Source organism: Stegostoma tigrinum, chromosome 7, assembly GCF_030684315.1.
Source record: "Stegostoma tigrinum isolate sSteTig4 chromosome 7, sSteTig4.hap1, whole genome shotgun sequence".
NCBI lineage: Eukaryota > Metazoa > Chordata > Chondrichthyes > Orectolobiformes > Stegostomatidae > Stegostoma > Stegostoma tigrinum.
In genome coordinates, this window is record NC_081360.1 from 2,225,837 (window position 1) to 2,370,015 (window position 144,179).

General features: G+C 43.5%; 1 protein-coding gene, 1 long non-coding RNA gene and 1 other non-coding gene across 8 annotated transcripts; 1 reads left to right on the top strand and 2 right to left on the bottom strand.

Moving 5' to 3' along the window:
- Positions 1–425: 425 nt before the first annotated feature.
- Positions 426–59,834, top strand: LOC125453890 (uncharacterized). 6 transcript variants are annotated; one of them, XR_009445902.1, is made up of 8 exons: positions 426–548; positions 928–1,039; positions 3,030–3,092; positions 4,341–6,464; positions 10,915–10,997; positions 17,710–17,808; positions 55,848–55,923; positions 57,420–59,834. It is a non-coding gene; the product is annotated as an uncharacterized LOC125453890 (long non-coding RNA). The 6 variants fall into 6 exon arrangements; XR_007247887.2 differs by having other exon boundaries at positions 6,317–6,464; XR_009445904.1 differs by lacking the exons at positions 3,030–3,092; positions 55,848–55,923 and adding an exon at positions 45,471–45,778.
- A 36,217-nt stretch (positions 59,835–96,051) lies between these two features.
- On the bottom strand, positions 96,052–96,123 carry trnaw-cca (transfer RNA tryptophan (anticodon CCA)). Its single transcript has one exon. It is a non-coding gene; the product is annotated as a tRNA-Trp (tRNA).
- Positions 96,124–122,703: 26,580 nt separating this feature from the next.
- LOC125454341 (zinc finger protein 501-like) lies at positions 122,704–127,130 on the bottom strand. The gene is made up of 3 exons (XM_048535005.1): positions 126,927–127,130; positions 125,626–125,652; positions 122,704–124,357 (listed from the first exon to the last, which is right to left on the bottom strand). The coding sequence occupies exons 1-3, from the start codon at positions 126,999–127,001 to the stop codon at positions 122,933–122,935; spliced, it is 1,527 nt and encodes a 508-aa protein (XP_048390962.1). The 5' UTR covers positions 127,002–127,130; the 3' UTR covers positions 122,704–122,932.
- Between the last annotated feature and the right edge of the window lie 17,049 nt (positions 127,131–144,179).

Genomic DNA, 144,179 nt, shown 5'->3' on the forward strand with positions numbered 1-144,179 from the left:
GTGTGTAACATTTCACGCTTGCCTGAACATCTTAATTTACTGACATATCAGCACAGTCAAACCAGAGAAAGACTCTTCATACGTCAGTGTGGGAACGGATTTATTTAGTTTTCCCCTGGCATCATTCAGCTTTGAAATTTGAAATGATTTTATCACCAATAAATTTATTCTTGTGGTGAAATTCAAATATTCTACACCGGAAAGGTATGTATTTTGATCATCTTACCCGTTGACTGTGTGTTCACATCTCTTTGTTATGCTGTTAATTAGAACCAGGACAGAAATATGCTAATAGACTGTGCACTTGTATCATTGAATCCCATCATCTTAAGTCCCAGTATATTCCTTCATATCTTTGTTATATAAAAATATCATTGCTTCATGGCAGCGTTTTTCCCAGCATTCCAGGCGGGAATGTATATGCTCACTTGTGTGCGCACAAACCGTTGCGTTTCAAACAAGCGCAGCACAGGAGGCAAAGGAGAGCCGGAGGAATCGGACGCGGAACACACGCGATAATGGATTGAAAGGAGAAAATTAGAAATCGAGTGAGTGGGTATTCCACGAAGTGGGCAGAGAGACTTTATAAAGTCTGAGAGTAGCCACCGTCACTGAATTGGAAAATACCGATTCTGATTTTGTCAGGAATAGTCTGGAATTGCTGAGTTTCTTTTTTTGCCGGGCCGGGATGAGCGCCACCATGTTTATTGGGGACAATGTTCTCTGAACTATTTTTGAGTCCATCATCTTTATTCGGGGCCCACCGGAAGCAAAGCGCGCGCATGTCCTTTATTTGCTAGGAACGGGGCGAGGGCAACGTGGGCAGGATTTACTCACAACGACTTCAAACCAAGGGAAATGTTTGTTTTTTTTTCTGTTCTGAATTTCTATCCTGGACTGATCGTGATGGATTTTGCAATCTTACAGATCAATGTCAGCAGAGGAATTGGCAGACTTGAACCTCAAACCGAACTGTGAAAGAGTACCACGATTGATGAGGATCTGAATATTGTCAACAAATGAATGTGGTAGCATTCAGGTATGTAAGATATCAGAAAATGTATTGAGATACACTAATTGTGAATAGATTGCACTTGATTAGCTGTTTTCAGTTCTCGGACGTACTCTCAGGAACGATCTAACAGCCGTGGAGTGGATGTAGCACAGATATCCCTGATTGATAACCTAACCTGTAGGTTCAGAATACGAGAAGGACCATATTTTTAAAAAAAATCAAAAAGTGCTGACCATTCAGCCCATGCCAACTCTCTGGAGCAATCCAGTCAGTCCTGTTCCCTTGTTTTATGCCTATACCGTTGCATATTTCTCTTAAGTGCTAGTTTGTTTTTTTTTAAATCAGTCAAGATCCTATTTTCTTTGCTGGCTAATTAATCTATTTTGTTACCTTCAAATATCTGTGCATGTGAATCCCTCAGACTCTACACTCTTTAGTGTTGTGTTATTGTCTCTTCCTATCCCTTCTGCTAAAATACATCACTTCACTATGAGAGAGGTATCCCTGGAAATTGATTAGTAAAAAATATTTTTGATCAAAGTTTTGGGAATATGCTTAGTGACTGATAGCGGAGTTCAGAGAAACTATTTCCAGTGAGTGGGGAATTGAGGATGAGCAGTAACAGTCTGAACACAACGTCAGTACCAGCATATTTTCAGGTCAAGTTTTCCAGATCCTTGTAACTGTTTGATGGTGCAGGGACTGCAGAATTTCATATTCAGTCTGGAAGGTTGGAAAGTGTCAAATTGAAAGAAAGCTACTGTGCCTTCAGGTCGTGTGAACTTCATTAGAATGGTGCAGTCATCCATCAGGGCAAACTGGTACAAAGGATGATGTTGCATGAGCTGGAGAGACAGATACAGAACTGGCTTAACATCGAAGATGGAGTGTAGCAGTGGAAAGATGCTTTTCAGAGTGGAAGGTTTTGCCTAGTAGTGCTCCAGAGGAATGAGTGCTGGGACCTCTGCTGTTTGTGATCTACATAAATAACTTGGAAGAAAACATGGCTGATCTAATCAGTAAGTTTGCAGACAATACAAAGGTTGGTAGAGTTGCAGACAGTGAGAAGGATTGTCAGATGGCAAAGCAGAGTATAGATTGGTTGGAGTTATGGGCAAAAAGATGACGTAGTTTATTCTCTGGATAGATGTGAGGTGATGCAATTTGGAAGGTCAAGTACAGGTTGAAATTATAGAGTAAATGGCAGAACTCTTAGGAATATTGATATGCAGAAGGATCTGGGTGTGCAGGTCCACAGACCACTGAAAGTGACAGTGCAGGTAGATACTTTAGTATAAAAGGCCTTTGGCATGACCGCCATCGTAGGAAGGTGCATTGGCATTATGGACAGGCAAGTTATGCTGTTGCTTTGCAGAACTCTAGTTAGGCCACACTTCGAATATTGCATACATTTCTGGACATCACATATGGATGTGGATGCTTTGGAGAGGGTATAGAAATGGTTTCCCAGGATGTTGTGTGGCACGGGGGAGTTTAGCATTGAAGCAAAGTTGGATTTGTTTACACTGGGACGCAGCAGGGTGAGAGGGTGGCCTGAGAGAAGTTCATAAGATTTTAAATGGCATGGATAAAGCAGAATGTGTGAGGCTTTTATTCCCAGGGCGGAGGGGTCAATTACGAGGGGACACAAGTTCAAGCTGAAGGGGGAATGTGTGAAAGAGATAAGCAAGGCAAGTTTTTCATACAAAGGTTGCTGAGTGCCTGGAATGTGTTGCCACAGGAGGCGATGGAAGCAGACGCGGTAGCAGGTACAAGAAGTCCCTGGCTGAATACATGAACAGGAAGGGAAGAGAGGAATATGGACCCTCTGAATCAAGACAGTTTTAGCATGGAGGGGCAGAATGTACAGGCATAGGCTTGGAGTGCTAAAGGGACTGTTCCTGTGCTATATTGTTCTTTGTTCTCAACAGAAGATTTCGTCTGGGTTGGAAGTTAAAATGAAACTCATGATCCAGCTTGCAGACTGAATGGATTTTTTTTTTTACTTCTGCAGAATAATAACCCAATCTGTATTTGCTATTCACAATGTGGAGCAGGCCCCATCATTAGCAGTGAGGTCAGTAAGTAAAATGTGTAAGATACGAATGATTCATCATTTATTTTCATCTTGCAAAACCTTGAAGATAACCTGAAGAAAAATATGTTATTTGCAGAGTAGGTTATATAACACAGAAAACCATTGTCAAAGTATTACATTCTAACTGAATGAAAGGCTAAAATAAACTCCAACTGTCAACAAAAACCAAAAAAAGTCACCGGTGATGATTGGTGTTCCTACCTGCACCTCGCACCCTGAAGCAAGAAGTTGCATTTAAAAGACTGGGAGGTTTGAGTCGCCGGTGGCAGGAAAAGTAAAAATTCTGGAGGTTCGCAGGTTAAAAAAAAATTAAGTCTGGAGGGGCTAGTGTAAGACAGGCAAAGTAGAATGAGTATTTGGCTGTAAGTATAGGATAAGTACAGTGTCTGCCTGTCTCAAACACCCTGCCTTAGTCTGGTTGTTCTAGAGGGGAAATCCCCCACGCGAAGGTTAGGACCCTTCTCCAGTCCTCCTTGTCTTACTCATTTATGTCACTACTTTGGAACAACATTGGCACGCCAGATATGTTCCCACTTTGAGGATAGTAATGATGAAATGTGCTCTCGTTTTGGGATCCGCAGCCACCCCCATTGTGCGTATCGCCCTCAGGCTGCTGGGTTTGTTGACCGTTGTAACCAGACTTTGAAAACTAAACTTGCCAAATTGACTTCTGTGACCGGTCTCTCCTGGGTTCAATTGTTGCCTCTGGTCTTATTCCACCTGCATTGCACTCACGTGGGCAAACCCCAGCCAAAATCATTTACAGTCAAGCTCTCCGGGAGTGATGCCCTTCCCCTGTTCTTTTCCACCACATGACTGAGGACTTGTCCTCTTATAATCTTACTTTGATTAAAATTTTGTGAGGTCTTCACTCCCAGGTCCATGCTGCTTAAGAGTAACTCCCCTCCCTTGACACTGTTCTGACTGTTGAACCCGCTCCTTTGTTCTCATCAAGAATTGGACGTGCTGCGGCCTCCAATCTCAATGGGAAGGGCCCTTCCAGGTTCTCCTCACCACCGCTACTGCTGCTAAGGTCGCCGGGCTCTCTGCTTGAGTTAACCTCCATCATTGCAAGGTCATCGGTCGAGCCCCTTCCGAAGGGGGAGATGAAGGAGATGGAGATGATGAGGAACTGGCGAAGGAACCAGAATCAGTTGGTAACAAACCAGACTCATAAGATACAACCAAAACTGCATGTTTCGAATAGTAATTCTTCTTTTGTTTTAGATATCCTAATTCTTGCTCCAGGATGACCAGAAGGAATCTCCCAGCCATTCTAGATACTCCTGCAAACACCAACAGCAGCCAAAGTCCAGAGGACAGAGCCGCTGGATTCACCTGACTGTAAATGATGGGCCCCCGCAAAAGGATTAAAGCCTGCTATTGGACTTTCCATTGTCATGGCCGCCTTTACAGCTTTAAGCCGAAAGAACAATTTGTGTTTTTTTAAGGCTCATATCCTTTTATTTGGAAACCGCACTGTGTGTAACCCACTTGCCCTGTCAGTAGAGACGTTATTTGTAGCCACCCCTGGATGGACCCCCTTTGACTAAGACATGACTAACGACTCATGCAGAGGCCAGACTGGTTCATACCGATGAAGTATTCACAGGAGATGTGTAGAGCTGATAAACTTAAACAAGACACAGTCCCCCAGTGTTTGAACCCGCTAAGTTACCCGCTTTGCTTTTCAGGACAGGGTGCGTATATGCTCTAGTCCCCAGTGACACCACCTGTGTGCAGACGCAGTGCTCCCGCCAACATTGCCATGTGAACCAAGGCCTGTTTACATGCACTTGCGATGAGCAAAGATGTCTTAACATAACTGGCGGTAGACAGTTTATTTGTGGCCAATGAAATTGGACACGTCAGTTCAGCCACCTGGACGTATCCATTTGATACCTACTAACCGATGGGATCAGGCGGAGACTCCAGCCAGCCGGAGAACTCGTGGTACAAACAATTTGCGCAGGGCAGAAAAATAATCATGAAGTCAAATGCTATTGAGCTAAAAAAGTCTTCGTGTTCCTCCTGAATGGGGTATACACAACAGCCACTCCAAACCTTCCAATCCTCTTTGCCATTGGTACTATCAGACCACTTGCTGTCCCATGCCCCCATCGAGGACATACCCATAGGAAGACAGTGGCCGGAACCATTAGCGCACAATTTTGTGCAGCCTGAGAGGACCCAGTCTCAATGGGGTCCTCACTTGGCTCCGGGTTCCTCGGACCCCAGTCTCTAGGGAGATCACTGGGAGTCATTAGTGTTAAAAGTAGAAACTACCTTATTTGTAGATTAACCGTCCTTCTCCTTGGAGGCAGAGCAGTATGGTGCTGGCTCGAAGGGCTGAATGGCCTACTCCAGCACCTATTGTCTATTGTATTGGCAGGCTCTGGCATCCCACTGCTTGGATTGACCTAATCTCTGCTCTCCCACCTTTATGGTGTGGTCATGGAATGACCAAAGTGGGGAGATGAGAATCTGAAACTTGGATACAGGTGCAAGATGGCTTCTCGGTGCAAGTTAGCAACAAAATGGCTTCTAGCCTGGGAACTGTAAATTCTGCTAGAGCTGCTCTTTTAGCCTTGGAACTCTGAGTTCTGCTAGAGCTGCATAAATAATGCAGTAATGATAAGATAATGCAGTACTAACCATTCTAGCTGACCTTCAGTAGCAAATGTTATGGTGCTATATGGCGAGACAAAAAGTAACCTAAACATTGTGACTTAAGTTGTTTACCAGTTAATACTATTGGATTATGTAACTGTCAATGAAGCAATATCATGTATTGATTGGTAATTGTTAGAATACACTATGCGATCACGCCATGTACCCTGCTTTAAGAAAAGTATAAAAATGTCTTTGTATTAAGTTGTGTGTGCAGCTCCTCTGAGGAATACAGAAGTGCTCAACTTCTGTGTTTTCCGGATGATCTGTACCCGGCCAATTGAAGAAATAAAGAGTAAAGTGCGAGTGTTCATTGACTGAGCACGGAATCGAGGGACCCCACCAGGGGTCGAGATTTACGGTTACATTCTGCTATTAATTATATTTGGGAATGAACATATTTCATTGTTGCCCATTTCTACTGATGATAAATTGACTTGCCTTCAAACGTAGGGTTTTATTTTCCAGATAAAAGTCAAATAAATTAGCTTTGTGTTTAACACAACTTATATTTGGTTTTCAAATGTCCCAAGCACACGTGAATTTCTCTTGGTGATAACAAGGTGTGGAGCTGGATGAACACAGCAGGCCAAACAGCATCTTAGGAGCACAAAAGCTGATGTTTCAGGCCTAGACCCTTCTTTTGGCCTTCTTAGCGAGAGGATTCAGATACAGGAGCAGGTATGTCCTTCCATAATTCCACAGGTCTCAATGAGACCATAGCTGCATGGTTGTGTGCAATTTTGGTCTTTTTTTTCTTGAGGAAGAATGTTTTGGCTGCGGAGGCAGTACAATGAAGGTTAACCAGAATGATTCCTGGGATGACAGGACTGACATGTGAAGAAAGACTGGATCAGTTAGGACTGTATTCACTCGAGTTCAGAAGAGTGGCCTTTTATAGAAACAAAAGAATTCTGACAGGACTACACAGAATGAACACAGGAAGGCTGTTCTCAATAAACAGGATGTCCAGAACCATGGGTCAGACTTTAAGGATATGGGCGAAGCCATTTAGGACTGAGATAAGAAGAAATTTCCTTACCTCTGGAATTATCTGCCACAGAAAGCACTTGAAAACAGAACGTGGAATGTATTTAAGAAGGACTTAGATATAATTCTTGGGGTGAAAGGGATCAGGGTATGGAGAGAAAGCTGGAACAGATGGATGATCAGCCATGATTCTGTTAAATTTTGGAGCAGGCTTGAATGACCAAACAGCCTACTTCAATTTTCTTTGTCAATGTTTATTATTCTCCTGAATATTTTTTCTCTTCTGACCATTATTATGGTTCTTTCCTCCCCTTTTTGCAGCTTAGAACATAGAACATTACAGCACAGTACAGGCCCTTCGGCCCTCGATGTAGCTTAACTACGTAGTTTTTTTTAAATGTTGTAAGTGTTCCCTCCTGTGAAGATTGATTTAAATGTATTTGTTTAACGCTAATGGCTCTATTATTATCATTTACAAACCTCATTCTCTCAGCGGCCGATGTTCACAGTTCTCTTTTTATCTTTTGAAATACTTCATTGACCACAATATGATTTCTCCTGTTATGGTTATTTCCTCCCCTTTTTACTGTTTTACTATTTTTAGTGTATTTTTAATGTTGTAAGTATGCCCTACTGTGAAGATTGATGAAAAGTATTTGTTTAACTCTCCTGCCCTTTCCTAGCTCCTCAGTGTTATCGTTTACGAAGCTCATTCTACAAGGGGTCAATGTTCACAGTGCTGTCTTTTTTTATTTACTGAAATAATTAATCGAGCACAATACACATTGTTTCTCCATAATCATCTGTAAGGCCTTGTTCAGTAGCATTGTGAGAGAGTCCTTGCCATAACAATGTGCAACAGTTTAATAATGTCCAACATCGTGAAAAAAAGGCAAATTTCATCAAAGCTTCTTGTCTTGCACATTTCGGTTCATTCACAATAAGCACCAATGGAAAGAGAATGAACATTTTATACCGTATGACCTGACTGCTGACTGGGTGAATAAAAGACTCTGATTGGTGAAGGCATTGCAAAGAAAAATGCACCAGTTAGATGATGGCCAACAGTTAGCGACCAAACTGTTTAAATTTCAGGCAGACAGATTGACTCTGACTGATTTTTCAAGGCATTATTGGAGACCTGAACTAGAGAAGGGCTGGCCCCTGTCTGGTTGAATTGAAGGAGGTACAGTTTGCTGTATGTGTTCATACTGTTTGCAAAGAACAAAGGGCATGCATACTAATATATGTAGCTTCCAGTCCACTTATTTGTGCCACACTGAAAGGTAATTGGCAATCTTAAATTGGTGGCAGCATAATACTCAACATGCTCAGAATTATTAATCAAATGTCCTTCAATCTTAGAATCATATCTAATATTGGGCACTGTTAATCTTTGAGTGCTGTAAGCAAAAGCTGGCTGGCTATGGTCAATGCATTATCTGTTGCGAAGAGACAAAAGGAAATGCTGTTTGCCAAAGTCTACCAACCTTTAGGTAGAGGTGAGGAATGGTGCAGAATGTGATTGTTAATATTCGCTCAGAAGTGGAAAACAGGTGGACTGTTGCACTTAAGAAACAATTCCTATGAAAGATAATGTGGGAACATCATGCTGTTGAGTCAGCCGCACATAGTGAGGGGATGGGCAGTGAGAGGAGCCACAGTAAATGTATAGCCTGAAACAGAGAGCTAAATTACATGCATGATTGGAGGTAGTGGAAGTTTGACAATGGCAGAGAGGTGATCAAGGAAAGCAAGTGTCATAAAGCCATACAGATTTCAGTTATATAGATTTACAGCACAGAAAGAGTGCCCTCCACCCACCATTCCAATGCTAGTCATCAAACATTAGTGAAAGAGAGCAATAGATGAACATGGATTCAGATCCCACAGCAAAGGTGTCACTCCAGATGCAGAGACATGGAATGTCTCCCAAATAACAGAGCACAACCATAAAAGCCCTGCATTATCAATGACTCCATTAAAAATATTTAGTCCTGAAACAATCTTATCGATTTCAATATTAAAATCTGCTGGAACCTGCAGCTGGAAAGATGTCAGAGAGTAGCTTCAAAATTGAGGAAATCCTTTGGAATTCGGTGATGTAACCGAGGTTACTCTTTGGAAATTATATGAGTTAGTTTGTAAAATCAATCTCCATCAGCCAGAGTGAGACATTCAGAAGAGATAATCATTTCACTTGATTTGAGTTTTGCTGTGTGTACCAGCCACAGTGAACTCTGATAAAAGGAGTTTCAAAAATCCGCCCGTCAGTCCAAGACAGATGTGCACAACATCCCCTCTTCATGGCTCAGGATGACTGATTATCCCCCCTGCTGTACAATGTCCCTCAGCATTGCCAGCAGTCACTCAATTTAAGAATGGTATCTGCTCAGGGCTGTGAGTTTCTATCCTGGACTTTCATACGGATAAACCGGGCTTCTCCAGCCACCCAACCAGACAATTGGCCACTTGCTCTTGCTGCAATCATAATGTGTCTGAATGAAACCAAGAAACAATACCCTGTTCATTGCCATTGAGTAATTTGAAAGAACCTCCTTGCTGTTGTACTCATTAACACTAATAATAAATCATATAATATCATAGGCTCTATTAAATTCTCTTTTAAACTGTCCTTCTATGTTCAAATACTTATGCACACATATACCCAGGTCATTCTAAGCTTGCAACCCCTTTTGAGTTGTGCCCTTTGTTTTATATTGCTGAGGTACCTTCATCCCATCAAAATGTATGGCCTTACACATGTCCACATTGAACTTCATCCACCTCTGATCCACACACCCCACTAACATTACAAAAGTTTACAAAAAATTATGAGAGGCATCAATTGAATGGAGAGTCATGTCGTTTCTCAGGTGGAAATGTCAATTACTAGGGGACCTAAATTTAAGACAAAAAGGTGTACGTTTAAAAGAGATGTAAGAGTCAAGCGTTTTGACAGAGGGTTGTAAGTGCTTGGAATACTCTGCCAGAGGTAGAGGCAGATATGATAGATATGAATAGGCAGAGAATAAAGTGATATGGATTGCACAGGGACAAAAGATTTTTAGTTTAGAAAGGCATCATGTATCAGCACAGTCTTGGTGGCCCAAAGGGCCTGTTCCTTTGCTGTGTTGTTCTTTTGACCATTCTGCTCACATTTTTCTCTGTCTCCGAATCCTTACTCATGCACAAATATTGATCCTGTTCCCTCTAGTCCTATGTTTGGGGTACTAATATATATTTGGAAAAACAAGGGTCTCAACATTGCCACTGAGGGAATTTCAATAGATTCATTCAACTATCCTGAAAAATATCCATGTGCCACAGTTGTATTTCCTTTCTCTCAGCTAATTTTGTACATGTGTTGTTATTGTGGTTATTTTCCCCAGAAACATAAACTCATGGGTCAGCTCTATAACATTGAATCACATACTTTCTGGAAGTCTCTGACATGCATGAACTGTATTCCTCTAATCAAACATATTTCACATGTTCAAAAGGAAAAACAGGTCATTAACAGCAAGTTAGGTAACATCATGTTTCCTTAAGAAATTTATGGCTACTTCTCATGAATTGACTGATCTTTGCCCATGTGACTCTTCATTTTACCTTCACTGTTGTCTCTACAACTTTCCAAGCAACCAAAATAAATTGGCTTGTCTATAACAGTTGGATATATTCTTGCAACTTCTTTTTCACAAATGACTAATCTTTGCAATTTCCCTGTATTTCAGCACTACTCTTGATAAACTTACAAATTCAGCAAAGTTTCTAGTCACTTCAAGCAGACTTTGTAAGTAGACATGGAGACCCCCAGTGAAACAGTTCATATTCTTCCATGTGGCTCACCATCTCAGAAGATACCCATTTTGGAAAAGCCTGATCGGTATTTTCTTGCCACTGCATACCAAAACATTGTTACAGCTCCACTTGTCTCGTGTTCAAGGCCATTTTCAAAACTTAAACACAAGCACAAGATTAATAAACGTAGAAGGGGTAAAGTGCACTGAGTACATTCATCTAACTAGTACGTGAGACAATAAGGAAGATGAGATTTCAGTCCCTCTTTCACCTGTCATCGACAAACCCATCACATTGTAACACCTTGTGTCTTATGTTATTTCTGCTTTCTTTCCAGGCAAACATTGGATTTGCCATTGGCCTGTATTGGCATTAAGCACGAATTGACCTTGGATCTCATTTGGGCTGAGGCAGCTGAAGGTGAGACAGAGACAGAAGCAAAAAGAGGTGCAAAATAGGAGTGTCGTGAGTCAGCTGATTACAGTGGGAAATGAGTGCTGTGAGTTGCACCCCAAGTTTCCCAGGAGTTACAGTGATTGTGTTTGTGTTTTTTTTAAATTGAATGTTTTCCTCAGGTGTGACTTCCTTTTTGTAAACCATGCTGACTTTGTCTGGATCCGCCTGTACCACTCATAAACAAAACATTTCACTGTGTTTCAGTACATGTGACAACAAATCAATCTATTCATCCCTCTGTTTCTCTCTCTCTGTTGTCTGTTGATCTCTCTCTGTCTCAGTCCTATACTGTTTCTCTCCCTGTGATCTTTCTCTGTATCTCTCTCGAGGTTTCTTTTTCTCTCTCTAGGCTTCTTTCTTTCTCTCTCTCTCTCTGTTTCCCTGGGGGTTTCACTCTGTCTCCCAGGGGGTTTCACTCTATGTCTGCCTGTCTCTCTCTCTCTCTCTCTCTCTCTCTCTCTCTCTCTCTCTCTCTCTCTCTCTCTCTCTCTCTCTCTCTCTGTCTTTCTCCCCCAGGGGATTTCACTTTCCGTCTGCCTGTGTCTCTCTATCACACTATCTCTTTCCTTGGGGATTTCATTTTCCATCTTCCTGTGTCTTTATATCCTTCTGCCTCTCTTCCCGGGGGTTTCATTCTGTCAACATGTGTCTCTCTATCTCTCTGACTCTCTCCCGGGGGCTTTCATTCTCTGTCTGTCTGTTTCTTTCTACCCCTGCCTCTCTCCATGGGAGTATATTTATACTCAGTGCCAGGAATGGTGCTGAACAATTATTGCACTGGGATTCTCCTTTTGTCCCTCTCTCTCCCTCTTGCCCATGTTTTTTTTTCCTCTCCTTCTGTCAACTCTCTTTTCTCCTCTCAAATTTTCTTTCTTTTACCCTCTGTTTATCTGATTCTCTGTCTCCCTCCCTACCTCCCTCTCCTGCTGTCTGTCCAACTCTCTGTCTGTCTGTCCCCCTCCGTCTGTTTCTCCTTGTCCCTCCATTTTATTCCTTCCTACCTCTCCCTCTGACTGTCCCTGGCTCCTTCTGTCCCCTCCCACCGTCTGTCCCTAAGTGTATCATGCACAAAAATCTGTGTGAGGGGAGGCAATATTTGAGAGACACAAATTGGGGTGAGTTCCAATCTTGGGATGGAGGGCAAAATTTGGGGGTAATATTTGGGGGAACTGAATTGGGGAAACACAATATTTGGGGAACAATTTTGGTGGGTCTGGGGCAAAATGTTTGTGCAGTGGCAGTGCAATATCTGAGAGGGGCAATATTGCTTTGGTGAGCACAAAATATGTGATGTGGTAAAGTACTGTGAGGGTGGGGCAAAATTGGGAAACACACCTCTGGGAGGTAGACAGAGCAGCAAAACTGGGAGGCATTGAAACGTGTTAAGAGGAATATCGGGAGAGTGAAAACGGAAGAGGGGAGGGTGTGAATGAGGAGCATTTGGGGAGGCTTAAACTCAGCCACTTTATGTTTGTTCATGGCAGCCATTTCATGTTACCACAGCACTGACATTGACTTTATAAATAGGGAAAGGCAAGAAAGACTGGGGAATTCATGTGTATTTGTGTGCAACTTTGATTCAGCAGAATGACAGCTGGACAGCAAGGGTTCAATGCAAAGGGAATAAAATGACACAAACCCAGGGCTGTATTGCTGAAAGTTAGAAGGATGGGAGATGGTTGAAGAATTCAAGAGAATAATGGAAACTGTTGGGGTAGCTGGAGAAAAAAAGTTTCTTGTTGTTTCTGGACCTAGAACTTGGTTCATCACCTTAATATCTAAAAATAGCCTGAAACACTTTCAGAGTTTTAATCACGTACTGAATATATTTAAGCATGTAAATTTACAACATACTAGATGTTTATATAGAGATATAAACATGATATAGTTCAGTAACAAGCACAAAATATCATTTTAAATCTCATGTATCAAACAGTCCCAGGACAGGGACTGCACAGGGAGCTCTCATGATGTCACATTAAAATTTGAAGGACAGCCATAATGCGAGCGGAGATGCAACGTCAAACTCAGTCTAAACTGTCTCCATCACACACCACCCTCCCCCAACACACACACAAACACACACAGACACATTCCTGAATTCTTGACTGTGATAGAGATGACACCAACGTTGATGGTGTAGTGGACAGCAAAGACAGTTATATCAAAGTACAACAGATGGGTGAATGGGCTGAGGAGTGGCAGATGGAATTTAACTTAGATCAGTTTGAGGTGCTGAATTTTGATAAGGCAAGTCAAGGCAGCACTGGTGCACTCAATGATAAGGTCATAGGGAGTGCTAATGAAAAGACAGACTTTCGGGTGCAGGTTCTTAGTTCCTTGAGAGTGGAGCCGCAGATAGACAGGATAATGAAGAAGGTATTTTGTATGCTTGCTTTTATTGGTGAGTGTATTGAATTGGGACCTCGTGTTGTGGCTGTACAGACCTTGATTTGGCCCCTTTTGGAACACTACATTCAATTCTGGTCTTCCTGCAAGAGGAAATTATCTCTGAAATTTGAAAGGGTTCAGAAAAGATTCATAAGAATGTTGCCAGGGTTGGAGGGTTTGATGTATTGGGAGGCTGAATGGGGTGAGGTTATTTTCCCTGGAGTGTGGGAGGTTGAGGGGTGACCTTATAGAAGTTGATAAACCATGAGGGGCATGATTAGGATGAATAACCAAGGCCGATTCGGAGGAGCCAAAATGGAGGATATAGGTTTAAGGTGAGAGGGGAAAGATTTAACACAGACCAAAAGGCAAAATTTTCATACAGACTGTGGTGTGTGTCTGGAATGAGTTGCCACAGGAGGTGGTAGAAACTGGTGTAATTACAACATTTAAGAGTCATCTGGATGGGTATATGAGTAGGAAGGGTTTAGAGGGATGTGGATGAAATTCTGACAAACGGAATTCGATTGGTTTAGGATTTCTGGCTGCCATGGATGAGTTTGACTGACGACCCCATTTCTATAATGTACTGCTCTATGACTCTCAAACTGTATGAGTGTCACAGGGTTTTCTACATCTCATCATATTGTCTACTTTACTGTGTGAATTCTATTTAAGACATTGGCAGATAAGAATTAATGTGGTTCTGGATGTGAGTTTGCTCGCTGAGCTGGAAGGTTAGTTTTCAGACATTTCATCACCATTCTAGGTAACATCATCAGTGAGCCTCCGACGAAGCGCTGGTGTTATGTCCCGCTTTCTATTTATCTGTTTAGGTTTCCTTGGGTTGGTGATGTCATTTCCTGCGTTGGTGATGTCATTTTCTGTTCTTTTTCTCAGAGGATGGTAGATTGGCTCCAAATCCATGTTTGTTGATCGAGTTCCAGTTGGAATGCCGTGCTTCTAGGAATTCTCGTGCGTGTCTCTGTTTGGCTTGTCCTAGGATGGATGTGTTGTCCGAATCAAAGTGGTGTCCTTCCTCATCTGTATGTAAGGATACGAGTGATAGTGGGTCATGTCGTTTTTGTGGCTAGTTGATGTTCATGTATCCTGGTGGCTAGCTTTCCACCTGTTTGTCCAATGTACTGTTTGTCACAGTTCTGGCAAGGTATTTTGTAAATGACATTCGTTTTGCTTGTTGTCTGTATAGGGTCTTTTAAGTTCATTAGCTGCTGTTTTAGTGTGTTGGTGGGTTTGTGTGCTACCTGATGCCAAGAGGTCCGAGTAGTCTGGCAGTCATTTCCGAGATGCCTTTGATGTAGGGGAGAGTGGTTGTGGTTTCTGGGTCCGTTTTGTCTGTTTGTTTGGGTTTATTGCTGAGAAATCGGCAGACTGTGTTCATAGGGTACCCATTCTTTTTGAATACGCTGTATAGGTATATCACCATAAACTAACCTTCCAGTTCAGCGAGCAAACGCACATCCAGAACCTCAACCTGAGCTACAAATCTTCTCAAAACTCACGAATTAATGTGGTGAAATGAGATTCATGTTGGAAGCTGTCAACATAGACATTAGTAAGGCATTAGATGAGGGACCACTTGGCAAGTTGTTAGAAATGATAGCATCTCATGGGACTCAGGGTGTGCTGGCTAAATTTATACAGAAACTTATGTATTAACTTGGCCATAATACACAGACATTAGAGGTGGAAGTGATGCTTTTCAGAACGGAGATCAGTAACTTGTCATGTTCCAAAGGGATCAGTGCTGGGACCTTTGTTGTATGTAATATATATAGATGATCTGGAGAAAAATGTAGGTGATCTGATTGGTAAGATGCGGATGATGCCTAAATTGGTGGAGCTGCAGATAGTGAGGGGGACTGTCAAAGGATACAGTGGGATATAGATAGATTGCAGATATGGACAGGGAAATGGCAGGTTGAGTTTAATCCGTATATACAAGAGGTGATGCTTTTCGGAAGATCGGATTCAGGGACGAATTATACAATAATTGGTAGAACCTTGAGGAGCACTGACATACAGAGGGGTCTGGGCACACAGGTCCACAGATCCCTGGAAGTGGCTGCACAGATGGAGAAGGTGCTCAAGAAGGCACTTGCCTTCATTGTCAGGGCATTGAATATCAAATTTGGCAAATTATGTTACAGTTGTACAAAACTGTAGACAGGCCACATTTGAAATATTGCATGCAGTTCTGGTTGCAACACTAACAGAACAACGTGGATGCTTTGGAGGGGGTGCAGAAAAGGTTTATTAGGACATTGCTTGGTTTGGAGAGGTTTCCTTATGAGGAAATCTTCAATAAACCCAGATTATTTTGTTGGAAGGACAGAGGCTGAGGCATTATCTGACAGATCTACAAAATTACGAGTGGCATAGATATGATGGGTAGTCAGAGACTTTCACGCAGGTTGGAATGGTCAACACCAAGAGGACAGACATTCAAAGTGAAATGCAGTGAAATGTTTCACTCAGAGGTTTGAGAGTGCCTGGAACACACTGCCAGTGGAGGTGGTGAACGCAGGCATGTTAGCAATGTTTAAGGCATATCTTGATAGACACATGAGCTGGAGGTGAACTGAGGGCTGGAAACCCTCTTGGCAGATACATAGTGGGTCTGTGTAAGGATTGGAATCAGTGCAGGTTTTGTGGGCCGAAGGGACTGTTCCTTTGTTGTATTGTTCTTTGTGTTTGCAAGAAGAAAAGAAAACAAAACAGAATGCCCCACTTTAAAATGGTGACAGATTAGGAAACAGCATTGTCTTGGATTAGTCTCATATTGTACGCAAATAACAGGAAGTAATCAAGCCAATAATTAGGAGGCGCTGTGGTGCAAACCACTTCAGTTTCCCCCAGCAACGGTCTGTGAACAAATCCCAAATCTGCTCCTCTAGCAACAACCCCTGAACTCATCCCCGCACTGTTCCCCTTGCAAAGACCTCTGAACCCAACCACATTCTATTCGACTGGAAATAGCTTGTGAACCCATCCTTATTTTATCCCCTGGCAAAGACCTGTGAATCCGTCCCCAGGGTATTCCCTTAGCAATAGTCTGTGAACCCATCTCTAAGCTGTTACATGAGAAACGGCCTGTGAACCCATCCCACTCAATTCTATCAAAAGACTGCGAACCCATCCTCATTCTGTTGCCCCAAAAAAGGACTGTGAACCCTTCTTGGTCAAGGCATCCCCACTGTATTCCCCTCGTAACGGGCTGTGAATGCAATCCTTCTATACTCCCCCAGCACCAGCCTCTGAACTCAGCCCTACCTTGTTCCCATAACAACATCATCTGAAACCACCCACATTCTGTCGCCCTCACAATGGCCTGTGAACCATTCCCACTCAATTCCCCTCGCAATGGCCTATGAATGCAAACCTATTCTTGTTCCTGAGCTCTGTCTCCATGGGTTACCAATGTATAGACATGGCTCGGGAAGAGACGCTGACAGGTAGCAATTACTTCACCTTGATGCCATCTGTTCTGATCTAAAATTTTACTGTTTGATCCAGGAGCAATAGTGGCTCCAGGTAACAATCCTCTGACTTACCCAGCTTCCTTCATCCAAACTAATAGCCTCTGGACTCAACATTGTGTATACCAATTTCAGTGATTAAACACTGTCCACATTTTGTTTCATTTTCTTTGCTGTTTTCATTTATTTCTTTCAGTCAGCAATACATCTGCTTGTGATACATCTTTTGTTTCTTTATTGATTTTCCAGTGGACTAATGTTCCTGTCATTGAGTCTCTACTGCCTTCCATTGTGTCACAGACCTTCCTTTTGTCACAGTCCCACCCACACCTTGCTCAAGGTCTATTCGACGTCTAATATTTCCTAGATCTGATGAAATCCCACAGATCTGAAACATTCATGTTTTTTTTCTTTTGCTCTCTGCACATTTGCTGCATGGCATACTGAGTGTGTTCCAGCATTTTCTGTTTTTGAATATTTAGATTTGGGACCAAATAACTTAATATTGAAATTTGCAGCTCATAACAAGCCATGTTTCTAAGTTGAGGAAGAATGTAACATGACACAACACAATATTACATACTGGGTAGCTCCTTGGCAAATAATTCAACCAGTAATATGAGGTCAGGGTATGGTCTGGTAGGAGGAATATGAACATTACCCACTTGTTGCAGCAGAAACAAATCTCAACTGTGTTATGACAATCTGACGTCATAAATCCGATCCTATAAACTGTCTGCTCTGATCAGAATGCCAGATTGATGTTCTTTCTTATCTTTTCTCAGGATGTGAGGGATGTTCTTGCCAATCCCTAATTGCTGAGAGGGACAGTTAAGAGTCAAATACATTCTTTTGAGTCTGACGTCACATGTATTTCAGACCAGGTAAGGACAGCAGATTTCCTTTCATGAATCTGATGGGTTTTACACAAATTCAATTTTCATGAATTCAAATTTCACCACCTGCAGAGTTAGGAATTGAACACCTATTCCCAAAATGCTAATCTAGGGTTTTGGATTAACGACCCAGTTACAATCAGCAGAATATACAAAGGTTGTGAAATTGAGAGAAATTAATTGGATGTTTATGGAGCTGATACTTGGAAGGAAAAACTACCAGATAAACTGCTTGATTGTCATTAAAACCATTCAGTGTTTGCACAAAACAGCCAATGAGAGGCAGACTTGGGAGATAGAGCACGAAGGAGGCATATTATGGAAGAAAAACTCAACTTGACTGTTCCCATTTTCTCCCCAAACTCTTTGATTCCTCCGAAATAAAACAAGTGCAGAAGTTAAATGCTAGAGATCTGAACTAAAGACAGATATCCAACATCTGTAACAGCTGGATTTGAACTGGGCCCCCCAGAACATTATCTGGATCACTGTTAGATTGACAGTCCAGTGATGATGCCACTCGGCCATTGCTACTTTCTATTTCTCTGGGAGTTTCCAAATCCCAACTTTTACTTCTGACACAAGGATTCAATCTGAGAGATTGAATCATTCCTCACCACTTATGATCCATCTCTAAACCAAACTCAAGAGGGAACATGACTATGTGAAACCTTTCACCCGCCGACACAAATTCAGATGACTCTTCCTCTGAGAATCTCTCCTTGATAAATGTCAGAGATCTGCTCTTTGATGTAATATCTCTCAGCTTGTACTTACACCAGTGCTGTTCCTAAACCATTCGGACTGGCATCTATTTGTATTTTGTACATAGCTACATCCAATGCAGAGAGTTGATGTTTAGGTTGTCTCTTGTTGGAGAATGCCATTGCCTGGCATTTGCGCAGCATGAATGTGTCTTGTCACTTCATATTGCTCAGCTCTTGCTGCATTTGAACACGGACTGCTTCAGTACACGAGAATAATGCAGACTGTTGTGCAGTCATCAGTGAACATCCCCATTTCTGACCTATTGATGGCAGGACAATCACTGATGAGGTTATCAAAGACAACTAGATGACTGACCTCCAGCAATCACATTTTCAGCACAGCCATTTTCCAATGTGCCAGACATGACTTCATTCCACAAAGAACTTGCCTCACTTCACATTTTCTGAAGAAGGGTCTAGGCCCGAAACGTAAGCCTTCCTGCTCCTCTGATGCTGCTTGGCCTGCTGTGTTCATCCAGCTTTACACCTTGTTATTTCACATTGATGGCAGTTTTTCTCAGGATTCTTGACACCAAACCAAATTAAATGAAATCCTAATGTCAAGGACTGTCATTCTCACCCTACTTCTTGAACTCAGCTCTTTTGTCCATATGTGAACAAAGGTTGTAACAGGGTCAGGAGCTGAGCAGCCCTGATGGAATCAAAACTGGGTATCAATGAGCATGTTGTTGCTAAGCAAGTACTGCTTGTGAGCACTGGTGATGACACATTTCATTGCTATGGTGATGATCAAGAGGCAGACTGAAGGGGCAATAATTTCCTGGGTTGGATTTGTCCTTTTTTGTGTGTTTACAGGGCATACCTGGGCAATGTTCAGTGTCATAACTGTACTGGAAGAGTTTGGCTTGGGGGAGCAGCAAGTTCTGTGAACGTAGAATCCAGCCATTTCATGGTATCACGTTAAGTGAATTGTATTGGCTGAAGACTGGTATCTGTAATGCTGAGCACCTCTGGAGGAAGTTGATATAAATCATCCACTCAACACTTCTGGGTGAAGGTTTATTCTGAATGGTTTAGCCAGATAATTTTCACCAATATGCTGTACTCTTCCATCGTTGTGGTTGGGGATATTTGTGCAGCCTCCTCCTCCAGTGAGCTGTTGCATTGTCGACCATCCCTGATGACCAGATGTTGCTGGACAGCAGATCTTAGATATGTTCCGTTGTTAATGGAATTACTTAGCTCTGCCTATCACTCGCAGCATATGCTGTTTGGAATGCAAGTAGTCCTCTTTGGTAGCTTCACCGGGTTGACATCTCATTTTTAAGTATTCATGCTGCTGTTCCTGGCATGCCATCCTGAATTCTTAATTGAACTAGGGTTGATCCTGTGGTTTGACTGTAATAAGTAAGTCAGGGAAATATGGAAGACCATGATTTTACAAATGTGTTGGAGTACGGTTCTACTGTTGTTTATAGAAGGAAAGAGCTAAACTGTTACACTGTCAGCTCTTTATGCAAAAATCTATATGTGATACCAGGAGCATTGACAAGCCAACACAGGAAATATGAACAACACTATACAATGATGCAGGATCATAACCACAGCCAGGCAAGTTTAAGAGACAATCTGACATAGTGGTAGGGAAGGTAGCAGCAGAAGTATCTGATCAGATTGCCTCATTCTTAGTCACAAAGAAACTCCATGAGATCATCATACTTGTTACTAGTGAGGATGGAGGAGTTAGGTCAGATGGAAAGCCTTCTAACGAAACCAAGCTGCCTCATAGATGTGAGATGGTCTTGATTTCCATGTGTGTAACAGTAAGCCATTTGATACTATCTTTTCTTATCCCCTAAGGTAACCAAACTGGTGTTTCCAAACATCTTCAGAAACAGTCTCCAGAAAACATGATTTAGAGATAGGGTTAGGCTTAGGGTTAGGGTTAGTGTTAGGGTGAGGGATGGATGTCATTACCATCAATACCCAACTCCTGCTATCATTCAGTGAATGCATGGGTGATTAACCAGTCCTGATGAACTAGAAAACCCCTGATCACACATTGTACTGATGAGCAGTTTTGAACAATGTGAATATTTCCAAAATCCAGTCAAGGTAGACAATTGTATTAGAGATAATGAGAACTGCAGATGATTCATCCAGCTCCACGCTTTGTTATCTTAGACAATTGTATTAACATTTTAACGGCCAAAGACCATTGTCCATTCCTTGGTGTGAATAAGCAGAAAAGATACTTCAGATGAGGTTACTAATGAATTTGCTGGTGTCTTAGCAGGTTGGATGACTGAGTGAACCCCTTCCCACATGCAAAATAAACAGTTTCTCTCCAGTGTGAACTCTTTGGTGTATAAGCAGGATGAATTCCGAAACAAATCCCTTCCCACACACAGAACAAGTGAATAGTCTCTCTTCAGAGTGAACTCATTGGCGTGTTAGCAGGCTGAATGACTGTGAGAATCCCTTTCTATATTCAGAGCAGGTGAATGGTTTCTCTCCAGTGTGAAGTTGCTGGTGACAGCAGGCTTGTTGACTGAGTGAATTCCCTTCTACGTTCAGAGCAAGTGAACAGCTTCTCCCCTGTGTGAGATAACATGGTGTAGAGCTGGATGATCACAGCAGGCCAAGCAGCAGAGCAGCAGGAAAGCTGATGTTTTGGGTCAGAAATCTGAAGAAGGGTCCAGACCCAAAATGTCAGTTTTCCTGCTCCTCTGATGCTGCTTGGCCTGCTGTGTTCATCGAGCTCTACACCTTGTTGTCTCAGATTGCCCAGCATCAGTAGCTCGTACTATCCCTTCTCCCCAGTGTGACCATTTTGGTGATTTTCCAGCTAGGACGGATAAAGAATTCCCTTCTAGCAATCCATATCTTTCCACAGTCTCTTTCTCCACGTGACTGTGTTGGTGAATTTCCAGCTGGGATGAGTAAAGAATTCCTTTCCAGCAATCCACGTTTTTCCACAGTCTCTCCCTAGTGTTACTGCACTGATCTTTTGACATTGTGAATGCTGCTGTTTCCTGTTCAAAATCCTCTGATAATTAGGTTCCGATAAACAGAATGACTGACTGAGCTGAATGTAACTTCGTTTGAATTGTTTAATAATAAATCAACCATTCAAATAGGAAATAAAAAATGTGAGAGAAAGAAAGAGGAAGAACATACACCGGTTGTGAAATTGACAGAAATTCATCTGATCATTTGTGGTGCTGATACTTGGAGAGAAAATTTACTGTAATAAACTTTTGGATTGTCATTAAAGCCAGTCAATGTTTGCACAAAACAACAAATGAGAGGCAGCGTTGGAAGGAGCAGTACTGATGGAGGCATATGATAGATTTAAAACTCAACTCGACTGTTCCCATTTTCTCCCTAAACTCTTTGGTCCCTCTAAATAAAACAAGTGCAGAAGCAAAATGCTGGAAATCTGAACTAAAGACAGAAATTACTGAAAATCATAGCAGGTCGAACAGCATCCGGATATATATATATATTACTGACCTAGACTTTAGACCATATGGTCTGCAATTATCTCCATGAATCTCACTGACTCTCCTCTTTTCAAGATTGTCCTCTGAGCTGACATCTTTTTCAATGATCTTGTGCATCTGCTCTATATTCCTCAGTAACAAGACTTGTGATATAATATGTGTAATGTTCGTGAAAGTTTCTTCATAGTCAGGATATGTTAATGCCAATAGTTTTTGTTGACTTATAAATATATCACAGTTTGTTCATCACTGCAGTGTAACAACCCTTACAAAGAAAGCATCATGTGAGCACCTTCAGTACAGGGATGGCAGTAATTCCTGTGGCCTGTGTTACCTGATTAACAGGCACCTTGCATTTGAAAATATCTTTAGGTCTTGCTCTACACAAGATTTTCCAGATTTAAGAATGGTGTTTATTTAAAATGTTGGTGAAAAATGTAACAAAACCAGCATAATTAGTGCTGATTAAACAATGCCACTTTAAAATTTCAATCTCCACTAGAATTTCCCTCCCTTGACAATCACAAATTTATAATTGGTGGATCTACCTGAGGTCAGAGTTAAAACCAAAAGTTTCTTCTCCACCTCCACTGCAGTTGAAAGTACTCCACAAATAAACAAACTAACAAGCAACAATCACCCCCTGAAGTCTGCAGCCTAGTGCTGGGACTGGGAGAAGCAGGAAAGATGAGGAGAAGCAAGATTATCAAACCCTCACCCAGATACATTCCTGGGATGGGGTGAGAGAGTTTAGAAACACTCACCAACATGACTCCAGTGGAACACCACAAGCAAGAGAATGAGCAATCACCCCTTATGCCGCCCAGCTCACAGAACTACTGACCAGCTGGCAGCTTCAGGAAACTTCAGCAAGCCATCCTCAGAGATGGGACAGTCCAAAATATGTCTCTGTAGAACCAGCAACTGAGGAATAGTGATATCCTACCTGTTACAACGTAAACACTGAATGGACTTGGGCGATTGACCTTGGTGGGCTTCACTGCTCTGGGCAGATTCAGTGCAGAATTGCACCCCCCCGGGCAGTATCCATTCTCTAAACCTTTTCCTGATGTTTCCTTCCCAGTGATTCCCACATTCTGTTTACATCCATGGTTCTCTGTTTAATTCTGGTCATTTGTCCCCATTTTCCTGGTTATTATAGATAATTGGAAAACAGGAGTGTGTAGAGGCCATGCGGCACTGTGTGCCTTTCGACTATTTAGTACCCTGTTCTGGTTTTCTCCCAATAACTTCTCATCCCTTCAGTCCTTGGAACTATATGTAACTCCTTTTAGAAAACATTCAAAGTTTTGGGCTCAACTGCGAGGAGTTGCAAATAATTCCACAGCCTGCTAACTCAAATGTTCTCCTTTGCGACCTGCAATCGTTGTACAATACCAGGATAGAGACAGAGAATTCAGAAACTCTTACGAAAGTGACTCAAATGAGACTTCCACAAGGAAAAGGAGGAGCAGAGGCTTTTCAGGCTTTGATATCACCCAGGTCTGTCACTCACAACCCCAGCCCTGCCCAGTTCACACAGAAATCTTCCAGCTTGTCAGCCCCTTACCCTAAACCCAGCCCTGCCTGTGAGTGGGACAGTCCAAGGTGAATACCTCAAGGAGCTTCACCATGCTGAACTCATTCTCTGACCCAGTCATGTGTCTCGATCCCACTGTTCTCCTCCCAGTGATTCCCACGTTTTGCAATTGTCCCTGTCTCAGAAGTTATTCAAGTAATCTCCTCCCCATTCCATTGGTGATCTTGTAGTGTGTGTATTTGCCAGAATATGTTCTGCCTTGCTGAGCATCTCTTGCATTCACTGTTAATCTTTCAGATTTGAACAATTGGCAGTGTTTTTTAACTCAATAATCCAACACACGGCTGAAATATTGCCAATAATTCAATTCATAGCTCCATGTGTGTTTTATAGTTTCCTCTGAAAATATATTTAATTTTCGAGCACTTTCACAGTTTAGAGAGGATTTAAGTGTAATAAATTTCCAGGATTTGAGCACAGTCTCTGGCACTAATATGAAATCCTCACTAAACATCAATGAAGGTACTTGGAGAGTGAAGATAGATGGAAAACAGACATCGAGCATCAGTTTCTCAAGTTATAGGCTTAAAAGTTGAGAACCCAAGGCTGTAAAGTGACGACGCAGCAAAAGAAAGGGAGAGAGAGAGAGAGAGAGATGTAGTCAGTCTGGCAGATAACGTAGCGATACGGTAAATGTCATTCAAACTGGTGAAATATCAGGGCAGGCTGGTCGTCTGTTAATAGAGATAGACTGATTTCTGTCTCATGTAGAATTGTGGTTTAAATAAAAAAGTCGGGCATTATTACCAACCTCTGATAAAAATACGAACAAGAGCGGAACAATGATTGTAATAACCAGAAATAACTTCAGAAATACACAGAAGTTGCAGAAAAATCTCAGCAGCTCTGGCAGCGGCTGTGAAGAAATCAGAGCTCATGTTTTGGCTCAGCTGACCCTTCCTCGGATTAACAAATTGCATAGGATGTAATAAGAATTTACAGTGTTTTAGGGGTTAGCACTGCTCACTCACACCACTGATGAACGGTCTGGGCCCGAAACGTCAGCTTTTGTGCTCCTAAGGTGCTGTTTGGCCTGCTGTGTTCATCCAGCTCCACACTTTGTTACCTCACTCCACTTGGGACCCGGGTTCAAATCGGCCCTCGAGCAACTGTCTATGTGGAGTGTGGACATTCTCCCCGTGCCTTTGTGCGTTTCCTCTGGCTGCTCTGCTTTCCACCAGTCCAAAGTTGTGCAGGTCAGGTGGATTGGCTGTACTAAACGGTTCATAATATTCATGGGTGTATAGGTTAGGTGGATTAGTTATGGGACATGTAGGGTTATGGGACTAGGGTAGGGGTGGGTCTGGATGGGTTGCTGTTCCGAGGGTTTATGTTGCCTGATGGGCCGAATGGCCTCCTTCAGTTTTGTCGGGATTCTATGATTGGATTTGCACTTGGGTAAGTCAACTCAAACAGCAGATCACAACCTCCTAGTTCTCAGTTCAGAGGAAACGTCACCAAACGCGATTCATCAGCTCTGATTGGTCATCACAGATGTTGCCCGACCCCCTGAAACTTGCCTGCTGCAGCAACTTCTCTTTTTTTGTTTCTGATTTACAGCATCCGTAGTTAGTTCAGTTTGTAGAAATGACTTCAATTCTGACAGAGTCACTAAGTTTGAAATTGTAACTTTTATTTCCTATTTTGATCCTGGCACACCTGTTGCATTTCTCTAGCTAGTTCTTTTTCCGTTACAGCAAAATTTGTTATCGCATTGTTTGCCATTACACATGACCTATTGTTAATCACTAACAGTGCCCATTAACAGCTGTTCACCGTTCTGGATAAAAACCGAAAGAACTGCCGAAGTTCTAAAATCAGGACCAAAAACAGAAGTTGCTGGAAAAGTTCAGCAAATCAGGCAGCATCTGTGAAGATAAATGAGAGTCAATGTTTTGGGTCTGGTGACCCTTCTGTGGAAAATTTAACTCTGATTCTTTTTTTCTTTACAGATGCTGCTAGACCTGCTGAGCTTTTCCAGCAACTTCTGGCGAGCATGGTCCATAAAAAAAAAAACAGATTGTCATCAACCAACTGCTTTCTCTGTCTCTCGGAGGTTGATCCTCACCTATCACTTACTCTTTACACCCTTCCCACCAATCTCCTACATATGAACGAACATTTTCCGAGCTACAGTCAGTCCTGAGGAAGGGTCACTTGGCATGAGTATTCTTCAGAGATGGTGCCAGACCTGCTGAGCTTTTCCAGCAACTACTGTTTTTGTTCCAGATTTACAGCATCCGCAGTTCTTTCAGTTTTTACAGCAAAACATTTGGTCTGTTAGCGATAATTGGCCGAGAGCTCAATAAATGCCGCAGGTCGGAGAGTCCAGGCAAGTGTTATGCCCCACAGCGGGATGGGTTAGGCCCAAAGAGAGTCTGCACTGGGGAGGAGTTGAGCCCCACAGAAGGACATCAAGGTGGAAAAGTGGGGCACTAAGGTAGGCATAAGACCAAGGTAGTCAAATTTGGTTTCCGAACGGATTGTATCTAAGGACAATGGAAAAATAACATAAGGCCTGGAGGGGCAGTAGGTACAAATTGTACTGGATTGCAAACAGAAACTGCTGGTGAAGATGATCAGGAAGGGCTAAGACCTGAACGCCCCAAAACCAGAACAGAGACTGTGGTGGACAGCGCAAGATAAAATGTAAATAGGAGAAGACAACTGTAACTCTGACAGAGATAATGGGAACTGCAGATGCTGGAGAATTCCAAGATAATAAAATGTGAGGCTGGATGAACACAGCAGGCCAAGCAGCATCTCAGGAGCACAAAAGCTGACGTTTCGGGCCTAGACCCTTCATCAGAGGAAGGGTCTAGGCCCGAAACGTCAGCTTTTGTGCCCCTGAGATGCTGCTTGGCCTGCTGTGTTCATCCAGCCTCACATTTTATTATCTTGTAACTCTGACAGCCCATTTAGAAATACGATCATCAAGAAACGGGAACAAGAGAAAATGGCGGCTCTCAGATGTGAGGGCTTAAAGTCAAAGGACACGATGGTAGTTACAGTAGGGGAGGCACCTAGTGTCCTGCCATACGCAGAAGGAAGTGAAGACGATGACACTGGAATGGGTTAGATGACAAATGCTCACTTATGGACAGAGGTACGGCATTGAGTGGGGTGACCCACTGCCCACTAAGTATGCGAAGGCAGTGCCTACGGCACCGGTGTGGATCAAAGCTAAAACTTGGGAAGACAGGGAGAAAAAGATATTGCCTTTTGTTATTTACATAAACGATTTGGATGTGAATATAGGAGGAATGGTAGGGCTGCAGGCGACACCAAATTAGCGGCATACTGAAGAGCAAAGAAGATAATCTCAGAGTACAATGGGACCTTGATCAAATGGGCCGAGGAGTGACAGATGGAATTGAATTTAGATTAACGTGAGGGGTTGCATTTTAGTAAGGCAAGTCAGGGCAGAAAGTATAAACTTCATCGTAATATCCTGGGGAGTGTTGCCAAACAAATTGATTCTGGAGTGCAAGTTAATAGTTCCTTGTAAATGGAGTCACAGGTCGACAAGGTAATGAAGAAGGTATTTGGTATGCTTGCCTTTATTGGTCAGTGCATTGAATATCAGAGTTGGTATGTCATGTTGCAGATATACAGGGCATTGGTTAGGCCACTTTTAGATTACTATATTCAATTCTGAATTCCGTTATAGCAAAGACGTTATGAAACTTGAAAGAGTTCAGAAAAGATTTACATGGATGTTGCCTTGATTGCATGGCTTGAACGTAAGGGAGAGGCTAAATAGGCTGGGGCTATTTTCCCTGGAATGTCAAACACTAAGTGGTGCCTTATGGAGATTTATAAAATCATGAGGGGCAAGGATAGGGTGAGCAGCCTGGGGTTGGAGAATCCATAACTGGTTGGCAAAGGTTGAAGGTGAGAGGGAAAGATTTCAAAGGGGCAATGATTTTCCACCAGAGGGTAGTGCATGTATGTAATGAACTGCCAGAGGACCTGATGGAGGCTGGTACAAATACAACATTTAAAAGGCATCTGATGGGTATATGAATAGGAAGGGTTTAGAGTGGCATGGGCCAAAAGTTGGCAAATAGGATGAGATTAGTTTAGGATGTTTGCTTCGCCTGGAACACCAAAATATTTATTAGTGCACTGTTAGGGGCTGGTCTTGCACAATGTTAATACAGGAGCATCTATACTGATTACCAATATTGATTGGTCCCGCACAACCCCAACCACTAAAATTAAATGAGTCAGAAGAGGAACCGAAGAAGCTCGATGAAGTGACCCTGTCCCAATGCAGATTGCCAATGTGAAAAAGTATATTCAGATATGGGTATGTGAAACTGATTAAGGGACCATACTGGGAGTTACCTTACTTCCCTAAATAAATCTGCCAGTGAAGAGTATCCTACAGAAGTGAGCCCCATCACTATATTTAACAGAGTGAAATTGTGGCAGGATATATTCTCAGCCCTTGATATTGTGAATGGCTTCTGGTGCATACCTGTGGTCCTGGAACCTCAGAATAAGCTGGTGTTTACTGTCCAAGGAAAACAGAACACTTGGTCACAGCTATCTCAGGGATTCCACAACAGTCCACACGTTACCCTGATGTATGGTTGATGAAGTTAGTCAAATTGGTCTGATCAACAGCTTGTACTGCCGCAGTCAGTGAGAAAGAACAAATCCAGATCTGAAACAGAGTATTGAGTCAGGTCAGCCAGAGGGGCTGAAAATTAACATATGGAAAGCACAATTGGAAAGACAGGGAGTGACGTATCTGAGACATCAAGTCAGGAAGGGAGAGATGAAGCCTCAGCGAAATGAAAGAATGTGATTTTACAACTACGGAGACAGGCACCATGAAAGGAGTAAGGCAAACTTTAGGAACAAAAACAAAATTGAAGGAAAAGCTCAGCAGATCTGGCAGCATCTGTGAAGGAACAAACAGAGTTAACGTTTTGGGTCTGGTGAGATTTCCTCAGAACTGATGGTGGCTGGGAAATGGCAGGAAAATGGGAGGGGGCTGGGGTAAGGAGAAAATGATAGGATAGAGCCAAAAGACAGAGAAGAGCAGATGGACAAAGAGTTGATAACAATCAGGCTGGGAGGGTTAATAGTTGTTAATTGGGACTAATAGTGACTAATAACAGGTAGTGTGTAATGGCTATGTGGTAACAAGGCTTGGTGAGTCAGGCAGGGGGCTGGGACATGGGAGAGCTTAAGCCCTAAAATTATTGACCTCTATATTAAGTTCAGAGGGCTGCAGGGTCCCCAAGTACAAAATGACGTGTTCTTCTTCCAGCTAACGTTGAGCTTCGCTGGAACACTGCAGCAAGCTGGACACAGATGTTGGTCAGGGAACCGGGTGGTGCCTTAAAGTGGCAGGCAACAGGTAGTTCATAACTCCACCAACCATCGTGTCATCAGCAAAATTTCTAGCCCACCCTTCCACCTCCTCATCAAAGTCATTCATAAAGATCACAAAGAGCAGAGGCCCCAGAACAGATGTGGAGGAGCAAGGCATTTGAGAACCGAAGATAATAAAGTGTGAAGCTGGATGAACACAGCAGGCCAAGCAGCATCTCAGGAGCACAAAAGCTGACGTTTCGGGCCTAGACACTTCACCAGAGAGGGGGATGGGGTGAGGGTTCTGGAATAAATAGGGAGAGAGGGGGAAGTGGACCGAAGAAGGAGAGAAAAGATGATGGGTGGAGAGGAGAATATAGGTGGAGAGGTAGGGAGGGGATAGGTCAGTCCAGGGAAGACAGACAGGTCAAGGAGGTGGGATGATATTAGTAGGTAGGAGATGGAGGTGCGGCTTGGGGTGAGAGGAAGAACAGGTTAGGGAGGCAGAGACAGGCTGGGCTGGTTTTGGGATGCAGTGGGAGGAGGGGACGAACTGGGCTGGTTTTGGGATGCAGTGGGGGAAGGGGAGATTTTGAAGCTTGTGAAGTCCACATTTATACCATTGGATTGCAGGGTTCCCAAGCAGAATACGAGTTGCTGTTCCTGCAACCTTCGGGTGGCATCATTGTGGCACTGCAGGAGGCCCATGATGGACATGTCATCTAAAGAATGGGAGGGGGAGTTGAAATGGTTTATGACTGGGAGGTGCAGTTGTTTATTGCGAACCCAGCGGAGGTGTTCTACAAAGCGGTCCCCAAGCCTCCGCTTGGTTTCCCCAAAGTAGGGGAAGCCACACTGGGTACAATGGATACCATATAGCACACTGGCAGATGTGCAGGTGAACCTCTGCTTAATATGGAATGTCATCTTGGGGCCTGGGATAGGGGTGAGGAAGGAGGTGTGGGGGCAAGTGTAGCACTTCCTGCGGTTGCAGGGGAAGGTGCCGGTTGTGGTGGGGTTGGAGGGCAGTGTGGAGCGAACAAGGGAGTCACGGAGAGAGTGGTCTCTCCGGAAAGCAGACAAGGGTGGGGATGGAAAAATGTCTTGGTTGGTGGGGTTGGATTGTCGATGGCGTAAGTGTCGGAGGATGATGTGTTGCATCTGGAGGTTGGTCCTCTGACACTTCCGCCATCTACAATCTGACTCCACCAACCAAGACATTTTTCCATCCCCACCCTTGTCTGCTTTCCGGAGAGACCACTCTCTCCGTGACTCCCTTGTTCGCTCCACACTGCCCTCCAACCCCACCACACCCGGCACCTTCCCCTGCAACCGCAGGAAGTGCTACAGTTGCCCCCACACCTCCTCCCTCACCCCTAACCCAGGCCCCAAGATGACGTTCCATATTAAGCAGAGGTTCACCTGCACATCTGCCAGTGTGGTATACTGTATCCATTGTACCCAGTGTGGCTTCCTCTACATTGGGGAAACCAAGCGGAGGCTTGCGGACCGCTTTGTAGAACACCTCCGCTGGGTTCGCAGTAAACAACTGCATCTCCCAGTCACAAACCATTTCAACTCCCCCTCCCATTCTTTAGATGACATGCCCATCATGGGCCCCCTGCAGTGCCACAATGATGCCACCCGAAGGTTGCAGGAACAGCAACTCGTATTCCGCTTGGGAACCCTGCAGCCCAATGGTATCAATGTGGACTTCACCAGCTTCAAAATCTCCCCTTCCCCCACTGCATCCCAAAACCAGCCCAGTTCGTCCCCTCCCCCGACTGCATCACACAACCAGCCCAGCTCTTCCCCTCCTCCCACTGCATCCCAAAACCAGCCCAGCCTGTCTCTGCCTCCCTCACCTGTTCTTTCTCTCACTCATCCCTTTCTCCCACCCCAAGCCGCACCTCCATTTCCTACCTACAAACCTCATCCCACCTCCTTGACCTGTCCGTCTTCCCTGGACTGACCTATCCCCTCCCTACCTCCCCACCTATACTCTCCTCTCCACCCATCTTCTTTTCTCTCCATCTTCGGTCCGCTTCCCCCTCTCTCCCAATTTATTCCAGAACCCTCACCCCATCCCCCTCTCTGGTGAAGTGTCCAGGCCCGAAAAGTCAGCTTTTGTGCTCCTGAGATGCTGCTTGCCCTGCTGTGTTCATCCAGCTTCACACTTTATTATCTTAGGTTCTCAAATGCCTTGCTCCTCTATATCTGTTCTGGGGCCTCTGCTCTTTGTGATCTTTATGAATGACTTTGATGAGGAGGTGGAAGGGTAGGCTAGAAATTTTGCTGATGACACGACGGTTTGTGGAGTTATGGACAGCGTGGAGGGCTGTTGTAGATTGCAATGGCACATTGACCGATTGCAGAGTTGGGCAAAGAAGTAGCAGATGGAATTCAACCCAGAAAAGTACAAAGTGACTCATTTTATAAGGTTGAATTTGAATGCAGAATACAGGCTTAATAGCAGGATTCTCGGCAGTGTGGAGGAACAGCGGGATCTTGGGGTCCACGTCCGTAGATCCATCAAAATGGCTACCCAAGTTAAGTTTGTAAAAGTGGTATGTGGTGTGTCGGCTTTCATTGGCAGTGGAACTGAGTTTAAGAACCGTGACGTTATGCTGCAGCTCTAGAAAACTCTGGTTAGACCACACTTGGAATATAGTGTTCAGTTCTGGTCACCCGTTTAGAGGAAAGGTGTGGAAGGTTTAGAGAGGGTGCAGAGGAGATGTACCAGGATTCTGCCTGGACTAGAGGGCAGGTCTCATGACAAAAGGTGGAACGGAGCTTGGGCTTTTTTCATTGGAATGAAGAAGGATGAGAGGTGACTTGATAGAGGTGTGCAAGATGATGAGAGGCAGACATAAAGTGGACAGTCAGAGACTTTTTCCCAAGGCAGAAATGACTATTATGAGAGGGCATAATTTTAAGGTGATTGGAGGAAGGTATAGGGGAGATGTCAGAGGTAGTTTCTTCAAACAGTGGTGGACTTGTAGAATGCGCTGCCGGCAATGGCTGTGGAGTGAGGTAATTTAGAGACTTTTAAGTGACAGGCACATGGAGGATTGTAAAATGTAGGGTATGAAGGGTAGATTGGTCTTAGTAGGATAATAGGTCAGCACAACTTTGTTATCTCGTGTCCCATTTTTGCCCTCCAGATTTCCTTCATAAAGTGTATTCCTACACTCCCGTACTCTGCAAGGGGTGCATTGATCAGCTGTGTCCCCTCTTTCTTGACCAGACCCTGTCTATCACCAGTCATCCAGTGTTTCCTATTTCTGTCAGTTTTGGCCATCACACTAACATGTTGGCCCTGACCTCTCCTTTTATCTCACTTTTGAAAGCTTCCAACTTGCCAGATGCCCCTTTATCTATAAATAGCCTCTGCAATCAACTTCTAAATACCATTCAAAATTGGTCTAACCCCAGTTTATAACTTTAGCCTGTGGACCACGCCAAACATTTTCAATAGCTATTTTCAAACTAATGAAATTGTGGTCACGTTGCCAAAATGCTGCCCCAATAACACCTCAGTCCCTTGCTCGACCTTGTTTCCCATGTGGAGGTCAGGTTTTTGTCCCTTCTCCAGTTGGGCCATCTACATATTGTTTGAGAGAGTTTTCTTGAACACACTGAACAATTTCCTCCCATCAAAGCGCTTCACACTATCGCAGTACCAGTTATACTCTCCTACCATTGCACCCTTATTCTTACAGATAGCTGAGATCTCTCAACATATTTGCTCCTCAATTTCTCACCAACTGTTGGGGCCCTGTAGAACGATTGCATCAAAGTAATCACCCATTTTTTCCCCTCCGTTCCACTAATATTGCTTTACTGAACAAACCCCAGGAATATCCTCTCTCAGCACCGCTGTGGTGTTTACCAAATCAAAACAACTCTCTCTTCCTTTCTTCCCTCCCCTTCTACGCTTCCTGTAGAGTCTGTACCCCTGGAATATTGAGCTGCCAGTTGTCTCCCTTCCTCAGCCGTGTTTCTGTAATACCTTTGATATCCCAGTCCCATGTCCCCATCCAAGCCCTGAGTTTATCTGCCTTACCTGTCGGGTCCATTGCATTGAAATAAATGCAGTTTAATTCATCAATTTTCCCTCATATCCTGCCATGCCCTTGCTTACCTTGTCTATTTAAATTGCTGTCTTGAACTTCTGTGTCAGCCTCTTTCTTGCCTTAATGCTGTTTAGGGTCCCACAGCCCTGCTAGACTGGTTTAATTCCTTTTAGGAAATTCTAACAATTCACCTTGCCAGGACGTGAGTACCCTCACCTCCAGTTCAGGTGTTTTCACCACCCTGTCTACCTATACTGGCACTCTCAGTGATCTATGGGCTTTTGTACCAAGGTCCCTTTGTTTATCAGTACTCTGCCTGTACCTATCATTCATTATGTATGTCCTTCACTTACCATACCTCCCACAGCATATTACCTCACACTTCTTAGAAGTAAAGTCCATCTACCATTACTCTGCTCAGTTTATCAGCTGATCAATATCAAACTGTAGCCAGAGACCATCTACTTCACTATGGACAACAACCCCAACTTTCATCTTAACAGGTTCTATATCCTCGCCATCCTAACTGAAATCCCTGGCAACAATATCTTTCCCCTTTGTGAGCACAGATGAGACTTGTTCATTTAAAACCTCACCAACTGCCACTGCCTCTGTGTACAATTTGCCCCTTTGGTTTCTAACAGTCTTAACTTTCCTTGGTAATCCTCTTGACCTAACTAAACGTATAAACTACCTTGTGGCTTTTTTTCCTTAACAATACCTGCCAAAGATAGTTCATGGCCATTGTTTGCTCTTCAATTTTAAGGACCTCGTTTTGCAAACTCTGTAATTTTGAGGGGCTTTACCCTTTTTCATTGTGCTGTATTTTCTTTATCAAACTCATGATATCGCTTCATCGATGTTCACTGGAATGCTGCCTTTGTCATTCACCCTCCATGGAACACAATGGCTCTGGATTCTCATTGTAACACTTTATAATAGTCTCACTTTCCAAATATAGACTCAACTATGAGTAGTTCCTTTCCCAGTCTGTATGTGCCAGGTACTGTCTAATGATAGTGATAATGCCTAGTGATAGAGGCAATCTGATGACAAGTGGCTTTCCCCAGATTTAGACACCAAGCTTCCACAATATCCTTATCACTTTCCACAATGATGTTCAATCTTAGAACCATGATATCTATCCCCAAAAAATTGGTGGTAGGAGGAAACTTTATTTGACTTTTCAGATGCTTTTTGACAGGTTCCCACTGAAGAAGTGAATCAACAAATTTGGACCACATGGACTTGGAGGTGATATGTGGCATGGATTGAGAATTGTCCAACAGACAGAGAAACCTATGCTAATAAATTGTTGATTTGTGAGTTTGCATGCTGTACCTTGTGAGTTAGAGGAAGGATCCATGCTTGGGCTCCAGCAATTCACAATTTCTCAATGAATTAGATACACAGATCAAACCTAATGTTTCCACATTTGTTGATGGCATAACCACAGATGGGATTGTAGCTGCACAGAGGATGCAAAGAGGATGAAGGGGGGCATGAATATCTCTGAGTTTCTTTGCATATTCATGCATGGCATGTGGCCATCATTTACTTCCCATCTCTAATTGCCTGGAGAAGGTTGTGGTGGTTCTGAGCAATGTCAACTTTGATTTCTTGTCGCAGAAATGAACTTTTCCTGCAAGCTCTGTTTTTATTTGTGAGCTGTCTTGCTTGACCCACTGCAATCTTTTGGATGCAGGGACAGCGACAGTGCTGCTAGGAAGGAGCATGACTTGGAGGGGACCTTGGAAATGCTGCTTGTGTCATATTGTTTTCCTTCCAGTTTGTTTGTGGTTTTGTGAAATGCTGTTGCTGATTATCCTTGTAGGTTGTGGACACTGCTGTCATGGTATGTTCTGAGTGAAGTGAGTAAATGTCATTCCAAACACGAGGCTGTTTTGTGTTAGGTGATGTCAGGCTTATTGAATATTGTTGGAGCTACATTCATCCAGGCAAGTGGAAAGTATTCCATGACAGTGCTGGCCTCTGCGTTATGGTTAGGCAGCATGCATTCTGTGGGATGCTGATGTTTGTAAAATGTCTTTTCATTGCAAAATATCAGTTCTGTGTTTGGGAAGACTTATTTTATTGTGTGAATGATGAATGATAAATGTGTATACGGAACTGTACTTTATTTTCTTATGGATTGTGGGTGGCCAGGTCTCTGCATGTTCAGTTGTGATTGTTTTCATTCTGTGGACTGTCAGCAGTTCATATCTGGAGCGATTCTTTTGAAAACATTATTTGGAGAGTAAACAGTCAGTTTCCTGAGTGGAACAAGTCTTTTTTTTTAACATTCTGTGGCCTGTGGTTGTTTGTTATTGTGTGTGGGCAGACTGCGTGCAGATAGTCCTGTGAGGGGAATTATTTCCAACCTGTGGGCTGCCGTTGGTCAATGCTATGTTGCATACTGTTTTTGTGTGTATCCATGTGAAATAACTGCAACAAGGCTGGTATGCCATCACCAGGTCACCCTTTATTTGCTCGTACACAGTACACTGCCTATGGCCAGCTAGCTCTGAGCCGTTCCCCTGAACTGAGGTTCAAAATCCGTTTTCTTTTTTCCTTTCCTCTTTTCTTTTCTTATTTATTTTCCTTTTTTCTCTTTGTTCTTTTTTCACTATCCATGCAATAGTGGGATGTGGGTTTACTCCTGCAAGTTGTGTTTGACGAATTCTGCCTGAGGTTTGGATTTAACACCTGTATTTCGAATGGTTAGGTGGATTAGTTGAGCAGTTTCTCGACGTGTGGCCTGAGAATGGTCAATACTGTGGGTAGTTTTTATTTATTTTGTGGACTGTGAACAGGTAGTTTTGTGTATGGAGATGATTAATCCTACACAATATGAATGGTCCGTTCTGAGTGGAAAACTTGTTTTGATTATTTGGCCTGTGGTCATTTCTGCCTGAAGGTTGCACTTGACCTTGTGGACTCTCGTCAGTTGTGTGTGCAGAGCTGGTTTGAATTTCTGTTTGGGGAACTGAGTTTATTCTTTGGTTTTTAAATGGTTCGGCATCTCTGCGTGTGTGTGGCTCTTTCATTGCTGAAGAACTCAATTATCCGTGCGGATGCTGCCAGACCTATTTACTTTATTAACCAATTTCATTTCTGTTCCAGATCTTCAGATTTTGCAGTTCTTTGTTTAATTTTAGAGCTTTCATTTAGTCTGTTAGGGTATAGGACATAGAACAATACAGCACAGGAACAAGTCCTTCAGCCCACCATGTCCGCGATGACCAAAATGCTATTCTAAACTAATGCCACCTGGCTGCATGTGGCCTGTATCCCGCTATTCCCTGCCTGTTCATGAGTCTGTCTAAATGCCTCTTAAACAGCTCTTGTCTCTGCTTCGACTCCTCCCTGGCAGTATGATCCAGGCACTGACTAGCCTCTGTGTTGAAACTCGCACGTCTGCTTTAAAATTTCCCCTGACTTTAACTTAGGCCCTTTTGTTTGAACTTTCCACCTCAGTGAAAAGACTTTGATTATTCACTCTATCCGTGCCTCTCAATTTTATATTTCATTAAGTTGCCCCCTCAGCTTCTGACACTCGAGCAGAGACAATCCAAGTCTGCCCACCCTGTTCTTATAGCTGATACACACACTCTCATCCAGGCAACGTCCTAGTTAACCTCTTTTGCTCCCTCTTTAAAGCCGCCACTTTCTTCCTATTACTGCAAATCAGTAATTCTGTGTGCACTGCTGGTTCATGTGTTGTGAATTACAAATAGTCAATGATCAATGGGGAGCTTTTATTTGTTCTGTGGACTTTAAATGATCTGTTGTTTGTGATGAGCTGATTTTAATCAAATGCGTTGTGAATAGTCGATCTTGTGTGGAGAGCAGGATCTTATCCTGTGAAGTTTTGAGTAGTAACAACACACACAACCGACATGAATGTGTTGATGATCTTTATTGTGATTATTGTGTGCTCTATGAATGTTCAGTTCTGCATGTGTGTTGGCACCTCTTCCTCAAACAACAAAACCCATCCTTATTACTGTGTCTTCGTCCAGTCCCTACAGCATTCCTCATGTCTGTGACTGTCCAGAAACCCTAACATCCTCCTGTTCTGACAACTCTTCTCAATATTGAACCTGCTTAATCGCCTCCTGCCCTGTTGATCTATGGTCTACCTCATACCCCTTTGACAGTCTCCATCACTGAAACCTGTTTTGGATCACACAATGTGCTCTGCAGTTGTTATGCTCTCCTATGTTATGTACCATTCCATATCTCTTCAGCCACCTCCATTACAGGATCGGCCTCAGTCTCGTGAAAATACCACTGGGCTATTAACCCAGAGACACTTATAATATTCTGGGGGGCTGGGTTCAAATCCCAAAGTATCAGATGGTAGAATTAGAATTCAATAAAATAATCTGTAATGATGTGTCAATTGTTGATCATCAGTTTAAAAAAAAACTCAACTCACTCAGAAATGCCCTTTAGGGAAGAACATCTGACCAGGTCTAGCTGACATGTGACTCCAGACACACAACAAAATGGCTGACTCTTAACTGCCCTTTAGCAATTGCCAGATGCAATTGGCAATAGGCACAGAATGCTGGTCCTTCCAGTGATGTCATCAGCCCACAAATAAAGAGGGTATATTTCCCTTCCCACCCTCTGCAAACACGAAACAATTCATACTGGCCCCCACCACTGTCTGTAACACCGCCTCCAGCACCTTCAACTCACCCTGTTCCTATCATCTCATTGAACCTTAACAATGTTTCCTTCTGCTAGGACTCCCCTTGCAATTCCTTGAACACCTACTTCCATATTTAGGTAAGCCTTTGTCATTTTCTTAAAAACACTCCTTATCTTCAGAATTGGCAGGGTTTTTTCATTGTATTCCAAGGATTTGTGAATTGAATCTGATACTTTACGCCCTGAGTGAGATACACATTGAAATTTCTTGCTGAGGTTTTGTCTGTTTCAATGGAATGTCCTTTTGTTGAATATTTTATATTGTTCCTTCAAATGTTTTCCACTCTTCATTTACACCCATCCATTTCAATCTGCTTACCCTGTTTAGCTTGGTCAGTTCTCTTCTCAAACTCACGTATTTGGCCTTGTTTCTGTTTCCGATTTGTTGTTTGTCGTTTGTGTTTTCACCTTAAAACTTCATAATCCCTTTGAATTCCACTCTATCACAATTTCCCAGAGAATCTCCCAGTGTAACATTACTTATTCACTCAGCTTCATTACACAATGGTAGATCTTTGATAGGCATGTCCCTAGCCCATTGCACAATGTGTTATTCAAAGAAACACTGACAAACATATTCTCCGAATTCCTCTTTGAATGTCACTATTACCAGTGTGGTAGTCCCAGATTATATGAAGATTGAAGTCTCCCAAAATTATCACAGTGCCTTTGTTACAATTGCCAATTAATTCCTGTTTAATGCAGTGAAGAGCAATGAAATGCTGATTCTATTCATAATCTGAGGCCAAATTCTTTTCTTTTTTGTAATGCTTTTGATGTCCAATACTGTCAGGATTACCCATCCTGCTTTCCCATTCTGGCTGACTTTCTGCAAAATTTTGCATTGTTAAACGTTTATGTTCTACCTTACGTTCACCCTGCAACCACATCTTTCTGGTAACTACATCTTATTTATGTCTGTGACACAAGTCCATCCATCTCATTGCAGATATTTGCCCTTCCAAAAATAAGAGTACTACAATTTGCTGTCATGCACCTATTCACGCATGCAGTTTTACTGAAACTCTGTCCCTTCCTGTTCCTTTGTGCTTGTCTTCAGCCACATCATGCTATCTCAAAGTTTCACCTTTCCAAGTTGGATTTGGAAATCTCCTTTCAGCTGAGCCCTGTTTCTGCACCCTCTCTGTCAGTTTAAAGCCATAAACTGACTGACGTGATCAGCCAAGCCACTGGGCCCAGCAAGTTTCCCATTATTATTTATTCACTTGTGCCACAAGCTGGCCAGCATTTATTGCCCACCCAAGCTGCCTTTGAACTGAGGGCCTTACCCGACCATTTCAGATGGAGTTGAGAGTCAGGCACATTGCTCTGGGTCTGGAGTCATACATCGGTCAGACCAAGTGCGCACAGCAGATTTGCTGCTATAAAGGATATGAGGTAATCAGATGGGTATTTCTGACATTGGCAATAGTTTCTGGATTAATAGTCTTGTGAGGATAACAATGGGCCGTTGCCTATCCCACTCATAGCTCACATATCCTTGAGTGCTGATACCAGTGCACCATGAATCAACACCCCTTCTTCCCGACCATTGTGTGATTCTGACACCTTGCCGGTGATATCACTCAGTATCCCCTATCTGTCACTGTGGATCTAAATATTGGCTGTGACTGCACCTTCTGTTGCAGCTGTGAGATCATGAACCTAATGAATTCTCAAATCCAAAGAGATGAGGCAGCAGAGGCTGGGGATGGAGATTGGGATTTTCCAGATCTCTCTGGCACTCTGTGTCACTCTACATGTGTAATTCTTTCTGCATTAGTTTAATTTCTCAGTATGTCTCTGTCCCTGTCTTTGGCAGCTATTCAGGAAGTTCCTGACTCAGCAGAATTCCCAAATCCAGACTTGTCCATCACCACATTGAAGTGAATTTGTCAGCTAGAGATACAGGGCAAAGAGATCTGGAGCATTCAATAAATCCTGCAGCGAGGTAAAATCACAGCGAACAGAGTAGAGCGCTTAAAACATCAACCTACAAGTCATGACGTACACATAGTGCTGAAGTTGGAGCACAGTACAATAAGGCCCCAGACTCCACCACCCTGCTTTCAGCTCTGTTGTACTAAACTTTCCTAGGGCAGAATCAGAAGTTCACAATTATAAATCCAGGCCTATGCTGTCTTCGGGAGGATGAGTGCAGCAGAGGTGAAAGCAGGCCTTTCTCAAGAGGGTGAGATTGAAGCCTGGGATATTTCCATTCTGTGTTCCTACTCCAACACAGTCTCTTCTGTCATGTCCTATTCATACAGCAAGCAAACAAACACATCATTTGGTCCAACTCATCTGCACCAGTGCATTGAATCCTTCTTACTCCTAAAATAGTTGTTATATCTGCAGCCTCCTGCCCTCCCAAAAATCCCTTCTTATGTTTGAAATCTACTCCAATGCTGACTATACTCCCCATCCTGACAAATTGCTGCAGTCTTGATAACATGCCCAATCTCGGCATTGTCCTCCTCCTCTCCTCCAGTCACTACAGTAATCCGTATATCTGTCATCTTGTCCAATACCTACAGTCCACCCTGTCGCTGTAATATCCTCCAGCCCTTACCAATCTCCCCATTTGTGCACCATCCTCCAGCCCCTATAGCACATGGTACACTGTAATCTTCTCTAATCCCTATAACACTTCTGCCTCCTGCTTTACAGCACCTCATGTCCTCTGTAATCATTAACCATCTCTGCAGACCTCCCTATTTGTACAAATTTCTCTAGTCCCTATAGCCTTTCCTGCCTGTGTAACTGCTCAAATCCCTGCAACTCTCCCTTTGTGTAGTGTTCTCAAATCACTTTAATCCTCCCTATGTCTACAACCTCTTCCAGTCTCTACAATCTTGTTTAATTGTCTACTACCATTCACGATTGGATGTGGCAGGACTGCAGAGCTTAGACTGTGAAATAGCCTAGCTCTGTTGATCAATTATTGCTTATATTGTTTGGCATGCAAGTAGTACTGTTTGGCTTCACCAGGTTAAAACCTCATTTTCAGAAGTGGATGGTGCTTCTCCTGGCATGCCCTCCTGCACTCTGTATTTAATGAGAATTGATCCCCTGACTTGATGGAAATGTTTGAGTGGGGGAAATACTGGGCTATGAGGTTACAGATTGTGCTAGACTACAGTTCTGATGGTGTTGATGGCCCACAGTGCCTCATGGATGCCCAGACTTGAGTTTTGATGTCTTCAAAGTCTGCACCATTTAGCACAGTGATAGTGCCACAAAAGACAATGGACACTTTTTCTCAATGTGAAGGTAGGACTTCAGCTCCGCAAGGGCTGTGCAGTGGCCATGGACAGATGCATCTGCAGCTGGCAGATTGGTAAGGATGATGTCAAGTATGTTTTTACCTCTTATTGGTTCCCTCACCACCTGCCACAGACCCAGTTGAGCAGCAGTGTCCTCTAGGACCTGATCAACTCAATCTGTAATAGTCCAGCCAAGCCACACTTGGTGGTGGACACTGAAATCCCCTATCCAGAGTACATTTTGTGCCCTTGCCATCTTCAGTGCCCACTAAGTGTTGTTCACCATGGAGGAATATTAATTCATCAGCTAAGGGAAGATGGCTTTTGGTTAAACATGGACAAGGAAAACTCCAGCTGATTACCACCCACCATGAGAGGTCATGGCATCTGGAGTCAATATTAAGGACTCCCAGAGCAACTCCCTCCCAAATGTGTACCTGTATGCTGCCAGCTCTGCTGGGTCTGTCTTGTTGCTGCCATGGGGCATACCTTGGGAAGGTGTTGGTGGTGTCTGATACATTGTCTGTAGGCTGTTATTTTGTGAATATAACTATGTCAGGCTATTTCTTGACACAGTTCTCCCAATTTTGTGAGGAGTACTTTACAGGGTCGACAGACTTGCTTCTGCCATTTTATTTTCTGGTGCCTTGGTCTGATTTCATTTCTTTGAAACTTTGCAGCAATTCGTACAACTGAGTGGTTAGCATTTCAGAGGGCAATTGAGAGTCATCCACATTGCTGTGGGTCTGCAGTCACATGTAGGCAAGACTAGGTGAGGATGAAAGATATATTTCCCTGAAGGACATTAGTGAGCCAGAGGATTTATTTCCCCCCAACAATCAGCAATGGTTTCATGGTTATGAATAGATTGTTAAGTATAGTTCTCTTTTATGTTGAATTCAAATTCCATTAGCTGCTGTGGCAGGATTCAAACCTGGGTTCTCAGAACATTATTTGGGTCTCTGGATTAATAGTCTGGCGATAATACCACTAGGCTGTCACCTTCCCTTTTTACTCGAGAGACTTGAGAGACTGAATAGCCTCCAGCTGTTCCTGTGTAAGAGGAACAAGTCTGAATGACCTTGTTCTGCTCCTTGGGAATACACTCTTGAAGCTGAATGACGTCTTCCTATTCAACTGTAAAAGGCTAAAGAGGCTGAATTACGTCCTTCTGTATTTGTAAAAGACTTGAAAGGCTGGATGACTTTCTCCTGTTTCCCTGTAACAGTCTTGAGAGTCTGAATGGCCATCCTCTGTCACGATGTTACAGGCTCGGGAGGCTGAATGGTCACCTCCTGTTCCTATATACCAGACTCAAGAGGCTGAATAGTTTCTTCCTGTCCCTCTGTAACAGGCTTGAGACGTTAAATGATGCAGCAACCCGTGGACTAAGAGCAGCCATTAAACTGTATCTGATGGAGGTCCCTCCCTTCTTAGTTACAGAAACACAAACACAACGTAGTCCAGGTGCCTCCTCAGTAACACCTCGTACAACTGCAGTAACATTTCTGTGTTTTTATTGATTCCCTTTGCAAAACATGCCAACATTCCATCTCTCTCTCTCCATGTGGTAATAGTCTAGTGTGGGCTAAATGGTAATTTGCAAAAACACAAATATAAATTTGTGGGAGCCCTGTAACTGTTTATTGTCACTCAGCACGGGCTGCAAATTTCCCTGTGTCACACAAGTATCTATTGCAAGTATAGTAACAAGAAACTGGCAAAGTTTTGCAATGCTCCCCATGCTGGACAGATAGTCCAGTTTAGTGAGCAGCACATGAGCGTACTTCTCTCTATGATGGGCTGTTGCCTTGTCCCAGTTTATGGTTCTGGGCTGGTTCTGTAAGGCAGATTCCGAATTTGATGTAACAAACCACTTCTGATAATCTGGCAATACCTTTATTCAAAGTTATCATTTTTGTGATTTAGACCCTCTGAGGCCTCACTCCACCGGTTAGCCCCATACCCAGTCTTCTATCACTGTGTTTGCACAACATGTTGCCAGCTAATTAGTTATATGTTTCTCTCTTTCATGTGTATAATTATGTCCCTCTGTATCTTTCCCTGGCTTTGGTTTTTGGTTCCTTAGCGTATTATCGAATTATCGACAGCTGGCATTGTGAAGCTCAGAAACAAAGAAATGGTACATGTCCCATGTGGTGCTTTATCTTCGGCAGGGGTTTTCAGCGACTTTAATACATGTCTTTGAAACAGGGTCTGTGCATGGCCATTGAATGCCTGTTTTTGTCTCTTTCAGCTGATCTTGAGTTCAGCAGCAGAAGGAATGCCCCTTGAGTATTTTTCCAAAATACCTACACCGAACCTGTAGGTGAGGGGCTTCTGAGTGACTTCTGTTGTTGAAACGTTGGTGCAGTTTGCTGGAGATTGTGCTGTAAGTTGATTTAGATATACAGGGAGACCTAAGAATTTAGTAACCCAACTCTGGGCAGAGCGTGGGGACTATGAGTGCAGCATCTGGGCCTGCAACATGAACAACAAATGGAGCAGAGGCACCATTCCCACACCAACCAACCATATCACAATAGCCTGTGTGAACTTAGAGAAATGCGTTCACTCCGAACATCAGGGAGCAGACAGTCAGGGGGATGGAGCAACACTCAGGTGTCTCAACAGGTCAGAGTGAACCCTTCAGTACTCACTGTATCACGAAATCCTATAATCGCTTTCCATTTCAGTAATGTACTACCCTCTGTTCTTCCTGCCACATTATATACCACGTTATATTCCACTTGCTAAACTATTGACCATTGACTTAATCTGCTTATATCCATTTCCACATTCACAACTTTCTCTTGATAATTTAATTTCCTGCTTATCTCCGTGTTATTGCCAAATGTAGTTGTAATAAATCTGTTGTACTCCTCCGAATTGTTGATATAGATTGTTAATAGTTGAGGACCCAGCACAGGTCACTGTGACTCTACTTGGTATGTTTAATCCAACAGCTCAAGACTAATTTATGTCCAGTGTCTGCTTCCTTTTTGATAACCAGTCCTCTGTCTGCAAGAGCAGTGAACGTCAGTCAGCAATCCAGCCCCTCGAGTCTGCTCCACCCTTTTATTTGATCATGGGTGATGTCATCATGGTCTCAGCAGCACTTTCCTGTCCACTGTCCATAACCCCTCATTTACGCAAAGTCTCAGCATCCACTACACTCTGGGATGGTGAATTACACTGATACACCACCCTTTGTGAGCAGTTCTCATTGCCCTTCTTTTAAGTCTGTTCCAGCCTATCCTAAAACAATGATCCCTTCTTCTAAATTGCCCCACATGGGGAAATATCCACTCCACATTTACATTATCAATCACCCTTTGCATCTTACAAAGTTCTCCTGTCATTCTTCTAAACTCCAGAGACTTTCTGCCTGAACTGCTCAATCTCTTCATAAGTCTTACTCCTCATCTGGAATCAATCAAGTGAACATCTTCTGAATTGCATCCAATATACCTACATCCCTCCTCCAGTCAGGGCACCAAAACCGTACATCATACTCCAGTTGTCTCATTAACAGCTTGCATAGTTTTGTGTCAGGCGGTTATTCACTTCCCGGTGATAACCAAAACTTTCCAGGCAGGAGTGGGTCACATATCCATCATGTCCAAACATGTCAACATCAATGTCACCCTTCAGTGATGAAGGATATAATTGGTGGATCAGGTGAATAGGAATTTTTCTCCCTCAGCAGAAAGCTGTTGGGTGTGGCCTTGTTTTCCTAATTTAGTGCGATTCCCAAGGGTCCGCATTTCAATGTGGAGAGGTAGAGGAACTGAAGGAACTCTTACTCTATTAATGTTACAGTGTGAGCATGCACAGTACATCGTGTTGGTGAATGCCAACTGTCCTCCTGGCAGCAGCGACAACCTTTTCTCCAGAAGCAATCAACCATTCCCATCGTCCGCTGGTCTCCGCATAGAAAGAAAGGACGGCATCTCAGATAAAGACCGCCTCTTGGCATACGGTTCAAAACACCCTCCCACTCAACAACATCAAATTATCTGTTGTGTACTCACATTAATGGGGCCACTGGGAACATCGGGGAGCAGACCATCAGGGAGATGAAGCAACACTTCCAATATCTGAATGGATCAGAGTGAAATTTCCAGTACACAATGCACCATTATGACCTCTAACCTCTTTCCATTTATGTAATACATAGCTTTTATTATGAGGACCCAGCACTGGCCACTGTATCACTGCAATCGTTAATTTTTTTTAACTGACAAAGTCTAATTTGTTCCCAATTTATCAATGATTCTGGCTCATGAACTGGTCCTTCCCCTATTCCTATACAGTAGCTTTGAAAGGCAAGAGACATTAAGAGATCTGCTCCAACTGCTCAGCAGCGGGATCAAATTGCTGAATGGCTGCATTCTGTTGCTGTTTAAAACCTTTGTGTTGAATAGACTGCTTCGATCTCGGTGTAGTAGTGAATGTTGCTGAACATTTTTGGAATCGTTGATGACCAGCACACTTCTGAATTCGTGATCGAGGGAAGAATACTGATGGTATGGCTGCTGATGACTCTCAGTGCCTCGTGGATGCCCAGTTTCAATCTTCCCAGTCCTTTAGAAGTATGTCCGACCATGCAGGAGGTACTGCTATGTAACACAGTGGATGGTATCTTCACAATGAGGCTGAAATCTTCCGTCCACCAGGACCATGTACTGGGTGCTCCTACAGATACTGTTTGAGACAGATACATCTGTGACAAGTAGGTTGGTGAGACTTTTTCCCTCTTATTGGTTCACTCATCACTTCCCACAGTCTGGCTGCTGTGTATTTTAGGCCTGGCCCTGTTCTGTCAGTGGTGGGCCTGTGGAGATACTCTTGGTGATGGACATTGATGTACAACACTAAGAATATGTTTTGTGTCCTTGTCACCCTCAGTGCTTCCTCTGATTTGATTTCAACATTGAGAGAAACTGGTTTATCACTGAGTGGGGGTGGGGGGGGCAGTAGATGTACTTCATCAGGCGATATCCTTTACCATCTTTGACCTATCACCTTGGGATTTCTCAGTTTGAAATAAAATTTGGGGAATTCCAGGGCAACCCCTTTCGTGACTCTATACCACCGTACCCCAACCACTAGTGTCTATGTCCTGAGGGTGGGACAGGCTGTACACAGGGATGGAGATGGTATTTCATGTATCATTTCCCATCAGGTCAGACTTGGTGAGTATGATGATGTCAAACTATTTACTGATGGTCAAAATGAATAATAAGAGTGACAATATCTGATTTAATCAGTTAAAAAGCTGAATAAAAGGCATTCAATATGTATGTGTACTGTATCCTTAGGAAATGTTGGGGTATTGACTGTATCCACTGAGATAAATGGATAAGATTTAATGACATTAATTGATATTGGGAACTGAATATCCAGAACAAATTACAGTTGGGAATTTGGTGCAGAAATGAAAACGAAGTTGAACCAATCTCTGAAAAAGGATATTAGTGCTTAATCTCATTTTTTTTGTGAGAAGTGCCATTGAGTTTGGGAAGAGATCTCCACTATGAATCGAGTGGATCTCATCGAAATTAATGGACATAAGAGCCTTTGTGATGTGGATCTTTATGAGTTGATCACACTCTGTACCTGACATTTTCCAGACCATTTTATAGCCAACATTATTTGTTAACAGCAGGACGTCAGTTAATTGAAGAAAAGGTAAGATCCTGAGGGAACAGATCCCTGTCCAAGGAGAAGGAAACACTGTTTTGTAGTCCCCTCGGGCAGTTAACGGGATGAACACATTTTCCCTGTGCTTACGTTTCTTCACGACAGGATTGAGCATAATTTAGACTAAAAGACAGAAATTTCCAACCTCTGTTTGTCTCCAGGGAACTGGGAGAGAATTCTACAGGCCAGCGATGTTTTCATCCTCCGTATGAGGAACTGTAGAGAAGTGATCTAGGACATAGAAAATCAAAGCACAGTACAGTACAGGCCCTTCGGCCCATGATGTTGTGCCAAACGTTTACCCTAAACCTAAGGTCCATCTAACCTCTAACGCTACCTTGTACTATCATCCATATGCTGATCTAATAGCCGCTTAAATGGCCTTAATAAGGCCGACTCCACTATCCTCTCTGACAACACACCTACCACTCTCTGATGTCTCCCCGATATCTACCTCCTTTCACTTTAAAACTATGTCCCGTCGTAAAAGCTACCTCCACCCTAGGAAGAAGCCTCTGGCTGTCTACTTAATCTATACCTCTGATCATTTTGTATACCTCTATCAAGTCACCTCTCATCCTTCATCATTCTAAAAAATAAAAGCTGTAGCGCTCTCGGCCTTTCCTTGTAAGATCTTCCCTCCACTCCAGGTAACATCCTGGTAAATCTCCTCTGAACCTTTTCCTGTGCTACCACATCTTTCCTGTAATGATGTGACCAGATCTGGACACAATACTCCAGATATGGCCGAACCAGGCTTTTATATAGCTGGAACATAACTTCACGCCTCTTGAACTCAATCCCACTATTAATGAAAGCGAATACATCATACAACTTCTTAACAGCTCTATCCACCTGGGTGGCAGCTTTCAGGGAAATGTGAACATGAACTCCAAGATTCCTTTGCTCCGCCACACTGCCAAGAATTTTTCCGTTAACCCTGTACTATGCTTTCAAGTTTGTCCTTCCAAAATGAATCACCTCACACTTTTCAGGGTTAAACTCCATCTGCCAGTTCCCAGCCCTGCTCTGCATCCTATCAATGTCCCTTTGTAACCTGGAACAGCCCTCCACACTGTCCACAATGTGACCCACCTTCGTATCATCCACAAACTTGCTAATCCACCCTTCCACTCCTTCATCCAAATCATCTGTATCTGCTCTCGAGTGATTGATTATGTGAGAATATTCCAGAAAGCATTTGTTTGGAGAGGGAATGTTACTTGTGATTTACATTACAATTTTTGTAAAAAAAACTTGAGACATTACTATTTGTTACTTTAGCTTCAACTTTTTAAAAATAAATCAGTGATACATTTGAAAATATCACTGGGTCCTCAATTAAACTGGTAACTTTGCTTCCAGGCTGATGTGTACATTTTATATATTTCTAAAGAAGGCTCACGACCCAAAGTGTCAACTTTACTGTTCCTTTGATGCGGCCAGGCCTGCTGTGTTCCTCCAGCTCCACACTGCGCTTTGTCTGTCAGCATCGGCAGTTCTTACTATCTCTGATGTATACTTTATTCATTTTCCTACCTCACAGTTAATGTAGTGACAATCTACGTCCTACTTTATAAAGATTATGGATTCGCCTTGTGTCAGATGTTACCTGGGGGCCATGGCAGTGGTGGATCTACTGGTCATTATGTTCAACCTGATATTGAGACACATTCCCATTGTTTATCTGGGACAGTTTTATTTCCTGGAGTCCATCCCCGTGTGAAATATCCACATAGTTGTGCTCTATGCAGCCACTGACTGCTCTGTCTGGTTCACCATCACTTTCACCTTTGATCAATTTGTGGCCATTTGTTGCCAGAAGCTGAAAAGTAAATATTACAGTGAGAAAACGGCGGCTGTGGTTCTGGGAACAGTGACTGTGCTGAGCAGTTTAAAGAACATGTTCTGGTATTTTATGTTCACAGCTCGCTATTGGATGGGGAACGGCCCCTGCTTTTGTAATGTCAGAGTTGCTGTTGTCTTCTCTGATATCGAGGTCACAATCAAGTTCCTCCACAACATTCTAAACCCAACTCTCCAATTTCGCCTGATTCTGCTGCTCAATGTTTTCACCGTCAGGTACATTTTAGTGACCAGCAGAGCCCGCAGGAGACTCCGGGCTCACATCACTTTTGCTGGCACCCCCATCTTTCTGTCCATTTGTGTCTGCACCCTTCTCTCTCCCCACTTCTTGTGTCCACCCCCTCCTTTCTCTCTCCAATTCTGTCTGCAACCCCCTGGTCCCCCCTCCCCCTCCACTTCTGACCATTGCCTCCTTTCTCTCTCCACTTCTGTCTGCACCCCACTCTTTCTCCCCACTTCTGACCAGTCCTTTGTTTCTCTCCCCATTTCTGTCAGCACCCTCTTCTCCCCACTTCAGTCTGCCCCCACTCACTCTGCATCAACCCCCAACCTTCTGTGCACCTTTCTCTCTCTTTTGCCCCACCCTGTCCCTCCTTTTTCTGTCTTTCTCCGCCTCTGCTCCTTCCCCTCCTGTGCCATTCTCTGTCTCCCCTTTGTCACTGTTGTTTTGTCCCCTTCTCTCTTTCTCCCTCTGCCCCTTGTATCGTTCCCCCTATGTCTGTCCCCTTCCTCTCTCCCCATCACCCCCCCCCCTTCTCTCTGGCTCCAATTCTGTGTACCCCTCTGTCCTTCTACTGTCAGTGTCTTGGTTTTCCCCTGTCTCTACCTCTCTGTCCATTCACCTCTCTCCCTTTCTAGGCCTCCCATCTTCTCTTGCTCTGGCCCTGCCCCTTTATCATCCCTCTCCCTCTCCGTCTCACACTGTCTTTCTCCACCTCCATCCCCATGTATCTGTCCCTCTCTCTCTCTCTGTCTGTTGGTCTGTCTCTCTCTCTCTCTCTGTTCATCCACATAACACCCTTTCTCTCTGTCCCTCATTTACCCCGTGTCTATCTCTCTATCCCTGACCCATTCTCTCTCTCTGTTTCTCTCTGTCTATCCCTGCCTGTCTCTCTCTTCCACACATTCTACCTCCCAATGTCCCTCTTGCCCACTTCCCTCACACTCTCCATACCTGGGATAGGCTCAGATGCCATTACTATGAGAACAGAGTTGGGATGCCTCATAGGTTGTTTTTAGGAGTAGAGTGAGGATGGGCTCACAGGCCATTGGAAGGAGCAGAGAGTGAGGATAGGTTCACAGCTCATTGCTAGTGAAAACATTAAGGAAAACTTCACAGCTGTTTACTAAGGCAAAAGAGAAGGGATGGGCGGACAGGCCATTGTTCGGAGCACAGTTTGAGGATGTTTCATAGTTTGTTGTATTGGGGACAGTGAGGATGGGTTAACAGGCCATTACAAGGAGAACAGAGGGGTTGTGTTCACAGGCCATTGCCAGTGAAAAGATTAAGGAAGACTTCACAGATGTTTTCCAGGCAAACAGAATGTGGATGCGTTCACAGGTTAATGCCAGTGGAACAGATTAAGGATGCATTCACAAGCATTTTCTATGGGATCAGGAGTGAGATGGGTTCACAGGCTGTTGCCAGAAAGAAGAATGGGGATGGGCTCATGGACAATTGCTGGAGGAGCAGAGTGGGGATCAGTTCACAGGCAGAATAGCATGGAATTGGGGTAGCAGTCTGTTGCTACGAGAACAAATTGGGGATGCACCCAAATGTCAATTGCAACAAGGACAGAGTAGAGTTAGGTTCACAGGCCTTTGCTAGGCACACAAAGTGCAGATGCATTCATAGGTCAGTGCTGGGGAACAGATTAAGGATGCATACTGAAGTATTTCTCAGGGATCAGAGTGAAGATGCGTTCACAGGCTGTTGCTAGTGGAACAGATTGGGGATGGGCTCACAGGGCATTGCCGCGAGAAAAGCGTGGAATGGGCTTTCAGGCCATTTTGGGGCAACAGAGTGGGGATGAGTTCAAAGGCCACTGGTAAGAACACAGATTGAGGATAGATTCACTGGCCATTGCCAAGGGAACAGAGAGGGAATGTGTTCACATGTCAGTGGTGGGGTCACTAATTAAGAAAGGATTCACAGACCAGTGTTACGGGAGCAATGTGAGGAAAGGGTTACAGACAGTTGAAAGGAGAGCTCAAAGGGAATGGGTTAACAGGTCTTTGATAGGGGAACAAAGTAAGGATGGATCACAGGCTGAAGCTGGGACAAACGTATCGGAATTGTGGATTGCTGAAGAGGCTGTTGCTCAGTGTACAGATTGAAAATGGGCTCACAGATCATGGCTAGGGGAACAAGAGGAAGGATGGATTCATAGGCCATTGCGAGGAGATTTGTTTGTGGATGTTTCGTAGGCTATTTCTGGGGTACAGTTGCTGATGAGATCAATGCAGAGTAGTGTGAAGCATTACACATTATTAGGAAGAACATTGAAAGATAGTATTAAATCGGCTGTACCAGTATGAAGGGGGTGCAGGTGCAGAGGCTCCTGGATTTATATGAGCACAGATTATTGAAGATATCAGACCAAGTAGGGAGAACAGTGCACCTATCAGATTGATTAATTGTTATATGTTCTTAAGTACAGTAAAATGCCTGGATTACAGGCAGATCATAGTAAGCAAAGCATTACAGATCAAAAAGACTTAGACAGAGTTATACAGGTTGCAGTGCACAGGCCTGCTCTGGGCAATATCAACATTGGGAAGATCAGCATCATTTAAAGTTAGAGAGTTCATTCATTAGTCTAATGACAGTTGGAAAGAAGCTGTTCCTGAACCTGCTCATGCATGCGTGTGTTAAGGCTTCTATATCTTCTCCCCGTCAGAAGAGTTTGTAGGATGTCATTACCGTGGTGCAATGAATCTTTAATGATATTGACAGTTTTTCCGTGACACTGAGCCGTGTAAATTGAGTCCATGGGTGGAAAGTTGGCTTCCGTGATGGTACTGGCTGTGCACACACCCTTTTGTGGTTTCTTACAGACCTGGGCAGAACAGTTACCATATTAGGCCATTGTGCACCCAGAAAGTATGCTTTCAATTGTGCTTCTTTTGAAGTTAGTGAGGGACCTTATGGTCATCCCAAATTTCCTAAGTCGTCCGAGGAAGAAGAAGTATTCTTATGCTTTCTTGTCTGCCACATGAATGTGGGAAGCCCAGGACTTGTTGGTTATCATCGGTCTGAGAAACTTAGTGCTTTCCACCCTCTTAGCCTCAGTTCTGTGAATATAGATGGGGGCTTGTTCGATTTTTGGTTTCAATAATTGGTTTTAATACCTGAGCTTCTTACAGGAGGAGGTGTAGGCCAAAGCTTCCGTGCTGTCTTTCTGGGAGTTTCTGCAGACGGTGTGTTGTAAGTGCAACCTCCCATCCATTGAGACTGGAGATTCCATTTGTACTGGCTTGAGAAAAAAAAAGATGACATCAGGACCACGGCTTTTAAGCTGTGCCAGATCGAAACGGACCTGGCAGTTTACCATTCACTGAACATTGATCCTGCCTTGTTTGATGGCATGTAGATGTTTCAGACTCTCCACACGAGTTGTCCCGGTCGTCTCCGGCTCGTACCAGGGTCCGCTCCACATGGCGGGGGGAGTGGGGCTGGATGTCGAGCACTCCACCACCTGGCTTGGCCCATTCCATCCTATTCCAGGCTGTTCCTCCTGGAATGAGAGCAGGAGAGGCAGTGAGTGAGATTGAAAGTGGGTGTCCCTGCACTTCGTGTTGATGTAGGTGGGAGGGAAATGATGAGGTACCCGGACCGAACCAGTCAACAGGATTGAATCCATGCAGTGTTATTAGTGGGTGGGATGTAGTTGAGGTAAAGAAGAGGGGGAAAGAGAGAGGGAAGGTGCTGTATGCAATCGCGAGAGTGATGAAGCATGAGCCTCGTTCGGGTGGTGTGGGGGAGGTGCTGTAACAGATATTCAGTGAGTATGAGGGAGCAGAGAGAATACAGTGACTTACCCTGGCAGAGCGGGAAAGATTATTGATATTTATCCTGTATTGCTGGACATTTCTTCAAACCGCAGATACTGCACTGAGCTGGGTGGTGAGCTCAGAACATATTCAGTGAGTCTGGTGGTGTGGGAGAATAGCGGTCCATTTCCCTCCTCTGACTTGATCCCATTCTTGTTCAATCTGAGGCTGAAACAGACGAGTCACGACTGTGGTGATCCTTTTGGCTGTGAGTTGATTCCTGATACCGTACCCTGAACATTCCTAATCTTAACTACTGATACCTCCAGAATATACTTCACTGGCTCATCCAATCTGCTAGTTGAACCTCGAGCTATGAAGTACAGGCTTAATGACGCCAATAATCTGCTGATGACACTTCCAGCTTCAAACCTGCAGAAGCAAATCTGACTACAGACGGGATATTCTGATGTGGTTGGTTGGCAGTGGGGAGTGGTGAGGTGGAGGGTACATTGAAGTATATATCAAAGGAGTGCCCTTTATCCGAGAGGCCATATCTTCTTTCGATTTAGAGGCCCAAAGACGATGGGTATGGTTGATTGCTTCGAAATGAAGAGACTATGACTGCTGCCAGGACCGTGGGTATTCACCAACATGTTGTACTGTGTGTAGTCACATTGCAGCACTAATGGAATCAGAGTTCCTTCAGTTTCTCTACCTGTCCTAATTTTAACTACTAACACCTCCAGAATACACTTCACTGGCTTATCCCCTCTGCTATTTCAACCTTGAGCTGTGAAATACAGTCTTAATGATGCCAATAATCTGCTGCTGACACTCCCAGCTTCAAACCTGCTGAAGCAAATTTTACTTGATACTCCATGGCTCATATCGGTCTAGCAACAAAATCCCATTCATCCTTCATTACTGTACTCACTGATCTATAGCTATTGGGTTTGACTGAGCAACGGAGCCATTGGGAACGTCGGGAAGAAGACCGTCAGGGAGATGTTGCCCTACGTCCAATATCTGAATGGGGCAGTGTGAACCCCCTAGTTCGCACCTTACTACTATGTCCTGTAATTTGTTTCCATTTTAGTAACATACTGGTTTCCATTCTTCTGGCGAAAGGAATGAAAAGTGACAGGTAATGTATCATATTACATCGCCAAACTTTTATTCATTGGCTTTACCAGTCTATAGTCATTTACAGATTCTCTACCTCGTCGTGATAATTTAAATTCCCGCTTATCTTAGTGTCATCACCAAAAGTTGTCACACTACATTTGTAGCACTCTTCAAATCCATCGATACAGTTCATAAATAGTTGAGGACTCAGCACCGGCCACTATGTTGCTCCATTTGTTATGTTCTGTCAAATTGATCAAGACTGATTTATCCTGAACGTCTGCTTCCTGTTTGATAACCAGTCTTTCCCAATCCTCTTCTGAACTGCCTCTAATGCTACTGAATCTCTCCTCTTGTCAGGACACCAAAATTGTACACAATCCTCCAGTTGCGGGCTCACTAAAGGTTTGCCTTGTTGTAGCAATGCTTTCTTGCTTTTTTTTAGAAAGAAACGCTGAAATTGCATAAGCTTTGCTCATTACATGCTGCACTTAGAACGAAGAAAATGGCAGAGCAGGAACAGACCCTTTGGCCCTCCAAGCTCGTCACAACCAAACCGCCCACCCGAATCTTTCTTGGGACCATATCCCTCTATTCATGCTGTTCATAATATTTGTCAAGACATACTTTAAACGTCACTTTAGTATCTGCTTGCGCTACCTCCCAAGTCAGCAGATTTCCTGTGATATGTACGATTACACTGACATCCCTTTACACCTAAGCACTCCGACATTTATCTCCATTTAGACAAAACATTTCCTTTCCATTCCTCTGGCTAAAGTGGATAATGCCATAATTACCCATGTTAAATTTCACCCATCAAATATTGGCCCATTCACGGCACCTATCCATATCCATTTGCACATTGCGTAGATCTTCATTGTATCTAATGTTTCCACCTATTTTTGTGTCATTTGAAAATATGGCTACAGTATTTTTTTAATCCCCGTATCCAGGTAATAACATAGATTGCAAATATTTCGGGTATTGGAACTGAAGTCAATGCCACCTCAACGTTTTCAACCAGGAAACGACCCATCTATTCTGTCCCTATCGATTTTGTTGGTTCACTAATCCTCTATGGAAGTAATAAATTACTCCTGACCCCTTGGGCTCTTATTGTACGGATTAATCATTTGCCTGGCACATAATGGGGAAGTGATGGCGTCGTGGTTTTGTCATTGGTGTGTTAACCCAGAAACCCAGATAATGTTCTGGGGACTTGCACTCGAAACCTGCTGTGGTAGATGGTGGAATTTGAATTCGGTAATATCTGGAATTAAGACCCAAATGATGATCATAAAACCACTGTTGAATGCCAGGGAAAACCCATCTGATTCCCTCGTGTCCTTTAGGGAAAGAACTTCCACCCTTAGCTGCTCAAGCCTACATGTAACTCCAGGCCAACAGCAATGTGGTTGATTCTTACCTTCCCACTGGGCAATTAGCGATGGACAATAAATGTTGCCTGGCAAGCGGTGCCCACATGCTGAGAACAAATAAAGAAAAACAAAATTCAATGCCTCTGGATGTCCAGATGTATCACATCTCTTCAATCTCCATTACCCATCTTGCTTGCTGTACTCAACGGCAAAGCACCGTGCTGCCATCTTTAAAGAACTTGAGCAAATAATTCAGACTCTATTTATCCTTCATAAAACCATGCTGACTGCGATGGGTTTGACTTTGAAAATCTGCTGTAATTAATTCCTTCACAGTGTTCTAACAATTTACCTTGAACCCCAATACCTTGCTTACTACTTTTTATTCCCTTGTGAAGATGATTATTCTTAGTTCTTCCATTTCTATAATTTTTGTCTCAATTTCTGTGTAACAGGAAGAAAGCGTTAAAAGGTTTCCTCCAATTGTTGTGCAAGAGGCATGAGTGACAGAATGGACTCTCAATGTAAACTCAAATGTTTACTGATCATCCTTATCACTGTTGCAAATTTGGTCAGAGTATTTGTGAACTGGGAGGCAGGACATTTGAATTTGTTGTTTATGAAGGATTGCTGTTTGTACAATGCTGGGAGTTTCGGGGGGGTGGGGGTGGGAGCGGGGAACAGTGTGCAGTCCCTATAAAAGATGATGAGCTTTTTCTATGTTTCAAGGTTCAAAAATGTGGGCAGCAGGACCACGGAGCACCTGAATTGAAATATTTGTATCAAAGAGCTGTGTGGTCAGCAGGTAATGCTGCAATTTTGTTTTGTTATCAAGGCAACAAGTTTTGAATTTAGCCAATTAATTTGAACCAGGCATTTAGATACTTAAAACCCATTAAATTTAAATCTGTTGGCTTTGATAACACAATTATGCCAATTCTGTTGTAAGAAACTGACGTATCGTCAAGGGTATAAAAAAAGAGTAGTTGGACCATCTAAATCAATGGCACCTACAGCACAACTAGTTAATATTTGTGACAGAGCATTAGATACAGAAGGTATTCCGGACAGAACATTCAACAGAGAAGACACAGAACATTTGAGAAGATATAACAAGACAAATGTAATTTCAAAAGACTAAATTCCATGTTTTTTTTATTTATACAGGTAGGACTTCTACTAATTGAAACAACAAACCATTGGAAGTTCGTTTTATTTGGGAATATTCAGTAGTTAGAAGGGGTTTATTCGGTTTGTTAATAGTTTTGTTAATTTCGTCACTATCAGAGTTAGACAAATAAATCATGACTTGTAGGTTGTAGGGCCGGTGTGAGGGGTTTATTGTATTTAACGATTCGAAGTTGCTGAAAAAATGGATTGCAGAGTTTCTCCCACGAATTTTAACAGATTATCGGGCGAAGCACTCACTTCTGGGTTTTTCGGGTTTATTTCTCAGCCGACGAGGCGGGGGTGGGGGTGGGGCAACTTCCGCTTTATAAAACTTCCGTTGAAGGAATCATTTGAGGGAACCATTTCTGAGCTGCTTCCAATGCAACAATATCTTTTCTTTGGCAAGGAGACTAAATCTGTAAACTCCACTCCAGATGTGTTCGTCCTACTATACTCTACAGCAGCATCACCACTTTGCCAGCTTGTTGTAACGTTCCCAACCTAGATTAGAGCAGTGTAAGCTGTCTTGAGAAGTGTACAGCATTGTTGAAATATCATTGTACATCTCTATGGGAGATCTCGTGAACATGTCGCAATGACACACGAGAAGAACGAATAAGATGTGGCAAGTTGATTTCAATATTCAGATAAGCCATGTCAAATATCCTGCTTGAGTCTATGATTAATATCCCCAGAGCCCATATTGTTCAGATTCATTAATCTGATAAAATGAAGCATAGAAACAGCAAGGAGAAGCAAATATTGATGGGAGTTATATTTCTAAGACAAAACTGCAGTGTAAATGCTGAGCATGTTATGAAACAGGGAGTTAGATCTACAAGTTTGTGTGTACTGCAGTAATAACGGACAGATTCAATTTTCATCTAAACTACATTAAGTGAATGCTGGTGCTGGGAACAATGGATTTCATGAGCGTGTATGAGATGGTTTGCTTTAACAATATGTTGAACACTGAGCTGGAGAAAACGTGTTTAAGAAAATGGTGTTGTGTGATTAGAACTGCGAATTGAAAACTTTGCTGTAAAGGAACTTTTGGGAGTAGTGATTACAGTATGTAGAATTTTATATGACGTCTGTAAACATTTTTTGTTTGTTTTATTTTAACTGCAGTCATAAACCTGAGTCAGGCAAGCCATAAATGTGTGAGGGTCAGTATGGCTTCGGTGAGTTGGAAAAGTAAAGACAATCAAAAAAGAAATTCGTAAAGAGAACAAGAATTCAAACTAAGAAGAAACGTAAAGACTACCGTAAAGTAAAAATGAAAACAAAGTAAAATATGGAACAGTGAATGTGCGGACAGGAAAGTTTATTGTAGAAAACAGAAAATACAAGGAAACTAAACAGTTACTTTGTGCCTGCCTTCATGGAAGAAGATTCAGAAAGTCTCCTGGAAATATTAAGTGACTGTAGGACATGTGTAACTAAAGACTGCAATCATTCAGAGCAGTGACATGGTGGCATTTGAAAGGATACCTGGATTAAGCATTGATAAAACTGATGGACCAGATACATTTCATAGTAGAATTTCAGAGCAAGCGACAATAGGCATATCGAGCGTTTGGCATCATTGTGTTATTTTCCTATACATTCTGCAAAGTCAGGAAGCCAATCTGGATAACCCGAAGGTTATAAATATAATTCAATGGTTTAAGAAGGGAAGAAGAGGGAGATGGCAAACTGGATACCAATTAACTTGTCATCCGTGGTTGAGAATCTTTTGGATATATTGTTAAGTATGGGATATTGGATATTCAGAAAGTAACACCAAAATTAGAGAAGAAAACTGATGTATTTATGAAAGGAAAATTCCAATTGACAGGATTTTTTTCAGATTGTTTGAAGTTTTTTGCCAACACGGACAATGGAAAACCAGAGGATGTGATATATTTGGATATGCAAGAGGATTTTCTAAGAGTTTACACGATGAGTTCAAAAATAAAATTGGAATAAAGTATATATGGTGGAATATATGCAAATCGAAAGGTGAAAGTTAGGTTTATCTTCATGTAAAGGGTATTGGAATATAGAAGTAAACATGTCTCGCAGGAGTAGCATAGACAGTTGGTGAGACTGTACCTGAAGTATTGTGTAGAGTTTTCTAAGAAAGAATATACTGAACAAAGGGGAAGTGAAATGCATAATGTCCAGCTTAATCTCTCAGATGGCAAGATTGTCTGATGAGGAAACCCATGGTATTTTGATGTCCCAGTCTAAGAAATAATACACTGACCACAGAGGAAGTGCAAAGGGCAAGATTACCTGATGAGGAAACTCAGCCTGTGTTCTCTAGATTTTTAAAGTTTGAGAGTGATAACAGTGAAATTTAGAAAACACAGACAGAGAGGACAAACTAAAGGGCATGGAGAAGTGCAAGCAGGGAAGGTTAGGGAGAATCCCAAAATATTCTATATGTAAATAAAACGGAACATAACGACCTAAGAACAATTTGGACCAATTAGAAACCAAGGGGCAATCCCTCTGTGGAGCTGGAGAATATTGATACTTTGTCACATGAGTATTTTGCATCTCTTTTACTTGCATCCTCCTTCTCCCAAGTATATAATTTGATAAAATGGACTGTGAAGCTCTTGAGCAGATTGATTTAAGATGTGAGCAGGGATTGATGGTTTTGACTGATGTAAAATTGTACAAGTTCCCAAGTCTGAATGAATTGTATCATAGGATGTTGTCGCAGACAAGAGAGGAAAGGCTCTGGCCCAAATTTATAGGAATCCCCACAGGGGAGGTGCCAGAGGACTGGAGAACAGCTGATGCATTTCCCATTTATGAGAAGGGTGGTCGAGATAAACCGGGGACTGTCGACCAATAAGCATCAGATCGGTGTTGGGGAAAACATGGGAGGAATAAGAATGTAGGAAATTGATCTACATTTATCGAGGCAAGGTTTGATTAGGGATAGTCAGCATGATAGTTTCAGAGCAAAGTCATACTTAACAAATTTGATTTTTTTTTAAAGTTTGTCGTTTCTATGGTTTTTCAGCAAGGTCTTTTGACAAAGTCCCACATGGAAAACTGTTAAAGAAAATAAAATTTCATTCTATCAAGTATGACTGGGCATCCAAAATTTTCTTAATCACAGGAGACAGAGAATGGTGATAGGATGTTGTTAGTGTGTGTGAAAGAATAATTAAAACATAAAGAGAGAATGTAGCTAAAGATTAGAATTAGAGGATGGAATGATGGGAAAATAGGTCAAGTAAGATATATAATGACAAATTATTGTGAGACTGCAGAAAACTCTAGACCATGTTGTACCATGTTGCCTCACGCTTAAGTTAATTCCGCTTGAGTAACGTCTCAGTAATCACATGTTATGAGATCATGACCGATGGCCTGCCTCGAGAGGATGTGATAAAGTGTACTTGCTTGCTCGCACGCTTGTAAGTCGCCTCTTCCTGTATTAAAAAAAACTATTCTATTTCAGTATTCTGCGGAGACTACGAGTCTAACCGTTTGTCAGCGTTGGCTCCTCGTGAAATTACGAATAAAGCCTCTTTACCTCGAGGTCTAAAGTTCCAGTGTGTGACTAAATTAACCTCTTCGACAATCTGGCGTAGTCGGCAGGATCTCTATCTTTACGGGATCCGAACAAATTGATAGTAAAAGAGAAACGAGTATGTGAGTATTTGGATCTTCCCCCGGCCGCTGGCCAACCTTGAGTCGCCCTGATCTGATCTCGGGGAGATTGAAAGGACGGGTTGGGCAAGACCACATGTGGAAGACTTAAACTCGTTGAGAAATAAAAGAAGAATTAGGACAATTAGAACAAAAGAACAAAACAACCAGGGATACTTCGAGGACGGAGATATAACTAGATCTCGGGGCTGGGGAGGGGTGAACTCGAGTATAAGAAAATATCGAGTTAAGATACGTAATTATAAATTGCTAACACTCATTTAAATTCAGAATCTGATCCCTTGGTAATTGGGAATTGTTAAATAATGAATAGCAAAACAAGCAAGAAAAACCAAGAGACCTGAGGTAAAAGACTTTCCTACAAAACTTTAAAAAGTCAACTTCAAGGACGTCTCAGGAAATTGAGAAGCATCAAGCTGCTTGGGAACTCACTGGTGCCTCTCGAATCATCTGCCGATAAGATTTGGCTGGAAACAGGAGACAGCACATACTCTATTATGTTCTGTTGTGATTTGTGCAGTGGTTGTTTTGAAAAAGATACAGTTTCGGAACAGGGAGACAGAGGCTGGGAATGGAGAACCAAACTGGGATTATAACTATATGATTACTTGTTTTGACAAACGGTTGGAAGTGGCCAGGTGCCACCAACCCCCGAAACCTAATAAAAACCCGATATGGCTGCTGATGACGGTAAGAATATTAAGCCTAACGCTCCTGCTGCGGAACTGTATCCAAATTTAGAACATTCCGATGAAAGCAAGTAACAGGTTATGGGTGAGTGTTCTCTTGGCAGCTGCTCTTAGGGCTCCACCTCTTCCTCCCTACAACTCTGACCCGCTGCCTCAGGTCATCTCTTCGGGCACAGTCGGGGACGAGGTCAGAAGGCAGCGGGCAGCCAAACAGGAGGGGACCCCGGACAGTTCTCCTGAGGAAACCGCTGGCAGCACGTTTGGGCAATTTTCCTGCATAATGGTAGGGGAAGTTGCTGTATTACGCCCCTGGACCCTCTCGGAGGTCCTCAGTATGATAAATGAAGCCGATAAACTCGTCCGATTCCATTTTTGGTTATTACAGATATGTCAAATTTATAACCCCTTGCCCGGTGATGTGTTGTTACTATTGCAGGTTGTATACGGCACTTCCTGGCCAGCTGTGAAAGATTCGTTTGCTGTCTCACCGGGGCTCGAAGGTGACTGGGCCCCTAATGATGGCCTGCAGAATCAGGGAAACGAGAGTAGAGATACCCTTCTCCAGACAAGCGCTAAAGATGTAATCCCTAAAGAAGCTATGCAATATAGTGATTTTGGCGAGGGGACCCGTTACATTCAGAAGAAGGGGGAGCAACTGATAGACTTTATTGTTAGGTTCAAGGATACCTGGGGATCCAGTCCTGAGGTGTTTCTGCGCCCGGCCCAGAGTCCCTCTAACACTCTCATTTTGCCCATTACTAAACCTGGTGGAAACGGCGAGTAAGTTTCGTCCAGGGCCTACGCGTCATCAATCAGCGTGTGGTGCGTGTCACCCCGGTGGTCCCTAACACCAATGTCATTTTGTTTTCCTCACAGCTCCCCCCCCCCCCCCCCACCGTTCGACTTGCTACACAGTAATTGACCGCTGCTTAGCCTTCTTTTCGAATCCTCTGCACGAGGATAGCCAAGGCATTTTTTGCTTTTACTTATAGTGGCTGACGGTATACGTGGGCCCAACTTCCTCAAGGCTATACCGACAGCCCAGCTGTCTACACCGCTGCTGTTCGTGCAGACCTTCTCGAACTCTGTCTGCCCTGTAACAGTACGGTCTTACAATATGCCGATGATTTATTAATCGCCTCTATTAACTACGTCAGCTACGGAAAGGGACTTGGTTGCTTTACTCTCTCTAAAGTGCATTGTGTCTCCTCCCCGAAGCTGCAGCTCTGTCAGCTTCCTGTAGGGTACTTTGCCTTTATTTTGGAGAACGGCACGCTTTGGCTGGGACCTGAACGGGTCGAAGCGGTGCTGAAATCCACCTTGCCCAGTACTCAGAAACAGATGTTATCCTTTTTTCGTAAGGTTAATTATTGCAGACAATGGATACCTGAGTGCCAACGCAAGGGCGGCATCCTTCGGCAGACTTCCTTGCAGAGAAATCCCACTGAAATTGAATGGACTGAAGAACATTACAGAGCCCTGGCCGAGTTTAAGACTACCCTAACTCAAGTCTCTGTCCTGGGCATTCAGATTGCAACAGGCCTTTTGCACTGTATGTTAGTGAAAGGAGGGATTTGAGAACGGCATACTGACTCAAGAGCATGGTGGACTCAAGTGGCCAGTCGCATCTTATGATCCCGTTGTTAGAGGAATACCCGATTGTCTGCGCGCTGATGCTGCCGCTGCTGTCATACTGGAAAAATCCAATCCTATTGTTTTAAATCAGAAATGTATCATGCCTCCCATAGCCCCACCCATGCAGTTTACTGTTGGTAAATTCGGCAGCGACTCAACATTTTACTGCTGTTCACCGCACTGGGTACGGCGTTATGTTATCGTCTAAGCTAAATATCTCCTTCCGCCGGGCTCCTTCACTAAACCCCGCCACCCTTCACCCTGATAATACTACTGTTGACCATTTGCCAACAGTACAACACGGGAAAAACACCAGCCAAATTTGATCACTAGTCAGTATCAGTTAGACCCTTTGGGCATTTACAAATAGACTTTGTGCATATGCCATCGTCTGGAAGTTTCAAATACAAACTGGTGATAGTGGACATGTTTTTAAAATGGGTGGAAACCTTTGCAACCAGAAAAGATGATGCTAGAACAGCGGTAAAATGCCTGATGAAAGACATCATTCCAAGATTTTGAATCCCTGTTAAAATGAACAATCGAAGGACACATTTTACAGGAAAGATACTTACAGCCCTGACTCAGGCCATGGGATTTGAATGGAAGGTGCAGAGGCCATACCAACCCCAATCCTCCCGAATAATAGAACGAGTCAACGGTACGCCCACCCACCACCACCCCGCCAAAAAAAAACACCTTGTCAGGAAACTGGTTTAAAATGGCCTGAGGTTCTGCCTATTACCCTTTACACCCTAACGAATTAGGTAACTAGAACAACAGGCCTAACCCCGTTTGAGGTCTCAATAGGAAGACCCAAGGCAACAGACATCAAGCCCCCATGACAGAGGCTGATGTAGTATTAATTTGGGCCGATGAAATGAAAGCCTTACAGTATGCATAGGCCCAAAGTGAGGCTGCCCGGTCAAATCATGATAAATTCTTTGCAGTGCTGCAAAAGCCCAAGGAGGGAAATACTCATCAATTTAAACTCGGTGATTTTGTATATATCAAAGCTCTCGAAAATATTTTTTTTTGTCTCCGAGGTGGAAAGGTCCCTATCATGAACTACTGGTAACCCGCACTTTTGTCATTCCCACTCCTCAGTATAAGCTGCTGAAGAAAGATAAAGTTGCTCTGGAAGACAAAACGCCTAAGGACATGCAGCAGCTTCTAATGATGCTTGTCTGTCTCATGGTCAGTCCAGTTAGATCCGATGCAGGGGCGTCAGTTGAAAAGTCCATTCACCGTCGAGCCAATAACTCTTTTTTTATCCCTCAGTTACAAGTATGCAATACGGCTAAATGTCTCCTCATGCTGGATATCTACTCACTTCCCGATTCACTCAAAACTCTTGCACTATTAATTTATATCCTAAAACTAACAAATCAGACCTAATCCCTGCAATTTTGCAACATCCAGCCATGAATGATGATGGACTCTCAAGCAGCTCAGTAGAGGAGGAGGCTCCACAAATTTCTCCACGCTCAGTGATGTAAGAGCCCAGCACAGCATTGGAAAATTTAGCATTGGTGGGATGATCTATTTCAGTCTCCTCTAAAGATCCACAGCATCACAGGTTTCAGTCTTCAGCGACTTTGATTTATTTCATGTAATATTGACAAATTGCTTCAGAGATTGGATAAAGCAATGTCTGTGTGGGCCCGGATAACATTCCACTCAAGCTATTCCTGTTGGGCTACAACACTGGCATCTACCTGACATTGTGGAAAGTTATCTGAGTGCGTCTTGTCACACACCCATAAAAAATGGACAACCAATTACTGCCCCATCAGTTTAATCCCTATCAATAACACAGTGATGTAAAATGTCATTCACAAACTATATGCAACACTTCCTCAACCATAATTTGCTCAATGAAGCTCAGTTTGGGTTCTTCCAGGGCCATTTATCGCCTGACTCTATTGAAGTCTTTGTTTAAAGGTAGACAGCACTTTTTTAAAAAATTCTGAATTCTAGAGGTGAAAATGAATGTGCTTACCATCATAACTGCATGAAGCAACAACAGCAAAATTCGAGCAAATGGGAATCATTTTTAAACTCTATATTGGTTGAAGTCATACTTGGTAGAAAGGAAAATGGTTGTAGTTGTACAAGAACAGTCATCTTAGCTCTGGAAGTCTCGGCAGCAGTTCCTCAGGGGAGGTGCTTCTAAGTAAGCCTGTAGATCATAAATGACACAGTAAGACACCATAATCTTACAGGATGATAGGCTTGCTAGTGGTAGTTTAGCTAGATAGTCACCATGCCACAAGCAAAGGGGAAGTTTGGAAAGGACAGTCGTTTAACGTCATCTCAGCAATTGCAGGCATTGAACACATGCAGTTGGCATTACTTTGCATTACAAGCCAATCATCTAACTGATTGAGTTAAACAAACCCTGCTAAGTTCCTTAGTGTAGGCATTTTACAATCAACCTTTTTAGAGATATCATTGCACACCTCTGTATCAGGTGGAACTGGAAGAAAGCTTGCGAGCTCAGAAGGAGAGGGGAGTGAATGTATCACAAAAGCCCTCTTTATCCTCAGCCTAAACGTCTTCACTGCTTCATAAACGATTTTCTTTCCACTGTAATGTCAGAAGTGGGAGTGTTTGCCAATGATTGTAAAACGTTCCTCAACATTCATGATGATTCGTGACTGAAGCAGTCCTAATCAAAATGCAGCAAGACGTGCAACAAATGCAGACGCAGTCTGAAAACTGACAAGTAACATTTGCGATACATACATGCCAGACAGAGATTACCTCTAACCAAAGGGAATTGAATCTTCTTCCTTTTACACTCAATGCCATCACCATCACCAAATCGCTAATTACCAAAATTCTGAGGACTACGGTTAACCAGAACTGGATTCACCATGTAAATTTGTTGGCTACAAGAATAGTTCAGACGCCAGGAATCCTGCAGCAATAACTCACTTCATGATTTCCCAAAGTTTGCCCGCCATTTAGAAGACACACGTTGGAGGTATGTGATAAAATACATCCCATTTGCCTGTATCAGTGCAGATTAATCCCCTCATCCACATTCACTCAGTAGTAGCAATACCTAACGTATACAAGCTGCTCTGCAGAAATTTTTACCAAGACTTCTTACAAAGTACCTTTGAAACCACAACAATAAACATGGACAAGGGTAACAGATAAATGGGAGCAACACCACGTTCAAGTTCCGTTCTAGGCCACCTATCATCCTTAATTGGAAATATATTACCATTACTTCAGTGTTGCTGATTCAAGTTCCTCAAGTTCCTACAAAATCATGAGGGGTATAGACTGGGTGGGTAGCAAAAAGCTTTTTCCCAGAGTGGGGGACTCAATTACTAGGGGTCATGAGTTCAAAGTGAGAGGAGGAAAGTTTAAGGGAGATATGCTTGGAAAGTTCTTTACACAGAGGGCGGTGGGTGCCTGGAATGCGTTGCCAGCGGAGGTGCTAGACGCAGACACGTTAGCGTCTTTTAAGATATATTTGGACTGGTACATGGATGGGCAGGGAGCAAATAGACATAGACCGTTAGAAAATAGATGATAGGTTAGACAGAGGATCTTGAATGGCACAGGCTTGGAGGGCCGAAGGGCCTGTTCCTGTGCTGTAGGCTTCTTTGTTCTTTGTTCCTGCCTGACAGTATTATAAGTCTACTTACAGTAGATAGACTGCAGCGGTTGACCTTCACCTTCCAAAGAACCACAAGGGATGAGCAATAAATACTGCCACAACCACATTCCATGCATATATTAGAATTAACAATATTTTCCAGTTATGACCAATGTTGGACATTGAGTTTTGGGTCTTGCGAGTACAGGCTAGTTGGATACAGTCGATAGCTTACTTGTGACCAGCTGAACGCGTCTGCTGTTTGACACAATCATTCTGTCTTCAAAGCCACGGTGTACATACCCAGCATCATAACACTAATGACTTCTGTGATACACAGAAGCAGTTGAAAATATACTCGTATCTGACTGTAGAATATTTAGGCACACACTGGTATTGTTGCCATGAAAGCAATTCTGTAAATATTAGCACGCAATATTAGTACAAGGGATAAAAGCAATTATATATTTTCAAAGTCCTTGCACTCACTAATAATTTGATCTTGGGTGCAGTAATGAGATTCATCATTTCAAGGTCCCTCATTGTGATTTGTGCAGTTTTCATTCTATTGTTGGTCATAAAATGTGTGCTTAGCGGACGATCAATAAATGTGTATTATCAAAAGATGTCGGACCTTCAGTGATGAGACTTCGCTGTTAATGGTTACGTTAATGCTGAGAACATTTTCATAGAAGTTTCTATTTCGAGCCACACACAAAGATGCTGGGCTGGGATTAAGCTGGTCATCAATGTACCTTCACAACTCGGTTTGGACATCGACGTTGTGAAGCTGACAAACATGGGACATGGTTTATGAGGGAATCAATGTAGGACGCCATGTGCTGCAGTCGCCCAGAACATTTGTAACACCTTCAGTCAGGATTAGATCCAAGGTGCAGAATTGCAGAGCTTAGGTAGAACACCAAAAATCACCAGCAGATTAAAAAAAGGCTTCCGAGACATGGTTGTTTGCAGGTCATTTTTCCGACTGTTGCACTGCGTTTGGACCAGCAGAGAGTCCTGGGCTCGTCGAATGGTCAGTCATCCCCATGCACTTTGTTGTTGTTCAGGGATGTCTCTAATAAATCTGTTGCGAGGAAGTCTGTGAATAACCGTCCAGATCCAGTTTGGAAGTCTCTGATCAGGTTTAGGGGATGAACAGAGTTTTGAAGGTAACAGTGACCCCCAGTAGCACTGTATCTGAACCCAGGCTTTTCAGAAGTGATTTTCAACTGATTTGCTGGCTGCAAGACGGTGTGTTCACTGATTGGAACATGAATCAGCTGTTTGCTTTAGTCATAACATTGTGTAATAAGTACATCTTTACTCTGATAATTTAATTATTGTGAACTTCAATAATTTTCAATTGAAAACAATGACATAGGATTTATTTTTAAAATGTAATAAATTGAGTGATATTAGCTCTTTATTATACAAAATGTGAAAGAGGCCTGCGGTATTATTCGCACAGACTAGTCAAGCAATAGTCAGACATTGCCTGTAAAGTAGGATTCTGTCAGCAGGCCAATGTCCCAGGCAACATCACAAGTTCCATTGGCAGGACAGAGTTCGGCAGAGGGAGAAGCTCCTTGGTATACAGTCAGAACAGTGCTCAGCATTGATGCCAGATCCTCTGATGTCTAGTTGCATCAGATTAAAAAGGGGCCAGAAAACCTGTTGCTGATTATTAAATACCATATCGCCTGAATCAGTTCTTCTCGATTTGAAGACAGCATGGATGGACGAAAGGTCTGAGAATGCACTCTGGGTGGGTGGCTTCAATATGGCTCCACAGTGTCACCTACTGATCAGGTCATCAGGCACGGAGGGGTCGGGGCTGCCAGGGGCCGGAGAGGTGGGCTACTGGGCTGCGGTGCAACAAGTTATGAGCGAATCAATAAAAGGGAGACATATGCTTGACCACAGAGTCACTAAGCTGCCTGTTGCCGATGCACCTTTCCATTTAACATAACGGTAAGAGTGTGCCCTGCACAGTCTTGCAGGAAGGAAGTACCATTTTCACATTGTATAGACACTGCTACATGTTATGTAGCAATCTCTGTGCCAAATGAGACATACTACAGACTGATCCGGCAATTAATGCCGAAGCATCCATGAGGCACAATGGTCAATCAGCGGTAGCAGAATCATAATCTGCACGCCTCATACAATGTGCACCTCACACCCGGCATATCTCCCACTCTACAGTTACCATCAAGCCAGGGATCCATCTGGGTCAATGAAGATTGCAGAAGGGCATGCCAGGAATAGCAGCAGCCAAACCTAGATAGGAGAGACAATCTAGAGGAGCACTTATAGTATTCAGCTTCAAAAACAGAACAACGTGCATGCCAAAAAGCTCAGACCGCAAGTGATAGAGAGTGCTGAGCGATCTCACAGCCAACAGATCATCGCAAACTTTGCAGTCTTACTACATATAAGACAGCGGGCAATAAAACAGTCCACTGGATAAGCAGACTGATCTGCAACAATCGAATGCTGTTGTGGGGAAGCTCAGTTCATCAGGGAAAAAAAAGAAGTCTGAAGCTTTTATAACAATCTTATAGGATGGTTTTTCCCGACCCGGAGCAAAGAATAAGAGGGAGGCAGGATTCATGCAAATGGAAGATGTTTATTCGAGTAGAAACTGGTTTATGCAAGGGGACAAGGAGCGGGCCGAAGGATCTTCCCCGAGTCTGGCTTCTGACACACGCTCTGTTTTTACAAAGAATCATTGCATTTTTTATACATTTTGTATTACAATAATAAAACGCAACATATTCGCAGTCCTTCCCCTTAATGCAAATACCCAAGTCCGTGGGAAACCAGTCAATGATATGCCCTTTCATGGAGAGCCTGACGTTCACATAATCTTAGTGCATTACCTAGACATTGTAATCTCTGTTCCTTGGGATCTATCTATACATCCTATTAAGCCGTGTTCTAAAAGGTTAATGGCTATATTCCTTCAGATCTTTCTCAAGTTGGCTTATCTTTAAGGACAGAGCGAATTCTATTACCTATTGTATTTTGATGGCATCTTTTATCATCATGAGTTACTGCTTTTATTTTCCCAATGTCCTAATTACATAATATAAAAATAAAAAGTCAGTTAGTGTTAACTAATTACTTTAAGTGATCCAAAGCACCCTGTCGCTCAACTCCATAGGGCCAAAGAGGGAGGTGGTTTAAGTTTATTCATTTCTACTTGGGCATGGTCAGCTAGATCCAGTAATTGCTGTTGATTTGTTGGGGATGTGCGTGCAGCACTCTTTTCCAATGAGTGTACATGTTCCTCCTTTCTTGGCTAACATAATGTCGAGAGCACTTCAGTTCTGCAATGACATGGTTCGTATAACAACCATTTCTGTTTTTTTCTTGCCCATAGTTCGTGAAGTGTCATTGGTCATTTGTGTATATTGACAGATTCTCTGATTAAATTGTCTGTAGCGAACTGAGGTAAGAACATGGCAAAGAGTCAATCTGTCCCTGGATAGCACTCTTGTATATTTTTTGCACCTCCTTCAGGAGATACGATATGCGAGGTATTAATGGTACTGTATAGCTCAACTTATAGCCAGGTATAGGCTCTGTGTCCACATGCAATGTTGGTTCCGTTGTAGAAGATGAATTGGGTAATAATCTCGGGATACCAGCTTTGTTGGAAAGTTCTTTTACTTTGAACGTTCAAGAAGTTCAGGAAGCTAGGGCTGCCCTGCATGAGGAGGCATACATTTAGGAATCCCGTGGTCAGGAAATGTGCCCTGATGTATCCTGGGACAGGGCATGTGGAAGTGTTACAACACTGGACACTGTTGTTAAATCTCTTGAGTGTTCCTTCTCCTTGGTTTTCATTTCTTGTTGGGCAGATCAAGCCGTCTGGTCTCCCTCTGCCGAACGTGGTTATTCGACGTTATGAAGTGGGGGGAGGGGGTGAGGGAGGGGAGGGGGAGAGTGATCGTGAGGTCATGTGGTTATGTTGGTACCACCCTGTAAAGGTATTCAGGGGGTACACTGCTGATTTCCATTGTCCCCTATCTCGTTCAGTATCTACTACTTTACACTATTAGTAGGATTCCTGTTTGCATCTCCTGTTTTGAGCTATTCTGTCTTAATACCCATTTGGCTATTTCTGAAGCATTAAAGTGGATGGGTCACATTCGTACACATCCCTTAGAGTGTACGGGGACATGGGTGCCGACCCAGCAATTGGAAACATTATGCTCTCAAGCATACACGTGATAAATATAAAACCATACTAACATTTCAAATTCTTCTTCTCTAGTCTCCTGTCAGCCTGCGATGAGATCAAAGTAAGAGGAACCATAGAGGATGAGCATGTTCAAGCTTGCGGTAAACTTAGCAATGTTCTTAATTACAGATTTTAAGACTGTAAGACCATAAGACATGGGAGTGGAAATAAGGCCATTCGGCCCATCGAGTCCAGTCCGCCATTTAATCATGGCTGATGGGCATTTCAACTCCACTTCGCTGCACTTTCCCCATAGCCCTTGATTCTGCGCAACCACGTCACATTTACTTGCATGCGAACTTAATATGTTCTAGCTGTTGTCCTGGGATTGAGGTCCCTGTTCCTGCTGTTTGTAGGTGTGCACAAGTAAGAGACCTTTTAAACCTACAAGAGGTCGAAGTGAGGTGAGGGTTGGGGGGCGGGAAGAAAGAGAGAAAGTGAGAGAGAGAGAGAGAGAGAATACCAGACAAGCAACTACACAGTCGCCCCATGAAATTATATACTCTTTGCTGTGTTGGATGTCTTGGCTCACCAATTTCATTTTTATTAATAGGTGCGTTTCTGTTACCTAGTTATATTACCTCATGAGTTTTGGCCCACTGTGCGGACTAGGTCCCTTGATTGGGAGTATTCTTAACAGGACTTTTGATCCTGGAGGTGGTATTTCTGTTTGCTCTGAGTGTCCCTCGGATTCACAGTTCTTGACAAGCTGCTGGTCGTGTGCATGCCCATGAAGCATGTGCAGATGCTTACAGAAGCATTTCATGTAACCCCAGTCTTGTCCTTTGCTGTTCAGTTCTGCTCCCCCTGAGATTAAGCCCTGTGGGCGTGTCATTGTTCGTCCTATCATGTGTTCAAAGGCTGTTAGTCCAGAGGTCCTAGAGGGCGTTGCCCTCTCGACCATCAGAGTGACTGATACGAAAAGGATCGATTTAAGCTCTTCTCCTATTATTGCCTTGGTAAGAGAATCCTTCGGTGTTCTCTTTATCCCACCATCTCTGAGCTCTGTGGATGACACGGGATATGATATCTTTGTATCATTTCCAGTAGTTTACATGTTTCCTTCAGGCACTTGACTGTGAAGTGGATCTTTTGCTGCCAGTATTTTTGCCACTGAGGCTGCAGTCTAGTCTTTTGTGGGGAATGCTTCTACCCACCTGGTAAACTGTTCAACCATGTACAGACACACCTTTTAATTATAACTTTGTGGGAGTGGCTCATTGAAATCTATTTGAATGTGTTACCATGGCCCCCTTGGACAGGGTTGATGGCTCATTTTAACAATAATTCCCTGTCTTCGTTCTGTCTGCGTATATGCAGTGCATCTTTGACAAAATTTGGCTGTTTCTCTTCACATTCCATTCCACCACCAGCAATCTGATATCAGCTGTTATCACTTTTACTTCTCCCTGTGCGTGCTAATCCAAGATGAATATTGCATAATGTCTGCTTGCAGAATGTGGGGGCTATCATTTTGCCTTAATCTCTCCAAACATCATCTGCTCCTAACACTTTTTCTGAAGAAGGGTCCCGACCCGAAACGTCAAGCTTGCCTGCTCCTCTAATGCTGCTTGGCCTGCTGTCTTCATCCAGCTTCACGCCGTGTTGTCTCAGATTCTCCAGCATCGGCAGTTCCTACTATCTCTGCTCCTAACACTGTTCCGTCTTTAATCCACTCCGCTTTTTCTTCTGAACTAGCTGCTGCTTTTAAATTTGAAGTGTTCCATTCATCATCTCGGTTTACTGATCTCCCACAGCTGCTATCGTTATCACTTCCTGTTCCAACACTGCTTTTGCTGCGCGATCTGCATAATTATTTCCTCTCTGCTCCGGAGTTCGAATTTTCCTGTGTGCTTTTATTTTAATTACTGCTGCTTCGTTTGCTTCGCTAGCTGCAACCCCTACGTCCATGACTAGGTTCTCATGCTGGATTACTCGAGCATTGGAAGTAATAAACCCTCGTCCTGCTCATGCCATCCTGTAGTTGTAATCTCTAAGCTTTAGCAACTTTCGGTACATCCCAATCATTCGTTCATATTCAACAAGTTTAATGGCTATATTCCTTCTGGTCTTTCTCGCACGTGTTTATCTGTGATGCTGATTTTATACATTCAGTTACCCCTTTTATTTTCCCACTCTCTCAATTACACAACGTAAAAATAAAAAAAGTCAGTTAGTTTTAACTAACTGCTACAATGTTAACTTCTCTTATAAAGTCAATTGAAACTGTAATGTTGTACAGCTACTTCTGTAGTCAACATTTCACAACTTAATGAATTATGAGCAAGCTATCTTTTTCACGGCACAAGAGAAGGCGTCTCTTGAGGCTAGTTAACCTTCATATCTAAGCTTAATTTTTTTAAAGCTTGTATTATATTCTCGCTATGTAGTGAAGCCGATGTCTATGATTACAGCAGTTTTACCTCAAAACTATTTAGTATTGCCGATAGCTTCAAAGAGGCAACCATTTATTAGGATCTAACTTTAGCTGTTATCCTTGCAGCCGCTTAGGGACCTAATCTAGCCCCTGAAGTTATCCATTTACTGGGAAAAACATCCTTTGATTGATAAATCTGGAATTAGTCATTTATCTGTCCTAAGGCATCATTTTATGAGAACTGTCTCGGGTGGGAGCATACTGCGTTATTTCACTAACCTTCTATCGCTGTGTGAGCAGGCTGGTTAATTTTGCTTAGGTAACATCCTCCATTTTGGAAGCAGATATGGACTGCTTAGTGTGGCCTAGCACAAATTAACTTACATAGCCATGTACAGGCCGCACCTATGGCAGGTCAGATAACGAGGGGGGCACAGATATGCAGAGATGGAAAGATAAAAGGAAGGGTCAGAGATATACAGCGAAAGGTACAAACATATTGAGAGAGTCAGGCAGAGAGAGAGGGATGGAGGGAGCAAGGGGTTGTAGCGGGGCTAAGATAGAGAGGGACCGAGAGAGAGGGGACAGGGGAGATAGAGAGAGAGAGAGAGGAGCAGGGAGCAAGGTGAGCAGAGGAAAATTGAAATAGGATTGCAGAGGGACGGAGTTAGGTTAGTGGCAGAATGGAAGAGAGAGTTAAGGATAGAGTAACCGAGGGGGACAGAGGGAGAGAAAGCGAGACCATGAGAGAGAAAGAGGATGGACAGAGAGGGACAGAGGGACATGGAAAGAGAGCACAGTAGAAAGAGAGAGAGTACATAGAGATGCCAGGGGGAACGGGTCAGGCAGGGCAGAGAGAGAGCCAGAAACAGGTGGGGAGAGAAGAATAGAGAGGCCCGGGGACAGAGGGGCGGAGGGAGGGGAGGCAGACGTAGACAGTAAAGGAGGGACACATCGAAAGAGAAGGACGGAGAGAGACTGACGGACACAGTGAGAAATAGAGGGAGAGAAGGTCGAGGGTATATGGAGAAAGGGGCAAACAATAAAGTGGCTCTTACTGAGAGGGACTCAGAGAGGACAGCGGGTGGTGGTGCGTGCTCGAGAGAGAGAGTGAGAAAGAAAGAGAGGGATCGAGAGTGTGATCAGCACTGAGGGAGCGAGTGTTACAAATGGGTGAGATGTGTGAGAGAAAGGAAAGACAGAGGGGCAGAGAGAGGGATGTGACAGAGGGAAACTATGCATGGAAGGGCAGAGGGAGAATGAAGTACAGAGATAGAGGGACAGAGGGGTTGAAAGACAGGGATGGGGGTCAGGGACAGAGGCAGTGTGAGAGAGAAAGAAGAAGACGGGGAGATAATTAGCAGTATATCTGCCACTGCCATCGCCACCAGATAACTTCTGGCACATGGAGACAATCGACAAACTTTATAAAGCAGGATCAAGATCATCATAACGTTAACTGTGAGAAAGGAAAATAACAAATTATACATCAGCCTGGCAGCAAATTTCCATGTCCGATTTAGGACCCTGTGAGATTTTCAAATGTGTCGCTATGTTCAGAGATATATTAAAACAATTGGGACTGAAATAATCGATGCTAAGTTCTGAATTACTTACAAACGTGAAACACAAGAAACACTCCCTCCCAAATATCCCAGACACTCATCCATAAGAAGACCAAGCAGCATCTCAGAAGCACAAAAGCTGACGTTTCGGGCCTAGACCCTTCATCAGCTTTTGTGCTCCTGAAATCCTGCTTGGCCTGCTGTGTTCATCCAGCCACACACTTTGTTATCTTGGATTCTCTAGCATCTGTAGTTCCCATTATCTCTCATCCATAAGAAGAGATGGTTTCTAGAGCATGCCCGCACACTCGATCAGTCAAGAGCAGACACGGGTCACTTCTTTACAGTTCCTAATACGGAGGGTGAAAACATTGCTGTTACAAAGGATTTTCTTCCAGTTGCTTGAAGACAAACGGAGGTTGGAAATGTGTACCTTTTGCCTCAGTTGTAATCAGTCCTCTGTCGTGAAGAAATGTAAATGGAGAGAAAACATATTAAATCCCGTGACTGCCTGAGACAACTTCGAAACAGTGCCCCATTCCACTCGCTGGAGCGGGGTCTCTTTCCTCGGTATCTTACCTTTTGTTAGAAGAACTGATGTCCGACCGTTCACAGATAATGCTAGTTATAGAATGTTTTGTGGAATCTTGGTTGAAGAGTGTTCCGGGGAATGTTGGCTATCGAATGTTTAAGAGAATGATGGTTATAGAATTTTCTGGGGAATGTCTGTGAGAATGTTTGGAGAATGTCGGTTTTAGAATTATCTAGGGAATGTGAATTATAGAATGCTCCATAGTATGTCAATTATAGAATGGTCCAGACATGCCGGGTAAAAAATGATGGAGTCATAAAGATCCACATAACTATGGCACTTCCGTCCATCCGGTTTGGTGAAATCCACTCAGCCTCACAGTAAAACTCTCTCTCAATATCCCACATGGACATAGAATGCTGCGGCGATTACCTGCAATGGAATTTTCCAGAGAATGCCGCTTTTAGAATTTTCTGAATAGTACGGCACGCAAACAGGCCCTTTGGCCCTCCAAGCCTTTGCCGATCATCATGCCTTGATTAAAATAAACAAAAACTTCCTGCCCTCATTCGATCCATATCCCTCTATTTCCTCCCTATTCACATAATCATCCAGGCTCCTGTTAAATGTCGCCAAAGTGCCTGCTTCCACCATCTCCTCTGGCAGTGCATTCCAGGCTCCTACCGTTCTGTGTGAAAAACAAATCTTTCCTCACACATCTCCCTTCAAATATCGCCCTCTCACCTTGAAACTGTGCCTCCTTGTAATTGAAACTTCAACCCTCGGAAAAATCCTTTGACTACGCACCCTATCTATGACTCTTATAATTCCGCAGGCCTCTATTCAGTCTCCTATCATCCGCCGTATTTCCAGTGAAAACAATCCCAGCCTTTCTAACTTTTCCTCGTAGTTAATGACCTCGAGACCGGCTAACATCCTGATGAACTTTCTCTGCGCTCTCTCCAAAGCTTCCGTGTCCTTCTGGCAATGTGGCAAATAAAGCAATGAGAATCGCAACCTCAGCGGAAGTCGTGCACTTGATGCCACTGGAGTCGGGCTCATCCAGTAAGGTATTACCTTCCTGAAACTTTGAATGAATTTGTGAAAACATAAAGTATCTTGGTAATTTTAAGAGGATATATTCATCCGTGTTTGGTGTGCAGATACATAGATCCCTTAAAATGGCCACCCAAGTGGACAGGGTTGTTAAGAAAGCATATGGTGTTTTGGCTTTCATTAACAGGGGGATCGAGTTTAAGAGTCGTGAGATCTTGTTGCAGCTCTATAAAACTTTGGTTAGACCGCACTTGGAATACTGCGTCCAGTTCTGGGCGCCCTATTATAGGAAAGATGTGGATGCTTTGGAGAGGGTTCAGAAGAGGTTTACCAGGATGCTGCCTGGACTGGAGGGCTTATCTTATGAAGAGAGGTTGACTGAGCTCGGTCTCTTTTCATTGGAGAAAAGGAGGAGGAGAGGGGACCTAATTGAGGTATACAAGATAATGAGAGGCATAGATAGAGTTGATAGCCACAGACTATTTCCCAGGGCAGAAATGGCTAGCACGAGGGGTCATAGTTTTAAGCTGGTTGGTGGAAAGTATAGAGGGGATGTCAGAGGCAGGTTCTTTACACAGAGAGTTGTGAGAGCATGGAATGCGTTGCCAGCAGCAGTTGTGGAAGCAAGGTCATTGGGGTCATTTAAGAGACTGCTGGACATGTATATGGTCACAGAAATTTGAGGGTGCATACATGAGGATCAATGGTCGGCACAACATTGTGGGCTGAAGGGCCTGTTCTGTGCTGTGTTGTCCTATGTTCTATGTTCTATGTTCTATGTGTTTTGGTAGGCACTGGCAAGGGCAGAGTTTATTTGTCAGCCCCAGAAGTTGTGGAGAAGGTGGAAGAGAGCTGCCTTCTTGAGCCCCTTCTGTACTAGTGGAGCATATACACAAACACAGCTCTCTGAAAATGAATTCGAAGATATTTTAATTAAATGGCAGTGAACGAGTATCAGTTTAGTCCCCGGTAGAGATGGTATGTAGCTTGGAAGGCAACTCATACGGATTGATTTTCCCATTGTTCAGTCGAGGATATTACCAGTGTAAAATGCTCTCTTATTCTCATCAATCAGAATTTTTCTCTGGGTCCTTGATGTTACATTTAGTCAAGTGCTACTTTGAAGGGAAGTGATATTACGCTGATCTTATCTCAAATGACATTGGAACAGCAGTTGAAATAATAGAGCGGGAGGCATGAAAGTGTTTATTTTTAAATAATATCCTCACAATATTCAAAACAAAATTGATACATTGGCTTCGATTCTCTCAGGAATCTTTTGTCCTATTCGTAATGAGGCTGTTTCGATAAGCGTCATGACAAACATACAGAACAAAGAGCTCGACACTGTACCATGGCAAACAGAACCATCCTGTTCACTGTGCATCAGAGAGTGGCAAGCGCACTATTTTCGGCTCCTATTGGTCATTGATTATTTCAACTTTATCAATCACTGATGTCCAATAGCAACACGGAAACCAGCAGCTTAATCATCTTTGCTGGAGAGGAGAAGGGAGAAGCGAGGGTCAGGGGAGGTCGGAGGAACAGAGGAAATGGATATACAGAGGGAAAAGAAGATGAGGAGTGTGAAGGGAGATGGTCAGTGGAAGAGTATGAAGAAGCACAGGGGGCAGTGCACGGGAAGTAGGAGAGTAAGTAAAGAGCTGGAAGAAGGAGGAGGTGTGGCTGGTGAAGAATAGGTGACAGAGAAAAGGGTGTATATGAAGAAGAGAGATCGCTGGGAGATCATATACCACTGTTCAGGAGAACTTGGATCTGGTTTGCATTGAAAATTAAGAACTGATTAATTTTACCTTTTTTTTCTAACACTTGATTGTTGTGTACATTGGACATTCACCCTGTATATCTGTGTATCCTTTAAGTGCAGGTGACAATGTTTTTTCTCACTTCGTGCATTGTTCAACATTTACTTTTTTCTGCATTTTTTTACGATATGAAGAGGAGGGGCATTTCTTCTAATAATTTGCTTCCAATTAAACGTAGACATGAGAGTGTGACTTGACATCCTACAGTGTGTCTAAAATGTAAAATTTTTATTGAATCTTTTCCTCATCACGTTCCACATCGTCTTTCAAACAAACTTTATGAGTTTTGCTCTTTTGTTGGAGCAGGTCTTTATGGGTTGAAAGAAGATCAGACCCAGGGAAATGTCCCAGTTATAAAGAAAAATCCTGCAAAATTCAAGTTTAATTGAGTCAGGCTCATCCAGTAAGGTATTACCCTCCTGAAACTTTGGATGAAACTGTGAAAACATAAAGTGTCTTGGTAATTTTAAGAGGATATATTCATCCGTGTTTTGGAAGGCACTGGCAAGGGCAGAGTTTATTTGTCAGCCCCAGAAGTTGTGGAGAAGGTGGAAGAGAGCTGCCTTCTTGAGCCCCTTCTGTACTAGTGGAGCAGATACACAAACAGAGCTCTCTGAAAAGGGATTCGAAGATATTTTAAACAAATGACAGTGAACAAGTCTGAATGAGTCTGTGTGCATCCACGCAGATGAAAAAATTCTTTCAGCTCTAACTATTGTTGATAACGTTACAACGAACATGTTCCATCTCCACATGAAGTACAATGCTGTACCTGTGAGGTACCAAAACAGTGGTGACGCAGAAGACTGATGATTAAAACATGCAGGCGGGCAGAGTGTCAAAGGATATTTCCACTCTATGTCCAAAAATACTATTTGTAATTCCCCCATAAAATACCTCGACGGCATCACTCGGTAAATTCACCTCAATAAGGAAGAATAACAGACTGGAATTATTAATTCTTCCTCTGCGAATAACATCTGGAGAACAAGAAAAAACAAAGCAAAGTTTGTTAATGCTACTCATATATAATGATGAGAATGTGAGGGATGGGGAGGGAATGATAATTAATTTTGTGGATGACACAAGAATTAGCCGGGTGGTTCACAGTGAGGAGGAAAGTGTTAGCTTACAAGGGGGTACAAGTGGATTGTTCTGATTGTCAGGTGAGTGGCCCATGTAATATGATAATATTAATGTGAAGTGATGTGCTTCGGAATTAACAAAACAAGAGAATGCTCAAAGAATAAAGACAGGTTAGATTTGCTCTTTTGTTGGAGCAGTTCTTTATGGGTTGAAAGAAGATCAGAACCAGGGAAATGTCCCAGTTATAAAGAAAAATCCTGCAAAATTCAACTCATGAAGGAACGTCTGTGCAGAGAGAAGCAGGTGCGGTGTTTCATCTCTCTGAACATTATTATATTGCTGACTCTACACTGGGTGAAATAGCTGGAAGGATTTTTTTTTAGCTCATTCCATCTTATTCAATTTCCTGCAAACATGCACAGGTCCTCAAAGTAATCTAAACTTCTGAAAAATAGCGGGAATATATGATATTGTGATTCGGCTTCAGTTTACCTCAAGTTATGGAGGAAAAGCAGGAAAATAGCCTGAGATTTAGCAGATCAGCGATTGTCGCATTGAATGGCAGCTCCCTCAGGACAAATATGCTCTCTTTGCCAGTGTAACTCACTGCAACACAAACATGGGGCCATTGCAATGACGGTGATTGGTTTTGCTGGCTGTTCACTCTGTGAATTTTACCATTGCTGTTCATTTCCATGTTGACACCACAAGTCAGTAGCAAGTAACTCTCACGCAAACACCGGGCCAATAGTGAAATGGATAAAATGCCTAACTACGGGTGAGGCGGTGGTAGGATCGACTCCTACCTGGCTTGTGTGCAATTTCTTCATCACCCCATAATAATCTTTCTCAATGCTGTGAAGCTGCGATGACATTTTAATTCCTCGTTTACAAGAACAAGAATTTTTTCTCTCTCTTGATCAGAGGATGTTACCAAGAATATTGAAGTCCAATTCCCAGCGTCATCAGAGGAACGGAAGCAGCAACAGTCCTACAAGGTGCTCAGGGGCACCTTTCAGTTTCCGAAATCCACCGACCCAATCGCTGCAGCTCCTGGGAATAGCAAGGAAACAAAATAAATTGTCCACTGTCAGCTTCAAGAGTGTTTAAAATATCTTTGGGAAGTGGAACCAGACGAGAATGAAGAGTGAACTGTCCGAATGAGAAGACACAGTTAAGGTCCCTCCCGCTTCTTTAAGAGGTTGGGATATTGACACTCATGATTTCAGAGAAATTAACCGATCCGAAACATTGTAAGCATTCCCATCAGAGTTACTTTGGTTTTGCTACTGCCACTCTCAGGAACAATCCGTCTCGATTACCGATCAGGGAATCAAACCCGAAACCGGCGTGGAAAGTGTCGAATCCTAACCACTAAATACGGCAGAATCAATAGCATTGCTTCTTCATGGCACAGCTTTTGGCTTTTATTCAGCGGCGATAGGTTTCTCCTCCAAAACGATTATATTATCATTTACAGCACGTAAAGAAGTCCATCAATATAGTTTACAACACTTCTCCTGTAGTTTAGTGTGCTCTGAAGTTTCAATTGTTCATCTCAATTATATGTTTCCTGTGATGTTTTAACTTAAAACGACACAATGAAAGAGACTCTGCACAAGGTGTAGAGCTGGGTGAACACGGCAGGCCAAGCAGCATCAGACAAGCAGGAAAGCTGATGTTTCGGGCCTAGACCCTTCTTCAGAACTGAAGATTGTGAGTGTAAAACTGTGTTCACACCCCCTTGGGGAAGTGAACTTTATTTTCACTCACAAACGAAAGCATACAGACGCATTCTTCCAATATCGACAGAGGACTCAGGAGAGACCATTCCCGGAAAAAAAAAGGATTTCACGCACTTTGCTTATATTGTCCCATTTCAGAATTCAAATCAAGAGTCTGGCTGTTGCAAACAAAGGAAGGATTCGGTCGCTCCCATGACCATGTCCCTCCTCCATTGTTTCCCCGACAGTCTCTATTTTAACACTGCCTCACCTCGCTCTTCCTGATAAACTGGGACAGCGCTCACATCAGCTGCTTCCTGTTCTTCCAAATCGTCTCCTCAAATTCCTCGCAGGACAAGCAAACGACTCATGTACAATGACATTCAAATTTGTCTGAACACACCGTTTCAGATATTTTGAACAATATGGCTCGTGGGTACCAAAGCGATAGAATGTAATAGTTTATCAAATCCTGAATGCGCAATGATGTGGTGGCTTGTGGGCGGGTGCTGGTCTCATAAAATGGAAATAAGTGAGTTTAATCCTCAGTTCCTCAACCAATGAGTCTGCCGTTGCCAACTGTTGGACATTGGACCCTTGTCATCCACAGCTGCCACATTTAAAACAGCTCTTTCCCTTTAGGTTAAGGTAAAGCGATACTCCTTGATCATTCTAACGATCGTATACATTAGCCAAACCAGACTAGCGAATGTAGTTTGAACAATGATTTGCTGAGGTGTTGAAGTGTTTATTAGAACAGTATTTTCCAGAAACAACCAGAGAGCAGGATTTCTGGTAATATACAATGGCACAGAATTAATTAACGACCCTGCTCCGAGGCAGCCCTGATCACAGTGTAGCTGCGTTCCATGTTTGTCTTGAGGGAGGGAAGGTGAGATGTTATTGGGATAACACCCCATCGAGTTTTATACTTGTATAAATTAATGTCCTTTATCACCCTACACATAGGTATGCAGGCACTGCCCTAAAGCTTCCTGCCCAGTTAGGAATTCAGTGTAAGACTTTGTAACTCCTTATCTTCCTGCACATCGGTATGCAGACACTACCTTAAGCTTCCTGCCTGAATAAAATTAGAGTTGAACTGTCTCAAATAAGGTTAAGTGAGGAACATTTGTAAAGGTGTGAGACTTCTGAAGTATGTAACTTCTGTCGCTGACAAAGGGGCCAGGCCACTGACTGTTCCAACCAGACACATCGGCAACTTGAAATTACATTCTGTCACTTGGGCAAACTTGAAATCGCCTCCTATCATTAGCAGTCACTTCGCGAACGGTCGATACTATATCCTGGTCTTTTATGTTCTTGATGTAATAATTGTTTTGTATCCTGTCTTTGTCTGTTGTAATAATTGTTTCATGTATCATTTCATTGTGAGATGTGAAGTTGTTTTATGTATTATGTACTTTTTAAAGTATAAAAAGCGGGAACTGTCCGCTGCTAGGATAGAATTACTTACGAGACGTAGCACTCTGTGCCGGGTTAAGTACAGTGATTCTCCACAGCTTGTACTTGTTTTGTAATAAAAGGATTTGTGTTTTTCTAAACAGGTCAGTGTCTTGTTATTGCAGCAAGTCCGTGAAGGTCTCCGAAAACGAAACTAACATTGGTTGGTTCCAAGCTGAGCGCTTAAAACCTAAGTGAGGAAATTGGTTACAGAACAAAGTTAGAGCTGGCTGTAACGAACTGGAAAATTAACTTACGAGCTGAGTCAGTAGACTTGAAATGGTAGACGTTTAAGGAAGTATTTCAAAATACTCGAAAAAGCTAAATTGCAGTCAGAAAGACTTGAACAGATTAAAGCATCATCCATGTTTAAGGAAGGATTTTAAAGATAAGATGAACTTTAAATAAGAACTACTGAATTCCACAAAGGTATTCATATTCAGACATATGTTCACAGGTCACTTTTTGTTTAGGGAAGCACGTTTTATATGTCACCTTTTCCTCGCTGCTATGAGTTCTGAAGTATAGCTACTGGACTCAAAGCATTAACTCTGCTTTCAAGATTATACTGACATTGTGCGACTCCTTGCAACATCCATGGAGCAAATCTAACTGTAACATTTCTTATCACCGTTCTACATTTTTAAACTTAAACCTAAATCTGTTAAAAACAAAACTAATAATGTTCTTTTAAATGTACGTACGGGTTTAAGGATATTATGGTCGTCCACAACCAAGTACTAACAGCACTTGACTCGAAGCCCCATGACAGCGAATAATGCTGATCTTGTTTACGTTGATCTCACCTTGTTGCTCATCGTGCAATGTAACCTGTAATCCCCTACCTAGCTTCTTTTATATAAATAATGATGTGTATATCCTTGCTTACTATGATATCTTTGTCTTGCTCGTAAACAAAGCTTTTCACTGTATTTCGTGACACGTGACGATCCATCAATCAATCAATCATTTCCACAGATGATGCAATCGTATTGAATTTCCCCAGAAAATCTGCTTTCATTCGAAGAACCTTGTTCCATCTGATCGCTGGACTGCAGGAAAGGGTAATTGCATTAGAAGGTGTCCAGAGCAGATCAATCAGGATATTGCCGGGCCAAAACATTTCCTCTGTGAAGTCAGATGAGCTCGGCTGGGTTGTTTTTCTGAGAGCAGAGAAACCTCAGTGGGGAACTGTTTAAAACTTCCAAACTTATGAAGGGATACATCGAGGAGATTGGACTAAACTTCATTTTCTTGAAAAGGATGAATTACCATTGACATCGATTAAGAACCAGGGACAGAAGGTTTAGAGGAGTTTTAACGAAGATGTTCTGGGTATCTGGAATTCACTGTCTGAACGTGTGGGTTCAGAATCATTAGAACATTTCAGTAGTGTTTAGATGATTACTTGAGCGCCAGGTCACACACGGATAGTGTGGTAAGTGAAATGAGGAGAAGCAGATACAATGGCAGAAGTTGCTGGAAAAAATCAACAGATCCAGAAACATCTGCAAAGAAATATCGGAGGCATGTTTCGTTTCTGGTGATGCTTCTTTCCGTGGAAACATAGATGTTTGATGAAAGACACGAAGACAGTGTGCCAAAGCCAACTTTCGGTACTTTGAGCTTTGAGTAGGCGAAGCTCTACGGTGCAATAGAGAGCAAGCCAATCATCCATGGATTTATTATCCGTGATCTTCAAAAGTTATGGGTTCGAATCCCAGCTACGTCGACATTTACCTCATGTTTGATGGAATCCAATGATGAGCTGCAAAAGCCAATTCACCACCATTTCCTGTTGTCCAAACCCTTCTGCTGACCAGATGAAGTTTGTCAAATTTTCGGCGTTAAGATTGCTGGGAATAGTACCATTTGAAAGATAACCAAACTCGGCTGCTCACAGGGCAAACATGCAAAGTTCTTGGAGGAGCACAAGTGCCTTCCAACACAAGCTTTCCCTTCTACAGTTGACGTATTATTTTCGACATTTCTGATGGTGGAGATTGATAAATGCCTGATTCCCAATGGCGCACAGAGTTGCGTGGATGGGTTTCGGAAAAGTCAGTGTTAGATCAGCCATCATTATATTGATTTGCGAGGCTTGATCCCGTTTTTTTTCCGTGTTGTTTCCAGCGCCGTGTTTTAAAGGATAACATGATTAAGACAATGTGAATCCACACCACTGAATATTAACTCATCAACTTTACGACACCCCTCTCACAGCTGGAATGTTCCAGCTTCAGGTCAGGCAGGGAAAGATTTATTGGAAAATAAAATCAGTTTCTTCGGCTTTCTGCATTGATAACATTATTTGCGAGAATTGCGTCATTCAGGGTTTTGGAATTGTTCACTCTGTACAAAAATGCGGGTAATTAATACCTGTCCAGAAGAGAGCTGGTCCCAGGAATGACATCTGGGAACACCTAGGAAATAATTCCTCACCGATAATGTTACATATCTGCACTCATGTTTTTTAATTCCATTCTCAATTCACATTCTTCTCAGAAGTTGATTCAAAAGATTTTGTCAATGATGAATGTATTTATTTGTGTTCAGCTCATGCAAGCAGAGTGTCACTGTAGGGGTGCCCTGGGCCCATATCACAGAGGTCATATCATGCTCTGGAAACATTCATCTACTTTTTAACATTTCACGAACACCTGGGAGAAATATCTGCTGCTCTGCACATTTTACTCAAACGTTTTCCGAAGCAAGGCAAATTGTTTCATTTGTTTCCTGTTCTCTGTAACTGAATCAATCTGTCAAATTGATTTCATTGTCACACAGGCCAAGGGTGTAAATGCTGAAAATATATACTAGCTGAGACTGTCTGCTCTCAGTCATCCCTTTTCTCTCCAGGAACAGTCAACACGATATTCTGAACTGATTTCCCCCATTCTCAGTCACTCTGGGATGGTTTGAACACTAACATCTATTTCACAAACAGGGAAGAACTTGGCGAAGTTGATACACATCAGAGAAAGTGTGTCTGAATGATAGACGGGACAGTCCATATCTACCAGATAACCTAAATGTATGTAATCCTATTTGCCAGGTTTGGATCAGATTCTTTTAATCCCTTCCGTTCATATGCCTTTTAAATGTTGTAATTATACCCGCCTCCACCATTTCCTCTGTTCCAAACAAGCACCACCCTCTGGATGAAAAGTTTGCCCCGTAGGTCCCTTTTAAATATTTCGCCTCTCACCTGAAACCTATGCCCTGTAGTTTTGGACTTCACCAACCTGAGGAAAAGACCTTGTTTACTTACCCTAACAATGTACGAGCGACAATACACATCTTTCACAGTGCTTTTTAATGAATGCATGTGATAGTAAAGGATATTTTATTCTAACTGTGCACATGTTTAACACAACCATCTTATTTCCTTTCATATCGATTGAATCTGCCTCTTTGTCACTGTTAGACAATGTCTTACAGGACGCTACCACTGCCTGTGTGAAAACATTCTTGTCATGTCACTTTTATGTCTTTTCCTAATGACTTTAAATCCCTGCCTAATCCTTCTCAATTCTTTCAAATATGGGAATATTTTTAACCCCTTATTTCCCCTGCCCGGTACTCCCATGTCTTGTAAAGCTTCAAATAGACCAACTCTCAGCCTCCTGTTCTCCAAGGAGAACTGTCACAACTTTCCAATTTATCTTCATTGCTGACATTCCTCGATCACGGCACCATTCACGTGAACCCACTCATCGCTGTCTGCAATCACTTCATGTCCCAGCTTCTTGGCCCAGAACTGAGGAATAGTGCAGCCGTGGGAATCATTCCAAGTTGGATTGTGTGGGTGAACATTCTGGAACAGTTGTTTTTGTTTTCAACAAGTGTTTCCTTTGCCGTGTTCACTACACTGGTGCCTCTGCCCCATCCCCACTTCAGCAGCCCGACCTCATTTAACAAAGCTGCGTTTTCAGAAAACCGATAGAAAGTTTTGGCAAAAGTGAAGACTGGAAATGATGGCTCGTGCGGGATTTAAGTGCGGGATCTAAACTCGGGACTTTTCGCAAATCGACATGGTCCCAAGTGCGCATCATTCCCCTATTCCAATGAACCAGCCCTCTGCTGCCAGTGTTAACGATAAACCAGTTTTCCTGTAAATTAAAGATGCTGACGCTGCTTCAGGTTGTGACAGCAGCACTGAATTTTAATAACAGCTTCTTCCCATTCCGACTTCCTGCTCCTAGGAAGTTGTGTTAACTCGAACTCGCTTCCCTATTGACGGCACTCTCTCTATTGGTGGCTGAACTAAACCATCTCCCACTGACATAAAGTGCTGCGTGAGAGCGCCACACTTGTGCTTGTCACCTCCCCGGCAAACAAGGGCTTACAAAGAGGGTGTGGGAGTGGAAGATATAGGAAGTGTGGAAAGGTGTATAAGAGTTGTCACACATCACAAGAGTTGGGAATCTTGTCCAAATTACCGCATCAGAGAAAGAGTGAAGGATGCAGAGCTGCTGGGAAGGAGAGAATATCTCCCAATAGTGGAGAGCTGAGTCTGTGCTCTTTTCAATATCACAGGGAGGCCGCTGATGTCTAAATCGGAGTGGCATTCTGCTGCAGGGAGTCCTGTCGCTCAGGCAGACTGCACCTGAAGTGTACAAACTCTACCATGTTGTACCCATCTCAGAGAATAGATTTTGCTATCAAAGTGGCAGAGAACTGGAGAAGGCGATTCAAACCATCATGTGGATACATGACGGGGGAGAAAAGGAATGTTTAAGAACGGACAGTCTCGACTAGTGCATGTTTTCATCGTTTACAACCTTGACCCGTGTGTGAACAAAAGCGATTTGAGAGATAGATTCAGCTTCAGGTAACATTGTTCAGACCCTTATGTCGAATGTTAGTTTAAAATAATCATCAACACGGATTAAAGCTGCGCTTCTTCTCTCTCTTATTTGTTTTTCTTGTTTCTCTTATTTTCGATATCAGTCCATCGTATGAGAAATTGGAAGGAATAATGAACGGGGAAATTGTGTTCCTTCGCATTCTCCCAATTCATTAAAAGCGACCGACAGCTTCCAATTATTGATTTGGACTTGATTATAGACCCACGTAACCTGGCCTCCTTCATCAAGTAGACTGACAAGTATTGGATTCTAGTTCCATTCTCTGGGAAATGCATACGATTCAACCCAGGGAAGGACGGAAAACAGCGACAAGAGTCGTTGAATTTGAATCCATGCAGGCGGAGCACAATGGATTAGTAGTCCAACTCCTTAACCTCTCATCGAAGTCGTCTCATTTGTTGAGGGTGTGACATGTGATTCTTCCAATGTCCCAGACACCATCATCACCATCCCTGGATAGGTACAGTCTCACCAGCAGGGCAACAAAGGGAGCAGCACAGTGGTTTACAGTCGGGAGGCAGTTGCTCTAGGAGTCCTCAACATCGAATCCGGACCCCCATGAAGTCTCACAGCTTCAAGATAAACATGGGCAAGGAAACTTGGGAACGCTGCAGGCCAATGGTATCAATGTGGACTTCACCAGCTTCAAAGTCTCCCCTTCCCCCACAGCATCCCAAAACCAGCCCAGTTTGTTCCCTCCCCCCACTGCACCACACAACCAGCCCAGCTCTTCCCCTCCCCCCACTGCATCCCAAAACCAACCCAGCCTGTCTCTGCCTCCCTAACCTGTTCTTTCTCTCACCCATCCCTTCCTCCCACTCCAAGCCGCACCTCCACTTCCTTCCCACTAACCTCATCCCACCTCCTTGACCTGTCCGTCTTCCCTGGACTGATCTACCCCTCCCTACGTCCCCACCTATACTCTCCTCTCCACCTATCTTCTTTTCTCTCCATCTTCGGTCCGCCTCCCCCCTCTCCCTATTTATTCCAGAACTCTCACCCCATCCCCCTCTCTGATGAAGGGTCTAGGCCGGAAACATCAGCTTTTGTGCTCCTGAGATGCTGCTTGGCCTGCTGTGTTCATCCAGCTTCACACTCTATTATCCTGGCAAGGAAATCTTCTGCTGATTACCACATACCGTCCTCCTCAGCTGATGAATCACTACTCCTCAATGTTGAACAACACTTAGAGGAAGCACTAAGGCTGGCAAGGGAACAAAATATACTCTGGGCACTGGATTTAAATGTCTACCACCAAGAGTCACTCAGCAGCGGTACATCTGATCGACCTGGTTGGGTCCTACAGGACATTGACTAGGCCTGCAGCAGGTGGTGAGGGAGAAAAAACTGAACATACTTGATCTCATCTTTACTAGTCTGCCAGCGGCAGTTACATCTGAACTTGAAAGTATCGGTAAGAGTGACCATCACAATTTCTTGTGGAAATGGAAATGGAATCCTACCTTCACATTGAGAGCAACCTTCATAGTGTTGTGTGGGACTATCACCGAGCTAAATGGGACAGACTCTGCACAGTTCTAGCAACTTAAGACTGGGCATCTATGAGCAGCAGAATTGTACTCCAGCACAATCCGTAACCTCATGGCCCAGCATATCCCCCGCCCAACTATTACCATCAAGCCACGGGAACAACACTAGTGCAATGAAGAATGCAGGAGGGCATGCCAGGAGCAGCACCAGGCATACATGAAGATGAGATATCAATATGGTGAAGCCAACAAACAGGACTACTCGCACAACAAACAGCGAAAGCAGCAAATGATAAACAAACCAGTGGATCAGATCTAAGCTCTGTAGTTCTACCACATTCAGCCGTGAATGGAGGCGGACAATTACCCGACTCACTGAAGGAGGAGGCTCCACAAATATCCTCATCCTCAATGATAGAAGACCTCAACACGTCAGTGCAAAAGAAAAGGCTGAAGTATTTGCAACAATCTGCAGCTAAAACTGCCAAGAGGATAACCCATCTCGACCTTTTCCAGTGGCCCCCCGCGTTATAGATGCTGGGAACCACTGGAGGTCTTCAGCCAATTCGTTTCACTCCATGTGATATCAAGAAATGGTTGGTGAGACTTGATGCTGCAAAGGCTCATGGCCCTGACAACATTCCGGTAGTAGTACTGAAGACTTGTGCTCCAGGACGGGCCGCTGCTCCAGCCAAGCTGTTCCAGTACAGTCACAATGTTGGTATCTACATGACAATGTGGAAAATTGCCCAAGTATGTCCTGTGTACAAAAAGCTGGACAAATCCAACCCAGCCAATTACTGCCCAATCAGTGTCTTCTCAAACGTCAGTGAAGTGATGGAAAGTGTCATCAAAAGTGCTATCAAGCAGCATCTGCTCAGAAATAACCTGCTTAGCGACACCCTGTTTGGGTTCTGCCGGGGCCATTCAGCTTCTGATCTAATCACTGGCTTGGTTCAAAAATTTTGAATAAAATTCATAAGCCACTCGAAAAAAAAACACCACTATTATAGGATTATCGTGATGTCTTTACAGTTAGTGTAAAATGAATGAATTGTGACTACAGAGAATGGGGTCATCAGCTCGTTCAATCTGTGCCATGACTACAACATTCCCGCTAAGGCTGCAGCTGATGTCGCCTCACCTCGTTGTTCCGATGAAACTGGGAAATGAAGAGTGAGAATAGAAGAAGGGCAGACGGGGAAGTGCTTGTGGAACAGTAGAAAAGAACTTTAGGATGAATGCAGCAGAAAAAGAAGCGACACTGAATCAGCTTCTTGAGGACAACTGTGTTTTCTTTGCCAGTAAAACTTCTCTCCTTGCAAGTTGGGGGCCATCGAAGCGAATCAGTGACGATGATTGTTGTTTATGTCCGTGTTAATGCCACAACTCTGCTGCATGTAAGGTTTAGTCTTAGTTGAGGCCAATTGCACAATGGATGTCACATTTGACTCTGAGCCAAGCGGTAGTAAGTTCAATTCCTAGTTCAAATACAATTCACAGTTCAAATGCAAACCACTGCTGCAAACGACTGTATAATCCCAATTCCCAGGCCCAGGATCAGAGAAACTCAATGGCCCAGCCGCGAAGATACAACCAGAAATGGGATGGTAATGAGTGCTTGGTCCTTTTATGACGGGAGAGAGGTATATGCAATGACCAGACTGTGAGCTCCAAACTCATCCGGAGCAGCATTTATTGACATGGAACAGGGATTATTGGAGCATTAATTTGTGGAAAATATCATTGGGCAGTGTTGAGTACAACAGAATTTATTAGAAAAGCTAGTTTCTGGACAGCGTCCTTTCCCTAGAAATTTCTGAATTATCAATCGAAAAGCTGCAAATAATCCCCAAGTGAATAAACATCTGTCGACAGAGAAACAAAGTTGGGAGTTTTATCTCAATGACATTTCACATCCCTGATCCTCCACTGGTTTAAATTCTGAGAATAACTGCATCGTCTGTTTCGTATTATTCAATTTCTTGCAAACTCGCACAGGTCATACCATTCGGAAGAAATTCGATTTATCTTAATGGGGCATTTGAATGGTATCATTAAATTTGGTGCCGACTTGAAAAGAAAGTTTGAGTGCTGCGATAAAGAACATGGAGTTCTTGACAGCTAAACAGAACAGTTCAGTTCTTTTGCAATTCATAATAGTTCACGTGGAACAGGTTGCCACATCCATGAAAACCGTAATCTCTTTTTATACTTAGTCTTATTCGATTGCACTAATCAACTTCTTACACTTACCTTTTAAAATATTCTGGGAACAGCTTCTACTTTTTTTCTCGAAAGTAATTCCCTATTTCAGTAAGTGTGAGGAAATAAAAATATTGCTCCAAACTTTTTTTTATCATACACCGTTGACTTTGAATCTCTGTTCTATTTGTATTGACTCATTCGAAACGGAGTGTTTCCCACTGACTTGATCTCACCAATCTCACATTATCTGATAAACTGCCATTAGGTCAGCTGCCGTTCCTGTTTTCTGACCCCGTGATCCTCCAGCTTTTCCATCAACCCCATTCAGCCCTACCCCTCAAAAATGTCGTTATATATCCGAATAAACCTTGCCTGTGTTATTTCTAATGTCTTTACATCCGAGACAACCCCGTTTCTGTCTTTCATGTTGTCTTTATATCCCAATAAACGCTATTCATATTCGTTCTAATGCCTGACATCCAAGTAAACCCTGTCTTCTGAAAAGATGCTGGGCCCAACAACCCAAATTCAATACTTCACATCTCTTCTCATTGCTGTACAATTTCACTAGTCCAGCAAGAAAGGTATTTGCTGCTCCGGCAATCACATTTGAATGAGTTTAAAAGAGATCTTCCTTGGCTTCCTGCATGCAGTAAACAGTTCAATTCGGAATAATTCTCTCAACCGATTTTAATCCCACGGACATAAGTTGTAAACTTCGCGCATGCCTTGTCGTTCAATGAGATCACGAATGACCTTCTACTTCAACTCCATACCGTGAGCTCTGGATTTTTTTTTAAATCTCAGAACTACTAATCATTTCTCCGCTGTATCCTGCAGAGCCCATAACTTTTTTTTTAAAAGGCAGACAGAGAAAGAATGTTAAATTTGACCAGGCATAGATGAGAATAGGAATTTAGGGTTATAATTAAATTTGCCCTGTAGATACAGAATGTTGGAGCAGATTTTCACTGATTCTGGGCCTGGGAATTCGGATTACATGAATGTCTGCAGCAGTCGTTGCTTCCTTGTGTGAGGAAAGTGCTGACTTAGCAAATGTTAAATTTGGTTTGTTTGTTGAAAATATGTCCAAGACTGTACCCCAGCAAAGTTATATCATTTCGACCTGAATACGAATAATATGCCTCAAGTGACCTTAAGAAAGAATGCTTTCATTTTAGAATGCAAGGAGTGGGATACGGTCACTCAGCCCTTCCAGCCCGCCACGCAGTTCAATCAGATCACGAATGACCCCCCACTTCAATACCATTTCGCTGCAATATTCCTCAAGACCTTGAGATTTTTATCTTTAGAAATCTATTATTCAGTTTTTTTATGGATGCCTTATAGCTTCTGGCCCATGAATTTCAAATTCCCAATTGACTCAAATATGCGTCGCTTCATCTCAATCTGCTTTTACCAGGTACTTCTGTTGTGTGTCTGGTGCTGCTCCTGGTACGGTTTCTAACATGATGTTGATTTCTCGTTTCATCTGCATTCTACCCAATGTCTCTATGATTGCATAGCTGTCAGGGCTCTGTCTTGCGATTTGAGTGACCACGGCTGGAATCCGAGTCACGGCAACGCATATAGCTGCTTTCTTAAAAATAACTCTTAACTTGTAAGAAAGTAAACCAGTAAGGGATCAATTTAAAATTGCAATAAAACATACATACAGCGGAGTATGAAATGTTGAGGTTGTGAGATCAAGCTTCACCAAGAGCAGCTTTTATTAACATTGACCAATGATAGTTGAAGAATCAGGCTCAGGAAAAGAGAGCGACATTGGGTGAAACAGGCTTCATTGGAAAATATCGGTCTCGTTGCTTTCTGAATTATTTGGTTCATTTTTGAGCTTTGCTGAGCAGAAGTGCGTGTCAATAATATTTGTCGAGAAGGGAGGTGGTCCCAGTACTGACTCCTGGAAACAACGCTATTGTACCTTGTGGTTGGTTGGCTCTCCGAGCTGGTTCTTTGTTTTTCTGCAGACATTTCACCACCCTGCTGGGTAGCATCATCTGTGCAGCCTCAGATGAAGCACCGTTGTGTTTCCCTGTCTGGTTTTAAAACTCTGGAGCCCAATGAGCTGATTACCTCACTTGCGGACATAATAGGAACTGCTGGTGCAGGAGAATCTGAGACAACAAGGTGTAGAGCTGGATGAACACAGTAGACCAAGCAGCATCAGAGGTGCAGGAAAGCTGACGTTTCGGTTCTAGTTCCTTCTTCAGAAATGGGGGAGGGGAAGCGGAATCTGAAATAAATAGGAAGAAAGGGGGAGGTGCGTAGAAATTGGATAAAGGAGAACATAGGTGGAGAGGAGACAGACAAGTCAAAAAGGCGGGGTTGGAGCCAATAAAGGTGAGTGTAGGTGGGGAGATGGAGGGGGGATGGGTCAGCCCAGGGAGGACGGACAGGTCAAGGAGGCCGGATGAGACTAGTAGGTAGGAGGTGGGGATGGGGCTGGGGCTTTCCACACCAAACAGATGTTCTCCTGCACATCTGCTAACGTGGTATACTGTGTCTGCTGTCCCAGATATGGTTTCCTCTACATTGGGGGATCCAAGCAGAGGCTTGAGGTCCGCTTTGCAGAACACCTACGCTCGGTTCGCACCAAACAACTGCACCTCCCAGTCGCGAACTATTTGAACTCCCGTCCCAATCCTTAAACGACATGTCCATCCTGGGCTTCCTGCAATGCCACAATGATGCCACTCGAAGGTTGCAGGAACGGCATCTCATATTTTACTTGGGAACCCTGCAGACAAATGGTATCAATGTGGACTTCACAAGCTTCAAAATCTCTTCTCTACGACAGCATCCCCAAACCAGCCCAGCATATACCTGCCTCCCTAACCTGTCCTCCAAACTATCCACACCTCCCTCCCACCTCAAGCCCCACCCCTATCCCCTACCTGCTTGCCTCATCTCGCCTCCTTGACTTGTCCGTCCTCCCTGGACTGACCGATCCCCTCCCTAACTCCCCATCTACACTCACCTTTATTGATTCCAACCCTGCTCCTTGACTTGTCTGTCTCCTCTCCACCTATCTTCTCATTTAACCATCTTCTATCCGCCTTCCCCTTTCTCCCTATTTATTTCAGAATCCCATTTCCCTCCCCCATTTCTGAAGAAGTGTCTAGACCCGAAACGTCAGCTTTCCTGATCCTCTCATGCTGCTTGTCCTGTTGTATTCATCCAGCTCTACACCTTGTTACCTCACTTCCAGTTTTCATTCACAATGGATGGCATATAGGATCGAGTTCTATGCGTTTGTTGACGGCTTTCTTCACAGAGTACCAGGCTTCTAGGAACTCCCGTGCCTGCCCCTGCTTTGCTTGTCCTATAATCTCGGTGTTGTCTCGTTCCAATTGATGATTCTCCTTATCTCCTTAGCACAACATCCACAACCCAGGCTACAAATCTTCTCCAAAGCTAGTGCACTGTCTTCATGTCTGGAAAACAGTGCTTCACAGGGGCTTTTCATTTACATATTTTATTGAATTGGATTCATAGAACATGGAACATTCCAGACCTTTCGTCCCACGATATTGTGCCAGCCTATTATCCTACTAAGATCAAACTACCCTGCGTATTACCATCACCCATGTGCTAACGAAGAGTCACTTAAATATCCCTAATGTACCTGATTTTTCTTCCACTGACGGCAGCGCATTCCACGTGCCCACCACCGTCTGTACAAATAACCTGTCTCTGACATCTCCTCTATACCCTGGAATCGCTACACTGTGGAAACAGGCCATTCGGCCCAACATGTCCGAACCAATTCTCGGAGCATCCCACCCAGACCCAACTCCCTCTCACCCACCTAATCTACACATCCTGGAACACTACAAACAATTTAGCATGGCCAATCCATCTAGAATCCTTATCTTTGGGCTTTGGGAGGAAACTGAAGCACCCAGGGGAAACCCATGCTGATACGGCGCTCCCTCCCCAGTTACCCTTTCGTCCTTAATGTATTTGTAGAATTCCTTCGGATTCTCCTAACTCTATTTTGCCAAAACTATCTCATGCTCTTTTCTGCTCTCCTGATTTCCCTCTTATGTATACACCTACTGCCTATACACTTTTCTAGACATTCACTCGATCTCTGCTGTGTATACCTGATGTATGCTTCCTTCTTACTCTTAAACAAGACCATAATTCCTGCAATCATCCAGCATTCCCTACACTTCTCAGCCGTGCCTTTCACCCTAACCGTAATATATTGTCTCTGGACCGTTGTCTCATTTTTGAAGACTTCCCCTTTTCTAGCCATTCCTTTACTTGCAAATATTCCTCCCCAATCAACCTTTTGAACTTCTTGCTTAATACCCTCAAAATTGGCCTTTCTCCAAGTAATATATTATCTTTTATATATGGTCTGTCCTTTTCCATTACTATTTTAAAATTGGTAGAATTATGGTCACTGGTACCAAGGTGCACCCCACTGACACCTCAGAAGCCTGCCCTGTCCTATTTCTCAAGAGTAGGTCAAATGTTGCACCTTCTCTAGCAGGAATGAATCAGAAAACTTTTTTGAGTTCGGGCAAGAGAATATGGGAAATTAGACAAAGGTTACATTGACACAGTCAGGACGCTTCTGCACGACAGAATATCACACAACAACAAAAAATAATTTGACATCATCTCGAACGTGTATGCTACACCCCAGATGGAAAGTTAAATGCTCCTCGGAATCACTGAGTGATTTCTTTATCATGATGTGGAGATGCCGTGATGGAATGGGGTAAACAAAAGTCAGAAGCCGTACCACGCCAGGTTATAGTCCAACACATTTATTTGAAAACATGAGCTCTTGGAGAGCTGGTCCTTCTTCAGGTGAAGTCAGGACACTTCAATCATTCCCGACGCTGCTTCAGACAGCAGCGTCCCACAGGTCAATTAAGTTTGGCAAAGAGGAGATTGAACCAAATAATTATCCACCATTGGATTTACGGACGCAGTTTATAAAATGCAAGCTCACCCTTAATGGGGAGAGGGGCCGTCAGACGGTGGTTTCCGCTTCTACTGTTGAATAACGATCGCTTTAACTGTGTTAAGTGACAGGAAAATAATTATTATTGGTTGGAAGGATTTTTTTTGGAACTCACTGCCATTCTGCTATTAGAAGATGAGCTGGAATCCTCTGATCGACTGAAACATAAAATTGGCTGTCCGTAGATTAAGTCCTAAAATATCAGTATGATATTGGCTGTCAGCAACTGAGCGAAGCAGCTCCTCAGAGAGAGACCGCTGTGTGTTTGAACCCCATCAACGGTTTGTGGTTTACGTCTCACACTGAGGGAACTGGGCATTTATTCAAATATTGGGCACACCACACGCCTGAAACATTGTTCACAAATGAATCTAACAACAAACTATGGGGAAAAAAAACAAAGTTGCTGGAGAAGCTCAGCAGGTCTGGCAGCATCTGCGAAGGAAAAACACAGTTAACGTTTGGGTCACCCGAAAGGTTAACTGTGTTTTTCCCTTATGACCTTATGCAACAACTTCGATATTGTTTCAGATTTACAGCACCCGCAGCTCTTTCGGTTATCATTCAGTGACAACAAAAAAAGCCGTGTAATCGGAAGTAGCTAGAAAGAAGAATTGAAGCAGTAAACGTCCGTAGAAAACAATCTCTGCTTAGATTTAAAATCGAAGCAGTTAAGCTTTCGTTAAGCACCGTGAGCCTGACGTGATTTGAACACGCAACCTTCTGATCTGGAGTCAGACGCGCTACCGTTGCGCCACAAGCTCACACATGCGAAGGCGCTGTTGTGCGCTATTAAGGAATTCGTCATTCCGCAATGCTTTTTGATTTACGATTGATAACAGGAGTCAGAACTTAACACTTCTTCTGTTCCTCTAAACAACTTCCTCTTTTGCCTGTCCGTCCTTCTGGCTCCCTCATTCGCTCTTCTCTACCTCATTGTCTCAACTTCCCTCTCCTCGAAATTTCTCTTTCGTCTCCATACATTCAGTTCTAAACTTGCATCTGGGGGCGACTGATTCGAGTCTGTATGTCACAGGATGGATTCAGGACAGAGATAACGAGACAGAAAGGATCTTCGAGGGCTTTAAAAAACGCGAACTGATATCCATTCCCATTTTCCGGTTATTGCCCAGTAAATTCATTCAGCAGGACACAATATTTCTCGAACTTCACCGACAAAAAGCGTAATAAATATTAAGAGAAATGTAGATTCCCCAGTGATAGTAGTAACTGCCGATGCTGCCGAATCTGAGATAACAGGGTGTAGAGCTGGATGAACACAGCAGACCAAGCAGCTAAGCTTGCATTTCGGGTCCAGGCCCTCAATTTCTGAAGAAGGGTCCAGACCCGAAACGTCAGCTTTCCTACTCCTTTAATGCTGCGTTCATCCAGCTCTACACCTTGTTATCCTAGATTCCCCAGAGTTGCTCAACTTAAGGTCTGACACCGAAGCGCCTGTGATTGTAATGTACAAATGTAAACACTTGGAGATTACTAGCATTTCATTGAATGATTCGGTGCCACGTGACCCATGGCTAATTCATATTCATATTCCAGGAGCCAGCACCATTACCGTGTCACAATAGTTGAAGGCCAACACTGTCCTTGCCGTGTGACGTCATAGTGCAGCTGGAAGCCCCCGCGACAGTTTATTAAAGAAACCTCACTGAAGTCAGACAGTCCTGCATCGGGAAGCATTTGGGTGGCCAACCACAATTATTTTACGTGTCTGCAGACCTCCAAATTAAACAGTTTCGAGACAAACATCCTTTCCATCTACTTATACTTCAAGACACACGTAGCCGAAATTCCTCAGGTGTGTTTGGAAGCGTTTCTTCCAGAAGTTGGCTAATTATTTCTGTGGACACTTGGTTAAAGTTTGAACACGGTGCGAATCAATGATGGCAAGTTATAAATTCATTGACTTTTAAACCTAGTTTTTACCTACTCGAACAATACTTAAAGCAATGATGGTGCTATGGAACCATAGTTTGACTACAGCGAGGGGAGACCCCATTAGGCTCAGCATGTTCGTGTTTCTGAAGAGAGACAGAAGTGACACTGCATTTGAAACTAAAACAAAATGGCATACAAGCTGTACAATCACTTTGTGTGCGGCCGCACACAGGCCTGGTTCATGGTAATATGGAAGCGTTTGCAACGGCTGGGATCAGGCTGTCCCAATGCCTCCACAATGAAAGTTCCAGACTTCATTTTGGAAGAGTAAACACGTAGAGGGCAATTGCTACTTCTGTAACTGCAATCTGAAGTTGTTTTCACCGATACCTAGGTTTCAGGGATTTTACAGATATTTTCTTACACCTCAGACTCTGTGGTGAATTTAGTCAGCATGTTCGGCTGGTCTGCTGAGGGGGCAAGAAACAGCCTGCAATAGTGTTTTATATCAGTGGACTGCACACACATGTTCATGGGACAGACCAGATGTTTCAGACATTTGTCTTAGAAAAAAAACCATGTCGAAAATGGTAGCAGCATCCAATGTTACAGATAGCAATCTTAAAGAAAGAATAACTCGTGTATGCAACATCTGTATAACCAACACCCACCTCCAGAAGTAACGTTACATGTCATTCTGCATGACATATCCTGAAGCATTATCAAATTTAGTAAGAACATCTGAGTTGTTGGGTGGACACAGATAGGAAATGGAACTCCATAAAGGATACCAAATGACGTAATGGGCTACAATCAAAGCAAGAAGCAACAATGGATACTGGAGCACGAGAGACAAAACTTCAAACAAGGAACATTGATTTATTAACATTGTACAAATAAATCATCCTGGCAGACGATCAGCCTCAAGCTATTTGAATTAAATAGAGAAATGTTGTAAAAAAATCAAATACATGAACAAATCTTCTCTGTTATATGTCTGGCAATCTGCCAAGACACAGTTGATGCTGAAACACATGGTGTGCCATTGACATTCATGGGAAACAATAGTTAATGTTGATAAAGATGTGCCTTTTTTCAAACTGATACTATCACTCTCAGGTTACAGTTATGTAAAAGCAAATTAATATGAATCATTGCAAGCCTTCAATGGAAATAAGTTACACATCAGTCACTTCACTGTGATCTTGAACATCTCCTATCTACATAACAGGAAAGCAGTGGACAGTTGCAGTGCCAAAGAGGACATCGAACATGTACGGAAAGAGTAATGGCAATGGCCCTAATTAAGGGTTGACTTAGTGTTCCGAGGATGCTGCCTGACTGGTTGTAGTTTTCCAGCCTCACACCTATAGACTGTGGGATAATCGTTCTTTGGATCCACACACAGTAAGAATATGACACTGGAAACAGCTATGAATCTAGTGAATGTCTGGGTAAAAGGTGCCAATCTTTCATGGAGTAATGGGCAGTGGGGCACATGAATAGCCACCATCTTTGTCGGTGGAGAGTCATGAGCAAAGGTTCAGAATGATTGCTACTTGTCAATCCAACTGACAAGGCAAAATTGTGGCAAGGAAGGAAGGAACAGGCGACACATCCTGCAACAAAAACAAACAAACAAAAAAAACTGAATGACTGTCTATAGGTCTGGCACCGTGTATGGAGAAAAACAGAGGCAACACTTCATGCCTCCTGATCCTGCTTCAAATCCTCAAATCCAGTTCCCCCAATTGTCCAGCCCCATGTATCCAAAGACCTGTGACTCTGTTCAGTCACACAAAGATTCTCAGCAGAAGCTAAGAAACCTGAGTAAATAGTATCTTCAAATAGAGGATCAGACAATGGCAAAGAGGGATACTGTTTAACAGACTGATTACTGTGGCCATTGTGAACTAGGTCACAGGAATAAAGAATGTTGTGAATCTTTTATTTCCAATTCTGACTCCCACAGGAGAGCTTGCCCATAATTGTAAATTGTTCTGTCTTACAACCCTTTTGCAGTCAGCTGATGGAAGAACATTTCTGATATACCTTATCCAAAACAGAAATGTGTACAACGTAACCACATTTGCATTATTGCACACTGTGTAGTTCAGCCTCAGATGACGACCAGGGAGAGAGACAAATTCAGGGGCTTGGGAGTGGAATTGGTAACTGAGATGAAAGACAGTGCATTCAGACTTCCCAATATTCAATAGTTAAATGGAGGAAATTTCTTCCCATTCAGAACTGCATGGCATCACAGGTCAGTACAGTGTGTGAGTTGAAGATCAATTTGCTAATAAGTTTGTTACTATACACCTGCTGCCAGGGCTCTTATAGGAGGTTCAGGATTTTGTTTACAACATCTCTATTTCTCAACCTCGACAATCCCAATATCTCTCTTAATCTGTCTATGCTCTATTGTAGGGCAGATTCTACTGTCACTCCAACTGGTGTTAATACTTTGTTTCCAGAAGGACATTTGAACCAGCTGAATGTTTACAACAATCAAACAGTTCAAGACTCATTAGTTTTAGCTTAAGAAATTGTATGATTTATTGGGCTCAATTTAAATTTGTTTTTGTGGGGTCTCTCTCTTTCCTTCTTTGTTTTCTATTCGTTTCCCAGGCCTTTAGAAGGGGAAAATTTACCATCAAATCAGTTCAAAAATCAAATGTTGCATCAGGATCTGATAGTCTCATCTAATTTCTGGTAACCTGAATATTTTGGATTTGAACATGGAAGGTAAAAATCACTTTTCATCATTGGGAGGGTTTTATAAAGAAGATGTAATTTTTAAAGCTTGGTCTTTGCTTGAGCAGGAGAAAATTTGGTCGGTGAATGTGGATTTGAAGAGTGAATGGGACTTGGGGTGGGCAAGAACACAATCAGCACAGTTTTGGTGATCTCATGTTTCTGGATAGGGGTGGTAGGTAAATATAAGAGGCTGAACAGGAATGCATTGGAATAATCAAATCGAAAGGTAACAGAGGCATGGATAAAGATTTCAGGAGCACTTGAGTGTGGTGAAAACATGATATTATGGATCTTCAAATATCTAGAGTTCGTGTTGGTGTGGAAATGTGGTGAGGAGCTCATTGTATGCTTAAACATGAGACCCAGATTGTGAACAGTGTGGTTCAGCTTCAATTCCCTTATAGAGGGATGAACTCACTAGTCAGGGGGCAGAATTAAGCAGTGATTTTCCCAATTTTTAACTGGAGCAAATTTCTGCACATGGAGGTGATGGCATAGTGGTATTATCACAGACTATTAATACAGAGAGTTAGATAACGTTCTACATGCATGGTTTCTATTCCCACTATGGCAATAAAAATCTGGATATAAAGTCAAATGATAACTGTAAAACCATAGTTAATTGTGGAAAACCCCTCCTGGTACAATAATGCCCTTTAGGGAAGGAAACTCTGTCCATACCCAGTCTGGTTTACAGGTAACTCCAGGGCCACAACAATGCAGTTGACTCAGTAGTGGATGTAAATTAAATGCAGTGGATGGGCAATTAATGTTGGAGGAGCCAGTGATGTACACATGCTTTGAATGGATTAAAAAAAACACTCCAGAAATGAGGAATACATAGTCTAAAAATTTAGCAACAACAGAGTGAGGGAGATGTTTGGTTGCTTGATGGGGTAGATTTGGGCAATGTCAGTGGACATGTGAAAATGAGTGCAGTAGCTTTGGATGAGGTTGTCTGATGGTGACATCTGGAAGAGAATATAAGGACCCGGGGTTAGATCCTTGGTGGTCACAAAGTTAGAATTCTTTGGAGAGGAAAGGAAGCTTGGAGATGTAGCCAAGTTGGCTTTCTCTGCATATCTGGTGATAGTGGATTTAAGGTGAAAGAGAACGTTCCAGACGAGAGCAAGAATGGTCAACAATATCAACAAATTGGGAAGGGAAGGAGTGAGTGGGGATGGATACTCAGCAATTGAGTGGAAGGGGGGTGGTGGTGGTACTGAGGGACAAGGAGGTGCATGTCACAGACAAGAGGATCTCTGGACATAGGAGAGGAAGTGAAGAAAGATACAAGTTCAGGCCTCAGACAAAGTAGAAAACTTAACAGAATGTCAGGGAAAGGGGGAACATGGAAGAGGCAAATTATCTAAATCTGACTGACAAAGCAGCTCCATGACCTCCTCAAGATGGAGGAGATAGAAGCAGCAAACAATTCAAAAGAAAGTGATAAGGACATTAGAGAGCTTCAGCAAGCTGTGTGTTGACCACTTACTTGATGGGATTAAAAAGTCAATTCATTCTAAACACCTAACAGCTAGTCTAGAATTTCCAAAAGTCAATTGGAAAAGACCACAATGAATATATTTATGTGCTGGATGTGACTAACAGCAAATTCCAGCTTCTTCAGTCAGAGGGAGATCATTTCAAAGAGCACCTAGAGACTCGAGGCACTAAAATGCCTTGATACAATGCATTTAACACAAAGTGGATTTATTTTACTGCAATCCAGAAAGGTAATCCCTTTAACTGAGCTGCTCATTAACTTCAGCAGAAGCAAACCCTAATAGCCATCATTCATTAATTTTCTAATAAAAGTTAAACTCTTTGGCACATCTCCACAGCAATTGGGACTTGAAACCAGACCTTCTGGTTCAGAGGTAGGAACACTATGAAGCAGAGATATGTTCACAGTAAAATTACTCAAGAACTTGCAGCAAATCCCTTCCCACACTCTGTGCAGGTGAATGCTCTCTCCTTAGTGAGAACTTGTTAGAGTTTTAGCAGGTTGGATTTATGAGTGAAATCCTTCTCACAATCAGTGTAGAAGAATGGCTGCTCCCATGTGTGAATTCATTAGTGTACAGTGAGTCCCAGTAACCATTTGAACCCAGCCCCGGAGCAAGAGCACCTGAATGGTCTCTCATCAGTGTGAACATATTGTTGGGTGACCAGGAATGCAAAGCTTTTATAGCACTTCCCATAGCCTGTGCATTTTCAAAGTCTGTCCCTAATGTGAACATGTTGGTGCTTCAGCAGATTAGATTTCACAGCAAATTCCTTCTCAGATTCAGTACAGTTGAATGGACTCTTCCCCAGTGTGACATCGCTGGTGGACAGTGAGTTGGGATGAGCACTTGAATCCAGTCTCACAATGGGAACACCTGAATGGTCGCTCATCAGTGTGAACACGTTGATGGGACACCAGAGCCCCAGAGCTTTTATAACACTTGTCACCTTTTTGCAGCGGAGAGCAGCACGAGGCGGGCAGACATGAGGTCAGGGCAGAGGTGCAGTTGGGAAGGCAAGTGAGTGCTATTTAAGTACTTACCTCGAAGCCAGTGGTCCTTTTTGCAGCACAGTGCTATTTAAGTAGGTGTGTTCTCAGCCCCAGGTCCTACACGGTAGGGCCTCCCTCCCACCCTCCTCCTTTAACCTAATTAAAGAGTCCACAGACTCACAGCAAACAAGGGTTGAGGGAAGTGCCTGGTGAGTAAAGTGCGAGTTTTCGGCGAAGAGGCTCAGTGAGGAGATTATGCCACTGTTGAAGAGGGTGAAGACATGACTGCCAAGCTGATTCAGTGTGCTGCGTGCATGATGTGGGAAGTCAGGGACATGGTAAGTGTGTGCACATTCGCTTCTGAAGGAGGTTATTGCAGCCCTGGAGAAAGAACTAGATGACCTCATGCTCATCCGAGAGAATGAGAATTTTATGGACAGGACCTTCAGCGAGGTCATTACACTGAGGATACCTGAAGAGAGAGAGAAAGGGGATGTCGATGATGAAGGAAGACATGAATGAAGTACAAGAGACCCCAGGGGAAACACCTATTGTAAACACGCTGACTTTCTTGGAAACTGTCGATACAGACGACACTGCCAGTCTGAGAGGTGGACAGGTCTGCGAGTCAAAAACTGGTGTCGAGGCAGAGCCGAGAAGTCAGACATCATGGAGAGCTGTGGTAATAGGGGACTCCATTGTGACTGACAGGGGTTTCTGTGGCAACAGGCGAGATTTGAGGATGGTGTGTTGCCTTCCTGGTGCCAGGATCCAGGACGTCACTGAGAGTGCAGAGAATCCTCGAAGGTGAAGGCTAAGAGCCAGCGGTGGTGGTGCATGTTGGCACTAATGACGTCGGGAAGAAGGAGGGGCATTCTACAGCGGGACTTCAGAGAACTCAGAAGAAGGCTGAAAAGCAGGTCTTCCAAAGTGGTTATCTCTGGTTTGCTTCTAGTTCCTCGGGCTGGAGAGGGCATGAACAGAGAGATAATGGACTTGAACGTCTGGCTGAGGGACTGGTGCCGGAAGCAAGGATTTAAAGTCTTGGATCACTGGGGTATGTTTTGGGGGAAGAATAAATTGTACAAGAGGGACGGGTTGCACCTTAATAGGTGGGGGACCAGCATTCTGGCAGGCAGGTTTGCCACTGCAAAACAGGTGTGTTTAAACTAAGTATTGGGGGGAGGTGCCAAACTGGAAATTTAAGAATGAAGTTAAAGGGAGAGTGAGAATAAGAGAAGTTAAGAAAGACAACAGAATCAACAGAGCAGAAAACTCAAGAAGGGATCGTACAGTATGGCCAGGTGAAATAGGGATTGATAGGAAGGGTGAGGGGAGAAACAAATTAAAAGTATTATATATGAATGAACGAAGCATAAGAAATAAGGTGGATGAGTTTGAGGCTTAGTTGAAAGTTGGCAAGTATGATGTTGTGGGGATAACTGAGACGCGGCTTCAAGTGGATAGGGCCTGGGAAATGAATATTCAAGGCTATACGTGTTATCGAAAGGACAGACTGTTGGGCAGAGGGGATGGGGTGGCCCTGTTGGTGAGGAATGATATTCAGTCCCTTGTGAGGGAGGACATAGAGTCAGGAGATGTAGAGCCAGTATGGATACAGCTGAGAAATTCTAACGGTAGAAAGACCCTAATATAATGCAGACCTAACACTAGTCAAGATGTAGGGTGCAAGTTGAATCAAGAGTTGAAATTGGCCCGTTGCAAAGGTATCACTACAGTTGTTATGGGAGATTTCAACATGCGGGTTGACTGGGAGAATCAGGATGGTACTGGACCCCAAGAAAGGGAGTTTGTGGAGTGCCTCCCAGATGGATTCTTAGAACAGCTTGTACTGGGGCCTACCAGGGAGGAGGCAATTCTGGATCTGGTGTTGTGCAATGAATTGGATTTGATCAGGGACCTCAAAGTAAAGGAGCCATTAGGAGGTAGTGACCATAATATGATAAGTTTTAATCTGCAGTTTGAGAGGGAGAATTGGAAGTGTCAGTATTGCAGTTGAACAAAGGGAGCTATGGAGCTATGATGGAGGAGCTGGCCAAAGTTCAATAGTACAATACCCTAGCAGGGATGGCAGTGGAAAAACAATGGCAGGTATTTCTGGATATAATGCAGAATGTGCAGGATCAGTTCATAACAAAGAGGAAGAAAGATCCTAAGGGGAGGCAGGGGCAGCCATGGCAGACGAGGGAAGTTAAGGACTGTATAAAGGTAAAAGAGAAGTATAACATAGCAAACATGAGCGGGAAGCCGGAAGACTCGGAAGCTTTTAAAGAGCAACAGCGGATAACTAAAAAGGCAATACACAGAGGAAAAAATGAGCTGTGAAGGAAAACTGGCCAAAAATATAAAGAAGGATAGTAAAAGCTTTTTTAGGTATGTGAAAAGAAAAAGTGGTTCAGACTAAAATTGAGCCCTTGAAGTTAGAAACGGGTGAATTTATTATGGGGAACAAGGAAATGGCAGAAGAGTTGAATAGGTACTTTGGATCTATCTTCACTAGGGAAAACACAAGCAATCTCCCAGATGCAATAGTGGCCGAAGGACCTAGGGTAATGGACGAACTGAAGGGTATTTATATTAGGCAGGAAATGGTGTTGGATAGACCGTTAGGTCTGAAGGCCAATAAGTCCCCGGGACCTGGTGGTCTGCATCCCAGGTACTTAAAGAGGTGGCTCTAGAAATTGTGGACATGTTGGTAATTATTTTCCAAGGTTCTATATATTCAGGCTCAGTTTCTGCGGATTGGAGGGTGGCAAATGTTGTCTCACTTTTCAAGAAAGGAGGGGGAGAGAAAACAGGAAATTATAGACCGGTTAGCCTATTGTCAGTGGTGGGAAAAATGCTGGAGTCAATCACAAAAGATGAAATTTCAACTCATTTGGATAGCAGTAACAGAATAGATCAGAGTCACCATGGACTTACGAAGGGGAAATTGTGCTTGACTAATCTTCTGGAATTTTTTGAGGATGTATCTGTGACGATGGATAAGGGAGAACCAGTGGATGTAGTGTACCTGGACTCTCAGAAAGCCTTTGATAAAGTCCCGCATAAGAGATTGGTGAACAAAATTAGGGCACATGGTATTGGGGGCAAAATACGGAGTTGGATTGAAAATTGGCTGGCTGACAGGAAGCAAAGAGTAGGGATAAACGGGTCCCTTTCGGAATGGCAGGCAGTGACCAGTGGGGTACCACAAGATGCTGGGACCACAGCTGTTTACGATATAATTTAATGATATAGATGAAGGCATTAAAAGTAATATTAGCAAATTTGCTGATGACACAAAGTTGGGTGGCAGGGTGAAATGTGAGGAGGATGTTATGAGAATACAGGGTGACATGGACAGGCTGGGTGAGTGGATGGATGTATGGCAGATGCAGTTCAATGTGGATAAATGTGCGGTTATACACTTTGGTGGCAAGAACAGGCAGGCAGATTACTATCTCAATGGAGTCAAATTAGGTAAAGGGGAAGCACAACAAAATCTAAGTGTTCTTGTACATCAGTCAATGAAAACAAGCATGCAGGTACAGCAGACAATGAAGAAAGCTAATAGCATACTGGCCTTCATAACAAGGGGAATTGAGTATAGGAGCAAAGAGGTCCTTCTGCAGCTATACAGGGCCCTGGTGAGACCGCACCTGGAGTATTGCGTGAAGTTTTGGTCTCCAAATTTGAGGAAGGACATTCTTGCTATTGAGGGAGTGCAGTGTAGGTTCTCGAGGTCAATTCCCAGAATGGCAGGACTATCATATGTTGAAAGATTGGAGCGACTGGGCTTGTATGCACTTGAGTTTAGAAGGATGAGAGGGGATCTGATTGAGGCATATAAGATTATTAAGGGATTGGACACTCTGGAGGCAGGAAGCATGTTTCCGCTGATGGGTGAATCCAGAACCAGAGGGCACAGTTTAAAAATAAGGGGTAGATCATGTAGAACAGAGATGAAGAAAAACTTCTTCACCCCGAGAGTGGTGGATATATGGAATGCTCTGCCCCAGAAGGCAGTGCAGGCCAAATCTCTGGATACTTTCAAGAAAGAGATAGATAGAGCTCGTAAAGATAGTGGAATCAAGGGTTATGGGGATAGGGCAGGAACAGGATACTGATTGTGTATGATCAGCCATGATCATAATGAATGGTGGTGCTGGCTCGAAGGGTCGAATGGCCTCCTCCAGCACCTATTGTCTATTGGCACAGTCTGGGCATTTGAAAAGGTGTGTCCTCTGTGTGAATTCACTGGTGACTCAGCAGGGTGGATTTCTGAGCAAATGTCTTCCCATATTGTGAGCAGGTGAATGGTCTGCCCCCAGTGAGAATCCACTGGTGCTTCCTGAGGTCACGATTATCTGAACTCAGACCCACAGTGAGAGCACAGGAAGGGTCTCTCACCAGTCTGAGAAAGTTGATGGGGCCAAGAGCTTTTATAGCATTTGACACAATCTGGACACTGATAAGGTCTGTCCTGTGGGTGAAACTGTTGGTGTTGCAGCAGGCTGGACGATTGAGTGAATCCTTTCTCACACTTGCAACAGATAAATGCCCTCTCCCCCGTGTGACTTTATTTATGTTATGACACGGCAGATGATCTCCTGGAGCCTTTTCCACATGTACAACACGCATATGGTTTCTCCATGCTGCAAATGGATTTTGACCATGGAAGGAAAAAGCACCAATGATATTCAGGCTATAATGATGACCTTGGAACGCTGTCAGATTCTGAAGAGATGTTTAGTTTTAAGTCTCCTCACTGCAAATCCTCCTCTTCTAAACTCCTGTGAAATTTGTTGAAAATAAAAACACAGAAGCAAGTGAATGCAGAGAAAGAGTGCAACAATAAAACCATAAAATTTAGGAGCAGAAGTTGACAATAGAACTCATTGGAGTCTGGTCTCACCATTCAATGAGATCAAAGCTGATCTGATAATCCTCAATTCTACATTCCCGCCTTACTCCTAACCCTGGATACCCTTACTGATTAAAAGTTTGCTTATCTCAGTCTTGAATAAACTGAGCAGTCAGCCTCAACAGTCCTCTGCAGTAAAGAATTCTGCAGATTCAGCACCATAAGAGAAGAAATTCTTCCACATCTGTCTTTCAACATGACTCCTTACCTGAGATTGTGTCATCTGGTCCTCAACTCTCAAATAAGGAGAAACAATCTCCCTGAATCTATCCTGTCAAGCCCCTCAGAATCTTACAGCTTTCAATAAAGGTCTAGTCTCAATCCTCTCAACTTCAATAAGTACAAGAGCAGTCTGTTAAGTCTCATCTCCTGAGAAAATTAGGATCAATTTGTTAATGTTTTGTGGCCTGCCTTACCTATATAAAAGGGGGCTAAAACTGTTTACAGTATTTCAAGTGTGATCTGGCTGGTGACTTGTACGGTTTAAGTGATACTTTCCTTTTTATCCCGTTTCTTTGAAATAAAGGTCAACAGTCCAATTACCTGCCTCATTACCTACTGAACATGGATACATGCTTTTTATCTTGCAAGCATGAGGACACACAATTCTGTCTGAGCTGCATCTTTTTGCAGATTTCCCCCCAGTCAAATAATATTAATCTCTCCTCATCTTCCTGCCAAAATGCATAAACCTCAATTTTTTCCTCATTATATTTCATGCACTTAATGTGTGTCCATTTGCTTATCCTGCCCCTATCTCTTTGTACTTTTGTAGTGCTATCCTCACTACTTGCCTCCCTTTCTATTTTGAGTCATCTGCAAACTTGGCAATAGTAAGTTCACTTTTGTCATCCAGGTGATTAGCATGTATTATAAATAATTGTGGTCCCAGTACTGATCTTTGTGGGACTCTACAAGTTGCAATTTGCTACCATGAAAACACCCTCTTTATCTCAACTCTCCACTTTCAATTTACTACCCAACCCCGAGCAATATCCTTGACTGAAAATATACTCTCGGTTCATGGGTTCTTATCAGTTAATCTCATATACCATACCTTACTGAATGAATTTTTAAAATTCAAATATTTCATCTATTGATTTATCCATTGTCTATCTTGTTGTCACCTTCCAAAGTATTTTATTAAACATGCAAGGTATGGTTTTCTCTTTACAAAAATATGCTGACTCTGCTTAATAGTATAATGTATTCCGAAATGCCCTGTTATTCCAATTTCTGTAACGGACTGTTACATTTTCACAATCACAGATTAGGCTATAAAAATTACACTGAATTTATCAGGTAGTTTCTGAGGCTGGACACACAGAAAGAGACCACAAGACATAGGAGCAGAAATTAGGCAATTCAGCCTATTGAGTCTGCTCTGCCATTCAATCATGACTGGTAAGTTCCTCAAGCCCATTTTCCCGCTTTCTCCCTGTAACCCTTGATAATCGAGAACCTACCTAACTCAGTCTTAAATGTACTCAATGACTTGGCCTTCACAGCCTTCTGTGGCAGTGAATTCCATGGATTCATCACTCTCTGGCTGAAGAGGTTTCTCCTTATCTCCATTTCAAAAGGTCTCCCTTTTACTCTAAGGCTGTGCCCTTGAGTCCTGGACTCTCTGACCAATGGAAGCATCTTCCCAACATCCACTTGGTCCAGGGCATTCAGTCTTCTGAAAGTTTCAATTAGATTTCCTCCTCATCCTTCTAAACTCCAATGTGTATAGTCCCAGAATCCTCAAACTTTCCTCATATGTTGAGCTTTCCATTCCTGGAACCATTCTCGTGAACCTCACTGAACTCACTCAAGGCCAGGTCTTCCTTTCTGGGACAGAGGACCCAAAGCTGCACACAATACTCCAAATGTGGCCTGACCAGGGCCTTATAAAGCCTCAGTAGTACATTACTGCTTTTATATTCAAGAACTCTCAAAATAAATGCCAACATTGCATTTGCCTTCCTGACTACTAACTCAACCCATAAGTTTACCTTCAGGGAATCCCAGACTCGAACTCCCAAGTCTCTTTTCACTTCAGACTTCTGAATTTTCTCCTCAATTAGAAAAGAGTCCATGCTTTTATTCTTCTTACCAAAGTGCATGACCTCACACTTTGCCACGTTGTACTCCATCTGCCACTTCTTTGCCCACTCTCCTAACCTGTCCAAAATCCTTCTGCAGCCTTGCCACCTCCTCAATACTACCTGTACACCTCCACCTATCTTTGTATCATCTGCAAACTTAGCCAGAATGCCCACAGTTCCTTGATCTAGATCATTAATGTATAATGTGAAAAGTTGTGGTCACAGCACTGGCCTTTGTCCAACACCACTTGTCACTGGCTGCCATCCTGAGAAAGACCCTCTTATCTCCACTCTGCTTTCTGCCAGACAGCTAATCTTCTATCCATGTTAGCACCTTGCCTCTAACCATGGGCCCTAATCAGCAGGTTCCTGTGCAGCACCTTGTCAAAGGCCTTCTTGAATTCGAGGTAGACAACATCCAGTGGCTCTCCTTGGTCTACCCTGCTCGTTACTTCCTCAAAGAATTCCAGCAGGTTTGTCAGGCATGATCTCCCCTTGACAAAATCATGCTGACTTTGCCCTATTTTACTACACACTTCCAATCTCATCCTTTACAATGGACTCCAAAATCTTACCCATGACAGAGGTCAGGCTAATCATCCTAGAATTTTCTATCTTTTGCCTTACTCCCTTTTTAAACAGGGGTATCATGTGCGCAATTCTCCAGCCCTCTGGGACCTTCCTTGCTCCCCCACGCCCCCGACTCTAGCGATTCCTGCAAGATTACTACTAACACGTCCACTATCTTCTCTGCTATTTCCTTTAGAACTCTGGGGTGTAGTCAATCTGGTCCAGTTTCTTTATCCACCTTCAGGCCAGTTTTACTAACACCTTTTTCTTAGTGATCACCACCATACTCAGCTCTGCCTCCTGACTCTCTTGATTTTTTTGGGAAATTACTCATTTCTTCCATCGTAAAGACTGATGCAAAGTTAATGTTCAGTTCCTCAGCCATTTCCTTGTTCCCCACTACAACCTTTCCACTGTTATTTTCCAGTGGCCCAATGTCCACTTTTGCCCTTTTTATACCTGAAGAAACTCTTACAGTCTTCATTAACATTACTGGCTAGCTTACCTTCATATTTAATCTTCTCCCTCCTTACTTTTTTTGTTACCTTCTGTTGGTCTTTGTATGCTTCCCAATCCTCTGGTTTTCCACTGCCCTTTGCCACATTATATGCTTTCTCTTTTGCTATTATGCATTCCCTGACTGCCTTAGGCAGCCAAGGTCACCGTATCCTTCCAATGCCATGCCTCTTTTTCCTAGAGATGAATTTTGCTGTGTCTTCGGAATTACTCCCAGAAACTCCTGCCATTGCTATTCCACTGTCTTTTCTCCTAGGCTCTTCCAGTCAATTCTGCCCAGGTCCTCCTTCATACCTCCACAGTCATCTTTATTCAGCTGTAATACCATTACCTCTCATTCGATCTTGTCCACCTCAAATTGCAGAGTGAATTCCATAAGACCATAAGACATAGGAGTGGAAGTAAGGCCATTTGGCCCATCAAGTCCACTCTGCCACTTAAATCATGGCTGATGGGCATTTCAACTCCACTTCCTTGCACTCTCCCCGTAGCCCTTGATTCCTTCTGAGATCAAGAATTTGTCTATCTCGGCCTTAAAGGCATCCAATGTCCTGGCCTCCACTGCACTCCGTGGCAATGAATTCCACAAGCCCACCACTCTCTAGCTGAAGAAATGTCGTCTTATTTCAATTTCAAAATTTACCCCCTCTAATTTTAAGGCTGTGCCCACAGGTCCTAGTCTCCCCGCCTAACGGAAACAACTTCCTAGCATCCACCCCTTCTATGCCATAGATTATCTTGTAAGTTTCTATTAGATCTCCCCTCAACCTTCTAAACTCCAATGAGTACAATCCCAGGATGCTTAGCTGTTCATCATACGTTAAACCTACCATTTCAGGGATCATCCATGTGAAATCATATCTATGATATTATGATCACTACCTATTAAGGGTGCCTTCACCTTAAGCTCCCTTATCAAGTCTATCTGCTTGCACAACACTAAATCCAGTACTGCCTGTTCCCGTGCGGGCTCCACCACGAGCTGCTCCAAAAAGCCATCCTGTAGATTTCCACAAATGCCCTTTCTTGCAATCAGTTACCAACATGGTTTTCCCAGTCCACCTGCTTATTGAAATCCCCCATGATTGCTGTGACTTTGCCTTTCTCACACATCTTTTCTATCTCCTGACTACTGTTTGGGGGCCTGTACACAACTCCAACTGTGCTTTGTTTACCTTTGTGGTTCTTCAATTCTACCCACAGAGATTCTACACCAAGTGCCCTTACTTCATTTCTTCCTATTGATTTAATTTCATTTCTTACTAATAAAGCAACCCCACACCCTCAGCCCACCTGCCTACCTTTTCGACAGGAAGTATATCCTTCAATGTTCAGTTCCCAGTCCTGAACCCCTTGCAGCCACATCTCCACGATGCCCACCACAACATACGTGCCAATTCTGATCTGCGCCACAAGCTCATTTAGCTTATCCCTTATACAACATGCATTCAGATATAATACCTTCGGCTCTGTATTACCCATCCCTCTTCTCATTGGATAAACAAATGACTGTACTCGAAGTTTGATTGCTGGCCCTTTCCAAACACTCTGTCCTATTTGTGTTTGTGCTGGATATTTTAATAATCTCACCCGAGTTCTCCTTCCCTGTCATTTCTTTCATATTTTTCCACACAGCTGAATTCATCACTACAGATGTTAACCTGCTGCTTTGTTTCCCACTGGGGCAAGCTTCATGATTCTCTATCCTCGCACCACACCCCTCTCCCCATTTTCTAGTTGACCAGCCTATCTACCATTCTTGTTGGAACACTGATCCCATCTTGATTCAGGTGGAGAGTGTCCCAATGGTACGATCCCTCCTGTTCCAACACTAACGCCAGTGGCCAACAAAAAGGAACCTCTTTTCCACACCACTCTTTTAGCCACATGTTTACTTGCCTTATTTTCATATCCTTATAGCAATTAGCACATGGCTCAGGCTCGGGGATTATAACCCTTTAGGACCTGTTCTTTAATTTGCTTCCTAGCTCCTGATAATCTCTCAACAGGTCCTCTTTCCTAGTCTTGCCTATGTTGTTTGTTCCCACATGGACCACAACTACTCGATCCTCCATCTTCCAGGTGTGACTGCCTCCTGAAACAAAGCTTCCAGGTACTTCTCCCCCTCCCAGATGTCTGCAGCGTTTGAAGCTCAGATTCCAACTCATCAACTCAAAGCTGAAGTTCCGAGGTGAAAAAGGTGACTATGAAAGCCACAATCACCATAAAAAAACGTATCTAATTCAGCAATGTCCTCTAGTCTGGTCATAGAGATTCTGGACTACATGAAATTGTAGGGGTTTGGGCAGGTGGAGAAGAAAGGGGGGATGGAAGGAGGGGGGGTGAATGAGAGGTGTTTTATTGACCATCAGGTCAACTACCTTCAGCGAAATCTCCCAAACCAGCCACTTTCACCATCGTGAAGGACCAAGGGAGCAGGCGTATGTGACCATCACCAGCTCGAAGCTCCCTCCAATTCACACAATATCCTGATATTTCGGATTGGATGAAATTTCCTCCAATTTAGTTTAATTTAATCTAGAACCAGGGAGCTTAGTCTGAGAATTAGGGCTATACTGTTCAAGAGTGGTTAGGAATCACTCTGACACACAAAGCGTGTTAGAGATTTGGAACTCTCTTCCAAAAATGGCAGTTGATACCTAATCACTCAGTTGTTAGTTTTAAGGTTGAGATGGATAAAATTTTTGACAAAGGTATTCTGGCAAATGGGCCACAGGTCACCCACGATTTCACTCAATGGTCTACTCCTGATCCTTTGTTCATTGATATCAGCTGGCTTCAGTCCCTGTTACAAACTTCCAAATTCCACCTATATTGCCTGCTCTGTTAACTGTATGAACCAGGTTCTTTGCAACGTTAGTGGATTTACGGACTTGGATATCACCTTTCAACTAGACAGCCACATCCTCACTATTACATTATACTTCTGTTTCAGTGGCAAAGCCTGACTCCAGCACAGTATCAGCTCCACGTGCTAAAAATATCACCCGGTCCTTTATAACCAAGGCTGAACTGATCCAAACATACTCCTGATCCATTTCCCACTTTGAATCTCCCTGTAATGTTGAGTTAATCTACTCACACTGAGTCTTGTTCATCTCATGCTGAGCTCATTGACTTGAAGACCTTACCAGCTGAGAAACTGCAACATTTTAAAAAAACATTTTGTCCTCATTTTTAAATCCCTCTATGATAGCAACCACTCCTATCTCTAATCTCCGCCAGCCACACAATCCTTCAAGATACCTGCACGTGCTTAATTCTGACTTCTTGAGCATATTCAATTCGTCTCCCCACCAATGGTGGATGCTCTTTCAATACAAAACTTTAAAATATCAAATTAAGAAGCAAATAATTAAAAGTGAGATGCCAGGACAGGTGATGTGTTGTAACTGCATGACGTGGGAGCTGGCGGATGCCATTGTGGTTCATAGTGACTATATCCGTAGCGAGCAGTGGGTGCTTCAGGAACTGCAGTTCAGATTGATGAACTGGAGTCTGAGCTTCAAACACTGCCACATATCAGGGATGTGTAAAGAGTTATCTGGACGCTCTGTTTCAGAAGGCTGTCAAAGCCTTTAGAGTAACTACTTCAAATTCAATCAGTGGTCAGGGACAGAATGACGATGAGTAAAACGTAGAGTAGACTGTTCATAGGTAAAGAGAAATGTGATAAGGAGGCGGCTTTCAAAAGTGTAACAAGAGTTCAGAGTCCTGTTCCTGTTAGAATCAAAACGTAAGGCTGGTATGATTAGAGAACATGAGATGAATAAAGATATTGAGACGAATCATGAATGAAAAGAATCATATTGTAGACAGACAACTGGGTTCAAATCATATAAAGTGTGGACAGCATTCTTAAGAGGGAGATCAGGAAGGCAAAGAGGAGATATGAGATAAGGTTATCTGCCAAGGCTAAGGATAATCCAAAGAGATTCTACTAGTACACATACTGCAAGAGTGCAACTGGAGACACAGTCAGGCATCTTAAAGATCAAAGAGGTCAGGTTTGTGTTGAAACTCAACAGATGGGAGAGATATTAAATAAATACTTCCTGTCAGTTTTTATTGTGCAGAAAGCTAGCCCAGACGTTCCCTCTCCATGTATGATGCTGGAAAGTTCCTGTTGCCAAAGTATTTGACCGAGGGCCAAAGGAATGGAGACCAGGTGATATTTCTAGTGGCTGGATTGACATTCTACAGTGTGGCTTCCTGCTACACTTATCGTCTAAACTTTACTGAGACTGGAGGGTTTGAGTTATGAAGAGCGACTGGACAGGTTAGAATGTAGGACGTTGAGGGATAACTTTATAGAGATTTATAAAATTGTTAAGGGTATAGAGAAGGTGAAAAACAAAGGTCTTTTCCATTGGATTGGGGAATTTTTATTAACCGTTTCAAACAGAGGATAGTTTGTATGTGGAATGAAGTGCCAGACAAAGTCATAGATACAGATACACTTACACATTTAAAAGATCTTTGAACAGGTAAGGTTCAGAGGGATATGGATAAAATGCAAGCAAGTGGGACTTGTTCAGTCTGGAAAACCTGATAAGGTGAATGGCATGTGTCTTTTACCTTGGGTGCGGTTTTCAAGACTAGGCAACATTTTGTCACATGTTCAATTAGCTTTATTGTCACATGCCCTCCTACAAGTGCAATGAGAATTTTATAATGTGCCACATACAGCACCATCTTAGGTACAAAGATACCAAGGCACAGCACTACCCAGGGCTCAACCATTGTGTAAGTCCTGCCCTCAAGGTGTATAGATAAGGTGAATGGCAGGTGTGTTTTTCCTCAGGGGACTCCAAGACTTGTGGGCATATTTAAGGGGGAAGGAGAAAGATTTAAAGAAAACACGAGGGACAACTTTTTTAAAAAATGCACAGAGTGTGACTGATGTGTGGAATGAACTTCCAGAAAAAGTTGGGGGATGTGGGTACAATTACAACTTTAAAAAGTTGTGGCTAAGTACAGGAATAAGAAACACAGGCAGGTGGGACTCCTTTTGTTTTTAAACATGGTCGACATGGGCTGGTTGAACCGAGGGGTCTGTTTCCGTGCTGTCTGACTATGTGAATAAAACTTAAAAAATACAGAGAAGTGTCGAAACATGGACGTGGACATACGTTTTAACTAGTGGGACAGCCTAGAATATGAATGCACAGCCTGAGAGTGAAGGAATGACCCTTTAGAATGGAACTAAGGAAGAATTTCTTCAGCCACACGGTGTTGATTCTGTGGAACCCATTGTTGTAGAGGAATGTGGGGTTGAGTATTTCAGAGCACTTATGAGTTGAATGATCAGTCATGATCATACTGCATAGCAGAGCTAGATCAAGTGCCACAATGGCCTACTCCTGTTCCTATTGTCTATGTTTCTATTCTGTTAAAGGTGAGATATAAAAACAAGACATTTGTAAGTGACAAATATCAACACTACATCACTACCGGATGAAAATGGTGTAACTCCTTCCTGAGCAATCTAGCAGTAGCTCCACCACACAGACTGCAGTAGTTCAATACAGTCAAGGGAGGTACAGACTGATTTTGCAAACTTCTTGACTGGCTGCGCTGTCTGTCATATGCTATTCAGTTCTCAAATTGTTGAATGTTCTGAGAAAAGCAATATATTATGTAGGAAATAAGAAAACATCTTTGGAGGTTTGCTAATACAGGGTGGGGACAAGGGGAGGGTGAGTTATAGGACAGGGGTTGGGGAGTGGGGGTGGTGTACGGGAAGAGGTTACCGCATTAAGGGCATGTGGGTGGGAAGGGGAGCAGGGCAGGGACCAAGTTTTGTGCTCAGGTGATGAGCAATGAATGGCACTAATTCCAACCTTGTTCTGTTCTCCCTCCACAGTCTGGTCCATTTTCTCAGCGTCTTTCACACTGGCAGCCAGCTGTGTGACAAAGATGTGTACATGGACATTTTCCCATCAATCATGGTAAGTAGCACATAAACAAGCACCTCCCAATAGCAGACTGCACAATCTCTTCAGTGAACACAATAATGACTTAACCCAATTACATTTGCTTTCAGCCCCAATCATGCTAAAACAGATAAACAGTGAAGTGATAAATTATAAAAGCAAAAACAAAACTGACCAAATTACTTTAGCAGTTTCCATGATGTATCGTTTCACAGCTACACAGGATTGTCAAACTTTCATGCTGTAGCATGAAAGCCAAACTCCTCTTCTCACAAAGCCCCAAGTCCAAAAACTCCAGCCCTTCTCGGCTGGTTTCCGGGAACAAGCCTAAGGCTCTCTGCGGCTTAAATCGCATTACCGGAAGACCCATGTTTGGCATTTCAGACATAAACTGGGCAATTATGAAATCTTATTGCTGGAATATTGCGTTGAATGCTTCACTAGCCGCCAGTAGATGTTAGATGAACATTTCTTTCCATCCATCACTCGCAGCAAGCCCACACATAATCAACTGTGCGTATGCTCCAGCAACTGTCCTCGGGTTGATGACGTCCCACGACCAATAGCAAAGAAGGGGAGGGGCTGGAGGATGACGCTGGAGCTGCCGGTCCTCCAACCAACCAGAAGGAATGACGTGATAATGGGAACTGCAGATGCTGGAGAATCCAAGATAATAAAATGTGAGGCTGGATGAACACAGCAGGCCCAGCAGCATCTCAGGAGCACAAAAGCTGACGTTTCGGCTGATGAAGGGTCTAGGCCCGAAACGTCAGCTTTTGTGCTCCTGAGATGCTGCTGGGCCTGCTGTGTTCATCCAGCCTCAAATTTTATTATCTCAGAAAGAATGACGGGCGGGGCAGATAGCCTTACCAATCCGATGATGCCGGGCGGGCTCGCCCTTGCAATCTCTCACGGCTCGATCGAAGAACAGGGCCAGTGAGGGGCTCTTTTGAGCCAGAACATTGTTTTAGATTGTGGTTTTACTGTCATCAGTTCTCAGACACGGGCGACAAGAGACAGTGACCCCACACACAGTGGCATCCGAGGTGCAAAATACCCAAATACAGAATCGTAAGAACGTTTTAGCAGTCGTCGCGGTTGAAGTTCAAAAACAAAAAAACAACTTGAAGAAACACTGTAAGGTATGACTTTTTCAACTTTATTTCTGTATTTTTCTCACTCTTATACTGAGAAGATTATAGCGCTGAACTATTTCAAGCTAAGGGCCTACAGGACTCAGCTTTCCCCAAGAGGGATCACTCTCCCCTGAGGTAGGCATGGGCACATCTGTTTTCATCAGCTGTCCTCGCCCCTGACTGCCACTGTCGACCTTCATCAAGCACACCAGGCCCTGCTGCTGTTCACAAGGCCTTAGCTGGGACTGCCGCCTCGCTGCTGCTGAAATTTTTGCAACCGTTCACCACTGACCATGCTGCCATCCTTCACCACTGGCCACCACCACCATTATCTGGAACCATGCTGGATCCAATCCACTACCATGCACTGTTGTATTCAGCCACCTTGCTACAAAATCCAGCTCTGACACCACTCCTGACATTGATGCAGCCATAATGCCACCAACTGCAACCAATGCTCATTCATGACCAATGCGACTCATGGCCAGCTCACAAAGTCCCCCAGTCACTGCCATTGCCACCTCCATGACTGAGATCCAAACAGCAAAGAATGATAAGAAAGAAAGAGAAAAGTGAGAAAAGAGAAAGGAAGAAAAGCAGTCTGAGTGGATGAGCCGTGGTGAGGAACCTGACTTTGCTGCCATCTTGGATGCAGAATTGTACAGTGGACTGAGGGAAGGACTACTTCTGTTCATTTCTTTCATAGCACTTTCAATGGAAAGCATTTCCAGATTATAAATTCCAACCAGATTTCATGCTAAGATCTAACAGAGTCAGTCCATTCACCAGCACCTCACTATCATCGGCCTTTCACTATGTAAGGTAAAAGGTTTGCCTATTGTGTCTGTGGGAAAAGATTTCCAGGATCAGTGTCACTGGAAAAGCTCCAAAAAATTCCAAACCATGTGCAGAGCAGCCCCAGAGGATGTGTCTGGGTGCCACAGTTGAGGAAGGAGAGACTGCACCTACCAGGGAGAGGAGTAGAGATTTACACCAATAATTCTTGGACTCAAGCATTATGTTACAAGCAGAGGTTCCAGAAATTGGTCTTTGATTCAGTATGGCACAGAAAGAAGCAATTTAGCCGATTTCATGAAAGCTAACTTTCTGCACCAATTCCCCTGCTCCCTTCTCAAAGCCCTGCAAGCTTTGTTACCTTAAATGCTTATCTATTTTCCTTTTTTAAGTCATGGATTCTCTTCATGTCCACTTGTAAGCAGAAAGGACTGCAGTATCACTCATTCTGGGGAAAAAGGACAGGAGTTCAGCTGGGAATATATTAGCCTATAGATATAAAAGTTCCTGGGTTCAGCTGCAGGTTTCACCATGCAGTTTTAGGCAACACACTAGCTGCATGGTTAGCATTGCTGTATGACAGTGTCAGGAACCCAGGGTTAAATCCAGCCTTGGGCAAATGTTGGTGTGGAGTTTTCATATTGTCCCCAAGATTGCATGGGTTTCCTTTGGGTGCTCAGGTTCCTGCCTTAATCCAAAGATGGGCAGGATAGGTGGATTGGCTGTACGAAAAACTGACCGATAGAATCCTTGCAGTGTGGAAACAGGCCCTTTGGCCCAATAAATCCACACCGACCCTCAGAGCATGCCACCTAGACCTATCCCCCATAATCCACCTAATTTGCACCTCCTTGAACACTACGGGCAATTTAGCATGGCCAATCCACTTACCCTGCGCATCTGACTGTGGGAGGAAACTGGAGCACCCGGAGGACACACGCAGACAGGGGGAGAATGTGCAAACTCCACACAGACAGTCTCCCCAGGCTGGAATCAAACCCGGGTCCCTAGCACTGTGATGCATAGCTAACCACTATGCCACTGTGCTGCCCTCAGTGTCCAGGAATGTGGGTAAGTTTGGTGGTAGGTTAGCCATGGTAACCATCCCATGCGGGGTTTGGGGGATGGGGCGGGTGTCTGGGTGGTATGCTCTTCGGAGGGTCAGCGCCTCTTCCTGCACTGTAGGGATTCTTGAATGTGTCCCTTGCCCACGTTGGAGATGCTTGGCCTAACACACTACCCAGCCTATTACAACTTACATAAAACACTTAGGTGAGGGGTGAGGCTTCGAAAGTTAGACAGAAAACCAAGCTGACATGAAGACATGAGGTTGCAGGCAGATACAGAGAGAGTCATGAAGTCATACAGTGCAGAAACAGACCCTTCAGTTCAACCTGTTCATGCTGACAATGATCCCAAACTAAACTTATCCCACCAGCCTGAGCTTGGCCCATATCCCTCCAAAAATACTTATTCATATACTTAGCCAAATGTTTTTTCAATGTTGTAACTGTACTTGCATCCACCACTTCCTCTAAAAGTTCACTCCACACATGAACCACACTGTGTAAAAATGTTGCCCCTCATGTCTTTTAAAAATTTTTCTCCTCTCAGCTTAAAAATATACCCCTCATCTTGAAATCCCTCAAACTCTGGAGAAGAAACCTGCTATCCACCTCATCGACACCCTCAGTTATTTTATAAACTTCTATTAGGTTACCCCTCAACATTCTACTCTTTACTGAAAAATGTCCCAGCCTATCCAGCCTCTCCTTACGACTCAAACCCTCCACTTCTGTCAACATTACAGTAAATTTTTCTGAACCTTCTCCAGCTTAATAATATTCGTCCCATTAAAGGATGACCAGAACTGGACACAGTATTCTAGAAGAGGCTTCACCAATGTCTTGTATAACCGCAACATGACGTCCCAACTCCTATACTCCCAAGGAATGAGCAATGAAGGCAAGCATACTAAATGCCTTCTTAACCACCCAGCCTATATGTGATGCAAACTTCAAAGAATTGAGCCTGAGCCCCTAGGTCTCTCTGTTCTGTAACACTACCCAAGGACCTACTTTTAATTGTCTAAGTCCTGCCTTTGCTTGTTTTACCAAAATGCAATATCTTACATGTATCCAAATTTGGCTCCATCTGCCAGAGCACAACACAAAGAACCGACTGATCAAGATCTCTTTGTAATCTTACATAACCTTCACTGTCCACTGTGCCACCACTATCATCCACAAACTTATTAACCATGCCTTCTATCTTCTTGTCTAAATCATTTTTACAAATGACAAAAGTGGACCCAAAGTGAACCCTGTGGAACGCTGCTGGTAGCAGACCCCCTATCTGAGAAACAACTCTCCGCCACCAATCTCCGTGTCCTGGCTTAAGCCCATTTTGTATCCAAATGACAAGTTCACCCTGAATTCCATATGGTTATACTCTGCTATTTAGTGTCCCATGCAGAACCTTGGCAAAAGTTTCACCAGAGTCCACGTAAACAATGTATTACTGCTCTGCCTTCATCAATCTATTTGGTTACTTCCTCAAAAAACTCAATCAAATTTGTGAGATGCGATTTCCCTCATATAAAACCATGCTGAATATCCTGAATCATTTCGTGCCTCTCCAAATGGCATATAAATGCTATCTTTCAGAATCTCTTCAACAAATTACCACTACCAAAGTCAGATTCACAGATTGATTTTTGCAAGTTTCACTTTATATCCCTTTTTAAACAAATGCACAACATTAGCCACTCTGCAGTCACGCAATACCTCAACAGATGATAAAAATATTTTTGCAAGAGGCCCTAGAATTTCCTCACTAACTTTACACAAACTCCTGGGATACACGAGATCGGGTTGATGAGAATTATCCAAATTTGTATTTTCTAAGACCTCCAGCACTTCCTCTTCTGTAATGTGAGCTATTTTCAAAACATCAGTATTAATTCCCTGAGTACTTTAGCCCCCATTTCTTCCACCACAGTTAAAAACTGACACAAAATATTCATTTAATATCTCTGCCATCTCCTGAAATTCAACATAAGGGTGACCTCTTTCACCTTTAAGGGGCCTTACTCTCTCTCCAGTTGCTCTCTTGCTCTTAATGTGCTTGTAGAATCTCTCTGGATTATCGTTAACCTTATTTGCTAAGGCTATCTCATATCCTGTAATAGCCTTCCTGATCTCCCCCTTAGAAATGTTCCTACACTCTTTACACTGATCAAGGGATTCACTTGAACCGAATTGTTTATATCCAATATATCTTTTTTATTCTTATGTGACAAGCCCTTCATCTCTGCTATCAATCTTGTTAACGTCCACTGGATCCCGATTCCCCCATGGCCCCACCCAACCTCCCGCAACATCAGCACATCTTTCCTTACAGACAAGGCCTGAAACTATTCTCAATGTTCAAATGCAGTGTGAACAGAGCATGTTATGGCTTCAGCAATATTTCTCTGCTCTTGTTTTCTCACTGTCTTGAAATGAAAGTCTTCATTGCATTTGCCTTTCTAACCACCAACTAAACCCATAATGTTAACCTAAAGAGAATCCTGAACTGGAACTCACAACTCCCTTTGCACTTCAGATTTCTGAAGCTTTTCCCCATTCAGAAAATAGTCTATGCCTCTAATCTTCCTCACAAAATGTATAACCTCCCACTTTTCCACACTGTATTACACCTGCCACTTTGACCACTCTCCCAGCCTGTCCAAGTCCTTCTGCTACCTTCCTGCTTCCTCAGGATGATGTGATCCTCCACCTATTATTTGCAGGCTTAGCGACAATACCCTCAAATCCTTTGTCCAGATCGCTAATGTACAACATAAATAGTTGTGGTCCCAACACTGACCCCTGTTGAGCTCTACTAGTCACCAGCTGACATCTGAAAAAGTCCACTTTATTCCAAAATTCTGTCTTCTGCCAGTCAGCCAGGACAGTACCTTGTACCTAACACCATGGACTCTTACCTTATTTCAGAGTTTCGGGTATGGCACCTTGTCAAATGCCTTCTGGAAATCCAAACAGATCATATCCACTGGCTCTCCTTTATCACTTGTTTGTTACCCGCTCAAAGAATTCTAATAAATTTATCAGGCATGACTCCCCCTTGACAAAGTTGTGCTGACTCATCAAAGCACTCCGTGATCACATTCTTACACTGTCCTGTCACACCATGTTAATGCAAAACTAATTTATTTGACTTTTTTTCTTACACAACATAAAGACTTTGATTTCAATCTTGAATGTGATGAACAGCAAAGTCCAATCGGCATTAAGATGTGCAAACTCTGTGGTGTTTGAACAGGGTTGATGACTGAGTAAATTCCTTCTCCCACATGGAGCAGATGACTGATCTGTCCCCATGAGTGATCTCTCTGCTGTCTCAGCAGGGCCAATGGGTGAGCTCACAGGTTTTTCTCACATGGAGGAGGTAAATGCTTTCTCTCCTGTATGACGTCGCTGGTATACTGAGAGTTGAGATGATCGCCTGAATCCAGTCCCACAACGAAAGCACTTGAAAGGTCTCTCATCATGTGAACATGTTGATGGGACATCAGTTCCACAGAACTTCGATAGCACTTCCCACAGACGAGACATTTGAAAGGTCTCTCCTCAATGTGAACACGTTGATGATAAAACAGTCCCCAGGAACTTGTAAAGTGATTCCCACAGTCTGAGCATTTAAAAGGTCTCTCTTCAGTGTGAACACTTTGATGGGACTTCAGTTCCACAGAATTCCTGAAGCACTTCCCGCAGTCTGAGCATTTGAAAGGTCTCTCCTCACTGTGGACACGTTGATGACAAGTCAGTCCCCAGGAGCTTGTGTAGCACTTCCCACAGTCTGGGCATTTAAAAGATCTCTCCGCAGTGTGAACTTGCTGATGTCTCAGCAGGTTGGACGACCGAGTGAATCCCCTCCCACATTTGGAGCAGCTGAATGGTCTCTTCCCAGTGTGAACCTGCTGGTGTTCCATGAGGTCAGATGATCGCCTGAACCCAGTCCCACAGAGAGAGCACCTGAACGGTCTCTCCTCAGAGTGAACATGCTGGTGGGACATCAGATCCCTGGAGGTTTTGTAGCACTTCCCACAGGTTGGGCATTTAAAAGGTCTGTCATTAATGTGAGCAAGTTGATGTGACAGCAGGTCCCTGGAACTTTTAAAGCACATCCCACAGTTTGGGCATTTAAAAGGTCTCTCCTCCGTGTGAGCACTTTGATGGGCCATTAGGTCCCCAGACGTTTTATAGTATTTTCCACAGTCTGGGCATTTAAAAGGTTTCTCGTTAGTATGAGCATGTTGATGGGATGTCAAGTCCTCAGAGGTTTTATAACATTTTCCACAGTCTGGGCATTTAAAAGGTCTCTCATTAATGTGCGCTAGTTGATGGGATGTCAGGTTCCTGGATGTTTTAAAGTATTTTCCACATTCTGTGCATTGAAATGGTCTCTCCTCATTGTGAACGACCTGGTGTTGCAGCAGGTGAGATGACTGAATGAATCCCTTCCCACACACTGAGCAGCTGAATGGCCTGTTACTGATGTGACTGTGTCGATGAGTTTCAAGCTCTGATGGGGAGATGAATTCCTCCCCACAATACCCACATTTCCACAGTTTCTCCCCAGCATGACTGCATTTGTGGTTTGTGAGCTCTGATGATTGGCTGAAGCCTTGTCCACATACAGAACACGTGTACAGTTTCTCTCCAGTATGAACGGAGCTTTTTCCTTCCATGTTCAAAATATGATCACGTTCCACTTGTGATAAAATGGATGACTCCATCAGATCCTGGTGTGATGGTTGGTTTGTAAATCCTCCCCTTCTAATATCCTGTAAAATTGATGTCAAACAAACAACTGAGTGAGAAAGAATCTTTCACAAGACTCTGCATTCTGTGTGAAGATAGCAACTGAAAGAGAAGGGTTTTCAACACCTACAACTTGATCAGAACTTTGTCAGAGTCTTCCAAATACTCAGCTTCCATGACCAAGAAGGGGCAGGAGGTGGATGTGAACACCATCAGCTCCTAATTCCGTCCAGGTCACACACTGTCCTGACTTGTCTAACATCCAAACTTGAAGCAGCAGAAATTTTCTCCACTCAAGTAATGGCAAAACTGAGGCCCTTTGTCTTTAGTCCTCAGCACAAACTCCAGTGCCTACCATTGACTCCATCCTCTTCCCTGGCAACTGTGAGCCTGAACCAAACGTCATTATCATGGTGAAATATTTCACCCCAAGATGAATTTTTAATCATGTATCTCCATCATCACCAAGAATGCGTACTTCCACCTCAGCAACATCACCCAACTCCTCCTAGTCTCTGCTCATCTGCTGCTGAAACTCTAATTCATGCCTTTGTTCCTTCAGGACTTAACCACCCTAGTATAGTCCTCATTCACCTCTCATGTTCCCCTCTCTACACTTGTCTAACTACCTCTGCCTCTATTAAGAGCTCTGTTTAATGTTTTATTGTTCCTTCCACGGACTGTATCTGAAAGAGGTTTTTACCACTGCCCATTTTCTCAACCATGTGCTGCTGCCTTTGCAGCTTTACCTTCTGATAAGATCACCCACAATGCTCTAAGTGAAGGAGGCGCAGATTATTTACCCAGTAATGTAATCCTGAGGTCATCCAAAACTCTGCTACCCACTTGTGCATTTGCACCAAGACTTGTTCATTCACCACTCTGTGCTGGTGCAGCTAAAATTAAAATTTTACCTCCTTCTATTCTATACTTTCATACTGTCATATCTATCTCTGTAAGGTCCTCCCATGGTTTCATGGACAATTGGGGCTGGCCAAGAAATGCTAACTCACGAGCAATTTTAAAAAGGCCCTTTGAGATATCCGCATTATCTCTTATTCCAACCTCCTGTGCATTCCCGATTTTAATTGTTCCACATTTGGTGTCCTCAACCTTCAGCTACCAAGACCACAAACTGTGAAATCTCCTCACTAAAATTCCCACTCTGTCAACCCCAGTTTTGCCATTTAAACTATTCCTTCAAAACTATATATTTAGCCATAAAGCATTTTGTTACCTCCCTAATATCTTGTTATATGAATGGAATTAAAAGTTACGTTATAATACTCACGAGGAACAGCTTGGAAGTTTCCATTATCTGAAAAGCAGTATAATAACATACATTAATTGTCATTGATCTGAGCAAATATCACAGTCCCTTCATCTTCACTGGGCGAATAACTCCTTACCTAACGGCTTTGAGAGAACTACTAAGGGAAGATAATTGCCTGCAGCAAATGGGCAGGGAATGTATAAACCTCATTTAGAGAGTCAATGGAAGGAACATTGAAAAACCTAAGACAGTTACACCCATTATTGGAGACAGAAGAATTTCAACAATGACAGAGAGTTGATCAGGGAGAGCAAGTGATGAACATTGGTTCAGATCTGCAGTAAAGGGGATGCACCCGCCCCAGAGCCCTATCAAGCTTTCATAGATAACTGAGAACAGAATTAGAAGCTGAATTATTTAGGTTACTGGTTAAAAATATTAAAATAAATTAATCGTTTTCAACTTTAAAATCAAATGCCACAGTCTGCAGCTCAAAAGATATCAGAAACACTGAGGTATGAGGAAATTCTGAGTTGAGGAAATACCCAGCAACAGGGTGATGTCACTGAATAATTGCCCATGTGTGATAACATCATCCATACGATTACAGGGCATTTCGGTCTGCACAAACATATGATAACCACAAAAGATGTGAAGATCTGTGGAGAGATTTCTCAGAATGGTTCAAGATACGAAGGATATTAGTTTTATGGTCAGGCTGGAGAAACTCAAGTTTGTCCTACACAGAGCAAAGGAGAGTTAAGTGAGATTTGACAAGAGTATCTAGTTTTATGGCAGGTTGAGATAAGGTAGATAAAGAGTAGCTGCCCCCCATTAGCTTATAGTAAAAGTGTTAGGGACAAAGATTTAAGATATTGGCCAAGAGTTACTGGGAGATGTATGGGAGAAATTTTCTGTTACTTTTGTTTTACTTAATACTTGCATTCAAAGGCTAATAATATCCAGTGCTGAATGAATTATGAATAAAGTGGCACACTCAGATCCTAGAATGTCATTTGGTTTGAGTTTCCAATCTGTAAATTCTCTTCTAGCACACTGTTACAGAAGCCATCTCAGTCAGTCCAAGACAGAAATTCAGAAGAGACAAATATTTATGTTACTGGAGTTTGCTGTTTGTAAATCCGCCCCTCCTCACGCCCTGAAAAAGCAGTTTATAAACTCTATCATGTCAGTCCAGGAGAGACATTCACAGCATTCTCCTCCCTTCGCTCAGGATAATCGCACATGCGCCGTGCTGCCCTTTACCTCCTATAAAGATGGCGGACCCCCCCCGCCAACCCAACCCCGCGCGTCCGCACCTCGGGCCTGTGGCTGCGGAAGAGCCTCAATTTGTCTCGTTTTGTGAAGCGGGGACAGATAGTTTCTTTATACATGGCTTGTCACATTCACAAAGTCTTTACGAAGCCTCTTCGTCTAACCGCCCGGTCCATCGCTTCTTCTGTTCCGCCGTATTATTACCTTTTTATGGAGCCGAAAAAAGAGCAACTTCTCCGCGAAACGACTCCAACTGCGCATGCTCTAGACGCGGTAACGCGCATGCGCAGTGATAAACAATTTTGCGCAAAAAATAGGAGCCTCGTCAGTATCGTTCAGAGTTCTGGGTGAAGCCGCCGCCATTGTAGATATTAAATTTATTTATTGCTATCGGCGCAAGTAATCTTTCTATTTTTCTCCTACGAGGACAACTTACATTTAAAACACATGTAGAGAGAACAAAATATCTCCGGTGCGTCCCAGGGCTATGACAAAGTCTGACACCAAACCACACAATGAATTATAAACACAAAGCACAATGAATTGTTCTCCCGAGATGCTGCTTGGCCTGCTGTGTTCATCCAGCTCCACACTTTGTTAGCAATGAATTATAAAGTCAGGCCATACACATTATGACTGTTTTATTAATAGAGAAAATTGGTGGTGGTTTAACCTGAGGGAAACCACACCTCAGATGAACAAAGAGGTTGGAATAAGCGGTCATTAGTGGTAAGATTTAAACCCACGCTGTTGACAATGTGAAGAAAACTGACAAATGCTCTGAGAAAGAGTTTGGCTTTCAGAACTGCCGTCAAACGAGGAAGATGGGCATTTTGTGTTCCAGAAAGCCACAATGTTTTCTCTCAAAGTTTGGAAGCGCTCTTTTTGTTCAGCTTAAGCCCTCAAAACATTGAATAACATTTCAGATGAGCACTTGGCTGAAGTGCTGGAAACTGGGTTTACAAGCCAAATGTTGGTTGGCTGACAACAATCTAATTGGTCGAAGGGTCTCTCTCCATGCTGTTAAAACTTCAGTGAATCTATCATTCTTCAACTGACCAAAAAAAGTCGAAAGCAATGTCAACAAGAAAAGTTGCAAGCATTGCATGCACCTTTCTTTGTGCTTCTTTTTTAGTTGTGATTCAGTCTTCTCACTGCTGTTTCCTGGGCTTGATTGCCAGTCAAGGAATGAGGATTTGTTGTTCCTGTGCAAATCCTGAAAATGAACACGAGTTCCTGACATTAAAAATAACAAAGAGAGTAGCTCTGTCAGAGTCAGTGACGTTTTTCACGAAGATAAAATAAAATGGGAGGAAACGCTGAAATCCATTGCCTTTGTCTGCTCGGACCCAATACTATCACAAAAAAAAATCCTGCTCCTTTTTGAAACATACAGGATTTATACTGATTTAACGGGTTGGATGCAGAAAATTTGGTTTCCTTCTCGGTCAGTCTTGGACCTGACTACCTCGTATGAGAATGGGGTGACACATTTAAGATAGAGATAAGGAAGAAATTCTTCTCTCAAATGGTTGTGAATCTGTTGAATTCTTTACAGCAGAAGTTTATTGTGGCTGAGTCATTAAGCAATTTTAAGGCTGAGATCGACAGTAAAAGTATCAAGGCTTGTGGGGAAAGGCAGCAAAATGCAGTTCGGATCAGACAAAAGCTCATTGAGTAGCGGAGCAGGCCTGATGATCTGAATGGTCTCTTTCTGTTCCTAAAATTCATGGTCTCAATATGACGCTGCAATACTCTCCGGAGTAAAATGTGCCAAATTAAAAATGCATAGGCCCACTCGGACCACTGAACTGAGGTGAGGTTTGCAAAGCGTGAGATGTATAAAGCAAAACACAAAGGATAGTCAATGTAGGTGATTGTTCCGGAGTAATGAGTGCACCAAGGTAAACAGTAAAACCAGTCTTCAGCACGCACATTGAGCGTACCACCACCAGAACGACAGTTAACCCTCACAAGCCGCCAATGCCCTTCCATTTTCCTGATGTTCTCCTGTTCTTGTTTTAAACTATCACACGTCAGGAAACTGCAGCTGACATTGTTGTTGTGGGACTGTAACAATGTAGTGAAACGTAGGAGTTAATTCTGCCTCTAAAGATCAGACAACATGTAATATTTATTACTATCAATGTTAACCATTAGCAGGCCATGGCACCGAAAGCACTGACTCCTCATCACTAGACAGCCAGGGAAGATCTCTGTTTATAACACCCTGGAAAATGTCTGATTTAGTATTGCATTCTCCTATCTTACCGCACATGATCCCCTCGGGTCTGTCTTGGTTTTAATATATTGCCTTGGTTTATAATACATAGGCTAACCAATCATCTATTACACTGCAGTTTCTAATGCATGAGACCTTCTCCCTTAGATAGCAATGTACTGGCTCTGTAGCTCAGTGGTTAGAACACTGGCCTTGTAAAACAAAAATGTGCTTGAAATGCCCCATTCCTGTTTGTCCTTCCAGAAACTTGAGAAAGACAATTAGTAGGACAGAAAGCAACTGATGTAAGCAATCTCCCAGCTTAGCAGGCAGAGAGAGGTAACACAGTATCAAGTGCAGAGTGATGGGGATACAATAGGGGAAGAACACAGTCAGGGGAGCGGCATAATGCTTCCTTTCTTTGCTACAACTGGACTCTGATTTTGAAGCCTGTAATGGGACCATATAAGCCAAGTGGGTGAAATCCTTCCTTTCTAGGTGTTGTGCTCTCCTGAAGCCTCTGTCACTCTCGGGGCAATGTGTCTGTATATTTCCCTCTTTGAGTGAAAACGATGTTAGGTTCCCCGAGGGGGTATGAACGCAGTTTTACTATCCCAAACTTCAGCTCCATTCGTGGCGTTGCATGACATTAAAATGTAACAGGCAAAATATCATTGAGATGAATTTTGAAACGTCAGAGCACTCAAGACTATATGCGAAGTGCTAGACACTTAAGCGATGGGCCTCTTCCCGTGCTGTAAAAAACTCAATAACTTGATCATGTTGGAGGAGGAACTCATCTCCAGTAAATATATAAGTAAAACACTGTGTCAATAATTGTGATTGGCGCTCTCACTGCTGTGGCCCGGGTACGATTTCTGGTTAGGGAATCAGGATTTATTGTTACTGGCAGCGATAAAATCAAGTACAGACCCGACTCTGACGGGAATCCTTTCAATTTCTCGGGCCAGTTAATGCCCCCGCCTCTTCAGGAAAGGAGAGGTGCCTTAATTATCTCTGGTCAGTCAAACACTTCACGCTCATTCTCCCCTCCCCTCTCAAGACTCACAAAGCTAAGACTGTTTTTTTATGTTTTATTTTGTTTCCTTTTCATTCCCACAAACTGCAGTGATTGAGACGATGGGTTTGGGAGATTGAAGCGTGCCCATGAGCGGCTTGTGGTCAATTTCAGTTTCCCCTCCCCTTTGATGTTCTCAGTGACACTTCCTGGTGAGACATTGAAAGGATTCTTGTTCCTGCAGATCAAGAATTCAAAGCTCAATTCTGCTTCCGTGCAACAAGAATGTTAGTTTGGAAGTGCACTTGAGTCAGGTAGGAGTCGCGCCCACCGTCTCTTGATCTGTAGTCAGGTGTGGTAGCAATGCACCACTGGCCCCCAACTTACATAATCCTTACATGTGGCAGAGTTGTGTTTTTAACACGGACAAGAGCAGCAATGGCTACATTCACAAGGTGTGCAACCAGCGAAGATGATCAACATTGCTGCTTCAATTCAACGGTCCCCATTTCGTGAAATGGTGAGTTTTGCTGGCAAGAACACATTTATCCTCAAGAGGCTGCTTCAATGTCGCCTCTTTTTCTGCTGGATTCATCCGACAGTTCATTTTTTCTGTTCCACAAGCACTTCTGCTTCACCCGCTCCTCTATCCTAATTCCTTCATTCCAAGTTTCGAATGACTTGGTGAGGCCGGATGAACTGCAGATTTAGCGGAGAAAGCCCAGACAGAATGAGCTGATCACGCAGTTCTCTGCTGTCACCATTCATTCTTTTTGCATTAACAGTACAGACATCGCTATAATCCTATAATTGTGCTGGAATTGTTTTTATTTCTTATAGTGCATTAGGAACTTTAGTTCGAATTCTGAAAATGCGCAATCATTTGAGAGAAGAAATGTTTCCTTACCTCAATCTTAACTAATCGACACATTATCAGGAGATTGTGAGGCCAGTTCTGAACAGTCTAAATTGTCTCCGAATTTCGGACTTTTCAAAGAGCAGAAATGAGAAATGAGGGATATTGACAGAAGGAGAATCAAAGGCTGTAAAAGTGGGTGAGGTGGACAAACAGTGACTAAGAGGGACAAAAGAGACATGCATTGATGTCGACACTGAAAGGACCAATTCTTCATTCGACATAGCTGCTAAGGGACAGAAAGGAAAAGAAAAAGGCAACCATTTAAGCAGAGCCTTTCACCACCTCAGGGCGACAGAAGCAACATTAGAGCTGATGAAGCCCCTTGAAATTTGTAAAATTGTCGGTTGTAAGTTAGTGAGAAAGTGCGATTTTGATAAATGTGCTGATTCAATCGATAAAGCTGATAATTTCCTCAGGCATTGTAGTATATAATTGCATAACTAACATGCTACTGTCGAACGGCCACTGGACCTGAAACTTTAACTCTGTTTCTAAACACAGATGCTGCTAGACCTGCTGAATTTCTCTATCAATTCTCGTTTTTGTGTCAGATATCCGCAGTTCCTTTGTTTTACGTTAATCTGGACAATGTTTTGGGCAAAATATAATATTCGCCAGCTTCTGAAAGAATTCAGCCAGAAATGCTGTCGCCACAATAAATTGGCAGAACAGAACAGCCAGCCCTGACTGGGAATTGACCACAAGCCGCAGTAGTGACAGTGTCAAACCCCAACCTCTAATCCATCAGGGAATGCACTAAATGCTGTCGTATTTTTTTTAAGATTAGATTCCCTACAGCGTGGAAACAGGCCCTTTGACCCAACAAGTCCACACTGCCCCTTGATATATCCCACCCAGATCCATCCCCCATAACCCACACACCCCTGAATACTCTGGGCAATTTTGCATGGCCGATCCACCTAGCCTGCACATCTTTGGACTGTGGGAGGAAAGCGGAGCACCCGGAGGAAACCCATGCAGACACAGGGAGAATGTGCAAACTCCACACAAACGGTTGCCCGAAGCTGGAATTGAACCTGGGTCCCTGGTGCTGTGAGGCTGCAGTGCTAACCACTGAGCCACCGTGCCGCCCGTTTTCTTAATGACGCTGCTCTTGCGTTTTTATTTGTGATCATTTTCTCCACAAGTGAGTTTCTCCCAGCGTTCGAATGTTTACAGTGTGGTAGAAGACCATTCGAGACATGGTATCAGTGCAGTTCATCAATCCTGCATCTATTCTAGTCCCAGTTTCTAGCATTTGGCCCATTCCCTTGTGTACTCTGATGCTTTGAGGGCAAATGTCAATGAGTTTATCTCTGTAATCTCAAATGACGCAAGAAATGGGAGTGAAGTTGGAGATGGTAAAATTGCGTTAAAACCGCCTCGAGGATCTCATTCTCATCCGCCCCCCCCCCCCCCCCCCACCACACACACACACACACACACACACACACACACACACACACACACACACACTGCAGGCACACAGACACATCGCCCAAAACTGACAGAGGCGTCAGAATTCTCCCCGTTCCATGTGCTTCACGTCCACTCTCCATCCCCGCACACAAGTTTCTCTGACAAAAGACAGCTTTCGGTGGAACACAAGCGACTTTATCAAACAATAAGAACCTTTGTTATGAGCTGGGACATCACACTGAACAATAATAGCCCCACAAGCTGCTCATGCACAACTTTCAATTTCAAAAACTCACCGACACAATTACTGCAGTTCTTGGGATTCTGACAGGACAGCGCCTGGCAGACATCTCTCATCAAAAACAACTGACATACAGCAAACTCTAAACACTTTCATGTTGCATTTCTTTCTGGTCCTGTCCCTGCCTCATCATCAGCTGCCTCCCTGTCCCGCCCCAGGCCAATGAACTGCATGGTACAAACATAGACAGATCATGAAGCCAATCTTTAATTGGAAAGCAGGGCTAGCGAATGCAACACACGCGGCATTGAGAAGCGACGGTTTGCATGCGGCTGGGTAGAGACATCAGAATCACCTTTTTCCTGATTCTCCCAGATACTGATTCCAGGAATATGTGTAGTATCAGTTACGTCCAGACCAAATGTCCCCATAGGATAGCGTGCCTGACGGACAGATCGGGGGAGAGTCGGTTCAGTCCCTTCCTGGCTCGAGTGCCGTTTGCAAACATTGTCCTTTCACTTCACAAACTGAGCTGACCATATCTGGCCATAGAGATCTCCAGCACAGAAAAAAAGACCTTTCAATGACCCTTGAACTCAAGACCCCCAGTGTTCCAGTCTCATTTCCCAACATTTGGCTCACACCCTCACCAAGGTTGGCAGTGCAAATGTACATCCAATTGCATCTTAACGCCTCTGACGGTTTCTGTTTGTTCCACCCTGATAGGCAGCAATATTATATTTTCACACCATTGGCGATCTTGGTGAAATGTTTAATATTTTAATGAAGATGTGTAGTTGGGGATGTGGTTGGATTTGTTGGATCGTCTAGGTGACTGTTTTCGTGTAAACGTTTCGTCGCCCTTCTCGTTGACATATTCAGCGCTGCCTAACCTCCATTGAAGTGCTGTTGTTCTGTTCCGTTCTGAACTTGTATCGTCCAATCTGTCAAGGGAGTTAGTTCCGTTTCCGGTTTTGCTGCGGAGTGGTGTGTAGATGGGGTCTATTTCAACATGTTTGTTTATGGTACCAGCGGTCCAGTGGTTGAAAACCAGGTTTCCAGGAATTCTCGAGTTTGTCTTCATTTTGATTGTCCTAGTACTGTTACGTTGCCCCAGTTAAACTGATGCCTTTATTTGTCAGAGTAAATATAAACGAGGGCGAGTTGGTCGTGTCGTTTTGCTGTGAGCTGATTTTCGTGTATCCTGGTGGCGAGTTTCCTGCCCGTCTGTCCTATGCATTGCCTCTCTCAATTGTTGTTTTAAATACATCTGAATATCGTTTGGGACAAAATAGTTTATCTGCCTGGTCCGCATCTTCCAGCAGAAATGCGGCCATCACAATTAATTGGCATAATAAAGTTCTTAGGCCCTGAGCCACCGTGTTGAAAGTGCTAGGTCGTAATCGTCAGACTTCCAGGGACGGTGCGCTCATGTCTCTTCTCAATGACATGGCTTCTACTTTTAATTTGCTGTCATTTTGGTTGCATATCAATATCTCCTGTCAAATCGAGTCGTTGCAGCATGGAAGAAGACCCATAGTGTCAGTACAGTTCACCAAACTGCCATCGACTCTAATCCCAGTTTCCAGCGCCTGGCCCATAGCCTTGTGTCTTCTGGAGTTTCAAGTGCTTCATCTCAAATGATACAGCCCTTCGGAGTCTCTCTTTCCTGGCTCCACACGGAGTGAGACAGGGACAAACAGCAGGATTTGAACCCGCACTCTCCAATCCCCCGCTGCCCGCAGAAAATGACTACTGCAGCTTCAATCAGCGGCTTCCTGTCCATCCCTGGGAGGCAAGACCCTCCGACCCCGTCAAAACCTCCCAAAATACTGGTCACAGGCTCGGGAAAGCACAGGGAGATTATATCCCATTCACTAAACTTTCAAGCAGCAATGATGCAATCCCCGAGAAAGTGGATCTTTCTCTGAGCTTCTATCGGGAAACTTCAGCTGACACAACTTGTGGAAACTTGCTTGTCATGAACAGTTCTGTTCGAAGTATAACCGAACATAAATTCTCACAGATATATTACATTTTTTGTTCACTGTGCTCAAAAATAGCTCGCCATTCATTTGTTTTCTATATTGATTGAAGGGCTGTCGCTATTTGGTGGGAAACACATGTCGCTGCTGGGCATATCGGACCCGCGAAGGGAGACGAGGAGTAGATGGGAAACATTGAAACGTTGTCGTGCCACTTCGTTTTTATTCTGTTGTAGAAAGAAGAAAATCATTTTTGAGGGCAGAGGTGCTTGGATGGCACGGCCGAGAAGTCTAAATCACTGGAGTAAAGCTGCAGTCTCTTCAGAGGCGTGGGTTTGAATTCCACCATTGCCTAACATATTGGTGCTTTGTCATGATGAGCCTTTACATGGATGATTTCAGTGTAACGGCCACGCATGAAAATGTACTCTGTTTTGATCACTGCAGTCTGTGACAAGGATGATTACGGAAGACAGGTCGTTGGCTGAACAGTGTTTCTCGAGTACTGTGGTTAAGACGTTCGCCGCACACTCAGAGAGGTCTTCGGTTCAATACAAGATTGCAGCCTCATTACCTGGGCACGCTGTGTTCTCGCAATTTTTTGATGAGTGAACTGTGTTCGTTATGTTACTGCTGTTTTCTTCACGCAATCTTGTGTTGAATCTGCTCGCCAATATTTGACGTTTTGGGAAAGAAACGACCATTAAAATCAATTGTACCAAGATTTATTTCAATCTCTTTCCGTTCTTGTTCTGATTATGAGCCGAGCTGCACTGGCAAGGCTTTCATAACAACGAAGGCACTGCATTGCTAAACTATTGTGCTTTGCATGTCTGCGTTCCAATCCCACTCTCGTCGCTGTTTCTCTAAATGCTCGCCTCAGGGCTGAGGCTGCGCGTTTGCCCACTTCCCGTACGAATCGATTCTGGTCAACTTATCTCATCAGAAAGCCTGGAAATGTCTGTCGTTCAGTAAGATAGAGAGGAAAAAAAATACTGTAACCAATTTGCTAAAGCTTTCTAACAATGTAGATTCCATTGTTTTCATGAAAAACGCACAGGAATAACACCCACTCCCTCAGCCCCAAACCTTCGCATCTATCATTAATTTCTAAGGGCTACATTGAACTGGATAGTAAGATGACCAGGAAATAACCAGAAACCACAAGCATATGTTCACTTTGGGTCAAATCTTTAAATTTTACACATTTGTTTTCCGTTGATTAAATGGAGCCAGATATGCTTTGGCTTTCGTGTTCAAAATGAACCCTTTCAGGTCTATCAATGGCTGACCAGGAGAGGTGGCTGGTGAGCCGATGTCTCGGACCGCTGCAATTCTTTTGGTGCAGGCAAACCCACAGCACTGACCAAAAGGGAAACCTTATCGAATCGAGGCTTTAATTGGGAACTTATGTGTATTCACTCTGTTATTTTACCTGAAAAGCTTCCAGAAATTGGCGATGAACTAAGGCTGCAATCTGTTTGGAGGTGGAGGTTGTAATCCCCTCACCACTCACCAACCCCCTCCCCCACCCAAACAAACCATCGTCAGTGTGACCATGTCGTCACTCAGACTCTTGGACTGTCTAACAGACAGAATACATTGATTTGTAACTGAGTCTGAAACTGCAATTGTTTTGTCATTTTTGCTTCTGTCACATGTTATGCGGCTAGTTGTTTGGGGACTCGCTTGATACCCCAGGGGCCGATGCGGTTTGGGAGGAATCTTCCTGAACCCAAAACCCTCACCGGGGATCCAGAAGCGTGGAATGGGGAAAGGTGATTGGGCAACAGTACGGAGGATTTGATCCCTGGGTGGTCTCGAAACAGCAAGCTTCTAAGGGCCAGGTGCGAGCACTGCGCCATTGCGCATGGGTCCAGGCCACCCGGTGGATCTGACGTAAACGAGAATTCGCTGTTTTCCATCAGTTGTTTTCTTTTCCATACTGCCAACAATCCTATCTATTTGACCAAATATCTCAATCTATTTGACCAAAAAATAAAGTGATGAATATCTGCGAAGTTGAATGGTGTAGGAATTTCTGTGCGTGAAGTTGATGTACTACTTTCTGCAAAGTAGTGATTATCACGATTGCCTAACATGTGAAAGATCTGGTCCAAAACCCGGCAGAAACAATGGTTTGCCGCATCATTATGTGGGCGAGACGTGCTGCATCCGATCAATTGCATGTGAACCTTGTTGAATTTATTTCTTCCCTGAGACCGAACAAACCGTCATGTTTTCTAAGAGCTCAACTGATGTGCTCTGTTTCATTTCTGCAGTTTGCTAGTTATCACATTTCCCTTAAGCACCAAAAATGCCCTACTTCGAGGCCAAGCAAAGGCGTCATTTGCTGGTGTCACACACGATAACCCATTCCTGATTTACCCCCATGGTTTAATGTAATCTCACGGCAGTCTCTGAGAGGCCTACTTCAACTGTTGTCTGTAATTTCTCCAAATGCTTGCATCATAAAGCAGAAGGCACCAACCATCATTTTGAGCAGCGAAATATCTTTACAATTCGGAGTGCCAGCTTTATTAGCGACTCATCCAGTCAACAACAGAAATGAATAGATTTACTGACGCAGATGACCTTCTTGACTCGCGCTCTCGTAGATTCTGTAACATTAACGTGTGTTCCGAAAAACAGAAACAAGATATTTGGTAAATGGATCTGAGGAAATGACAAAGATAGTAGGAACTGCAGATGCTGGGGAATCTGAGATAACAAGGTATAGAGCTGGATGAATACAACAGGCCAAGCAGCATCGGAGGAGTCGGAAGGTTGAAGTTTCGGGCCGAGACCCTTCTTTAGAAATTCCCATTTCTGAATGCTGCAAACTACAGTGTATCTTTTTATATATATATACATCACTCAGGCGGTGGAAAAAATATACAGGGAGGCAAAGGAAAACCAGGCACATAAAGCAATATCGAAAATAAAGCGCCTTTCTCGTTTGGTCAGCAAAAGGAGACAGGAAGGTATCTCTGGCGCCATTGGTTTTCACAGTGAGAACAAAGATAGACCACTTGTAGATAGTACCTCATTGACATCTCTGGTAGCTTTTTCGGTTCTTGCAATATCTTCATAAACTGCCTTTCGTGATATCCGAATAAGCACCATTGAATTTCGAATAAACTAATAAGTCACTTTCATTCATTTTCCATACAGGTTTAATCAGCTACCAGATGAAGTGTTGGAGGCTGGTATAGTTGCAACATTTAAAAGTCATCTGGATGGTTATATGAATAGGAATTGTTCAGAAGAATATGAGCCAAATGCTGGTAAATGGGACAGGATTTATTTCGAATGCCTTGTCAGCATGGGCGAGTTGGACCAAAGGGTCTGTTTCCATGCTGTTCAATTATATGATTCTATTTTAAAGATGAAGGAGAAAATATATGTTTTGTATTTCATTCAGCGGAGACTGTTCATTGCTCTGTGCTGATTTGTTACATAGTAGACGATGACTGTTACGGTGACTGAATAGTTCCTCCAGTCAGTCTTGGCCTTGTGAAACCAAACAGCTCTCTACCATCTTCTCAGGGGCAACTAGGGAAAGGTAATAAATGCTGATTTCTCCTCACATCGGAAGGAATAAATAATAAGAAAGATAGGCTTGAAGATACTTCACAGTTCACTCCTGACCAGATTAACTTATGTTCTAATTCAGTGTCAACACTGGTTATGATACTTTTTGCTTGTTGCATTGCTTTGTGTAGCCGAGTGGGCTAAGATGTTGGTTTTGAGCTCTAGTCCCCCAATCAAGTTGTGTTGCAGGTGTTCCAAAATGGCTGTAGCAGCTTCAGGTTTGTGCTGCATAATTTTCTTCTGAGTGTTTATTGCTCCTCCAGCATCAAACACTCAATGATGAAAACAGTAAAACTGGCGACAGCTTCTGAAAACAGTAAAACTGGCGACAGCTTCTGAAAACAGTCAAATGTCTGCTGGCACCCAGTTTGGGTCGTGAACTGGAATTTTAGCAATCTGCTCCTGGAGAACGAAAGGCTCCAGGACTCGTTTCATTGATTCTAGGCCAGTCGGTGAAGAAAGTAGATGGGAATTCCACTCTTTGAGGTTATGGTGGGACGTGGGCAAGGCTCAAGTCCACATCCCCTGTCAGGACTACACGAGGGGGTCGACGGTGCAGTGGAAATCCAGGATCCAGGCGTTAGAGAAGGAGGTACTCGATCTGGAGTCAAGCCTTGTTTTACCCAATGCAGACTCAAACCTGTTGAGGGTGTAAGAAGAGAAAACGGCTGCACTCTGAGACCTGTAGTCCGAGTGCGCCTGAGGTGCGTATGTAAGGTCTCAGATCCAGTTCCTGGGCCGTGGCTCCCCCTTCATCTTCTTGCAGGAAAGAAAGGCGTGGCACCTGTCAGCAGCTCCATTTGCTGCTGGCCGATGACAGGTCTGCCATCTCGGATCTGGAGGGCATCAGGGCGCATAATCACGCTTGTTACATGGCTCGGTTCTCTCCCAATCCGTCCACTGAGATTTGTTGCAGCTTTCTGTGGGAGACCCTGCTACAGCTCAGCTCAGAGGACGCGGGAAGGCTCGACCTTCCTGCCACATTTGAGGATCTATCTGGTGCCCTCAAGCGCCTCCCTAGGGGCAAGTCGTGGGACTGGACGGGCTGTCTATGGAATTCTTCAGGGGTTCTGGGCGTCCTGGAAGGTAACTACGCTCAGGCCCAGAGGAGTATCTTACGGCTGCAGAGATGCCCTTTACATGGCGCAGAACACTCATTGTACTGTTGCCAAAGAAAGGAGACCTTCAATCTCGTAAGAACTAATGTCCAATTTCCCTTCGCAGCACTAATTATAAAATCTTCACCAGTATGATAGCTTCTCGACTGGCATCCGTGCTTGTCTACATGATCCGCCCTGACGTATTCCCGGGCTGGAAGATTCATGACAACGTCCATCTGATCCCGGGCATCATCTATTTTTGCCAAACTACTGGTCTCCTGATCGGAAGAAGGCTCTTGATGGGGTCAATCATGAGTATCTGCTCGGTACTCTGCAGGCTTTTAGGTTCGGGATGCAATTGGTCGCTCGGATTAGACTTTTATACACTCCTGCAGAATGCCTGGTTCAAGTTAACAGGCCCCTGACTGCGCCCTTTGCTTCAGGAGGGGTGTAAATCATGGCTGCCCCTTGTGCAATCAGCTGTATTCCTTGTGTGTAGCAGCTTTCCTGTGCCTCTTGCGGAGGAGGCTATCGGGATTGGTTCTGCGTAGGCCAGGCATGGATTAGATTACGCCGACAATGTATTCCACATACTCATCGACCTGGCTGGCCTGGGGACGACGCGCTAATGTCAGGCGGTGTACCCGGCAGTGGCACACACCCGGATCTATTGGACCAAATGTTCAAGGCTTCTGGTCAGTCCGTGGCGGGTGGAATTTCTGCTGGAGGACTTAAGGGATTTCAGCTGGAGTACCACCCATCTCCTCTATCTGGTGTTCTGCCTTTGCTTGAATGAGGACCCTGTTCGGCGAATTGGAAAGAGCTGGTAGCCAACGTTTTGGCTCATCTAGTCCGCTGGGCAGAATTGCTCTGAGAGCCACCCTACATGAGTCGAGTGCTGGTCAAGAACCAGCTGACGGCCTCCAAGTTGTGGTATTGGCTAACCCCTTGGGTACCTCCTCCTGGTCTTGTCGCTGCCATCCAGAGAACATTCGTTCACTTCTTCTGGGACAATAAGATGCACTGGATCACGGCACAGGTTCTGAGTCTCCCGATTGAGGAGTGCAGTCAGACACTTGTGTGTGTCTGCACTCAATTGGCGGCTTTCAGCCTTCAGAGATCCAGTGATACTTTACGTTGAACCTCCTCCTAGGTAGTGCACCCTGTCAACTCATTTTTACCACCAGTTGCGTAAACTGACCGATGACAAACAGCTCCTGTTTATCAGCTGTGAGGTTTGCAGGATGCTACCTGTCTTTTCCCGGGACCTGGTCACTGTTTGGGACATTGTCTGGTCACACCAGACCTTCTCTCCATCACTTGCAGTGGCTGTCATCAGAGAGCCATTGCTCAGGAATCCGCACTCCACAATCACCGTTTCCAGTGGCTGGAAGAGCAAAGAGCTGTGGATATGAGGGTGAAAGTTGGGGACGAGTTGGGTGCCGGGGCCTTGGCTGGAGGCTAATTCTGGAATTGGCAGGCTGAGTGGCAGTACATGTCCGACTTGTGTTCCCTGTCATGCAACGTCTTAAAACGGCAGTGCTTGGGCCCAACATTGTGCACTATTTGGAGGATGCTCAGGTGTGCGCTGGAATCCCATCTGTTTGTCCTGCTCAGACGGAAGTTCGCATGGGCCTCAGGATCATATACTTCCCCGGGAGCCTGTGCCCCACAACCTGAGCCGCCTCCACAACATACCTGGAATAGAAGCGAGAAATGACGACAATCCACCTCTTTCCTTCATTCACCGCTTGGACACGCCTTAGCGTGACAATTTGCCACTTGAGATCCCCAGTTGAGGGATCTGTATACAGGAGTCTTTCTTCTTTTCGTCAGAGATCTGAGTTGGAGGGTGTTGCATGCTACAGCCCCATGCAACCGTAGATTGTCATAGTTAACAGGGTGCTAGCACATTATTTGTTTTGTGGCACTGTGGAGTCCATGGACCAGATACACATTGGTAATGGACGCTCATACCTTCTTTTCAGTGACCTGAAGAACCTTCTGCCCTATTTTTGGTGCACTTCAGCCACACACAGATGGGTGCATGCAAATCAAAGGATCACCTCGTGGGTCTTCCCTTGGGCCAGGCTGGTGATAAACAGGTCAATGCGTTGGGCTGTTGAGGGGATAATTTCAGCCGACGGCCTGCCCCTCTTCCATGGCTGTGTTCGAGCCCATCTGTCCTTAGACAGGGAGTATGCGGTATTCACCAATACTCTCGGTACTATCAGGAGGGAATGGTGCGCTTAACTTTCCCCTCCAACTCTATTTTAATTGAATCCTTACCCCCACCTTCACATTTTTTTAATGAAAGGATTGCCTTATTGGGCCTTGGTGTCACCGTTTTCCTGTCCACGTCGGTGGTTTTCCATGGTGGTGGAAATACTGAATAAAACTATTTGCACAAATAGTGTCTTCACTGAGTCCCTATATGTACACAGGTATGAAGATATAAACGTGGAATTTAGAATCTCCACAGTACAATGAGCTGCCTCTGAGTAGAGAGAGAGAGAGAAAAAGGAACAAACTGAAGAGGGGAGTCAGAGTCTCCTCACTTCAGGGGGCTGACTCTGAGCTGCTTGGCCACAACTAATGTACTGTGCACGTGTAAATAACGAGTGACTAGATGATGCGATACTGGCCTCTGTATAGTTATTTCTATACTTAAATTGATTAAATGCTACCCTGCCTACGCCAGTGACCAGGCAGAAATGGAGGGTGTCACCCACCAATTAAATGAACCCTCCACATCGTCTGTTTCTAAGTTCAGATTCCCTACAGTGTGGAAACAGGCCCTTCGGCCTCACAAGTCCACACCGCCTCTTGGAGTACCCCACCCAATCCCATCCCTCTATAACCCACACACCCCTGAACACACTACGGCATAGCCGATCCACCTAGCCTGCACATCGTTGGACTGTGGGAGGAAACCGACGCAGACACGGGGAGAATGTGCAAACTCCACATCGACAGTTACCCGAGGCTGGAATCAAACCCGCGTCCCTGGCGCTGTGAGGCTGCAGCGCTAACCACTGAGTAACCGTGCTGCCCCTTTTCTCTTAAGTGCATTTCCACAGTCCGGACAGCACCCTTGGAAATATTCTCAGTCCTCTCTACAGTGAAATGAAGTGCTTCCTGTGGTGAGGTGACCAGGACTGGATACAGTACGTAAGTTATGACTGAACTAATTATTTATACAGATCCACTATCAAGCTATCTGCTCTTATATTCTGTTCCTTCCCTGAAAATAAAAGGATTCCACATAATTGTTTCACCAATTTATTAATATCACAAGATACTTTCAGGGACCTGTGGACATTCACTCTGTTATCCTTCACTTCCCCTGCACATCTCAGATTGATCCGACAGTTCCCAATGCTAGTTATTCATTCAGGCTGGGTTTATAAATCAATATACTGATGTGGTCTGCACACAGCTCCCCATGCTAGGCAGATATCTAGCTCAGGTTCATAGATCAATGCACTGTTGCGTTCCACACTGGGCACATGTCTCCTCTGGGCTTACGGTGCCTGGGCTTGTTCATTAAAGTGGATCAAAAATGTTCTCCAACTAACCATTTCAGTTGATCTGGCAGTGTCTTTATTTAATGCTCTCATCCGTGCGATTGGGCCCTCCAATCTCTCACTTTTCCAGCTCGCCCCATTCCGCGGTCCACCCCACAATATTGCAATTTGTTGCCCGTTAAGTAATTATCCAATTTTAATACAAATAACTGTCCTGTATCTTTCCTTGGTCTTTGGATTTGATCTTCCTTAAACATTAGGTTCCACCGTAATGAAGCACGGAAACAAAAATGACAGTGGCTCGCCCCTTCTTTCACTTCCCTATGTCCTATCCTGTTTAACTTTCCCCAAATCACCTTAAACATTGCCCCCAAGAATGTCCACCCTGTGAGAGAAAGATCCAGCTATTCAACCTATCCACGTTTCTTTAAATTTTCTTTTTTTTTTAACTTAGATGATTCTGTAATTTTGTGACACATATTAATTGTTTCAGGTGTCCGGAGAGAGAAACTGGCTCAGTAAATGTCACACAGTGTGCAGTCATTAATTATATTTGCCTGCTAAACATTTATTCAAACAAAAATTTTCTTTTTTAAAAATATATTTGTGGGATGTGGGAGTCGCTGGCTGGCCACCATTTCTTGCCCATCCCTAGTTGCTCTTGAGAAGGTGGTGCTGAGCTGCCTTCTTGAACCTCTGCAGTCCTCAGGCCATAAGTTGACCCACAAAGCTATTAGGCAGGGAATTCCAGGATTTGACCCAGCAACAGTGAGGAAATGGCGATATATTGACAAGCCAGGATGGTGAGTGACTTGGAGGAAAATTTGGAATTGGTGGTGCTCCCTTATGTCTGCTGCCCTTGTTGTTCGAGATGGAAGTGGTCAGGAGTTTGGAGGTTGCTGCCGTTTTTTTTAGTTTCTGCAGTGCTTCTTGTAGATAGTACAACAGATGCTACTGAGTGTCAGTGATGGAGGTGTGGATGTTTGTGGATGTAGTAACAATCAAGTGGGCTGTTTTGTTCTGGATGGTGCCAAGCTTTTTGAATGCTCTTGGGGCTGCCTTCACCCAAGCAAGTGAGGTGTATCCCATCACACTCCTGGCTTGTGCCACGTAGAAGGTAAACATGCTTTGAGGAATCAGGAGGTGAGTTACTCACCATAATATTCCTAACTTCTGGCCTGCTCTTGTAGCCACTGTGTTTATGTGATGAGTCCAATGAGCTTTTGGTCAATGATAATACCCAGGATGTTGATAGTGGGGTGTATTCCATCAC

Coding starts and splice junctions, on each gene's coding strand:
- LOC125454341 (XM_048535005.1), bottom strand. CDS start 127,001: ATGTATAAAGAAACTATCTGTCCCCGCTTCACAAAACGAGACAAATTG. Junction 125,653..126,926: donor TCCGCAGCCACAGGCCCGAG/GTGCGGACGCGC, acceptor ACTGCTTTTCAG/ATAATGGAAACTTCCAAGCT. Junction 124,358..125,625: donor AAACTTCCAAGCTGTTCCTC/GTGAGTATTATA, acceptor TCAATTTTACAG/GATATTAGAAGGGGAGGATT.